The sequence below is a fragment of the Puntigrus tetrazona genome, chromosome 4 (genome assembly GCF_018831695.1).
Source record: "Puntigrus tetrazona isolate hp1 chromosome 4, ASM1883169v1, whole genome shotgun sequence".
Lineage (NCBI taxonomy): Eukaryota > Metazoa > Chordata > Actinopteri > Cypriniformes > Cyprinidae > Puntigrus > Puntigrus tetrazona.
The window spans coordinates 14,361,454-14,505,210 of NC_056702.1; the positions used below are offsets into that span (position 1 = coordinate 14,361,454).

The 143,757-nt window shown below is 36.0% G+C and overlaps 1 protein-coding gene across 2 annotated transcripts; it reads left to right on the top strand.

The window, feature by feature from the left end:
* Positions 1-38,670: 38,670 nt before the first annotated feature.
* On the top strand, positions 38,671-121,008 carry tafa5a (TAFA chemokine like family member 5a). Of its 2 annotated transcripts, none has more exons than XM_043236203.1 (4): positions 38,671-39,408; positions 89,657-89,806; positions 110,836-110,963; positions 119,064-121,008. In XM_043236203.1, exons 1-4 carry the CDS (start codon positions 39,297-39,299, stop codon positions 119,070-119,072), a joined length of 399 nt encoding a protein of 132 aa, XP_043092138.1. In that variant the 5' UTR covers positions 38,671-39,296; the 3' UTR covers positions 119,073-121,008. The 2 variants fall into 2 exon arrangements, with proteins under 2 accessions (XP_043092138.1, XP_043092139.1); XM_043236204.1 differs by lacking the exon at positions 38,671-39,408 and adding an exon at positions 63,528-64,187.
* Positions 121,009-143,757: the final 22,749 nt, after the last annotated feature.

Genomic DNA, 143,757 nt, shown 5'->3' on the forward strand with positions numbered 1-143,757 from the left:
GACAATCAACTATGATTTGAATAGATTCAAAAAGATCAACCATCACTTGACTCGACTCATGAAAATTAACAGTGACTGGGCTTGATTCATGAAAATCAGGTATGTCGCATTCCCCCGCAACACCCACAGTGAGTGCTGAACAAACAGTCAACAAAGCATAATCCAGACACTGAATGAGTAACAAACGTGAGCCTTGATGAATTATCTTAAATTTCAGTGGTTATTAAAAGACCTCAATTAACTGGGAGGGTCACACAACGGCAAACAGGTGTGGCACAGAAAAAAAGCACAAGAATAGTCAGGAAACAAGCAAGGATCAGTCCAAATGGGGTATAAACGGTGTCCAACACGGCAGGCAAAGTGTAAATCCAGTAATCAGAAACTCAGCTGATCTTAAATGAACAGGATATAGAGTTAAGAAGGGGGCAGAGTTAATCAGGTACCAAGAGAACTAACAAGTCGGCAGGGAACGGAGAACACGGAAACAATGGGCAGCCAACACTTCGAAATTAGAGTCCATGAACTCTAAGACAGGGGGAACGTAGACTGAAATTGTAACAGTACATGTATTACATATTTAACAAGCAGCAATTCCCTTGTGAGTCACACCTTTAGAGATGCAATTCTCAAAGTGATTTGCAAGTTGTATGGTATTGAGGTGATGATCTTCAATAGAGTCTAATCTCAACTATTCAGCAGCCAAGACACTCAGAACAAGAAAGGAAAAATATATAGGGGAAAGATCTGGATTGCAGGCCAATTTAGCACATAGCTGCAGTATGTAGTTTTGCATTGTCCTGCTGAAATACACAAGGCATTCCCTGAAATAGACATAATCTGGAGGGGAGCATATGTTGCTTAAATATTGCTGTACATCTGTCAGCATTCATAGTGCCTTCCAAAACATTCAAGCTGCCCATACTATATGCACTTAGGTACCGCCATACCATTGAAGATGCTGGCTTTTATACTGAAGGTTGATAATGCGCTGAAAGTTCTCCCTTCTCTTTAGCCTGGAGGACATGGTGTTCATCAAGAATGTGAAATTTGGACTCATCTGCCAATATAACTTGGAAACGGTCCATTTTAAATGAGCCTTGGCCCACAGGACATGACAGAGCTTTTGGACCATGTTCACATATCGATTCCTTTTTGCATGATAGAGTTTTAGTTGGTGTCTGCAGATGGCACAGTGGATTGGGTTTACCGACAGGGGTTTCTAGAAGTATTCCTGGGCCCAAAGGTTACTTGGGCATCTCTGAATGAGTTTCTTTGAAACTTTTGATTATGTTATGGACTGTAGATGATGAGATTTGCTAGTTGAGTTTGAAGAACATTGATTTTAAAGTTTTCCACAATCTTTTTATGAACAGATTAGTGAGTCTCTTGCCCATCTTTACTTCTTAGAGACTACCTTAGACATCCATTTTTATAGCTAAACATGTTACAGACCTGATGTCAACTTAATTAGTTGCTAGATGCTCTCATTGGCTGAATCTTATCTGACTGTCTTGCCTTTACAGCCATTTGTTGCACCCATACCAACTTTGAGACCTGAAACAACATCATATTTGAATGAGCTCATTTAGTTTATAAAAGTGTAAAATTTCTCGGTTTAAACATTTTTGATGTTCTCCATGTTCTATTGTGAATAAAAAAAGTGTTTTAGTATTTTCAAAACAAAAAGTCCATATTTTCCATTATTCTGGTTGTATGTACCATATGCATACTTGTCTATTTATTTAAATATATGCCAGCTGGAGGACATGGACTTGGTTTATATTTATTCTTGGTTTAGTTTAGCAAATGCTTTTTCCAAAGCAAAAAATAAGGAATATCTCCAGCAATTTAGAATACAAGATGAATAGATATCCGCATAGTGTGATTTTTCAGCTGCTCCACTTTGTTTTTAATTAAACTAATTTGTGATAAATTCCTGTTATTTGTTTTGCATAATGCACATGGTCAATGATGTTTGAGCATCATACAGTAATGCTTGAACTCATTAGAACTGGTTGTCATTCCTGACGACATTGACATTCATGCAGACAGCAGATATCTCTATGAACAGTTGAATAAACCATTATGTATTTAATATGGAATGCTGGAACTGACGCTTTTCATGATTGTGATGGTTGTAATTATATCTCTTTTTTTAATTAAATGTGAATCTCTTTAAAATGATCTTAATTTTAATTTAGGGTCTTGTTTAACAAATAATAATCATTTTAAAAAGTGTCTAAAATTTTACAGTGAAGACATTCATCAAATAAGGATTTTTTTTATAGTTGACATCTAAAGAATTGCTCTATCATGATCACATTAATCAGTTAAACCAGGCACTATGACATAATCACCACCATGAAAATATCATTTCATTCACTTAAATATGATTAATGATGCTTGAAGCTGTAAAACACATCTCCCAATCTCACACACAAACACTGCCTATACTTTGTAATATTTTTTTGTTTGTATATTGCAACTGTATATGTCAACAGCGTTACTGTGACTACGTCTCATTTTAATAATTCAATACTGTCATAAAAACCTTTATTTCTTTCATATACATATTCCGCAGTACTATTTTTGTAGTGCTATTGCAGGTTTTGTTTGTCTCTATGCTGACAATTATATTTACATTCTAATGAAGCTGGCCTGTGGTTTATGATCATTAAAACAGAATGAGTATAATCACAAGAAACATGACACCGCATTTTCAGCACAGTATCAGGGTTTTTAGGATAAATGAACACGGTCTCACTTAATATGTTTAAATATACTGCCAAAAAATATATCATGTATCATTTATTTTTTGTAAAATAATTAAATAAATAAAATAAATATACTGTGAACAGCATAATTATAGATGTAATTACGGAAAATTATTTTAGATGTTATTACATGCACTCATGATGCAATTTGTATAGCTATTTCACATCTTCCTGAATTGTTGGCTAATCGTTTGAATTTATACCATCTAATTTTTCTGTTTTTGTATGATCTGCTCTTTCCCCAATAATGTTAGATTAGAGAATACAATTGTTTTTAATTGTACAATTTTAAATGGTTTAAAAATCTAAAATTGTATTTCAATAAATTTCAAAATTATTCACATTATTTATCAAATGATTTTTTTTTAGCTTTTGTTTTAGCTTTTTGTTTTAACTTCCAGAAATACAACTATCTTGACCTATCTTCTTGACCTATAAATAATCTAAAACAATGCCAACCCACTATGTAATTTCCCTAAATTAAAAAAAACCTATTAGTCAGTATGAAATGAACAAGTAAAGTTGTTGGATTGCGCTGAGCTTTATAAATGCTAGCTCACCAATATGAGAGATACTGTGAACATACTCTGACAGCTCTATCAAAGATAATCCCAAATAACCGATGTAGAACTAAGATATGGAGCATAATCAGACCAAAATCCCACAGGAAGGTCTAATAGCTACAGTTCTCAACACAAACACGATTTTGAGCAGTTCAAAGTAGAAACTAGTCATTTACCATTACATTCAGCATTACGGTAATGTTTATCAGTGGGACACAATCAGATATTGATAGCTGTTTGCTCAGTTTGCTGTGAGTAATAACTTATATTTTAGTCTGTTTCTCACACAGAGTTAACAGAGACAAACATGAGGCTGCGCAACAACACGAGGGTGTGTAAATGATGACTTATTTTGAGTTGAACTGTTTTGTGAATACTACAGGCAGCTACGAATTAGTGTGTTTTTCATTAGCACCTGCCAACAAGGGTTGAAAGGGGAAACACTGGGCAGTGTATTGCAGGCTTTAAAAGAATGAACAGAGAAATAATTCTGTTTCTTGTGCCAGACTGGGAAATAAACTATTACTGGGAATGGGAGCAGCCAAACTGGACAGCTTGTGCGCAGGAGAGATAGGAGCCATTCTGAGCCCTGATCCACACTACCAAGGGCAGTTGGCTTTTTGTGTAAGCTCAAGGCCAAAAACCTGCACAAACATCTTCTGCTATTCATACAACCCATGCTGGCAGCAGCAAGAAAGCACATAGCTGCCATAACTACAGTGGCCAGACTAAACGCAAGCCAACTAATTATAGCCTGGTCTATGTTTTAGAAACATGAACTAGGCTTCCTTACTAAATTTCTACAGTCAATATTAAAACAGAATTTCAATGAAGAAACTAATTTTGTATCTGAGTTGAGTTTAACAAGGTATTAATCTCACAAAAATGGTCACCTTTATGTTTTTCCAGTACAGAACAGTTTTTTTGGCCATAAAATTAAGTTGAAAGGGACAGTTAAAAAGCTGCATTTCCATGCATCAGACATTTTCAATTCATAGTGTCAAACTGAAACAGATAAAACCTTTGTATGAGGAACAAACTTACATTTAGGTTTCTGACTCATCTTCTGCGAACCTAAATTTGGGGCCTTATTCACAATGATATCATAAATATCTCGTTGCACAGCTTTTTTCACTTTACTCAGCTTTGGACCAAGTGTTGCTAACTCATCGCAAGTCACTGAGTAAAGTCATGTGTCATTATTCGGGAATGTTGATGAAACATAATAGATATTTTGTCTAATTTGTTTGTAAGACAACTTTCAAGACTAAGATATCCAGGAAAAGGGCATAAGGGGTTGAATATAGTCTAGGCTTCAAAACTAGACGCACTAACTTCAAGAACATTGACAATCAACAAATGTTAAAAATATGAGCTTTTTACATCACTATGCAACAAATAACTAACAATAATAATAAAGGTTTAAATGAAACTAGCAAGCAGCAAAACGATAACAGTAACTGCATAATTTATTCATGCTGTAATTCATGCTGGGAACTGATCATTTCGACAACATGACATTCTTTCTTCAGACAACTGTGTTTGACTAGTTGGGACAACATATAGGGAAATTTTGATGTTCTGACAAGGGTTTTTATGTAGTTAAAAGAAAATAGCATTTTTAATATTTGAGACTTAAATGGTTTTGTAAACTGGAAAATATGCAGTTCCATTTTTTACACTGTTGACAGCCCCATTGATTTTCATAATATAGCCAAAAAAATCATAGGCATCTGAAATGTTGAGAAGGAGAACAATGGCATGCTATTTGTCATGATATATTTAATTTATATCTTAAAAAAAACGGTTTCATATATCTTCAGTTCACACAAAACCTCACATTGTGTTACCCAAGCAAACATCTGTCTCTGTTGGAGTTTCTGAGGTGTGCTGCGACCACACTGCTGGAGCAAACGGTTGGCGCTCCTGATGGGATGACATTGGGCCACCATTTGGCTGCAGGTGGATATCATGGCACAGATTGGGGGTTGTGTACGCTGACGTTGGGGTTCTTTTGATCAACCGTGAGGGAAACAGGATGTGACAGGGTGAGGGGGAATGGGAGGCGAGGAATAGGGCCAACAGATCTTCCCTTCTGACAGCGGCTGGCCTTGCCGGAGCAGATGGAGAGAGAGAGAGAGGCACACAGGTGTGACATTGATCCGATGGGACTGGTCCTGCCGGTTTTGATCTGTGAAAGGAAAATGAGCATGTTTGAACTACTGATGAAAGCTACGAGCCGTCCGAGGCTGCTGGGGTCACTATCAGAAAAAGGTGAATGCTTGGTTCTGTTGTACATTAACATACATTCTTGTGTTACAGTGGATGTAGACTCAGACTCAGTCAGCTCACTGTCCATCTGCTGACCTTGAGATACATATACAGTAGCTCATAAAAAAACTAACTTTCTTGATTTCACAAGCTCCAATCTGATTGGCTGACTGTACATAACCTCTAGTAGTAGGAACATTCAGGTTAATGGCCCACAAGTGAAAAATTATCCATTATTCATCATTTATATTCATTATTCAAACAGGTTAATGAGGTAAATGGTTTGCTTTGAGTGGGTTGCAAACTATGCTCTGAAGGGCAATGTAATGGAAAATAAAAAAAAATAAATAATCAACATGGACAAAATGATCTAGTCTGTCCAAATCTGTATGATTTGTCGGTTGTGATCCAGGAGAACAAAACTGGTCATAAGCATATATATTGATATTGTGTAATAAATAACACACATATAATGTGTAAAGCTTTCCATTGATGTGTGGTTTGTTAGGATAATATTTGGCAATATTTGGCCGATGTTTCTAACTATATATACATACACACACACACACACACACACACACAAAGGTTCTTTAATGGTTCTTTGGAGAGGTTGAGGTGCAATATAGAACCATTACTGTATAAAAAAAGGCAGTGGCTATTTGCACTAAGTGTAAATAGTGATAGAGGCTATTTACACTAAGTGAAAATAGAATATTTTCTTAGCATAGATGCTATTTACGTTAAGTGCAAATAGCAATGGATTCTATTTACACTAATTGAAAACAACATCATTGTTTAGGTGTAAATCGCATTTTGTGCTATACTACTTATTGCAAGTGGCAATTATCTGTACCTCATTATTGAAGTACATTATAAAATAGAATGCAACTTATTTAGTGCAAATGTTTATTTTAATTCAAATTATTAAATATATGCCATGGCTCTTATTGGGACAATAATGCACACCCTACACCTACCCTAACCCTATCCAACACTTTATTTTCATCTTTTTGATTATTTCCTTCATTATTATTGAACATAAATGCTTTTATGATGTGATTAAAATGTTAAAAAAAAACGTTGATTGGTCAAAATACGAAACTACTGAAACTAATAGGTAGCAGTCATCTATTTGCAATGATGACTATCCCAATCATATGTTGGTGGGCGGACTTAGTGTAAATAGCCACTGCCAACAAGGTGGATTATTTGAACTAAGTGTAAATAGACACTCCCATAAAGGAACTTTTGAGTGGGTGTGTGAGAGAGCAGGGCGCAGGATTGGACAGGTCGGGCGGCTTGTGATGATGCGCACCTATAGCGAATGGAGCCTCTGTCAAATGCCGAACGCGCCTCTCCTCGAGACACCTTTCTCTTCCACCATGCATGCATCAGCACATGGGTCTTCACATGGGTCCAGGAAGAGTACGATGAGAGATCCTCGACGCCGCCAGAGATGCGAGCCGCTGGACCCGGGGTCCAGACTATGACTGTACCAGTTCACGGCTGACGGACCAGGATGCCGGCTGTTTATCCCCTTAAGCACCATTCGAGTCAAGGCAAGGATAAGCTGAGGGTGAGAGGCAGCCATTCCTTGCGACCCAGACCTGAGAGGGGACCACGTGCGGCCGCCGGACTCTGACCCTTATCTGGACCCTTGCTCCTCGAACACTACCCGCCCTTCATTTCCCCTGGAGCATGACGAGGACACCAGTTCTTCAGTTCATTTTGGACACTTTTTCCCTATTTTGTTTTAGCCAATTTATGAAAATGGCTAAGGACTGTTGAAGTAATGAATTTAGGTAAGGGGGTGCAAAGCCAGATGTAGTTTTGTAGGAAAACCTCAATGTCTTGAATGTTATCTGAGCATCTATTGGTAGCCATTGCAAACTGAGGTGTGCTGTGCATTCTTTTTGTGTCATAAAATGAAACAAACAAATAAATAATCTTGCTAAGATAGCATTACAATATTCCGGTCTGGACAGAACAAGATCCTGAAAAAGGAAAGCTCCAAAAGAAAGGAACTGATCTTCTTAATGTTGAGTAAAGCAAATCAGCAGGATCTCAGCAGGATTGGGCAGTTTTAGCTAGGGTCTGAGAAAGTCAGCTGATCATCAGTCTATCAATACTGTTTTTGAAGGAGTTACGGTTGATATGGCTAACTGGATGGTGAAATTGTGATGAAATGACCCACAAGCAGTTCTGTCTTGGCAAGTTGACGGTGATGGTCCTTTATCCAGCAAAAAAATGTCTGTTGGACAAGCTGAGATGCAAGCAGCTATCATCAGGATGGAATTTTGACACACACACAATGTATTTTTGGCTATTGCTACAAATATCCCCATGTTTTGTTGTTCAGGGTCACATATGTATGACATAAAGAATAATGTAGAATGACTCTGGAGAGTGAACTACAATAATGTGTTTATTTTCATCAAGTCGAAAACCTAAAGATGTATTTTTGTCAAAATACATAAAGTCAGATACCAAATACTAGAGTTTGACATGGAGTTACAAAACATTCATCTTCAAGGAATGACAGTTTATAGCAACAAAATATACTGCATGTGTATAGCGTGAAGTGTTCTGGAATGTAGGTGTTAGAAGAACAGAGATCAACAGGGAATAAATATAGGAAATGGCATAGCAACCATACTTAAAAGCACTGCAGCAAAAGTGCGCAAAAGAGATCAGGAGATTCCTTTCTTGGATCAGCTAAGTTGTCAAAAATCAATATAAGAGGGGAAGGCGATCAGCACATGTTGGCAGACAGGCTGATGGCTTGCCACAGTGGGAGGAATTTACTTGTAAGACTCTCATTGGCAGGATTAGCTATATAAACATGCCTACAGTTTCTTTGTTAGAAACACAACAGAAATGAATGCAACATTAATTTGAAGAAATTCAGTTGACAATTGCTGTCATGACATGACTTTCAATTAACTTTCCACTTATTATCTGCATTATAACCAAAATCTTGTTAATGCTTCATTTAACCGTGGCAGTGATACACATCGCCAAATAGTAATTAGGCTTGTCACTAAACCAAATTGTTATAAATTGAACAAAACCATTTTCTTTTATACATAATTCCACATCACAGCAACTACTATAAATGTATCTGGCTTTTGCATGCATACTGCACAGTAAACTCACTTAAAAACGATTTATGACTTGATCGTTTATTGCCGTTTGTCAATGAAAGAGCTAATCAAGGATATACGCAATCCAATAAGATATGCACAGCCCAATGGGAAACATAAATGCAACAGCTTTAAAAACTAGCAAGGGCAATAGCCGACAAAGATCTGAATGACAGAGTGTGCACCGTATAATGAGACTAGAAAGAGGTGAATGAAATGATTACCTGAGGAAATGGATCAAACACAGGAAGAAGCACAGCGAATGTGAGAAAACAGACACAGTGAGGGAAAAAAATAAACAAATCAATTGTGAATTCTTTCAACATTTCAACATAAAAATTCTAAGAAGCAAAAACACAAGCCACGTGACAATTACAATTTTAGCAGTTTATTCATTCAAGTCTCATTAAGTTGTTTACTAACACTTACAATTGAGCATGAATATTACTGATCAAGAACTAGTCTTAACTATGATATACTTGGGTCATATGAATAACATGCACTGCAACATGATAGCAAATGCTTGTCATATTTACTTTTACATTTATTTATTCAGAAGGCACTATCCAACGCAGATTACAGTGGAGGAATACAACAAGCCATTTATCATATACAGCCAAAAAAACACAAGAAGTGCTCGTTATAAAAAATTTCAGATTAGTGCAAGCTAGACAGAAAGTGATTAAGTTTTATTTATTTATTCCCTGTGACATAAGATTATGAAGTAAGCTGCGTCATAAATTGAGTCAGAGGTCAGCCAAGAAGCTGAACCTCAACACTCTCGAAGTCAGTGATTTAGGTTAAAATATAAAAAAATAGAAATATGTTTGTTACAAAAACCCATCAAAGTGCTTCAGAGGACATGTGATAACTCCTCGGAGGCATATAGATTAGTTTTCTGATGCAGTACATATATATGCGATTTATGGAGCTTCCAAATCGTGGCTGCTATCCAACAACATTACCAAGCTTAAATGGTAATAAATAACAAAAATAAAATTCAGACTGTGTTCGTCTGAAAGAAGAAAGTCGTATACACCTCGGATGGCTTAGGGGTGAGTATGGCGTCATTTTTATTTTTATGTGAACTATTCCTTTAATGTTGTTGATCATTTTTTTTTTTATGTATACATACGTACATATGAGATCACTAATTTTTGCATCTTCCTCGTCTGTGTTTTTGATCGGGTCATTCTAGGCTCATGCATAACAGTGCCCCTGGGTATATAACAGTGAGAACATGTAACCCGGTAAATACCATATTTGGCAGGGAAGCATTGTTATGAATAACGGAAAATTCTGTTGGCAGGGAAAGATGCAGTCAAATGTTGACGAAAGAGATGGGTTTTTAGCTTTTTCAGAGTTATGGATGGAGGTGAAAAGATCAAAGACACCTAAGGCCAAATTCGAGAAAGCCTTCTATACACTGTGATATTCCTCTTTTAATGTTTATGCTGTATTCCTGCCTTATTGTAAGTACTGTGTATTCATGTACGCATATTTTGTAGAAGATTGCTGTCAAAATGATTGCCGTCAGCAGAGCTTATGATGCACTGATCCTACAATATTTCTTGAACACACAGGTATGACACATCTCCAGCATTAATGGCATACACTGAGAGCTTGGGAGAGATGCCCACGCATGGATGCTGTTATCAGAGAAGGGCAATTGAAATGACAAACCCTGAAAGTATTGGATCAGGCTGTGTGTCATGATGCAGTCAGCGGTCTTGCAAAACCCCAATGATAAGCCGCACCACATCAAGAATCTCTCATCTGAGTTGTGGGCTTCCCCAGTTTGACTTGACATATCTGCTGGGCTCCTGTTGCTTTTGCCACAATAATACACACAGAAATGTTACAAAAGCTTGAAAAGATACATGCGCATTTACACCTTTTACAGGCTTACACTCCTCTGTTTATGTAATTTCTTCTACCTTAGCAATGTATTGTGTGATATTTCAGTCTCTACAGTCACAGGGAACAAAAGGCATTTACAAATCCATCACCCAGTGAATTTTGCCTGATTTTAATTGCATTGTTTGAGGTGTGTGTTCATTTTAAAATTATAATTTTAATTATTAAACATTTTACGTGCAATTATCACCTTTCATCAGCTTGAAAATACTCAGGGGGTGAAATCACTAAAAAATTGTTGTTTTAGCCTTCATTTGACTATAAATGAACAGTCTTTTTAAAATGCAGAAGGTGTAGTTACGTACAGTACACTGGATATCTGGATATATAGCTGGTTATAATCATCATTTGATGAATTACCCCAGTAGAAAATGCATTAAAATATGTATGTATGTATTTATATGGCCTAGTTTCTGTTTTCTGTTTGCCTTAAAAAATGTAAGACTTGCTATCAGGTGAATTACACCTACTTTCCATCGTTAAAAAAAGCCTCACTAAATATTAGTTACATTTATACATAAAATTTGTAATTTAACAAGTGGTTTAGGGAATTCAAAAAGTATTCTCCGTATATCTAATCATCTTATTTTAAATTTAATCTTGTCAGTGTTTGCACAAGAAAAAAAAACTAAAAATAATTAAATAATAAAAAAAAATCCTAAGAGCTGGAATCTGGGTGACCCCCCTTCCACCCCAAAGTTTCTTGTGACATTAAGCTCATTGCATCAACCCAAACAGAACAGCTTAAAGACTACCAGCAACATCTGCTGCTTTAAAAAAAACAACTATTGATTAGTAGTATTAGGAAAATGAACATACGGCCTGAAATTGCAATTAGTATGTTGTGCCTTATGGGTGAGGGTGTGCAGATGTTTTCTAACTAGTTTGATCACAGCCGTATGCCACTGTGACATCAAATGTGAGCCCCTGTGGAAAGAAAGCTGGGGTTACAGCACTAGAGCCAACTTCACAATGCAATATGAATTATATATGAAAATGTGCTGGAAATGTGAAGGGGGGATATAACACCATAGCAAATATTATTTAAAAAAATCCCATTTAAAAACATTTGAATATATTTTAGAATGTATTTCAAATTATTCAAATATGTAAGATATAAGATATATTGCATACTATTAAAAAAAAAAAAAAAAAAAAAAAAAAAAAAAAAAAAATATATATATATATATATATATATATATATATATATATATATATATATATATATATATATTATAATGTTATAATGTGATTGTTATAACCCTTATATTTTATTTTTTATTTTTGCACATTTTCCACATAATCAACTTTTCAAAATCAACTACCTTGGTTTTGTCTCGCATAATTCAAGTTTCACAATATGTTAATCTGTCATTTACAAAAAAAACAAAAAACAAAACTAAACAAAAAATGATCCAAAGCAATATGATACGGTAAGGTGGCTAATCTCACTCAAACAAATTCTGATGATTTTTGATAAATTATTTTACGAGTTGCCAATTCAAATGAATACGAATTAGCCACCTCATAAAAATTCACGTATACATTGACTGCAAAACTGTGTTGAAAAAAAAACATACTCTTTTAAAGTCATACAAACAAAACAACAAAATTTCAACATCTTTCTATAAAGGAGAAATTTAAAATTTACAGGTTACATTTATTTATTTATTTTTTTTTTTTATAACATTATGCCACACTGTTTTGGCTTTTGAGACTACATTGCAACAACCAAACATATTATGCAGGGATATTGAAATTGCCCACATCTAGGTAAAATTTTTATGACAATGGTGCTTTGTTGGATTCAGCTCTGCTTGACAGCGTTGCAGAAAAAGGGTTTTAGCCACAGAGATCTGTGCAGTTGGTTGAGTTTTGCCATTCATTATAGAAAGAAGGGGAAAGAGACAATACATAGAAAAGAACTGAAAAATGTCTTCATATTCCCTCAGCGTTTGTTGCAGCATGCTCCGGTCTGTCTTACCCTAACCTCGTCTTTCAAGTGGCAAGTGGGTTTGTTTTTCCTATGAAAGTTGACACCAAATATCTCAACCAGATAAATTCTACTCAAACTACACAAAAAGAGTGTCCTTTCTGCTCTGATATAAGAGAAAAAGGACCCGATAGGAGAAGAAGAAAGCAAAAACATGTACATTAAAGGCAAAAAAAAAAAAGATGGAGCAATTGGGCCATTGAAAAGAAGGTGGATGACAGCCAATTACCGATGACAGGATGAGACTGTATGTGTGGCCCCTACACAGGAACACAGCCGAGTCAAGGGCCCTATTTGGAATCAGATAAAACTCGAAAGGCATCCCTCAGTCGATTTACCTCTTTCTCCCTCAGAAGCTTCGTGAAATGGCAGGCGGAGTGAGGGTCTAATCCTGCTGTTGACAAGACCGCAGGGAATCGTCCCGTCTGCAGCGGATTCATTCCAGTGTCACTCTGTCTCCTCTGATCCTCACAGCAGCAAACGGCGTGTTGAGGGAGACAGCTCTTTCTCGACTTTTCTTTCATACTCTTTCATTTCTCACTCCCCCTGCCAATCCAGCGCTGTTTCACTGAACGCATAGCGAGAGAGAGCGAGATGAAGACTATTCCCTTTTGTCCAATGTCACACTATCCTCCCCGGCTAATATAAAAAAAAAATGCTTGTAAATTTGCTGAAGTTTCTGAAGAAAGCTACTTTCATGACCTGACACCAGTCTATGAAAGTGACCCAATGGCAAATGAGCCCACACGTTTCAAGAGCCAGTGCAATCTCATTAGTATTCGTAGGTGGGTGTTTTTTTCAAGTATAGCCACTTTGGCTCTGTAGAAAATAAATTCACTTACACTTTTCACACTCTCAATAATTTGTATATCCATTGTATATGATGCTGGGACTTTTGTTAACTTTCCTATTATTCACTATAAAATGAACTGTCTTGACACTTTTTAATGGTCAGGTAAAGCATAAAATTGTTACATTATGCAGAATGCTTCATTTAATATAGCAAAGTAAAGTATGAAAATGATCATGGTCAAATGCCTCTGGGAAAAAAAAAATAGTACTGATAGTATGTTAATACCCAGAAATTTCTGAATATAGTTATATTGCCCATTCAAGATTGCTGGTCTATTGATGCAATAATACATGGATAAACATACAGTACTGTGCAATGTTTTAGGCAGGTGTGAAAAAATGCTGTAAACAAAGAATGCCTTCAGAAATGTAAATTCTTTATTTTTGTTTATTTTGGTCAATTTGCAAAATGCAAAGTGAGCGAACAAAAGAAAAATCTAAATCAAATCAATATTTGGTGTCACTACCTTTTGCCTTTAAACCAGCATCAATTCTTATAGGTACACTTGCACAAAGTCAGGGATTTTCTAGGATTATGATTTCTAGGTGTATGATCAACCAATTATACCAAACAAGTACCAATTATCGTCAATGTCAAACGTAGATTGAGCTGAAACAGAAACAGCTTAAAACTGGGTGAGGAACAGCCAAACTCGGCTACCAAAGTGAGGTTGTAAAAGACAAGATTGAGCAGCAAGACACAAGGTAGTTATACTGCACCAACAAGGTCTCTCCCAAAGCAGACTGGGGTATCAAGATGTGCTGTTCAAGCTCTTTTGAAGAAGCAGTGGTCGGTCAAGGAAACTTAGTGCAGCAGATGAAAGGTACATCAACTTATTGCCATTTGAAATCGGAAGATGTCTAGCAGTGCCATCAGCTCAGAACTGGCAGAAACCTTGGACACCCATCTACTGTTCGGAGAAATCTGTCCAGAAGTGGTCTTCATGGAAAAGTTGCAGCCAAAAAGCCATACCTCAGACATGGGAACAAGGCCAAGCGACTTAAGTAAGCACAAAAACATAGGAACTGGGGTGCAGAAAAATGGCAGCAGGTGCTCGGGACTGATGATTCAAAATTTTAAATATTTGGCTATACAGAAGGCAGTTTGTTCATCGAAGGGTTAGAGAGCGGTACAATAATGATTGTCTGCAGGCAACAGTGAAGCATGGTGGAGGTTCCTTGAATGTTTAGGGCTGCATTTCTGCAAATAGAGTTAGAGATTTGGTCAGGATTAATGGTGTTTTCAATGCTGAGAATACAGGCAGATACTTATCCACCATGCAATACCATCAGGGAGGCGTATGATTGGCCCTAAATTTATTCTGCAGCAGGACAATGATCCCAAACATACAGCCGAAGTCATTAAGAACTATCTTCAGCGTAGAGAAGAACAAGAAGTAAAGGAAGTGATGGCATGGCCCCCACAGAGCCCTGATCTCAACATCACTGAGTGTGTCTGGGATTACACGAAGAGACAGAAGGATGTGAGAAAGCCCACATCCATAGAAGATCTGTGGTTAGTTCTCCAAGATGTTTGGAACAACCTACCAGCCGAGATCCTTTAAATACTGTGTGCAAGTGTATAGAGAAGAATTGCTGCTGTTTTGAAGACAAAGGGTGATTTGATTTAGATTTCACTTTTATTCGTTCACTGCATTTTGTTACACCTGCCTAATACTTTTACACAGTACTGTATATTAATTATACATTAGCCATTATCTCCATCATTAACTCAATAAACTGCTGAACTCACCAGTAATGCAACACCTCCAGAAATTCCAGTTTGGACTAGTCTTTGAAAAGTGGAAGACAACTTTATAGATGACTTTTACATGTGTAAAAGGCTTTGCATTTTATGTTATAGAAGATGTTCGTACATTGATACCTGCCAGTATTAAACCAAAAGGAACATTTTACATATGAATATTAATGAGATATTATGAATAAAAATAGAGTTTAAAGACAAGAAGAATAATTGTATGACAGCACCATATTCCTCCTTCTTTGACTTTCAAGTTAGCCTGTCAGAAGCTGGGTAAAATGGTCATAAGATGCATTTGCTGTAGTTATTTTATAATTTATGTGATTCTGTGTAACTCAGCCACTGTGAAATTCCCTTTTAAAGCATATGAGCTGACTGAAGTGCTGAGATATATTATACCAGCGCTTCTTCATTATTGTCCTCCAAGAGCCTTTTACACATTTGCTGAATGGATGTTAATTGTACAGTTGTAATGAATGGCAAGTTGTTCATCAAGAAAAGCAGTACAGCACTACTTATTATCTAAAGGGCTCAAAAAGTACAACTCACATTATATTTTTGCAGAAAAGACTAATGAGTTTTTTTTTAGAATGTCATAAAATGTGCAAGAAACAATGACAATAAGTCAAAAGAGCCCATCCAAGTGTCTATGATATTTTGGTTGTGAATATCTTCGGTATGTAACACCTGGTAGGGCTACCTTTGAAACCCCCTTTACTGATTAACCAAACCTTAACATCAAAGAAAAGAACAATCTAGGTGCTAAGTGACTTTCTGTGGCCAAAAAATTACATTAATATAACATTTTCTGAATGAGAATTGAGTTGACAAACAGTTTATTGCTATACAGTGGGTAAAATAAGTATTGAACACATTACCATTTTTCTCAATAAATACATTTCTAAAGGTGCAGTCGACATGTCCTTTTCAAAGGAAAGCAAACAGGTCCAGAAATTAAGGTCAGTGTAATGACGTTTAATAACACAGGGAAAAAGTATTGATCACATGAAGAACGGGAGGGGCCAAAATGCCATAGAAAGCCAAGATGCCATATTAAATCTATCAGCAATTAGAAAGCAATCCTGCTCCTTGTCAGTGGAAATTAATATTATTGGTTTAGTCCCAACTGATGGCCTATAAAAATGTGTCTCATTACCAACATTTCATGATGGGTAAAAGCAAAGAGCTTTCTCAAGACCCTTGCAGCCTTATTCTTGCAAAAAATACTGATGGCATTAGTTACAGAAGGATTTCTATGCTTCACAATGATCCAGTGAGTACTGTTTAAGCTTGTTTAAGATTAAGCTTGTTTAAAGTTTACTGCACAACATTTTGCAGCCTGTGAAATACTGGGAGAATATTGTCTGGTGAAAAGACAGAATTTTTAGTCTTTGGGTGATGAAGATCAGTGGATGGACATTTCAGTGATCATTTTCAGAGTAAGAAAGTTAAGCTGCTAGAATGGTCCAGACAATCACCTAACTTGAAAAAAATCAACAATCTATGGAAAGAACTAAGTTAAGAGTTCATAGAAGAGGCCTACTGAACCTTCAAGATTTGAAGATTGCTTGTGTGGAAGAGTCAAAATCCCACCTAATATATATTTTGCTAAAGTCACTTCTGATATTAGCTGATATAATTAATCACAATTGATTATAATTATTTATATAATCTTCCCTTTGAAGTGATTTGTTAGAATTACTATTTTGCACCCAAGGTCTCATGACTTACAAGTAATAGGCAACCTCTTCTTGATTCTTATTCTCAAACTTGATTCTTAGGCATAAACGAAAGCCCTTGTGGCAACTTCCTCCTGAACAACAAATGTATCACTATAAATAGAATGTTGAATTAAAAACCTTGCACTGTATTCTGTGTGTGTGTGTGGCTGTGGTGTGTGATAACAGAAAGGAAAGCATATCTGTTCATTATTATCTTTTTGAACACCCCATGCTTGTTGTTGAGCTCCTCAGCTGTTGCTCAAGGCTAGACCTGAAAGCAAAATCACACAATATCAGCAACAAATTAATTGTGCTCAGCTCTTCATAGTGAGTCTGGATGTCACTGTTTTCTGAAATAGAAAAGAAATAGCCAAAAGCTGACTTATACCACACAGATGTATTACATTAAAAAAAATTGCACTGCTCCTACTCTTGGTGACCACCTGCTCTGGGTGCTAGACTGTGTTCAGCAAAATCACCAAGATGTTGAAAATAAATAACTTGAATTTCCGTCATGAAACTACATGGTTCAAGCTGATTTACATACTCCATGGCAAAAGCTGATAGGTCCTGAATCTGTCAACCAATGAGCTTGGTCCTTATACTTTTAACAAGCTTCCTTCAGCTTGCTATAAGCACTGCTCTCAATTCAGTTTTCTCTCTAACACCTTCCAGCATACCTCAAACACTGATGTTTTAGTATTTTCACATAATGCTGCAAATCTTGGAAGGTATACGACGAAGTCACAGAGTCTGTTTGTTTGTTTTGTCACTTGTACCCAAAAGTTAAGTTTTCGCAGCTAAACATTTTTTTCTCATTTCATTTTCCTGCTAAAAAATGATATAGGCATCTAGTGATCAATGAGAATTTCAGAGATGCAAGTGCAATCATTTTTACTGCTTTTTTGATTGATTTCAAACCAGCCTAGCTTTCTCCACACCCACAATTCTGACAAATGCTTAGATTTTTCTAGTGTGTAATATTCAAAGTCATCAGATATAAGTTAGAATCAAAAAACCAAAACATGATTTCATCAGAATGCATGATTTTAGTTTAATGGACATGAGTGGAGAATAGTATAGAGTCTACAGTAACAGCAAAGGGCTAACTAACCAGCTTACATTTTGTGAAAAAAATCTACATACCTATAAACTCTAGAATCAATCATTCATTTAATGCACTTAATATTGGTTATCAATCTAGAGAATGAGTATGCAGTGGAGAATACACAGCAGCAGCAAGTGTTTATCAGAGAGCATACCATTTTTGAGAAGCTCAACATGAGATTCATTACCCTCTAAGAAGAGCTTTTGGCATCGGTCCATTCTAATCAGTCTATTAATCAACATCTCCTGTAAACTGCAATCATCAATCATACACACCCAAAAAACAAACACTCTCTAATACCAGCACGTTCAGCTTAAATCAAAGCTCTTCATTGTCTCACAGCCTGATTAAATAAAGGCAATACTGTTGTATTGTTGCCTCAGATTTGCAGTCTTTGCATTATCTTTGTCAGCCAGAGTGTAATAGAGAAAAAAAAATCACTTTTTTTTCTATCTGTCATATTTCTTTCATCTATCTTTTTTTACTTCCCATCATCCTTGAAGTCACATGCAGAGGTCGGCAAATGGCTGTTCAAGCAATGTTCTAGTGTGGACTTTCAAAGAACATGTTACAGTGATCTAAAATTAATCTATGCTGGGAAAACAGATTAGCTTGGCACTTCTAAAGCATATTCCCTATTGTAGATACACACAAAACATCCAGGCTAGTATGCATGAAGTGGACTCTCTCCATCGCTCATACAAAGTACTGGTGAATAACTTACCTCGCTACTTAGCTCTTGCGTTTCTCCTTATGTTGCAGTTGTTTCCAGTGTCTCTGTCAGCATCCTCTGCGGTTGTGATGTCTGCTCCAGGGTCTCCTTCGTCTCCTCCGTACTCCTGGTTCCTGGAAAAGATAAGAACTGCGCTCAGTATCGCTGTGATTCCGGCAAAAGACTTTCAAACGACTATGTACTCACCCTACTCCTCTGTAGACTTTTCCTGCTCATCTGTGCAAATAAACATTGTTATCGTTTTGCCTAACTATTTTATGAATCTCTTAACTAGTTGCATATTGCCACAATATAGCCATTTGATACTAGCAATTAAGCACATATAAATGCTCTTTTTCTACATGATCTATTTTCTATATTAATACCAAAATCTAAACTTATTAGCTATTAATAAACAGCAAATCAGGGATTTATTGAGAAAAAAGTCATAGTCGTAGTTAATAGTGAATAATTGTTCCCTTTTCTAAAGGGTTACCAAAATGATGTACTTTTCGGTTTTTATCCATTGTATCTACAAATCAGTATGGATTCATTGTGAAATTGATGTGAATTATAGAAGCAGCTATCATGTGATGATTACACACAACAACAATTAAGTATGGCATTATTATTTACATTAATTTAATTAATTACTTTTTAATTATACATAGTACAATTCATACATACAGTAGTCCATGCACAGCATCTCATGGTTAACATTTCTGCAATTCTGCAAATGTGGTCTCAGAAACTCAAAGTACTGTCATCTTGCAGGAGTTCATGAAAAATGGCTTTAGATGGTCATCTGTGTTTTTGTCTGTGCCCACACAGAGGTTTTCTGCAGAGCTACTGCTTACTGGCTGTCGATGGCACAGGAAATGAAGACGCTTCTGGCTTTTAATTACGTGTGGAGGGGCTGATGGGAGAGAGAAAGACATCACGGCAGCCCAAATAACCATGAACAAAGAAAACGACACACATATACATAATTTTCATCTTGAAAATAAAAAGAACAGAAAATAAACAAATAAAGAATACTCTCAAACCAACACAATAAGCCTTTCCTGTCAAACAGATACTGCCTGTGGTTTATTAACTGAGTTTCTTGAGTTTAAAATCTGTGTTGAGAACTGTTTCCCTTCTGAATAAATCAATTGAATCCAGCCTATGGTAAATAGCTCATTTCCAATTCTTGCTAGGCTGAAGTTGTACTCTTTTATGGTTTTAGAGGTTTAAGCACAAATAATTATACTAAATAAAAATCTGTTTAGAAAGTATATACATATATATATATATATATATATATATATATATATATATATATATATATATATATATATATAGTAAATACATTTATAGACAATTAAAAAGACAATTAAAAAACAGACAATTTCAAACCCTCTTCCATAATATATATGTTGGGATTGTTGTCATTACACTTCTAATAAATAGGCATAAGGAATCTGCTATGCCAGAATTCAAGTCATTAAAATGTGAAAAATGTGTATTCAGTCAAATCAGTTCAAACGAAAGACTAGTTCACAGTCATTTAAATCAAAACAAAGCATTTTAGCCAATTGACGCCATAGAGTTATGACATAAAGAGAAACATGTCAATGACTGCTTGCAAAAATAGTAATGTTGTTACCATGACAAAGGGTATTAAAAGTGGTAGTGAAAAAAGAGAAAAAACTTGATGTTTGACAAAACAACCTTCTTTTACTTCTCAGGATCTTGGCTTCTTCGCATATCACTTTTCAGAGAAAACTGCCATCATGAATAATACATTACTGCATTGATAATCATTTTCAGATTTTTCTAAAAGTTTTCAGGGTTGAAGATGCATGGTCCCAGTAAAGCATGAAACAAAATGACTTATTTTAGATGTTCAAAGGATAAAAATGTTCTGGAAAACTTTCAATGTTCGACAAATCCTTTATTTTGACATGTTGGCCAAAGAACAATGCAGTCTTCTACAGTACTATTAACAATATTGGACATCTTCAATTCAGTGCTTCATGTTTATCTGTAATGCTATATAAGTAACATCGGCTCATGACAAAATATCTTATTTCTAAAATATGTCAAAAAAGGATACATGTTACTGGCTATTTCATGAGTTCACATTATTAATGTTCAGTGTTTAATCTACTTTGAAAAAGTACATTTGTAAGCAGTCACAAATCCAATACAAGTATGAGGTGATACGGTATAGTTTCCCTCTAGGGATACATCAGTGTTCAGGGAAGTGGCCAAAAATTCCCACGAGATCCCACTAAAACAGCACTCCACAGCACACCTGGGAGTTTGTGTGTGAACAGTAGCACCACGGTGGTAACCAGTCATCAGGTAAAGTTAATATAAGTAGCTGTGACTTGTCAAACATGGTATGTGAGGCTTTGCCTATCAGTAAATGTGCTGCACCTATATCACATCTGTTGTAAAATGTGTTCTGATGCTTAAATGGTAGAACACGGTGCTAGCAATGCTAAAATCATGGGTTTCGTTTTTACAGGCAATGCAACTTTATTTCAATTAGTCCACTTTAAACTTTCTAACAGTAAGGATCTTCGCAACATCCAACGAGTATTAGTACACTTTGCTTAATGACACTGTATTTTGACGGGTCCATAGCAAACAACAATATCAGTTTGAGAGGAGACAGACAACTACACAAGTGCTTATTGAGAATCAACAGTGATTTAGATGATAATGTTTTATTGTTTTGTTTGACATTACCTTTAGTTATGTGTGTATATATATATACTGCTGTTTATAAAGCACATTTGTTACAGCATCAAAAACAAGTGATATTGGCCAAGTGATATTGGTTTGTTATTAGTGTTATTAACAAAACAGTCATGGCCTAGACTCATGTAGTTTGTGTGAAGTTTTATTAATCTAACATTTTTAATTATAACAGCTCTCTTATCATACAGTATAGGATCCAACAGCGCAATGGCTTATGAAGGATTTTAAAAGCATGATAAGTCACAGACATTTTGAACTGCTTTCTCCTTTAAGAACATAGAGAGACATCAAGAATCAGCGAATGAATCTCAACGGTGGTGGCAATCAAAAGCTTCATGCTGCAGTTTAAGCTGGGTACGTAGTCTCTGTGCAGTGAGTGCACTTTGACCTCTCATTAATTTGAGCACATACTGAGGGCTCTGAGCTCCAAATTTTAGCTCACTTTGCCCTCACACTGTGACCACATCACGAGCATCCTGTGAGCTCATGGTGACATGGTCACTGTGAGATCAGGTTGTCGATTGGGGACATATTGACTATGAGGAACTTTTACTAACCTTTTGAAACTTAGTAAACATTTAGTTGACATACAGTTACTTAAACCAAGGCTCCATTGAGCATGTTTGCTCATATTTGGTGAAGAACAACGTATTTTATTTTATATATAACTTCATATAAAAATGACGTACTAAAATAACTATTATTTTCTTTGCACAATCCGACATAGCTGTGGTTAAATTGAACTAGAAATTAAATTCTGTTCATCTGGCCAGAAGAGAACTGGCCGCCAACTGAGCCCCAAAGTTTTTTTTTTTTCTTTTGCATTCTTATGTTCAATTTTCAAATCAAATGCCTATAGTTTTCTTATTAAGAAACAGTCACTAAATGAAATACAACACATCGCATTGCTTTCTTGTTAAAACAACAAGAAATTAGATGTTATCTCATGTGTGATATTACTTTGTTCATTTGCTTTTAAATCATTTGTGAGCAAAGACTGATGTGAGACATGAGATTCTGGCTGTGTTCCAAATCAGTATGAAGTTGCATTTAAGTTATGATGACATTTTGTTAAAGTTAAATATATTTACAATATATTAAATATAATTGTAAGCTGTGCATTGTTGACAAACATCAGCAGATAACCCATACTATTATTATTATTAGGAAGAAGAAGAAATAAACACAGTTCATCTGTCAAAATCTCTCCACTGTGAAGGAGAAACAATCTTTGAGTGTTAAATTTAGCATCTGCACCTTGTGCCCTGGATCTTTTCAAGTTGCTCTGCTCTTAGCACGGTGAAAAGCACAAAAAGACTTGAGCTTAAAAGCATCTGTCACAATAAAGGTCATTTCATACAGGTGCTAACAAGATTAAAAATGTACAGCCAGCCACTGTGGCTCTTTTCATCCTCTAAAGAAGCACCGTTTCAAACTTGCCTTTGACTCTTTCCGCCCCCCTGACCTCGCAAGCCTGTTGGTGTGCATTCCAGAGTCTTCCTGTGGCCTTTCTACTCCACCTGCAGAGCTAGGACTTTCAGCATGGGTTGTAATTGGATCTTTTCCTCGGTGTATGCCTGTTGCGGTCTATCGTCGTAGAGGGATAACTGACACAAGGTGAGTAAAACCAGCATAATCAGCTTACCCTGAGCGCTGGGAACAGTTCATTATACACAATGATGACTTCATTCGCAAAGAACGCAGCTAATACTTGCCGTACAAATGTATGTGTGCATTTTCTCTGTGTCTGAGAAAAGAGGAAATTTAACTCTGTAATCCCTTTTATACCACAGTAGGGGAAGGCAGTATATTAAAATGTTTAAAAAAGTAATTTTGTATTGCTGTAAACTGTTTTTTATATATATATATATATATATATATATATATATATATATATATATATATATATATATATATATATATATATATATTTATATATAATAATAAAGTTTGACAAATAGTGTTTACATTAAACAACTCTGTGCTAATAACGCATATAACCCAGTAAATGAAATACGTATATGAATATAGTTCAATTTATTTGGAAATTAATGCCAGTTAAAACTAAAAGATATAATTAATCTTAATTCAACAAATGGCCTTACATCATTGCAGAAAAAAAAATGTGATGTGATATTATATGATGTAATATTTGAGTTTAATATAAAATACTACAACATTGTGATTGAATGAGGCTCATTTAAAGCCATAAAAAGTGCAAATCTGTGATAGCACATCTACACTGGGCAACCGTAAACAAGAGTTCAGAGCAGAGTTTAAAAACAGTCTTTAATAATAAGCTGTTCCTTTTCTTCAGTTTATTGAAACATGTCACATTCTGAATTGTATATTCATTACTCCATGTTTCTTCGGCCCTCTGACAGGTAAATAATGTAAGACAATCGTGTCCACTGACAGCCTCACGAATATAGACCCTCAAAACATATTGCAATTTTTTTCCCAAGCACCATATTTATATATATACTGTCATGTCATCTCACCTCATTCATGGCATCTGCATTTTTTCTTCTGAATGGCTGACACTGATTAATACCCTGCAACTGCATGGCTATCGACTGCAATACAGTATCACATTGTTACTTTCAGATTCAAAATAAGTTAACTATGCTGTGCAGGTAAGAATTGTTTTCTGTGAATTGACTATGTTATACACGCAAGCATTCAATGCAATAGCGAAGTGATCCACATTAGAAATACATTTTTTCAGGTTGGTGGAATTGGCCACCAATTTAGCTTGCATTTCTACAATATTTGCAGTGTAATGTCTCTTAAGACATGACAGCTATACTTAGTCAGGTCAAGTACGAGTCGTTTTGTGTGAAAGCATCTTTACAGTATTATATATGAAAATTCTAAATTAAACTGTTCTGTAATGAATAAACTGTCTATATTTTAGGGTTACTCCACTTCAGAATACGAAATTTGTCATTAATCACTTACAACCATTGTTGTAGCAAATCCATAAGTGCGTCGTTTATCCTCAGAACACAATTTAAGATATTTTGGATGAAAACCGGGAGGACTGTCCTATTGATCGCCAAATAATAAATACCGTCAAGGTCCAGAAAAGTTTGAAAGATGTCATCAGAAAAATGTATCTGCCATCAGTCGTTCAATCTGAATGTTATGAAGTGACAAGAATGCATTTTGTATAAAGTAACAACTTTATCCAACTATTTGTCTCCTCTGTGTCTCTCTAATGCTTTAAATCAAGTGAATTAATGAATATTATTAATAATAATTATTATTATTATAAATTATTATAACAATTATAAAAATACACACACACACACCTACAAAACAGTTCTTCAGCTGTAAAAATTGTGCAAAGCAGTGCACTGAAAGCGCCTCTATGTGATGAAATTAAGAAACAATTAAATTGTAGAGTAATCATAATTTAATGGCAGGTGATCATTATTAATTTCTCTGATATTGACAGGTGTGGTGAAAAGTTAATTTTCAACTGTGGTAAAAATGCAATGACTGACACCAGACCAATTAATTATTAAAATCTGTCATGGAGAAAAATGGCATGATTGGCTTGTGTTGATTTTAGAGAATTTAGCTGTCTGCCATCAGTTATTCCTTTATTGTCTCTCTCTGAAGTAACCCCCAAAAGGCCTCTTTTGTTCTATTGATTTGGCACAATTTTCCTTTACAAGTCTTGGCCAAATGCTCAAATATCACTTGGATTCTTAAAAACTGTTTTGTTTTACATGTGGAACTAAGTGTGTGCCATCTGGTGACCTAACTGCTACCAGTTCTCTCCCGTTGAGGTATTGTGTGCATGAATGCTTCACCAGGCATTTTGTGGAGAAAGCACCAGCCAAAGAATAATTGAATATAGTACAGTCAATTTCTCTCTTCTTCTTGCCACACATTCAATGTATTCCAGCTCCAGTTGTGCAAATATTGCAAACATATTATGGCCTTACCCTATCTTGACAGTTCACCTCCTCCCCAAGCGCTCACTGCAGGGCATTTTATTATCTTAATGGATACAGACAGCAGTGGGCCGGAACCAATGCTGTAAACCAATTGCGATAGGAATCCACAGGGATACGAATTCACGTTCTCTCGCCTGTGACCGTGTGTGTGTGTGTGTAGTGTGTTTTTGGCTTTCGTTTGTTAAAATGAATGATCTAAATACTGTCGTTTTGGGTGAAGACTATATCAAGGCATCAGGAAATCAAAACAGTGAAACGTTTGCTTAATTTTCACTAGAATATACAGTATATATATATATATGTGTGTGTGAAATGGGGTGGACTGATATGAACTCACCAAAATTACATTAGTGTTTATCAGTTCAATATGTTTTTTTTTTTGTATGCGAAATAGTGATGATTTTTGTTATTTCCCTTCCCTTCAGTGGTGGCAAAAAAAATATAGAGATGAATTAAATAAACATTTGTGCAGTTTAATAGTACATGGCGTATTAATGTCAGCGGTGTTATGAGTAAACACATTGCCTGGACATTGATATTCCTGATCAGTTAGCAGATTCCAAAGAGAGGGTGTGAAAACTTAATGCATCAAGAAATAAATGCCATTCCGAGTATCAAACGCTTGACAATGTGTCAGTGAGCTAAGAGAAGTGGGTCTTCTAAAGACAGGAAGTCTCATAGGGGTGCTGCATCCCTGGTGAGATGTCAGTATCATCTCTCCCACTGCTAGAGTCTGAAGAATAAAAGCTTGTGCAGTAAAGCATTTGTCAGATGGTCTACACACTTGCGATTCCCTGGTGGAGTTGTGGGGTGGTACTGTATACTTGGTAGACTGATTGATATGTCGATTTATAGACTGATTATACATATACATTACAGTGCAAACACACCACACTGTAGTTATAACATTGCAAAAATCACAATTGTTAGCTATCTGAAATAACTGATCTAAATTAGTTGGTGTAACTTATTTGTTAGGTTAATATTCGCCAGGGTGATTTATTTCGAATATTTTCTAATATTTATTTTGTGTCTTTTTTTACTGACTTCTGAAAAAAAAGCAATATGTCTCTTTAAGTGTTACTATACTATTATTTGAAAAAGTTACAATCTCATTGCAATTCCTGGCTATTTTAAGTTTTGATGAGCTGGCAAATTCATAAGAATTTGTATAATCTCGTCCGTGCATTTTTGTAATGACGTGAACATAATTATATATATATATATATATATATATATATATATATATATATATATATATATATATATATATATATATATATTTTTTTTTTTTTTTTTTTTTTTTTTTTAAATCAACTGTTCATTTCCATACAAATCACATTGTACAAATTCACACAAATTCTCCAACTCATGCGAGACAGAAATTGACAAGTTTTAGCATTGTGGAATCTTTTTTTTATTTACTTCGACTAAGCTTCAAGGTCCGTCCCTCATGGTAGTTAAAAGATAAAAGTGTGAGAAGGCATGGCTGCTTTGGCTACTAACATGACCTCTTTAAGAGCATTGAAGGGTTTTAGACCCAATCGTTTATTGGCGGGCCATTTTGGTTGGAATGCAGTTGTTTGAATAAACAACCAGATTGCTAACTGAGACAGTATTCCACATAATGAATGTGTCTGGGATTTAACACTCTTCTGGGGAATATCACACTGACTTGCATTACATAAAGCTCAGACTGTCAGCGCTGAACCAGAGCTCTATTAACGCTGTGTAAGCTGTGTGTGTAAGAAGGATATTGTGTAGAATCATATCTGACACGGTGCAGTTGTATGAGAAGTCTAAAAGAGGAGCAGCTTCACATTTTCAGATCGAGGCGCTTTACAGTCATACTGAATTTCCAGCCATTTCTCCAGTTAAATTGTGGCTGTGGGCTACGCTCAGCCAAGAATCTTCATTCTGTTCGCTAGATGAAAGGCTAATTTCTCAGCGGGTTTCCTTATTGCCTCATCCTCGTTTATTAAAGTTACTCTAATTTCATTTATTAGGCAGTACGCAATCACATGCTTCCAACTACGCTTTCTATTTCCTTTCTTTTCTCTCGCCTTACCAGCCACTCAACTAGGAGAAAGCGAAGCATTTCGGGAGCAGTTTTTTTTTTTTTTTTTTTTCCTTTACCAAAACTGACCTTTTTACACAGAGTAGTGCTAAATTTTAAAGGTTTCTGCTTTAATCATAATTTAAATATGACATTAATGAAACGCAGCGCTAAATCATTTATGTGTAAATGAATAGTAAAATCATTCTGTAATTTGCAATAATGCAAGAGTCAGGGCCGGAATGGGACACAATTTCAGGCTAGGAAATTGGTACAACATCTTGTCACTAGAGCAGGACACTTAAAAGCACACTCCTAATAAGTACTTATTTGTAACTTAGAATAGTAATGTGTTCCCTTGAAATACTAATACGCAGGCCTACTTATAAACCGCTTAATTTCAATTTGTTATGTTAAAAACAACTTACTGTAAATATCCTAACAAGTTTACTAAATGCTAAACCCGTTTCAAACAAATGTATACTGCCAACCAAAAGTAATCAGTAATTTTAAATGTTTTTTAAAGAAGTACTTCTGCTCACCAAGCCAGCGTGTGTTTGATCCAGAGCAAGCTAATATTGAGAAATATTTTTACTATTTAAAATAACTGTTTTCGGTTTTAATATATTTTAAAATGTGCTTTATTCATGTGATAAAAAAAATAAATTCTGCATCATTACATTAAAGTGCCTAAATGTCAAAATTAGAATATTTGTAAATATATTAGTTGAAAAATGCTAATGCTGAACACATTTGTTTTCTAGGCTGTGACAGTGATCTTAGTTTTAGTTGTTGCTGTCTGCTTTAGGTCCCTCCCTTTTTATGAGCTACAATAAATCCATGTGATTATCTGTCTCTACTAAACTTAATGTCACTTTACAGTCAATATTGACTGTGTTTCTATGTTTTTTTTTTTTTTTGCACAACGTTCTGACGATAATGGGTTAACTATATATATATATCTTCAAAAAAAAAAATATATATATATATATATATATATATATATATTTTTTTCATTTTTAAATATATATATATATATATATATATATATATATATATATATATATATATATAAAAAAAAAATGTATTGCTGTGAATTTACACAGAGATTTATTCTGAAATTCGTAACACCTGTTTTATGAATAAGGCCCACTTCATAAGTAGAGGAGGCTTTATCTGATTATATTTATATGTATTTGCTTAGAAGCCGCCAGAAGCATTTACAATGCCTTCAAAGTGTACGCTTTATCAGTAAGGTGTGTGATTCAAATCCTTGACCTTCACCTTGCTAGAGCAAGCTCTACACTTCGGGTAGTAGAGAAATAGAATAATATATTGGGAACATGATTGCCTCTAAATGAATGCATGAAATAACAAATACATAAATATCACAGATGCCCTTGTCGCTGCACCATTAAATGCAACATTCGGCCAAAAGAATACGGACGAAGCCCTAGAGACGTTGTGGGCAACTGCATAAAGAGGAAAACATTATGGATATAGATAGCCTGCAGGTTCTTGGCAGCGCTACCTGTAGGATTTACAGAAGTGTGCATTTGTCAAAAGAGATCAAGTCTATATATGCCTGACCTTCCTTTAACCTCCTGAATCATTGTGGTGTAATATGGTGGTCTAAAGAGAGATCAGAATCATGTAACTGCCATTTTGCTTGTATGTATACAGATGCACACGTTCACAGTGAGATAGAGACGTCCAGGCAGACCATGCACTTAAGATGTGGTATTACAGCTCACTGCAGAGAGGACAATAATGGCCCCATCCATCAAACACAGTCACCAGGCATGGCACACCCTTCCTTAAAGCAGAGAGAGAGAGAGAGACAGGCCATCATAGCTCTGTTCCAAAACCTAGTGAGCTGTCTACTGCCTGCATGGGCAGCTGCCTTCTAAGCAGTTTCCTAACTCAAATGGAACCTCATAAAATTGTGCACTAACCAGATGCAAATGGTTTTCAGTGACAAGCGATCTGCACTGCAGGAAAAAAAACAATGCTCAGTTAAATGACAAGCCATTAAAAAAATATGTTTACCATGCAGATATACTATGAAGAGTTAACGTTTTTACACTTTACCTTTACAATTCATATTATATATAAATGTTTCAAATAGTCATCATGCATGCAGCAGTGCATTATAATCGTAAGAACTTAACAACCAATAGGTAAGTGTTAACATTTATTATAACTGTGGTTTCCATTATTCAGATCATACAATGCTTTATAAGGTGCATTACAGGTCATAATTAATACATTTAAACTACTTTTATAATGCATTAAAGATATATATAAAGACTTTACGCATGCTCATTGTCTCTCAGTGTCACATAAATCATTTGGTTCTCGGTTCAGTTATTACTGGCGTTCAATTGTTATTATCAAACTATTTTTTATTCGATTTTACAATGAAACTTCTTTCATAAATAAATACATACATACATGCAAGTGAAATAATTCAATTTTGATGCACGTGAGGTAGTTTAACTAGAAATGCACAATGTTCTTCATCAAATTTTCAGAAACAATTTTGGGAAATTTTGCAACATGCACAAAACAAACTGCGATTTGTGGCTTTATGTCAGAATGCGCCTTCCAGTATGTGGCAAGATAATCTACAATGTGGACCAGACTTGCTGCCAAAAGTCAAAAAGACTGGCTATAAACCGAGCTACAGACTTGGAAGTAATGAACAAATCTCAGCCTTTCTCAGTATTCCTGATGAGCGACCTTTCTCTCTCCTTCTGTCTTTTCCCCCTTATTCTTCCCCAACAGCAGGGATATCACATGCTAGATGACATACAAATAAATGCTGGGATTAGCAGGCCTTTAGCGGATGGGAGCAGATGTCTTTCACAGATGTCATTGGCGGGTGCTTGGATGCGCTACTTCTGCCTACTCTCCTGACTTGATGTGGCACGGACACAGATTGAGCACCTGATTGGCAGCTAAGAATGCTCTGAAGAGACAGAGGAAAGCCTTGAACGCCCAGAATCACTCTGGAGACCCACTGAGAGTCTGTGATGGGACAGGCTCACATCATCTCTGCCAGAACCTCTAAACATGGTGACCTGCTTTTCTGAACAAAGAGATACCGTTTCTGGCCCATTGCCTCGTTCTCCTTTGCTTTAATGACTACAGTTTGTGTTGACAAATTCCCTCCTGAATAAATGTAGACAGAGACCAAAAGAAATACTGCAACTTTATTTAAGTAAAAATCTTTAGTAGCGTTTGACTGTGTAAAACCTGCCACCACAAAACTAGAGGGCCGTGGGTAATTACCAGGGGATTGCCATCGCAAGTGTTTTGCTATGCAGTTTTAGAAAAAAAAATTTAAATAAATTATTTAATTAAAAAAAAAAAAAAAAAAAAAAAAAAAATATATATATATATATATATATATATATATATATATATATATATATATATATATATATATATATATATATATATAAAAAACCCTAAGTACAAGCAATACTTAATAGTGATGCCTACCTTATAGTTAACAATACTTATTATGTTTTCCTTAGCAATCTCACTTAAAAATGGTAAAATAAATTAAAAAAATCATTTTAATCTCTTCCAAAACTCACAAAACTTCACAACTGACAACACCTGGGCTTTGTTCTGAAAAGTTCCTTATTATACCAATATTTGAGTTGTTAGATGAACATATTATGTGTACATAACACATAGTTCGAAAGAATGTATTTCAGGGATTAATTAATTAAGTCAGCAGGAGGGCGAGATGTAATGAACACTTAATCATGCTCAAAACTGCTGAGCATAAAGGACAAAGTGTCCTTAACTGTCAGGTAAAATCAATATGGAGAGAGAGGAGAAAAAAAACACGCATTAAAAAGTTTCAAAACAAATGTGTCATTATGTTGTTGAGATAAATAATGAATATTTAATAAGGAGCTAAGCAAAAAAGACAACTTAATGCAACGTTGATGCATCTTGCTTTTGTAATTTAGCGATTTATTTTTGCAGTTTTTACAAACAATATATATCAAAGAACGCGACCCTGATGCAACATACTACAGTATGTGTACATACTTTATACAGCTGACAAATATTTCCAAACTGCACTCTGGGACAGAGTGTAACATCCTGTCCAGAATAAATGTATGTATGTCTGTCTTTCTTTCTGCGGGTGTTAAAACAGCTGCACACTCCACTCTCTCTTTGATTGACAGTGATGGAAGGGAGAGTCAGGGAAGGTGTTAGTGAGGGATGAGAGAAAAAGCAGGAAGAAATAGCAACTGAAGGATAGTTCTGGAGTTGCACAGGGATGATAGATTTTACTTTGTAGTGCTGACAGGACTCTACAAGCTTCAATGACTGGATCACTAACAGGCAGGGCAGTGTAGAGCCAAAAACATTTTAGATAGCAGCAAAAAAAAAAAAAGTTACAACAGTAAAAGGCAAAGGCTGTAATGATTTAGCATTTTTAAAGGCGTTTTTTTCACCCTGTTAATGCTAAAATGCTAAAACTAACCGGAACATTCAAAGGTGATTGAATCTGATCAGGATCTGCTTTCCTGAAGCAAGTAGAACGTTAGTCAGATGTGAGCAGTGCTTAATCTCTATGGTACGTTTCCTAAAATCATTGCTATTTAAGTAGCATGTAAAAGCATTTGCAAATTAATGAGAGCCTCTGAGCATCGCTAAGCCCATTACATGCAACTTAAATAAATCTTTTCTTGGATCTTCCATAGTTTATCACAGGCAAATTGACACTTTATGAAACATATTAATACATCTGAAGCACTGTTAAACCACAGCTATTTCAGACAATTAAAAAAAATCTCCTTAAAACAAAACTACAAACCTAGTCATACTTCTTTTAATTCAATTAGCTTTAAACAAAAAGAGGGGGAAAAAAAACTAAACTAAACTAAAATGTATTTCATTGATACATTTATATAACCGAAAATTCTGCAATGTTGTGCAACGTTTATGTTATTGGATTTCCGTTCAACAGAGCAGTCAAACTGTAAATTTGAAAAGTACATATATTTCATTTACTGCTAGTCGTTTGAAGTGTATGAAAACAGACCACAGTTGCGCTCAGCTGTAGTTTTTAATTTAAATGCGATGCAGACTTCAAATGCTTTCAAAATGATGTGTTATTTTTCTACTAAACAGAGTAGAGAGGGTTTTCAGTGAATGAAGACTTAAATTTCTTGAAGCTTGATCATTAAAAGGATCGTAGCTTCCAACAAAACAAAACACCAGCGACTCAGGAATATTGGAAACACAGTCAAACCAGAGAAACATAAATACATTGGTTATCAACAAATGATTGTATTACTTCAGTAAGCGGACTGCATATAGTATGTGAAAAACAGTGTGCTAAAAGAGATTTTTTTTGTTATTAATTCTCCTATAGAAATTCTTATTTTGTGTTCCACAGAAACAATAAAACCATATAGGGTCGAAACAATTATACTGATTTATAAATAGAATAAATTAGTGAGGTTAGTAATTGATAATAGAATAGTATTTTGGGGGGTAAATTATTCTTTTAGGCTCTACTGGCAGCGTCTGTGTGTTGTTGCTGATTGCTTCAGAAAACAATATTGTATTGCACCTGAAACAAGCAAAAAATAAGGTTGACACTTATAAAGAGGATTTGTAGGTCGAGGCACTGAAGAGAATTTAAAAACAGAAATGTACAGAATAACTATTAAAATATAATAACATTTATACAAGCAAACCATCTTTCAAGTACAAAAAAGAAAAGACCGTGAACATTCTAATATTAGTCGAGAGGAAGTACTTTCCTGGCTGTCATCAGACAACCACTTCATAGTCGTAGATCACTGAAAAAATCGAGGTCATCTGGAAGATTTCCACTTTGATGGACTGGGGTCTCCGACGGGAGTCATGACATTTGGACTTTTGGGGCAATCCAGGATCATGACCCTTCTGACCAGCTTAATTTCTGAACAGAAGGTGACAGCCAGCTGAAGTAATGTATCGCATTCTATTCTGTCACCTCTGGATGAAAAACAAGCGGCTTCAGCAGTGATGTTTGGTGTTCGGTGATAGTCTATAGAAGCAAAACCTTTGAATAATAATAAGACATACACATATAACAATGACAGTTGAAATTTTGAATGATGTAGAATAAAGGGGGATTATGGTGAAATGCATACATTCTTTCAGTTTATAGAGTATTCACATGCAAGTGTGGTTCTGCACTTTACTACACACACACACACACACACACACACACAGTGTTTATGTTTCCCCTCCATCTACACACCATGCACCACAAAAACAAACCTGAAATAAATACTTTGCATAAATCAGCACTTACAGCCTTAAGTCTTTTACATGCTTTGCACATCTAATTTCTTCTCCTGACATCTTCACCTTATAACCGTGACATTTTCAGGTTTCTCCAGAAAATTCAGTTGGGTTCCATCCCAGGCTCTCGCTGGTTCACTCATATACTTTCATAGAGTTGTCTATAATCCACTCTTGCCGTGTGCTTAAGTTCATTGCCCTGTTGGAAGGTAAAACTTTTTGCCCAGTCTGAGGTTCTGAATGCTTTAAACCAGGTTTTCATTAAGGCTATCTATATTTTTGCTGCGCTGTGAGTTCTTTCTACTCTGACGAGTCCCCCAGTTCCTGCTGGTGAAAAACAGCCGCACACCATGAGGTCGGTATCACCACACGTTACTGTTAGGATGGTACTCTGCAGGCGATGAGCAGTGTTTGCTTTCCTCCATACGTGATTCTAAGAACTAAGAATCGACAGACCAGAAAATCTTGTTTCTCACAGTCTTAAAGTTCCTTCCTGGCATTTATTGGAAATTTCAAGTGTGTTTTAATGTGTCTTTACTGAAGAGAGGAGAGAGTCTGGACACACTGTCATGAAGCCCAGATCAGTGATGTTTTTCCATAACTCATACATAATAGATTCATATGTGATAATGGAGTTTAGCTAGAGTGACCATCAGTTTTTTGTTCGCTTTTCTAACTAAGACTGTTCTCCATCATTTGCTCAGTTTGGTCAGGAGGCCAGCTTAACAAAGGCTCCTGGCTGTCACAAACTTTTTTTAGTTAAGGATAATGGAGGCTAATTGCTTCTATGAACCTTCAACTCAGCTGTAGTATTTCTTTGTTTCTTTCGTTCTTTCTTCATTTCTTTTTAAACACTTACTCAGATCTCTGTCTTGACACAATCCTGTCTCTAAGTTCTACATGCAGTTTGTTTTGACCTCAGGGCTTGGTTTTTGCTCTGATATGCATTTTTAGGCGTTATATCTTAAATATATAAATATTTGAAAAAGCGCACACCTCTCAAATCTCTTAAAAGTTCTAATTAATCTTTATTCTCCCTTCCTCGTGTTTCTACAGATGTCAGTAAATCTTTACATTTCAACATCTATTCAAATACTATATGTACTGTACGTTTTATAAATGTTAAATACTAATACCTATGCAGATTATAACAGTGAGATCAATCTGGTTTGTTTTAGCTCTTGTAGGGCAATACAATTAACGTTTTACGCACCTATCCACTTATACATGAAGGAGGTTGTAATCACTGCAAACCCATGAACGTCCTGCTCATAATTTCCCAGCCATAGCAGAAACACATCCAGGGACCATTTCAGATCCCAATGAAATATATTCATTACCATGCAAATTGGTTTGGGAATCGTTGACTAAAAGCATTCGACATACTTCATTTGAAAGTACGTAAATGCAATTAATGGGACCATATTCAGAAGAAAGCGGATTTGCTTGCAGATAATTGTTATTGTCTGGATCCCATTAAAAGTTTTTTTTTTTCTTATTTCCAAAAGAAAAACATTCTTGTGAGGGAAGCCACTCCGTCATGTCATTGTTGACGCTGACTTCATTATGCGATAATTTTCTGCGTTTCGTGTGGAGCGAATGCTGCAACATTAACAATAGTGTTCATACTGACGATTTCTGTCATGATTTCTGAGAGGCTTGTTCATTTAATGGCCACAGAACAATCAATGCAAACATCTGAAACAAATGATTCTAAGGCCATTTGGAAGCATGTATACCTAGCAGCTTGTGAAATGAAACACTCTACGAGACGAAATTGTGTCGATTTTTGACCGGCATCAGAAAGCGATGCTTGGTTGCACGTTTGCACATATTGGCTTGCTTGCAACATCTAAACCCTCGCTGGTTATGGCAAATCTCATTTTCTTTTGCTTTTGGCAGGATGTTTCTAGCAATAATTTAGGCTTTCAGAATGGAGCTGTTGCTGAAATTACTGTCTGAATTCCACCCAAGTAAACAAGTCAATAATCATTGCATTTCCGAGTCATGTAAAGGCTGCAGGCAAGATTCAATAATAAATGGATGTTATAGTATAATAGTAAATTCACAATCGAATGATCGGTAGTCCAACTTGCTTGTTAGTCCAGTATGAGAACATTTGAATTTGACTATCATTTACAGATATTTATTTCCCACACCTTTCAGCCTGCCATTTGTAACAAGTGAAAAGCTAATGCACTATGAACTGCGTTCCCCAAGTCATGCATGCTAGATTGCAAAGACAGCCCATTCATCTTGGGTTATAAAGAATCATTTCAGGCCAAATCTCAGAGAACATGCTCTCCTGTTGATAATGTGCTTCCATTAGATCTGGAAATAACAATGCTATTTCATACCACAGGCAGAAATCCCATATTTCCACACACTCGCCCTTGAAACGAGCCACATTGTTTTTAGAGAAGCAATTACTACAGAGTGAAATTACCATCACCATTGTCAAAAAAAAAAGTAAAGAAAAGGCCAGTCTGGACATTTTCTTATTCTGTGAATGAGAACAAACAAATATCGGCATGACTGTTGATTACTCTTGGACCTGACATGATTAGACTAACTGGGGGTCATTCTCCAGGGTTGGAGAAAGAGTCTGTTGGGTTAAGATTACCTCTTCATGTAGAAAAGTATGTACCATTTTATTTCTATAATGTATGTGTCCATAGATTCCTTTGCATCCCATTTTATTTTTAGGTGAAAAAGCTTTTTAAACATATTTTTTTTTAATACCAATACCACAATTTTGTCAATGATTTATCTCAAAGAGCTGTTACTGCCTGATTTTGACCCGGTTTAAAATAAAGGAATTATTCAGTTCATTTAGCAATACTCACATACATTTTGACTTGAGGACTTGAGGACTTGTTCTGTGTCTTTAAACACAAGTATTTCATTTTTGTTAGGTATGTAATGCACACAATTTAAGTGCGAACATGTAGCAAGTAAAATGCTTTTAATGATTATCAAACAATAGTAGCTCTGTGTCCTGTGTCTTTATTATACAGTAATAGTGTTCCCTTTATCAGGAGGTTAGAGTGTTACAGTTACAAGGACATTTTTGATTATTCCCCCTGCTGTGGCATTATGATGAAGGAGTTCATTCATACATACATATGTTCTGTTTATTATTATTATTAGAAGTATCCCAATACTTTCTTGTTTTTTGGGGGTTTGGTGATAAATGTCAGTTTGAGAATTCTTTTAAACATTTATGCACATACTACAGGTACCAAAAACAATAATACAGGTATGGTAATACCGTAAAGGTGATTAAATCATTACAGAATGTCTGTTTTTGTAGTAAACTCCGAACTCTAATTGCCCACTTATAATAAGCTCTCCAAAAGACCTCACTGCAGCCTCAGCTTTGCTAACAGCAAGGCTTTGTGTCTTTGTGATTTGGAAAATTACAGTAAATAAAAGAGAAAAAGACAGAAGGAGAGACTCCATGCTGGAGTTCAAAGACAAATCTCCATTCTGATACAGGGGAAGCAGAGTGTGGAAAGATCAAAAGAAGAGTGATGTGAAAGGTCAATGCTCAGTCGATCACAAGCTACTACATAAAGAGGCGTTCCTGCTAAGTAGTGCACTGCACAACCACAGAGAGACAGAGCAGCGCAGACTCCTGAAAGGGACATAGTGGAATGGAAACTCACACTTTGAAGAGACGGGGGAAGGGTGAAACACCTCAAAGCACCTGCAAAGTCATGTGGCATTTCTAAATCTGATTCATGTTTCCACTAAGAAATTATTTGTATGCAGTACATTTCTTTCAAAAAGTTTCAGTGGGTACCTTTACAATTAAAAACAAAACATTTTTTTTTCCATTTAACCTTCAAGTCATTAAATCTTCAAGTCATGCCAGGGTCATGGAGACCCCAATGCTGTGTGTAAAATTAGTCATTCTAATAATGGAAATTGACATAATTTCTGGGTTGTATGTAGAATAAAATAATGGTTTAAAGTCACACACAACTGCTTGTAGTAATGGTTCTATGAGAAACTGTATGCAGCGCGCAGGTTTCAGCACCACCCAATGTGAACAGCTCCCACAATTATAACTCTGCCCTCTTTATAAATTGGACATATAATGAATATATTTGTCTTATCTGATACCTGTTGAAAATTTTAATTAGTTTGACACTGATGTGTTCTTAGTTTCCCACCAAGACTTAATGAAGTAATCATTAAAACGGGGGAGGGCATCAGTAATGTAAAAAAAATCTATCTATATAGATATAGACATAGCTCTCTCTCTCTCTCTCTCTCTCTCTTATATATATATATATATATATATATATATATATATATATATATATATATATATATATATATATATATATATACCTACCTAATATTGCCACTTTCTAATGACAACAGCGTGGGTGGGAGCTGTCCGGACCTCTGGTTCTGAAAAGTTCCACAAACATATCCTCTGCTCTCAGTTTTTGCAGACATTTTTAAAACTTTAATTTAAACTAAAGCACGCACCCGAGTGTAGAACCTGTTAACCACACGTCACAGATAATTGCATCACACGAGACCGATGGATGAAATAAAAGATCAAGAAAAATGTGCTGGGGTAAAATAATCTGTATGCCAAATCAAAAAAAAAAAAAAACACCATCTACACGTCTGCTCTCCAGCTTGACGCGTCAAAAGGAGAAGGTGCCTGCATTGCGAGATTAAACGGGTTCTATAATTATAACGTGAGAGTGTTGCGGTTTTCGCGTCGTCGCTCGTATGCAGCGTAAGTAAAAGTTGAGGCGGCACGAAGTTTCAGTTCATGTATCGGTCTGCGCAGCTTCAGAGCTCTCTAGATCTTTCCATTTCATCTGCTCACAGCTCTTTATGTTCCTCGCCTTCTCTTGATCGGGACTTCGATGTCTTCTTAGCGAATATTTGCCGAATCTAGACGCTTTGCGATGGGATCCTTTCTCCGGGAGTCTGAGAGAAATCAAACACGTCCTCGCAGACCAACCGAGCAGTTCTTCAGCTAGTTCTCACGGCGTTGCGACGTAAATGATTTAATCTTTACCGAGTATATTTTCGTTTTTTTCTATACGGAGCTTTGACGCGGCGGACACTGTGCCGTCGACAGTTTAATATTTATGACAAAATCTGAATTCACGCGCCTGTTTTTGGATTATCCGTTTCCCAGGATACACTGAATCGACCACGCGTCAGCTAGAGACTTTTATTTTCGATTTGCTGGACTTAAAGACAGCTGAGGGGATTTGGAAATGAGCGGTCTGTTTTCAAAATGTCTTTTTTAAGAATCACTCGTGGAGAGAGACGTTTCCTCAGAGGACGGGAGGGTTTGTAACGCTGAATTTATCGCTGATTTCACGACACGCGTTTCCATGGCTCCGGCGGTCAGATCGATTAAGCGTAAGGATGCGATTAACTGGCCGAGGATGTCGACAACTTTCTGGGCTGTGCTGCTGTTGACGGCGCTTCTCATCGTGTACTGCGGTGAGTTTGCGGTGTGTGCGATGCGTCTTCTACGTGTGTGAAGGATGTGTAACACTTCATTGATGTGACCTTAAGGATAATGCATAGTGTCTGTCGTGTCACTCTCTCACTCTCTCTCTCTCTCTCTCACACACACACGCGTGTGTGTGCGCAAACAAAATCATGGATTCTCCAGGAGAGATGAGCTCATGCAAACGGAATTGCCAAAGACATGACCGTACATACATCTAACTTGCTACCCAAGGGCAAGGAACATGTGTGTTTATGGTGATACCTGCTGGATCTTATTATAATATGGTGCAGTATTGAACTTAAACATTGCTAAAATGAAGGGGAAAAAGAGATTCCTTACTCCGATTGCAGGGACAGGATTAAATAAATAAATTAAAAAACACAAACAGTCATAAATGCGTTATTCAAACACAGATACGTGCAAAGACAACCCCTCTCGTTAATGCATAGAAATGATTGATACCTCTCACAGAAAAGAGGTCTGTCCATTGTGTTTGTACAGTTTGTACAGTACATACATTTTAACCTGAAACACAAAGTTTTGTGAAAACTACACTATTACAATCTCGTATACAATCTACAAAAAAGCCATTTATTATCTTATGTATACATTTTGTAAATTTAACAGACCTTACATTATAAGTAAAAAAGGTCTTTCCAAGGAAACCACTTTATAACGACACATAGTTGCAAAAACAGGATATATCCAGACCATTGTGAATTTAAGAAATACGTCTTCTGAAACCAGTTTGGTATATCTGATATATATATTCTGAGCACATTAAAGATAAGTACATTTATTACTTTAGCTAAGACGGTGACTGATAGTCTTTTTGTTGTCTGAATAAAACTTTGTCTTTTTGACAGTTTTTAATTATTTATTTATTTATTTTTGAATTGATTTATTTATTTTTTTATGTAGACAGTAATTTGGTAGAAGTCCACGTGACCGCACTATAGAAGGCACACATGCATACAGGTAAAAAAGAAAGAAAGAAAAAAACAATTAAAAATAACTCACAATCAGACAGTCACACAAATGTACAGTATGTCGAGAAATATAGCATTGTTTTCCTAGCCCAGGCCTGGCTGGCTGGACTAAATCTGAGAAGATGTTTAACCTGTGCCGCTGTACCTGCAGTCCTCACCTGAGCTGATATGAATTATACATATTTTTGCATTCTCTCAATTGATCTCCTGCGATAGCGTGATTTATCCTCTGCTTGGCTATAGCGAATGTTTTGGATGTTTGTTGTGGTTATCGGTCTATTCTTTTAATTTGCCTGTTTGCTTCTCCGTGTCTATCCGAGCAAATCAGCTTCTGCAGCTCTGCCCCGACCTGCTTGTTGTCTGTGATATTAATCTTCATCTAGATGGGCTGCCCACCGCACGACATCTATGTCTGAGTCGCTGTCAAGACCCCAGACTGGCACCTCACAGCTCGAGCTGGTATTGCTCGCAGAGGAGATTGAAAACATAAACGCGGGGACACAAACCAAGTTCTGATGGTTGATTCGTTTATTTATAGCGAGCCTTGTGTGATGAATGCACAAACACAACCGAAATTAGGTCTGCATTCCCGCTAGTGAGTCATACAGTCGCTGCCTCTTTATATTAGCGTCTCACAGCAAAATATTGTCAAAGTATCCGCTACAAATGTCATCCTTGTACAGGAGATTGTGTTTGTTTCATAGAGCGACAGAGAGGGGAAATGTGTGCTTAGCTGAGTTTACCGACGGCAGAATGGCATTCATGCTATACTGCAGCTATGCAAATTAATATCAGGTACTGTATGATGACAAAGATTGTTTGTAATGACTGTTTAATGAATGATATGGGGAGGGCTTTGTTCTGTCCACTAGCTCCCTCCTCTGGATGCTACTCGATATGCGTTCGTTCTTTGTTAGCCACAGATGCGTTGTTTAAACTTGTGTTCCAATAGGTGTCGAAAAAACAAAGCAAAACAGACTAAAAGCATTATTTAAGAAGACTCATACTTAATACATGTAGATTAGCATGCACTAAAAATGAATTCATATAAAATGCATTATTTATGATTCCTGATCTAGGAATCCTAGTCTAGTAACTTTCCAGAATACTCCGGAAACCACATAGCCACGCTTTAAAAACCTCCCAGGTTAGGCTAACAGCATGGAAGACAATTAATTATTCACAGCAAAGCGTCATTATATTTCTGTAAATATAAAAAAAATACAATTAGTAATATAGTAATAAGTACTATTTCACACTTATAATATAAATAATATAGAATATAAAGTATATTATTTCACATTTTGTGATATTTTGCATAATAATAATAATAATGTAAATACAGAATATAATGCCAGTATATACTTTTTAGATAATATTAAATTACCCTACATCACTTACGCTCTCTATTTGTTTTCTAACTGCTTACCTTAAGCACTTTTACCTTTCTATATTGTTTTCTATATCTATTCTATTTCTGTTCTATTCTATTTCTATGTTTTCTCTCTCTCTCTCTCTCTCTCTCTCTCTCTCTCTCTCTCTATATATATATATATATATATATATATATATATATATATATATATATATATATATTAGTATAAACATCATATTGTTATATATAGTTAATGCCTTATTGAGAGTGATAATCATAACCAAAACCCTTTGGTGACATCCAGTATATTTTTATATATAGTGATAATTATGTAGGTAGGATAGGTTATTTTTTTTTAACTGAGTATTTCTGCAAATGCTCAGAAAGCCTGGCCATCATTAAAATCAGATGGTGCTGACAGCATATGGTTCTTTGTGTTTGGCCACCCTGTGTTGCTGTATACAAATAAAAATAAAAAAAAAAGGAGAAGAAGAAGAAATACTAATTAAAAGCTAGCTAACACACGGAAACAGGAAACAAAAATGGAAAAGGAGCAGAAAAAAAAGAGATGAGCACACCACCGTCTCCTCCTCCATCACACCTCCCACAGGGTCAATTATGTGCCCTGATGAATCATACCTGCTACTGGCCCGACCCGCATTGCCATAGCCCCTCCCACTGAAAGCATCCCACAATGCAATGCAGCAATTCACACATCCCCCATGAAAACAGCCCATGTAGTCTGACACATTACTCTAACATTCACAAATGCATACGTACTCTCAGTCTGTGGTCTTTATCAAAAGCATTTAAGGGTGTAAACAGAAGCCATTTTTGGTAATTAAAGGCTCCCATTTGATCAGAAATATTGCCAGAGGTTATAGTTATAAAGTAAGAAAGAAAGAAAGAAAGAAAAGGAACGGAAATTGCATTTTGTGTAGTACAATAGGCATTATAAAATTCTTGGCTATTTTAAAGCTACCTGAAGTCTCTTTCCACTGCACGAGCAATTTAACCACTGTCCGCATCAAAGGGCAAAGATGTGGGCTTGTGGAACTTGTCAAGTTTTCTGTCTGGCCTAGCAAGCACGTCACGAAACTCTTACAGAAACGAAGGCATCTTTGTGGATGAATATTTTATCAGTTCCAAGGACTTACAAGGTTTTTTGTCCATAGTCGTCACTTTTGTGCAGGGATTTTTTACAAAGTTAAAATGCATGTAACACACTGTGAAACTTTTAAATTTTAATAAACATCTTTGAACAACTAGAACCGTATCATACCGGGGCTGTATCATACTGCCGAATATGGTTTCTATCATTTATGAAATGAATCTATTTGTTTTTGCATGTACTCTGTGGGATACTATACAATATTTAGTTCCAGTCTGCTAATTTTTAAAGGATAACATATCTCACTGTCAGGGTTCAATTCAAATTCATAGTTTTAAAAAAAGGGTTTGTGGCAAAAATATTTGATGGCTAGCAGAGAACTTTCCAGATGTGGTGGTGAATTTAACTTGCGTTAAAAAGATCTAGTTTGCCTAACAACTGTTCTTTTTGCTCAGCATTGGTTCATCAGAATGACTAGGTAACATTTCACGTTAAGGCTCAACAGTTAACACAAGTAGTTAAAATGAACTAAAAATAAACAATGCTTCTACAGCATTTATTAATTTCTACATATTTATTGATGTTAATGTTAATTAGGCATTTACTAATGAATTATTAAAATCACAAGTTGTGTTTTTAAACATTAGTTAATGCACTGGGAGTTAACATGAATATTTACAACCACAGTTTCATTAAGGAACATTAACAAAGATGAATAAATAGCATAATGAATGCATTGTTCGTTGTTTGTTCATGTTAGTTAATACATTAACTAATGTTAACAAATCACACCCTATTGTAAAGTGCTACCAATGAATGAACGAATGAACAAACGCCATGCTTAGTGTTTGTTAATGTGAAACCATTTGCCTGATGTCTCCTCCAGGCTGTCATAAATTTGATCACTAATTGCTGTTTAAATCAGCGTGTTACACCATAAATTAATTTAAATTCGGTATTAGTTTTAATAGGCACAGTAGCATGCATAAAACATCACTTTTGACATTTCACACAAGGGTCTTCTTCATTTAAAGGGACGTGCGCTCTGCTAACAATCTGGCTCCATTTTTGGTTGATGTAACGATGAGGGTGTGAATTTTAATGATCAGTTGTAACCTCAAACACACACACACTGCTTTAGGGGCGTAGAAAGACAGGAAAGACTACTAACGTACTTGGCGGCGGGCTGTTAAAATGACTCTACTTCTTTATTATTGAGGAAACCAATTGCTTGAAAGAAAATGCCACCCTGGCGTTTTGAATTCCTGGAGGGTTCCATCAACGCGTGGTCGCTCACGGGCTGTGACAGGAAATGTCTGGGGTGGAAACACTGTTGAGAACTGGATGAAAGATAAAAAAAATAAGGAAGAGAAAGAAGCAGATAGTAAGACTGAAACAGATGGATAAAAATCTGCTGGTTTGCTATAAGCAGACATGGGAATAACATTAATCCACATCCGCAAATAGGGTACACTAAAAGCTGTAGAGGCAACCTAGTGACCTTCAACATTTCCAAAAAAAATCATAACACTATAATTTTAATGTCATTGGCACAACCCTTTTTAACCACATGATTTCAGGAATTAATAATAATACATTTTATTATCATTAGTGTTCACAAGTTTGTCTATTGAATTATTTGATTTGAATTAAAATTTATATGAACAAACCCTTATAACCATAGCTAAACATGCATGTTTGAAAAGTTAATTTTAGTAACTAATTTGTTGCTAGAAAATAACTAAAACACGCAAATCTGAGTTTTAAATGTACCAGCTCAAATAATATTTAGTTTGACATCCCGAGGCAAACAACAATCTGATAACACTGAGCATTTGTTGGAAAAAATTAACAACAACGACAAAAAAAAACTTCTAATACAGTGAGGAAAGTCTTTAGGACAATATGAACAAAAAACCCAACTGTTAAAAAAAGGCTGGTGCATTTATCTTGAAGTCATAGGTACTTGTCTGAAGAAAAGAGTGGGTTGCTCGACAAATGCATGTTAGAGAAGAGGTAATTGTGTGGAAGTCAACTGCATTCAATCATGCAAATGTGTCTTTTGCCAAAACCTTAACGGGCTGCCAGACTGTGATGCATGGTTGCGCCCGACAAGACATCTCAGAAACATGATTCAAAAGCTTTCCTGGCTTGATGGATCACAGAACGCTACTGTATATGAATAGGATAGTAGTAACATCACAGTGACGGTATCTTGACATATCTGACATTCAGTTAAAGTAAATCTTTAAAAAAAAAGATGCAAACACGTGCACTTTACAACACTGGGTAATAGAATAAGAATGACAGATGGCAATGATGTTGCATTGATGTAAAATAATATAAAGGCACTTGTGATCTCATGACGATGTTGTATTCTTGTTCAAGGTTGCAGAAGTCTAGAAAACGGTAAACAACCTTCAGTTAAGCTTGGCTTTATTACTTAGCGAAGAGGTCAGCGATGATACAGCCAATCTTACATACAATTCAGGCATATTTTGTGATTGCAAGCAGCAGTTGTGCATGGATTTCCATACTCTAGATTGGTGTGCAGCATGTCTCGGCGGAGAATTGTGTTCATTGATCATTACTTGATATATTCAGTGATTACTAATTAGCAACATCTGTTTACATACCACAAACGACATGATTGCACATTCGTAGCTCATCTTCATCGGGGTTACAGGGTTTGCTACTTTCATATTACTTTTTATAAACCCTTATGTCGCAACAAACAACACCCGACTGTACAGTATACTGACTGAGAATCGACTGCATCTGTTCAGCAGTCCCATCTAGCAGGTGTTGACTCAAGTAATCCTGCCACTATGTCTATTTTCGTACCGTGAAGACTGTGTTTCTTTAAGTACGCATACACGCACTGTACAGTAGATAGCTAGATGACGCGACCTGACAAAGGAGCGCACTGTATTAATGCAGTGAAAACGTAGGCTACTTACTATAGCGTGTTAAGGTTTGCTGCTTGTAATTATGTATAATTTACTGTTAGCATTGTATTAAGTACATGCAACAAAGGCACTATAAAATACATTTTTACACAGTAGGTAACACTTTACAATAAAGTTACATTTGGCAAAAGGTGAACTAACACAATTTTACAATTTTTAACAATGGAGTCATTCATTTATAAATATAATGATACTTTGTTGAAAAAATGGCTCACCATAATACTGCAGACTTCTTGAGGCATTTTTGCTGCAGTGACATTATGGTACCATCTAGCTGTTCTAACTTGTGTTGGTAAAAATGGCTCGACCAAGGCCCATTCCCAAATGGCGCACTTGATATGAATTCATGGTCTGGCGGTCCACAAGATTCTAAGGTGTCCAATTTGTCATTTTAGGCTTCAGCGGCATACTCAGGAGTGCCTCTATTGTAGCCGCCATGCACCCTTGATGAACCCTTTTCCTGAAGCTTTCACTGAAGACTTCACAGCACACTAATAAGCAATCTAGCAGGGCGATGTGGTGAAGTGTAAACTCAGAGGAGGGCTGGGGCCCCTGAGGTTGCGTATGTGACTGAGCCTGACACTTACATAGTTGTTATCAATAAAATTTACAGTAGCATGTTTCTAAAGACACAGCACATGCAATTATTGGGCACTTTATATTAAGATTCCCTAATGCTTAAAAAAAGACAAAACATGTATGTAGTATGTTGATGGCTTATAGTTGATGGCTTATATATAAATTATACATTCCTGGTTTGTCTGGATCAAAAGGGTATATTTGATGCTGGCCATAAAAAAGTAATACAATTAATTTTGCGTATATATAAATAATGTTATTATTACATAATACATTCTTATTATAATACATCTAGGGAGAGCTTAAATTACTGCCTAAGCATAAAGTTTGGATTTTTAAGGTTTGAAACAGAACTAGAATATCTAGTAAGAATCAGGCACACCTTCAGTGTCGAAAGCAGACAGATGGAAGTGTGTGTGATGGTGATGCAAGACACTCATACTGGACTGTGATGGATGCCATCAGCCGAACTAAATCAAACTACAGTCACATGGACACAAGATAGACCCTTTTCAGACCATGGGAAGAGAAGACATGTCAGGAAGTGTATTAAAGACAGAGTGAAGAGAGTGTACTAATACTATATGAAGAGTTTATTGTTACAACAGCAGCAAAGGTTTTTGACTCAGTGGCATATCTGTTGTATGTGTTACAGAAATATTCAGTTAAATGATATGCTAAATGACAACTTTAAATTATTTGCGTTCCAGTCTTTTTAATACTAAACAATGAAGGTTGAAAATGGACAACAGAAACTGCACAGGAAACTATTAAATTGGTCTGAAGAAAGGCCTGTTTAAACCAGCATGAATGTTTGGCATGTGTTTTGTCTGTGCAGACAAAAAAAAAAAAAAAGCTCAGTCTCAGCCTCAGACATCACGTGCGCTGGACCGCACACACTCAGAATGTGGCAAAAGCCAAAAGTCTAAATCTGTTTGGCTTACCTCTACAGGTTTTTTTTTTCGTTTTTTTTTTTTTTTTCGTAAGCCTAGCGTGTGGTAATCTCTCCAGAGCAGTTCTTCGCCAGATTCGGCAGCAAATATCCGTCTTGGTGTAAACAGGCCTGCATAGCGGCTGCCTTGCCTTCATCTTCCTTAAGCCCGAGACACACTGTATGATTTTCGGCTGTTCTAGACACAAGATTGGCATTGTGAAACAATCGTGGGGGAATCGGAAATCGCTACAGTTGTTTCACAACGCCAGTCTTTCATCTGGGAAAGCTTGAAAATCGTGCAGTGTGTCTCTGGCTTTAATTCTGCTGTCAGGACTTGGCATTTAAAAAGCCAATGTTAGGTGTCCAGATTTCAGAGTCATCTTACAACTTTTGCTTTTAACACTTATTTGTACAGTAAATTCGAAAGCAATTGAATACTGTAGAATAAACAGTATATAAGACGAGCAGAATGCAGTTCTGTTTTCTTAAAAATGCGACTCTCTGTTATACGAGGACTGGCAACGCCTAGAAACAGTGGAAATGAACCCCAGAGATATTTGTTCAATTGAAGCTGTATAATTCCAGCATACATTCATGCTCACGAAACACGACTTTGTTAAGCCTCATTTCTAGCTTCCCGAGGCTAAGACTGTCTCTTTCCGCCCTCCTCTGAGCACTGCCGTGTAAAAGATTCTATTGTATCACTGCCATGCATGTGAATTATACGAGGGGCACTCGGGGGTTGCGGTAGTCATTACATTATAACAACTGTGATCTTGTTAAAACATGTTATACGACGCTGGCAGGAAAATTAATGTGTTCTTTAATATATTCCGCATCAAGCCTTGCTATTGTACCGCAACTTTCAAAAGTCACAAAACTTTAAATAACTGTTAAACGCGTCGTCAGTGTTTTCATATCCATCTGCCAGGTGCTTAGAGAAGTTGCATACTCCTTTTCAACACAAAATTTGAGCTATTATTCATGTCTGGAGGACAAAATGAATTTACTCCGCACTAAACGACCTCTTATTGATTTATCTCATACACTTTTTATAACTCTTCGGGTAGGTTGTGCTATATGAAACTAATCTTCTTGCCACTGTAAACAATGTGCGTATTTTTCTTTATAGAAGTGATTCCAACAGCTTGACAGCAAGTGTGCATTGAATCTACTGTTATCTTAATTTAAATATGCATATGGTGTGACCATGATTTGTCAGTTCAGAAGCAATCTAATATCTCAACTAGCCTGCTCCAGAGTTTGTGCATTCATTGGCAGCATTCAAAGGCTAACCGTGCACAAAGATTGCATAAATTTAATTACTTAATTTGTCAATGTCAGTAGTCAGACACTGGTTAGATTTCATAGAGCTCCAGCACAGGACTAGAGGCCATGCTTTCCACGTGACTGATTATTTAAATTTTCTTCAGCCTTTTACTATTTCAGTGCTCATGTAACATTGTAGCACTATTTGGGAATAAGTAACTCACCCATATCGGGATCCTACTGTTTTTTTAGGAACTTTGTTTTTGAGAATTTTACACACTCTTTGCAGAATTAACAACATATTTATAATATTAACAAAACAAGTGGGATCGTGAAAAATTATGGTTTTGTTGTCGGAGGTGGGTTTTTTGATAGTTGTTCATGACACAGTCTTTGATTTTCAAACATCTTCCAGTTTTGTGATCCATCTTTTTGACTAATAAGCAACCATTATATGCTCAAGAGAGCAACATGATGCTTTAATTTTGTACTGTATTATTATTTATTTTATTTTTTGTTCATGGATCATATCTTTATATTTATTGCCCCTTGCTAATTTTTGTATCTTATTGATTGACAAAACTTGACAAAACGTTTTTTTTTATATATAAGCATTGACTGTTCCAAGATGTCAGATGCATCAACTTCTCTGGAGCAAACAAATGTGGCATTTACATATCTATGGCTACAACTGCATGTAATATACTTTTATTTTTGACACTCAGACAACTCTACTTATGGCATAGGAACTTGTCCATTATAAGTGAATTTGCTTGTTTTGTATATGCGATGCCATAAAATGACAGGTGCAATGAATGTGTATTTGGGTTTTATTATTTTATAACAAAATGCATAGATTTAAAATTTTAAAATCTGGTAAAAAATAGGGTAAATGTTTGTAAACTGGGCCATGTTATGTTGTCCATTATCATTCAGGAAATATGCATACTGTTGTACAACTGTATTATTCAAGACACCCACATACTGTATTATATATCTCTCCTATAAGAGAAATCACATAGCAGAACTATTTAACATGAATAAAAAAATGGCAAAAAGGGCAGTGACATATGTACCATATACTGTATGTGTATATTTTTACATACATTTTGACATCTTAATGTTAATTATCATCCATGTACATGCTAAAGCATAAACTAGTCAACTGCATTGTTTTGTTTGAGCTTGTGTTCATTAATATTAATGGGACTGTTTTGACGTCTGTCATAATCTGTGTAAGTCACGGGAGATCAGAATATGGCTGTTATTCCTTGCTAATCCTTCCCACACAGAAGACAGATGTCGAAGTGGTAATTAACAAATCCATCGGCACTGTTCTCGAAATCTTATGAGCAGGACGTTGGAGCATTGTGAACACGGCCCAGCGTGATATGTTAAGTCATGTCGGCAGAATCTTGAAAATAATGAGTGTTGAAAGAAAAAGTGAAATAGAATTTCGTGGGTTAATAACTGCCACAGAATGATTCCAGTCTTCCGTTGTAATTACCATAATAAGATGAAGCATGCCTATCACACATTTGTAACAAAAAAAAACAATTTGCAGGAGCAAATGGTAAAAAAAAAAAAAGGGAAAAAAATAAAAGGGCAGCTATGCTTGAAGGAAGCAAAGATAAGAGTGTTGTCCACTCTTGACCTACAAGACAATATCATTTGTCATGCAGTGTCATGCAACGTTAAAAAAAAACCTTATTCAGACTTAAACTGGAGGGCAGGGCAAAATCTCACTTCTGCAGTGCCAAGGTACATTTCACATGCAGATATTCGTGTGTGTTGTGCATCGAATGCATTATCTGATACAGAAGAAATGAAATAAACAATTGGCCAGGAGCTCAGCAGGGGCATGAAGATGGCGTCCGCTGGGAGAGGTGGCCCTAATCATTGTAAAGCATTTCCTTTCACACACTACGCTGGGCCGGTAATCTAATGCACGCATTATTCAGCCTGCATCTATTAAAAGAAAGCTGCGCAAGATTTATCGCCCAGGTTTAACTGTATGGTAAAATAGCGCATTAGGCAGATGATATCACGGTGTATGAAATGATTATGCATGCTTGCAGAAAAGTGGAAGAGGCCAGCTTAATTAAATGCAAGGTCTTGGTTATACATCACTGGCTCTCTGCTCAGCCCTTTTAACCAAAATGGCTGTTATTTTTAAAAGCAAAGAGCTGAGAGGAAGCTTTTCCACTTTGCCTGTTCTACATACCCTTCTGTTTTGTAAAGGGGGTGGAGGACAGGGGGTGTGGTGGGCCAAAATTTAGCTTCCATTTTCTGCTCTACTGCTCACACGCATGCCAAGCAAGGCAATTATATTTCAGTCAGTATAAGTCTAAGTTTTGCAGATCTGTCAATCTGTCTAAACGGACAAATGGGAATTGTAATTGCGTCACCTTGGGAAAATACCCTTCGCGTTTTACTCAAAAAATGGAACAAAGTAAGTGGTTTGACAGTTGAAAAGCTAGTTTATTTTCCTAGGTCTAAAGAAATTGTTCATCCAAAAAATGGAAATTTTCTCATCATTTACTCATTTGTCCAACTTTTTTAGTTTCTCGCCTCAGCACATAAGAAGAAATTAGGCAGAATATCAGTCTGCAGTTTTCCATAAAAAGAACTGCATTGGAACATGGGTTGAACGCACACAAAAAAAGTAACATAAAAATATAAACGGTAAATTAATGACATATAAAGCCAATGCTGCTATTATTGTTATTATCATTGTTTTTGTTGTTCCCTAAAACCTTTACCAATTACTTTTTTGCTGGTATTTACTGTTTGGGAATGGAGCAGCCTCAGATACTGAGAAAATTTTTATTTATCTATCTGTGCCCATATATATTGCTTTTTATTTGTTTATTTATTTACATTTTGAATAAACTCAAGTCTGTGTTGACAGAAGAAGCAAAGGCCTCTGTAGATTGAATCTGCTATGAATTTATACTGAGTATCTCTGCTAGCCACTTCATTTCAGCCTGCAGTCATAGAAGCACACAGTGCAGCTAGTCTATTGTGTCCCACTCTCTCTTAGCCTGGCATAATTGAGTTAAATTTTGAGGCATGCCGAAGTGGAGTCTTGCAGCCTCTGAATAATGTAACAATACTGCTCCTTTGGCATGTAGAAGAAATCTGGCAGTGTTTAAGCAAATACAAAGACTGCAGACCCCCCATCCCTCCTTGCTCCTTATGTAATCACAAACAAGTAAAGATGGTGAGTTTGCATGCTTTTCTAATCCCATTAAACTCACAGTAAACTTGGGAGCACGGGAGTCCTGACCCTTTTGAAAACTCCTTTCATTTATTTAAGGATGCAGTAGATAGGTTTTTCCAGGCAATTTGCATTCTGGGATTACCTGCCTGCCTGATCTTCGCTAGCAGCTTCAAACCCAATTTAGGCAGAACAAAGACGGCAAACTTCAGGCTGTGTGAATGCACTTTACTCGCATGAGAATTATATTTAAAGTAATATTCTTCTTTAAATGCAGATATGTCAGGGTTTTATTCTAAAACGTATAATGCAGGGCCATTTCTTAGCTCCCAACAGAAAGGGAACAGTCTTGAATTCTAGGAAAATGTATGCAGTCCCAGACTAATGTGCAGAGACAACTACAGTATAAGTGAGCACAATGGAAGACCAATGAAAGATGGGGGTGGGGTGGAAGGAGTGTTCTGTGAGTGTTAGGGAAACCTTGGAAAGCCATTATTCATAGAAATGGGTCATGGTAGATCAGGGCTGGGTGGTAAGATGCAATACTGTATAGGCTACATGTGGCGGTGGAAATGTGTCAGACAGGAAAGATTTCATTTTTAAGCCATTTATATTGAGGTAAATATAGCTGTATTGCTTATATTAGGTAGAATTGTTTTATGCTATTTAGAAATATGCAGATATGTAAATACGTTATAGAGCAGAATGCGCCCCCCACACACACACAAAAATGAATAAATAAATAAAATTAAAAGAGGTGTTGGTACACGTATTTATTTATTTATTAGTGAAATGATTAACAGCATTCAAAATGAGTTTTTGTGTATGTGTGTACATACCTAACAACATATTAAAACTAAAAATACATTGAAATGTTACTTTTTTTGAAGCAAGTCCGTTAAATGCAGTTCTTCTGCTAAAAAAAACTAAAAAACCTTTCTGACAGTCACAGTAAACGACATGAGAATGTTTTGAACATGCCTCTTAACTAATGGAGCTTAAATCAAAACAGCTTATCATCCACTGTATCATTTATTTTTAACACTATATATGACACTTTTTGCATTGCAATGGTCTTGATTTTTTTTCTTTAATTGGTTCAAACTATTCCGGCCGAATTTTAGCATTGTAAAAAAGTATTAATGCTGATCAAGCAAAAAAAGAATATTTTGATAATTCACTGTGCACTTCTTGATCATTTTGCCAATACTTATTTCAGTATTGAGCTATTTGGAAAAAAGGTTCAATTGACCCTCAATTGTAAGCACCATCCTCTTTTTATAAATAAATGAAATAAAATTCTAATAATCACTAAAGACACTGATTACAGTCACTGGGTTAATTTTAACATTGTGAGAAACGAGGGTGAAATGCACTGCTCAGCATGGCCTAATTCTACTGCAGACGCCTTTAGTCAAAGGTATTAACAAAGGGATTCTATTAAGAAAGTGGCAGTGCCAGTTGGGCAGCCTTCTCTTATTGGCACCACATGCAATCCACTCCTCAATGTTTCAATCTCTTCATAATGATTTATCAGGCTCCACAAGCAGTTCGCATTTCAATGTAGCAAACAAGCCCGGGTCTAATGTGCTTAGTTCAGTAGCTTAAACGGTCACGATAATTGCCATCACAGAAATCACCTGCTGTCGAAAGACTGGAATACTGAGTGCAGTAGAAAGGAAAATGGCCGCCAAGGCCCAATTATTATCTTCCCTTTCATTTACAGACCCAGCGGCAGACTTCTGTCTCCAATGAGATGGTTTCCTAGTCTGGCGGTGTCACTTGTGCCTCTATTTTATGGCTTGCCTTGAGAACAGACTCGTGTGCTTTGCATATTGATGAAAAAGAGACAGGTTTGGTTGAGTCAGAGGAGAGAATGTGCACATTTGATCCTTCAGGCGATAAAGTCCTTTTTTGTGCAGCTCTTCCAACTTCATGTGGCACTTTACACTGTTGATTGTTCCAGGAACTGTTGCTGTTCTGCGTTTTCTTTTATTGAGCTTGTTATGCTTTCCTCACAGTTGAGGCAAGTGAACTGTCGAGAACATTTCCAGGTCATATTTCACATCAAAATCAAAAGACTACATGAATGTCTAATTGTGTAATATGCATAGCTGCAATTTATATTGTTTGAATTACTTTATTATAATTGTTTAAAGTTATAAAATTACATATGGTGCGTGAATAATTTAATTATCCACATGACCAATTTATTCTAAATGTACTTATTTACTTTTAGTGATGATTCTCATTGCATTACCATTATTGCAAATGCTTTTACAGTAAATGCTGTATTATGTGTTGTAAATACAATAACGTTTAAATAAAATACAGAGATTAAATTAGTATTGACTGCTCATACTAAAATCTTGATCTTTAGGTGTAAAATGTTACGTGGACTGGTTTTTGTCTTTGTTTAGTTTTTTGTTCTTGCTAGCAGAAGGGATCTAACGAATACAAATCAATCAAAAACTACAACAAATCATTATAGTCATGCTACATATTCAACACGTGACTGTTCTCTGACCACAAGTCATGCTGGAATGGATTTGGGCCATTTTTCTTTTGACAAGCTAATAGTATAATAGTAGAATTATCCACATGTCCAATTTGCCCCAGTTGCATTTATTTATTCTCAGTGATAATTCTCATTGCATTGCAGTCATTGCAAAAAGTTTAACTGAAAATATATTATGATATATAAACTATATTATGCATTTCAAATACTATACAGTGTAAATACTATTATTATAGTCATGCTACATGTTCAGCATATGACTGTACTCTGACCACAAGTCATGCTGGAATGGATTTGGGCCATTAGAGTTTTTCTCTTGACAAGATTTTATATTTCCAGCCCAGTACCTCTGGCTCCACAAACCTTTGATGTGGCAGACTGCAGCATCCCTACAGATGCCTCTGCCTAGGTCCCTTCACCGGGGCACCTCTGATCCTCCAGCTTTGGTTGCCACCTCCCTGGCTGTGATAAAGGCTTGGCTTGAATCTCCCAGGATGCACCTGGCCTTGTGTTGATAATGGCCCAAGCAGGATTTCCCAGCATGCAGCATGATCACAGCCGGAAAAAGGGGCGGGCAGGGCTGAGTAAACACATCTGGTCTGTCTGGCCAGGACGCAGCCTTGATGTGTCCCATCAACTCTGTCCCCTTCTTTAAAGGATGGGTCTCGGCTAACCCCCCATGTGTGGCTCCAAAATTAGATCGGGATGATTGATTACACGCTCTTTTGAGTCCAACCAGGAGGAGAGAGGCGAGACTTATCAAATCCTTCAAGCCCATCCTTCGAACTGTCATGGATGTTTCATCAAAGTCATTCGCTGGGCCCCCTTGATCCGTTTCATCAACTTAGCACTCCAATGCTGCTGCAGAAACAATATAGCGGGAGTTACCTTTCATCGATTCCCTTTCAAAGTCCCCTACCAGTTTTTATTCTCCAATAGTGCTGGGACTTTAACAACCTCATGTAGTTCTGGTAGTGAAGTGTGCTCCTTAGATTTTAGATGGGCCACCGCTATCCAGCATTTACCGATTTTATAATGTTTACTGTGTTAAAAAAGAGAAATTTCTTAAACATGAAAATGAGTAGATGTAACACTGTGTTTATCAAGAGTGGAGAAGCATGAATGTCACACATAAACAACAAAATATAGCCTCTCGATGTTGCACCTAAAAGCTGCCTCTTAAATTGCCATTAAACTGTGAAATTGCAAAAATAATTAGCCAAATGCATTTCTACGCCGTTTGTAAATGTCAGTACCCAACAAAGAAGATTTTTAAAGTTAAATTAAATGCTTTTAAATGGGTCACTTTAATTGTATGCATCTCCAGGCAATTCGTGTATTGTTTTGAAATTACAAATACGGTCAGTCATGTATCATTGTTTAAATTATTATTAGCTGTTTGTTACAAAGTCTCACTCGAAGTTTGCCTAGATGTCATATAAAGTTATACACAGGCCTGAATTTCTTGAAAATATGACTTTTCAAGAATGAGTACCATGACTAACAGTTCTTGCAACAAAAACATTTGTGGATTTGAGCCTTTGCTGCTTCAATAGTTTATCTGAAACTGCCATAAATTGGTTCTGTGAAAACTTGTACGTTACCCTGAATTGATTCTCAGTTGGTTTTACTAAGCTCATGACTCATCTACTCTTTCACCCTGGGAGGATGTGGCCAAAAGGATCATTATTTTATACCATGCTGGCATTCCATTGCCCAGACATAATGCACTTTGTGGCATTAGCGGAGTGTTGTTGGACTGCAGATAGAGAACACATTTTCACACTGTTTTACCAGACAAAAGGAAAAGCCATCATGTCCTTGACACACTGAGAATCAGGGGGAAAATTAAATAAATAAGTCACAGGCATTGAGAGGTAAATATGATGTGTTTAGATGTTAAATACCACTGCAATTTAATGACAATTCTGGACCATTTCCTGTTAGAAAGTAAACAGTCCAGTAAACCTGGGTTGTAAATCCAATGGTGATCTACTTGCCAGAGGCACTTGGAGTGCTTCAGATTCTCCATAGCTCAAATAAGACCTGATATTTTGGCCATGAGTAACAGCAGTGGTTTCATTATTTTCCTTGTCTGTGAATTAGGAACCGCAAACAAGCTCAGATGTGGGCTGCCTATATGCAGAATTCCCCCTTGGAATGTGTTTGTGTGTGTGAATGAATTTTGTTCACCAGGGCCCATAGGGCCTCATGTCTATGAGAGGATGTCTTATCAGAGGCACTCCAGCGAGGGGCCTGACAACTTAAACTGAGGGCCACATGTTTATTGAGTAATTGAAACTGAGCAATGCGGGTATGAATTCAGCGTGCCTGTCAATCAGTCGGCTCAGGGGATGGAGTCGCTGACAGCCTGTGGCCTGACTAATGTCATACCGAAATTACAAAATCAACAGCATGTTATCCACTGCATATAAACAACGTGGTGCGCACTTATTTGCAGTAAAGCAGCAAGCATTCTTTTTTGTTTCTCTTTGACTACATTTCATCCTACCCACATTCAAGGACCGTTTACCTCATTTTACCTTTTTTAGTCTTCTTGCAGCTTGAAGTTTTTATGGAATTTAATGCAAATTTATAGGCATATAGTGTGGAATCTGCGCTTGTAGAACTTGGATTTCCACAAAATCGTAATGCCAAGCATTCACAAATGTATAATTTCATTGTCTTCCACGTTTATTTTTTAACACATAGTCTAGTTATAAACTTGAAGCTTTTATTTGATAGTGCATTTTATTAATGTTTAGGGAAATCAAATGACTTACAGTATCTCTGCTGAATTTCTAAAATTATGGTAAAAGGGGTTTCAGGTCATAACATAGAAATGTAAAAATAAGTCTATTAACTGACAAGAAAAGATGCAAGTTACTGCCACTGGTTGTAATTTCAGCTGGATACCGCACTGAATATGTATAGATATATTTTTTGAAAGTGTGCACACATATTTGTTCTTATATATATATATATACTTTAAGACAGTTTTTAATTAATACTCATCTTTTATATTTGAAACGAAATATCATTGATACTTAAAATGGCTTGAATATATCTCTGCACCCTTACCTCATTTAGTTTACAAATGCAAATGCAAATTAGTCCCGCCTCCATTCAATGCTCAGACTACCTGCTCCACTTTCGCTTGGTTAACTGAAATGCTATAAAAGGACAAGTGGAAATATTAGAATAATTCAGCCATATGCATTTGAACCACAAAATCATTCCGAAGAAGAGGAAGAGCAAATTATAAAAGGTCATCTACATGTCAGTTTATCAGAATGGCAACGCATTTTATGCTTCGCTCTCTACAGTGTTGCATACGTAACAGTAATTGATATCAATTAGCCTTTGGATGTGTTGATAATGCTACATTAACTACCCATTCGCCATCTCAGACTGCTACATTTTGGAATAAACATCCTTTTTTTTCAAGGATTGCTAATAAAAAAAGCAATTTGATGTGATTAGTTAAATGTTTGGTAACACTTTCATTTAGGGAACAGTTCTTGTCATTAACTAACTATTAAATACACATTTTGCCTCAATAAACATACAATTTGCTGCTTAGTGATGTAGCTATTAAGTATGGGGTCAGATTATGGAATCTAAAATAGTCATGCAAAAGAGGGCATTAATACGTGCTTTATATGTACTAACAAACAGCCAATAATATGTGTGTTAATAATCAACTAGTTATTACTGAGACTTGCTCATTAAACTAGCGTAGAAAATGTTATACTATTTTTTATACTATATTCGGTAAACTGCAGTTTAAAGGAGAAAATAATGCTGTGGTGTGATGGTGTTGTCTTTGCAAATAGTTGTTTTTAGACTTTTCATTTAATAATTTTTTTCAAGCAGCAAATAAATTGTAAATATATTTGACTGTTATATAGCGGTTGTTTTACCAGGACACAAACTGCTTTTGACAGGCTTTTAAAAGTGTGAAATAAAATGGACATGACATCACTCTCTCCACCTCTAGAGTGATTATTCACAAGGCATTTATAGCCTAGATGATCATTTTAAAAAAAACCTGTAGGTGGAATTGAATCACATACTGGCAGTTCCTATGCCAGTCAAGCCACTGACATTTAACATCAATTTGAATGCCAACATATTTATTTCATAGGATTAATCTTACGCCGCCATTAATCAAACATATACTTTGATGTATTTGTGCCCATATTTATGCTATATCTTGCTGTATGTTGCTTTATTCGTGCTTTTCTAGGGGGTAAACAATATTTTCACTCATGCAAAGACAAAAGCACCATGTGTAGAGAAAATAAGAGCATCTTATCATGCATATCAAGGTATTCAGATACTCTGATTCAGTCTGCACGGTGATATTGTAGCTCTTTGTCCTCAATAAATGCACCCTCATTGCACTGCCCCTTCATTCCGTGCAGTGTTAACAGTATAGAGCGAGTATAGATTTCCTCTTATTTGCCTGCCTCAGTGTTTTTGTCCAGGGTTGTTGACATGCACTGAATTTCAGTCCTGGATTGGCCTTGATAACACAACCTTTGCTTTATGGGACATTGTATAGTACATACAAACACCAACTACTCAAATAATGATTTATAAATACTTGCTGGATACAAAAAAGCGTCATTCTAGTCCAAAATTTGTATTTAATGTAGACTTCCAAATGCATGACACTAAATGAATATCTATTTCTGCAGCCTTATTTATTTATTTATTTTGCCTGGAAAAATGTACTATAAAGGAGTTGAGTGGAATGAGTGGAGATTTTTCCTTGTTCTGAAACCACTCAGTTCCAACACTATTTCAAAAAAACACTACATTAAAAGAGCGAACATTACAAGTAATGCTATACTGAATATAATCACTTTTGAACCAGGAAAGGAACTAATTGTTGTAATATTAATTGCACATATATTAGTTAGATTTCTGTGAGTGTGTGTGTGTGTGTGTTTGTAATTAACTATTTTTAGTGAGTAATTAAATTATGAAATGGAAAATTTGTAAACATATGACAAATTCACAGGTGTGCCACTAGCAATTAATTGTAATTTGAATTAAAATTTGAAGTAAAAAAACTGAAACCAATAAATATTCTGGGACTCTGTTAGTACGAGAACAGATCAAGCAGAACTTTTTTTTTTTTCTTTAATTAGCCACACAGAGCTCGCTGCATTGCTAATGAATGTTGCTTTAGTTTAGGTGAAATGGGGACGTTCTGTATCTGAAACAGGAGATTCAGACTGTAAAAATGCAAATCTACGAGTATGTAATGCATTGAATTAAAAGCTTCAAAGCTAAAGATAAAATAAGGCCCAAAAAATAAAAATAGAAATACATATTTGAAACAGTTGAGCAGACGTACATTGTGCGTATGAAAGTATATTTACTTGTTTATTTATTTAAATTTTAATGTATTATAATGATTTTTATATTTTTTTTAGTTCTGATATAGTCTATTTTAAATGCATTAACGTAATTTCTAACACCACAAAATATCTTTTTTCTCAGATGGCTTTCTGTCATTTTTGTGTTTGCTTTGCCTTTCTCTCTAATTTAGAAGAAATGATAAACAGCTCTTCTCTAACTAACTACTTATTGCTCAAAGCACAAAGCAATTTGACGTAATCCAAGTAGACACAAAACAACATTTATAAAATAACGTTCATTTTAAGAAAACATAGGGGTGTTTCGATAGTGATGGCGTAGTCAAAAGTTGACTGGCACTGTCCCAGGTATAACGTCCTCATAAACGTTCCTTATTAAATAATTTAATAATTAGATACTTCAATGCTTTCTTCGATCTGATAGTTTTAGGCTGTGATGTAAAATATATCACCTTCATGTCTGATGCAGATTTCAAGAGTTTGTCTTTCATCAGAGCTGATTGAACAACGTCAGTCTTTGTCTATTTTTAAGCCAGGCAATTCGGTCTTTATACAGAAGTTATTTGAGCAGTTAATGAGCTGTCGACAGACTGAGCGTTTAAGAGGCTAATGAATATTCATCAGGCAGTGTGCAGAAGCGTGGAACACAAACACTGATTCACTCATGTATGACAGCATAAAAACTGGTGACAAATGGGATGAGAACAGGTGAGATCTTTGTCTCTCCAGTGAAATGGAAATGATGGATGCGACCAGAGAGGTGCGCGGTAAAAATACTTGGGGGGTTTGTTCTATTGGGAGTTACGTGCCTCGCAAGACTCTTAACCTGCTAAATGATTTAGCAGACTGCAGAAATCCGTGAGATTTAATAAGAAAGAATTATTTATTTTTATCATTGTTGCTTTTCCTCTTCTTCTCCTAATTAGGAAACAGCCGATTATGTGCAGCGTTTTGAGTCCTTAGGTATTGTTAGGTGTTAGATTAAAGTTTTGTGTTAAAGATAAAACTGCTTTAAATACAGTAAATGTCTATGTATGAAATGGAATGTGCTACTCTTTGTGTGTTTGTATATAAAAACAGCTATATGCTTCATTTGTATTATGGCGTGGTGAAAGTCGCTGGTTATGGCACAGCTTTAGAACTGGCACTGCTTATAGGTAGATTAAAACTTGAATTGCATATTTGAACTGTATAAGCGTATGGGAATAAATCTGCAGAAAGTGGTGTTGCAGGAAGAATAACGTGACAGAATATGTTAAGGACCGTTCGCTTGTAGGGGAAAAAAAAGCAGCTAGCGGTTTTCATTCAAGTAAGAGCTATTCCCTTATTTTCATAGCTAAGTTTAGTTTGGCAACTGAGTGGTTTTATAGACTATTCTGTTTATAGACCATTCTGACCCAGCAGTTAACTTCCTTTGCAAGTGTGTCACAGGCGCACGAAATTGTGCTGAAGTTGTTAGGGTGTTCACATTAATCAGAACTGAGTGATAATCATCTTCTAGACTCTTAACCAATCACGTAAGCCTATTTTAAGACTTCAGCATCACTCTTATGTCATCATTGGCGTGATCGTTTTAAAAGTGTCAAGGCGCAATGAAAAACGTGTGCTCCTAAATAAAAACAGCATGGTGAAACATCAGCCAAACGACAAACCTGATACAGCTGTGAGATAGAGAAGTAGATAACAAAAAAAAAATGTTCCTTGTGGATCATTTTTTTAACCACACAACATAAAGTAAACTCAGTATTTTAGTATGTCGGTGTTATATACAGTTTTGATTTCAGTGCTTAGAGAATGAGTCAATACACAATAAAGGTGCTTCGTGATGCCATATAAAATTATAATAAAATAATAAATAACAAAAAAAAATAGGTCTAAACGGTTCCAAGCAGAACCTTTTAATATTTGGTTTCACAAAAGGTTCTTTGTGGTGAAAGAAGGTTCTTCCAGAAGGTAAGAAATAGATGGTTCTTTGAATGAATGGTTCTTTGTGGAATCAAAAATGGTTCTTCTATGGCATCCTTTATTTTTTAAAAGTGTATAGTAAAAGTTTTTAATGCTACACTAAACCATGACATTTCTATTGAACCTTCTTGCTTGTATGGGACATTTAATTTTAAAAGACTGCAAAATCCATTAAACACTCCCTTTACTGTTAAAAAAGAATTTAGGAAGACTTGATGAAGGAACATGGATGAAGGGATTTGCTCCCATTCAGAAACAGGCGCTTCAAGGTTATGCACTAAAAATGGCTGCACAACAGAAACAGAATCCCTAACAGAACTAGCGCCCCCCTTTTTTTTACTATGATTATTAATTAATAACTGTATACATTTCTAAACAGCAATGCAAAAATAACGATAGAAATAAAAACATGAAAAATACGTTAACCATTTCCACTTCATACACACATACAATTGATTTTAACATAATGTACTGTAGATATAAATTATATTTACTTTTATGGACTCTAAATGTTTTCAAATTTATGTTGCGGAAGTTTACTCACTAACAAGTGTGAATCATATTTGCGATGGATGAAAAATCAATAAAACGTGCTTTTCTGAGGGGCTCTTGTGCAAAGCAAAAATGTGAGCCCGCAGTGTCCCCTGCCAGAAAAGGATTTTTAAAAGTGCCAGCTTTGTGAATAAACGACATCTTAAATTCAGATCTCATCTTTGTGGTCATCTCGGACCCTTTGACCACTCTCAAGTAGTTCCCAAAGGCACGCTTGTGCTGAAACAGCAGGAGCGTGTCAATATAAGTGACAGGTGCTCTTTGAGTAACACTACCAAGGACTGTTCATTGGCAATGTGTATGTCATCATCATCCTTAAGGTGATGCACCTGCTCTGCTTGCCTCATGCAGTCACTCCTGGACAGCTCTCCTTTAATTGCCATCCAGCTGATTGATGGATCGCAATGGGAGTGTGTTGCAGGCACTGCAGAGAAATTAAAAATGGACGCCCCCATTGTAAACACTGGCGAATGCTGATAATTGGCTCTAAATTAGCTGCGCAGACACCAGCACTGACAACAACACTGCTATTCTGATGCATCAGTCTTGTTAAAAAATGACCCATAATGCAACACTGCCGGCTCACTATAGTTTTTCTTCCTTTTAACTGTATATTTCGCTCACTGTAAATCTAAACCTTAAGATCATAAAATGATATTCTGCATTCCAATTATATTATGCCTTAATAGTATATGCTCTTTTTTTTTGTGAAGAATATTTTCATACTTTTGAGTTTTTAGCAGAAGTGTAGGCATGTTTCGGGCTACATCATACTTGCTTTAACAGACCAAGATAACTCAGTAATATCAGAGTTATTATATTCCAGAGTTATCATACTCCCTATACTCCACGTTTCAGTTTATTAATTTGCACTACAATTCTTCCTATTGTATTGGAGAGAACAGAAGTAGCATATATATATATATATTGGCTCTGCAAAAAAATGAATATGGTATCCTGCTGAATATATTACTAAGCCTTGATGGAACACAGAGCACTAAGGGCGCACTTACAATGACCCACTAACATACCGATGCCCTCAAATGACCCCAAAGCCACGGAACTTCAAGTTTGATTTCACGGTGTCTTTAAATCCTGCGGTGCACAACATTTCTGAAAGGTTCCGCAAACAAAAGGCACAATGAAAAAAAAACAAACTTAAGACTTAAATTCTGACGTCAGACTAAGGGAACATGCGCCGTGACGCATCCACCGGCGAGCGCTTCTCAAACGTGTCTCTTCAGGCAAGTGGAGGCGATGTATGCGTCAGAGCGGAGAGAAAGTGCGCTCGTTAAGAGAAGAATCAAACCCCGGTAACCGCACAGACGGAGGCGGAGATACAGACTTAACATACCACCAGCCTCACGCGCGTCGCGTTTGGGACATTTTTGACACGATCGTTCGAATAAAAGCGGGAATTTACGGCTGTTTGCGAGCCGACTTGTTTTCTCTGGCGCACAGCAAGGACCAGTCGAAAACACAGAGGAGAGTGACAGTTCTAGAGATCGGCGCAGTTCTCTTAAGTGCGTAAACCAGACATTTTTGGGAGAGGGCGATCGCACATCACTCGACTTTGATGCGCGCAACAGCCGCAAACTGGAAATCTCTACATTTCTGCAATGGGCGTTGAAAGCTGAAAACATCTAATATATTATTTTCCTAAAGTTGGCATCTCTCGAGAAAAAAATTAAAAAAAATAACGGATTCCTTTCTTCCGAATCTGTGAAAGAAAAGCGAAGCAAAGGTGCTGGTTGTTGTATGGCAATAGAATGGAGATGTGGCGTGGACGCTGAAGGCAGTCAGGATGCTGATGCTGAGAGTTGCGTGGGCTCTAGCGGGAGCGGCGATCTGCTGCTTTCTCATCATTCTCATCCACTCTCGCTTCCTACGAGAAGGTAAATGTGTGTTAATTAATAACATGCTACATGTTTTATTTGCCTGTACTGTGAAATCGCACCTGTAGCTCACTTTTTGCTTGATGATTTGAGGGAGTAATATTGCAGTTTTATTATTATTATTATTATTTGACAGTGCGCAATCATGCGCGTATTTCCCTTTTAACGCGGAGGATGCGGGTTTGAGGAGAAATAGTAATCGTAATCAGCAGAAACACCCCTCTGTTCTGTTTTGTACCCCCACAAAATAAGGTTTGCCAGATTATATTCGTGCAAAACGGATGTTTTGAATCTTATCTGATTGATGGATTTTTATGAACTCGTCTTCAAAAGAGGCAGGATGTGATGCATATCGCATAAGATGGAGCTGTTTTTATGAGTTAGTGATTTATAGTTATGTTTTTCAATAGATGGCACTACAGTCTATCTAAAGGGTAAAGCTGAGGTCAAAAAGTGATTATTGTCTCTATTAGTTAGTCGAAATGTAACTTTCAGACAGTATATAAAGTGCATTATAAAGTATTCATAATTCCACAGTGTAATACATAATGTGATGTCACAACTGTAACCAAAGTTAAATTATAATGCAATATATATTCATGATTATATATATATATATATATATATATATATATATATATATATATATATATATATATATATATATATTTACTGTTAATAGTAAAGTGCATTTAAGCATGAAGAATAGTGTTTATAAATGTGGTAATGCACTATATACACTTACACAAGGTAACTATACTGTAAAAAAAAAAAAAAAAAAAAAAAAGTTTTTTTGGAATCTAAAATTGTACTTCATGTGGTAAATATTTGGTGGTATAATGGAAGTAACATTATTTAATTCACCTGCTTACAAAAACTTTTTTTTTTTTTTTTTTTTTTTCATTCAGGCAGACTTAAGATTCTTAAAGTATCAACTGCACAGTTTCCACATTTTCCCTTTTCATAGTATATATATATATATATATATATATATATATATATATATATATATATATATATATAGACAGAGAGAGAGAGAGAGAGAGAGAGAGAGTGTGTGTGTGTGTAAATAACATCATTAATATATTATTGTAACTGTGATTAAAAGTACTCACAATTCTATTTAGGAGTATTAATGTAAAGTGTTAACTTATAGCATTTTCTCAAAAAATCTTCTATCGATTAGATTTAGATCTGTTAAAAATGTATTGTTATTAATCCTTTATTCTATGTTGTGGCATTTTTGATACCAGTAAACCCATTCAAAGCAGAGCAGGTTCAAATAAATGCAATAATGTGCTAATTTGTGAACCATGCAGTTAATGGAGTGACGTGTCAACGTGAATGCTGAAAGGTGAGAAATGAGAGCCACGCAGGCAAGTCAGCTAGATACTGCTGCTTCACCTTTCCACACTGACACAGTAGATATAGGATGTCCTTTTCAAGAGACATCTATCCTGGCTTCTGCGTGTGCCTTAAGGGAAGACAAGAGCGGTTTGTTTATAGATGAGACAGAAGGTCAGCTGGTTTCTCTGCTTAGCTGTGGGGATTGGAGCGTGTTTTCAACCCGCCCCTGAACTCCCGATGTAAATATAAAGATCAGTCTAACAGGGAAAAAAAAGCATTTGAGGTGAAACAGAAGTTAACAGACCTAATAATAAAGAAATAGCTTCACAAAGAAAGGTAAAAGTACACTGATTTTTAAATTCTTTTATTTTGATTTTGCCATCAGTGCATGGACAGATGTGTACACTGTGTAACACTGTGATATTAATATGTTAAAAGAAGTAATAATGTGGCAATTAAGTGTGTGTGTTTGTGTTATGACCTTGCAAACTGTAAGGTTTTTGAGCATAATTAGTATAAAACCGTCGACACACATTTATTGTCCTGATTCCATATCTGATGACAATAAACTGCTCTTTCAAATAATCACTGGTCTTTCGTAAAAAGAAAGGACATGAGTGTAATTTAAATTAAGGCTTAGAATATAGAATTGCAGTAGGCTATAGGAGGTTGACAGGAGTGCCTATTAAAAGCTGCTGAAAAGTTACCTCTCAAGACCGGCATCGAGTCCTTCTGTTTTTTTTTGAGTTGCTTATTTCATTACCATTCAATCAAAAGAAAATTAACAAATAAAAAAATGTCACGACCCATGACTGGGCTTTGCACATCTTTATCTCATTTCAGGTCTACAGAGTGCCAGAACGTGTCTGATTAGCATTTTGCGTTTGAACATTTTTATTCATTCATTGCAGGAGCTTATTTTGAACTGAAAAAAAAAAAAAAAAAAAAAAAAATCAAAGTGATGTGCTTATTGAAACCTCCGCTGAAGTAAATGAGGCACAGAGGTGAGAGCGCATTTGCTTCTGCTGCAAGGTCGTTGCTCAGACTAAGAGGCAAGATAATTTATACAGGCACTGAATAAACTCCACTGACCACAGGAATAATGCAGACAAGCTCGGGAAGTCATTTACTGTAGAGTCCTTTGAAATGAAGTTGAAGTGGTCCTCCTTTTTAATTTGTGGAGAAGACGTTTGAAATGAGAGTCAGCAGCATTCGTTTCAGTGCTCCACTGTGTATAAAAATTGTTGTTATGTCTTACATACTCTGACAATTATGGGTGTAAAATATCCAACTCTTCTCAGGTTGATAACTTACTCATTTAGGTAATGAACTATATACTCTTAATAACTGTAATTTTGTGCTGAAAAATATCAGAACGAAATCAGTTATATTTTTACTGTCGTTAAATGTTCAACTTATTTTTTTTTAAGGTAAGCAGTTGCAGACAATATACTTTAGCTACATTTAAATGAACAAATTTAGTTGAAAGTTATTCAATTAAATGCTTTTATTTAAATGTGGCTAAAATAAATTGATAAAAAAAAAAAAAAAAACAAAAAAAAATACAATAATATGTTCAATTAAACAAAATCCAATTAAGCACCACTATTTTTAGGTATCTGATATCACACTTTATTGTATCTTATGCATTAATTTCCCTCTTTAGTAAAAATGATCTAAAGATGACTACTTTGTTAATATTACTTCTGTTGCAGATTTCAGCTTTGTGATTTGCAGATTGATTTGATTTGACAATTGTTTTTGTTGTTGTTGTTCTGTGTTTTTTTTTTTTTTTGTGAAGCTTTAAGTTAATATACAGGTAAAATTATGAAATAATTCTCAAAACCATATTAATGTCCACACATTTATATATTTGGTAGGTAGCCGGGTTATAAGCTGAATAATGCACAGTCAGCCAGTAATTACCGCACAATAAAATCCAACAGGATGATCTGAATGTTGCTGATACAAGTCCCACAAGGATCTATGAACTATCACCACCGCCCTTGAATAAGCGCTTAGAGATATCGTTACTGTTCTTTTATGAAGTTATTCATAGTGAAGTGTATTACATAAAATGCCTGCTAAATGATTTTTTGCAATCCAAATTCAAAATATCGGACATGTTTTTTATTTCACCCAGCTCATCCTTCTCAGGCTTGACACACAAGCTTGTTGGTGGACTGACGACACCAATAGGAATGAGCACATATGGAAATGAATGAAATGAAATACGGTGTGTTTTCTGCCAGCTGGCAACCCAGGGTTCGGAACGTGATTTTGTTAACTGGCAGTGGGCGGGTTTCTCAAACCAAAACAGTCTTACATTCCGGCCAGGAACACACAATTTTCAAAAGAGTTGATTGTAGCATTGTTTTTCAGATGAACAAGCATGTTAACTTGGCATGTCCTGCATACAACACCTTACAAATTTCTGTTACAAAGATGCCAGTGCCTTTCAACTTTTTTGACCCCTCATTTGAATGTACTTCACTGTATTCGTGATATCAAATACTTAAATATTTCAAGCCAGAGCTCAACTTCTGGATAACAGTTCAGATTTTTTTAAAACCAACCTTGGCAGCACGATTTCCCGAAAGCAACAGTTTGGAAGGATTTGGTGATTTGAAATCCCCAGTGCTGTTTGTTTGCTGTGATGATGCACTGATTGCATAATTGTAGTGAACATACTGGTGAACAGTAGTGCAATTAGCAAGTGTCGGTTGTCTGGCTGGCAGATGGTAGACTTATTCATCTAGCGGCCTTTTCCGAAGGTGCTTAAACTGATAGTGTGAAAAGATTTGGCAATTTTGCCCTGGAGTGGCACGTCGGTCTGAAGTGGCTCTTCAGTACTACTCTATACTTAACATGCTGGTAATACCCTGCAGTGAGAAATTCTGAATAGCGCAATCGTCATCGTGGCTTGAAAATCCCCCTTTTTGTGAAACCCCAAATAAGCTGAAAGGCAGGATCTCTTTCTCGAGAACTGCCAGCACATAGCTCAGAAGCGGTGCCATAGAAATGTGTCAAACAAGAGAGATTAAACAAATTTACAAAGGGGACAACGTGGTTGATTCGGTGTCCAATGCCTGGCTAGAATTAATTTAGGTATACTCTTTAAAAAAATCTCTGACACTTTTTCTTTTTAAGCCCTTTGTTAAGAAGGTGGCGCTCTTAAAGGCCACTACAAAGATCTAATTACAGTTTTAATCTACATGGTCTCATGGCATAAAATTATCTCGGTGCACTTTTTAGCGATTTCAAAAATAATTGAACACTAAAAGCAGTACAACTCTCACACCTTTTATTCTTTTTCACACAAATTTTAAGAGTATTGATTAATAAAGTGCTATTTTCACATAATTACTTATGACTGCAAAACAATATTAATATGCTGGGATATTTGAATACTGATGCTTTTTAATGTTAGGATCACGTACATCCAGTTTCATATCTATGTGTTTTTATAGACGGTAGGTTTCATTAGTAGCTCACAGAGTACAGAAATATTCTTAAAGGAATAGTTCACCCAAAAATGTACTCACCCTCAAGAGTTCCAAACCTGTATGAATTTCTTTGTTCTCAAAAACACAAAGAAAGATATTTTGAAAAGGATTTGTTTTGGGTTATTGACTTGGTTACCATACTATGGTGTCAGTGGTGACCCAGAACAACTTTGTGTGACAGAATATTTTGGGTGAACTATTCCTTTTAGAGGGAAGGAACTCAAATCTTGTATAACTATGGTTTGACAAAATATTAAAATCTGTGTAAAGGAAGATAAAATAGCACGGTGGCATCAAATGTGTTTTTTTATATCGGTATTGAGTAGGTTTAGGGCATATATTTCCAACATGATAGAGCATTAACTTTTAGCAACAGTCAACAGATATATATATATATATATATATATATATATATATATATATATATATATATATATATATATATATATATATATATATATTCTGAACCACCGCAATACATACCTATATCAACGTGATAAAAACATGCCAGGCTTCACAGACTTTAGCGCCACTGAGTGGACATTTCTCTTTGAAACTGTGGTTGAAAAATGCAGGCAAGGCACGTAAAAACTTTGTTGTACAAAAAATGCACAGAGGTACATATTTAAATGAGACCAGGTTACGTTTTGTGTACCGTTAATAAAATAAAAAAATAACAAACCTTAAAATAGCCAGTTTATTATATCATACATAATGTTTGTTATATCATAAACATGCATCGAAACTAGATTTCCCATCATGTTCTGTGCCTGAATGAAAATGATAAAATAAACATGTCTATCGCTTGACAAAAATCACTTGAACACACATCACATCGTAATTACAAATTCCTGAACTCACATATAGGAGTTTCCTGGAGGACTCCTGCTTCGTTCTACTGACTGCTGCAGTCTCTTCATGACAGGGCTGGTTCTGTAGGGGTGCTTGAGTGTGCTAAGCACCCTCAAAAAAGAAAAAGTGCCCTCAGTTAAAGCAGTAATAGCTTTTATTGACAGAGTAGATTTTTCTGACCGTATCCCAGCCAACAGACATGCACGCAATCCCTCATCAACACTAGTAATTGAGCATGATCTTGCAAATCAGTCTATTAATTTACACAAATTGTGAGTATTCTCCTTTCGTGCTGTAGAACATGAGCATGATAGCATTTGATTTATGACCTCAGCTCACTCATGGAGAATGTGTGGTGTAATTATCTCACTCTGTCCACACCTGATTGTGGCACTGGGATAATTCAGGCTGTATATACTGGTCTAGGATCAGTTTTCCATAACTAAACCTTATTAGTAAAATGGGTATCACTATAGACACAGCATATTCTCCATTAAGAGTCATGGTTATTCATGGTTAATAAGGTAACTGGAAGTTGTCGGGTAGGGACAGAGATTAAGGGATCTAGGATACGGTCGTGCTTTGTAAGTACTAATAAAAAGTCAATTTGTTAGTAATATACATGCTAATAAGCAACTAGTCAATAGTGAATATGTGTTTGCTAATCAATAGTGTTACTCAGAAGCCGTGTACAACCTTTTCAATACAGTGCTTGCTTTGCATGAACAGACAACCTTAATTTATGAACAGATTATATGTTTTTATAACATCATTGCATTTTTATTAAATTACAACTTACAGAGGAACTCTTTTTGAGGGAAAATTGTATGCAGTTTTATTTAACTTTTTTGTGTATAACCTAAAAACATGTAGCTCTGGGTGAATTGAAAGTATTAAATAATGTGGATAATGTAGAGTCTCTCAGCATTTTTTTTTCTGCTTGTAAAATAGGGGCCAGTGTTCCTGTTTAAAAGAGATACATTTTTAAGTTTCCTTTAGTTCTTTGTGCATGCTATCCAGTTTGCTTATTGAAGCCATTGCTTCCCTTGAGGATCAAAAATCTATAAGTTCATGCCCCAACTGCTGGGTTAACATATTTGTTACACATAAAGTTGTAAGTGTAAGCAGTATCTGATAAGACACTTCCTACTGATTAATTGATGAATGTATACATTTCAGATGTTAATATTAAGTATCATACATTTAAAGTACCACATGTTTATTTTATGTTAGATAACATTTAGTATTAAGCTCAAGTGTGCTCTATTCACAAAAATCGCTTTTAAACTAAAACTGTCCTTTCTATGTTCACTTACGATTTGCCATATAAGTGCCATCAAGCTTGTACTATTAATTTTCTTACTAAGCAGAATAATAGAAGCATTATCCGTTGAAACTTTGACTGTCTTAGTCATTGTCATTGCGGGCAGTTTGTGTCGAAAGCAATCGAGGAGTGATTACTATCGCCTGGCTTGTAGCAAAATAGCATCCACTTTGTCTTCCATCGCACCATGATTGGTATTCTTATTTTCAATTGAAAATGGAATTAAAGGCATTGCCATTTAATGAAAACCTTATAATGCAGGATGTCACATTCCTTTAGCCTTGCATCCTTGAATAAATTGCATGCAACTAACAATTTTCTCTTGAAGCAGCAGAATTTATTCTCCCCCTTTTTATGAGCCATGAATAAAAAGGAGGGAAAGCAATAAGGCTTTCTCTGAAGAATGTTTTCATTTACCCTCTTATTTCATTGCAAGTAATGATGGTCTCGGATGCTGTTGTCCTACAAATGTTAGTCATACAGGACGGCAGTAAACCATCATTGCATACTCAGACACTCGTATTAGACTGCAATCAGTATCTTTTGAACATAAAAAGCAAACTTAAATTGAAAAAAAGAGATTCTGCTCGTGTTTCACTGTGCAAGCGATAATCGTGTTCCTTGTAATTTTGCTTACTTGAGAGATATTTGGGTCCTCACTTGGCCGTGAATGCTTTTAGTCTCTCTAGATGCCGGATTTTAAAAATTAAAAATAAATAAATAATAATAATAAAGATAATATGCATTCATTACAATATAATAAATAAATAATAAATGCTTTAATGAATTACTTAGCAGTGTCAATGCACAGATAGGTCAGCACAAAAATACTTCAGTTTAAATGTCTTTTATATTGCAAATTCATCCTTCGAATATATGCCAAGCTTATCAATGGATGATAAACATAAAACTATCTCTTACCTAAATGTCATTCAGAAAGTAAGTAGGTGATGCCTCCATAAAACGAGCTTGCCGCTGGCAAGCGTTCAATGATTTGACAGCAGCTTACGTCCTCACTGGAATTGCTGGATCCGGAGGAAGATAGGACAGACTTTCCACTGGCACAGGGCCAATTAATCTTTCTTTTAAACAGCTTTCATTTATAGGAACACTTCATAACTGCCTTTATAATCAGTCTCATATAATTTTATGATACTGTTTATTACTGTTAATAGCAGACAAATCTATGAAAGCTTTAGATAAATAATCTAGAATGTACCACACATCTGAAAAATGTATAAAATGTTACACACACACACACGTACACATCAATGTTAGCTTATTTGTATTGTTTTTGTTTGTTTAGTTTTTACTATATAGAAGTAAATAAACAAGCCACTGTAACAATATTTGTTATGTATTCATAATGTGTAATCAAATAATGATTTGTGTACGGTAATACATATACACAATGAAGAAATATAATTGCGCTATGGTTATATGTCATTCTGAACATAACCTATATGAAATTGGCAGCTGGTTTCTTTTTTTTACACTTAGAACAAGATGAAAAATGTAGATGGCAAGAAGTTTGGCTTTCCAAGGCCCACCTGCTTTTTTGTGAAATATTGAGTGTTCATTTATTTTGCATGGGCCTACATTAGAAAGATCCTAAAATAACATTATATTTAATTTTATTCAGTCCCCTAGTCGACTTATTCACAGTACATAGATTTTTAATGATAATTAAATGATTTTTCACACACTATCACAACTGGGATATGAATCACAGAAATACGTTATAGCACAGGCAAAAAGAGAAGGAGAGGGAAAATTTTAATAATGATATTTATTCAGCAAATGAAATTTTGCCAGGCTTGCAAAATTTGCCCGCTGAACAGACAATAAATTATACCTTTGGTGGCTCCATAAGCCCAAGGATAATATCGCAACCAGTGAGATGTGAGGAAATGCTAGAGTTGGCTCATGCTCACATCAGAACGGGCGCTGGGGAGGAGAGATACATGGAGGTCCTGTCAGAGAACTTTGATTTAAACATACATTATACCACACTCACACTCACAGCAAACACACACCTGTATCTCGGCATTCCTTTGTATAAGCTTTAGTTTCCACATCTTACATTCATAGATGGATAGATACTGCAGTGATGCCCAGAGGAAAATTCCAGGAATGCAGACACACACATTTGTTTCACTCAAACATATGCACATTTGCACAACTGTTGGCTCTGTCAAGCAGTGTGGGATATTATATCACACCGGATAAAGATGACTTCATTAAAGGATTCACTGACAGCATTTTGCTATGTATAATATAAAAGGTGGAGCAAGCAAGAAAAGCATTATTACTATAGATAATCATCTCCCTCCTCTCCCCTCCTCTACAGAAGAAAAAAAATATCACATCATGTCTAAATAGTGAATAGTGAATTTTTTGCATTATGATACTAAAACATCATGGAAATGTGCTTAATTAATAATGTAAATGCAAAGCTGTGAAATGCAATGCAATAAATACATAAATAAAAAAGGTAACAATTTATTTTAGGGTAACTTTATCTTAACTAGCTGTGTATAAGCACGCATATTACTATAATATTGGCTATTTATTAGTACTTGCATAAAATTTGACTCGTGCATCTCCATTTTGAGACTGGAAAACCACAAGATTGTTTTAAGGACATTAACTGTGTTGACTAACTGATGAAACAAAAACCCATCACTGTGTGCTGCAGCGTGCAAAACTGCGAGGGCTGCGGCTGGTGACGAGCTGTCCAGACAGTAATGAAATAATTGGCAACACCGGTTACACATGGCTTGAATACATCGAGAAGCTCCACTTGCTCATCAGTACCGTAACTTCTGGCTGAACAGACTGATGTAAAACTGATGTAAAAATTAACATGAGCAAGCAAGGGAAAAAAAAAAAGATCTGGATATTTCTTCAACTGCGGCACCTTGTAGAAAATGTACTCCCTTCCATCAGTATATATGCGTGCATCGCTGGAGAATCCTGCAATCTTTCCCCCCGAATGAACAAATGTCATTTCCACCACATCAAAATATGTATATGCATGCTTGATATCATCCTGTGGTGAGAATTACAGCAATGGAAATTAAATTGTAACTGTACTGGAAATGAAAGGGCTGCTTTTGTCTTTGTCAGACTGGCAAATGTAATAGCTAATATTTTTGGTAGCACTTTAATAAAGGGAGCAATTCTTACTGTTAATAGTTGCTTATAGCATGCCTTTTATGTTGACTGTATATATTCTGCATGATCATATTGTACACACCTAAACAGAAACTTAACAACTACATTACTCACTATTAATAAGCATCAAATTAGAAGTTAAAATTGAGACTTTGAAAATAATTTTTTTGGACAATATTTTTGTATAGAAAAATAAAAAATTAAATAATGTTTTCACATTGAGCTATAAATTTATTTTTTAATTTCCTGTCACAGTTCAAAACTGATCTGCAAATATCTATACAAATAACTTGAACGTATAAGTGCCTGTAGTTGAAGAAATACCCTTTTGCTGAATTTTTCGTTTGCTTTTTTAAAGACGGATATTGCTGCTGTTTCTTTTTGGGAAGTTGCCATGGAGACAGTAACCCATGAAAAGGTAATTGAAGGAGAGCATGGGTCGTGCTCTACTCTGTGTGAAAAGGGCAACAGAAAGAGAGAGAGATACGGGGACAGAAAGAGAGAGAGAGAGAGAGGAGGAGGAAAAGGTTTAAGACTAGACAAAGGAAAATTAAAAAGAAAACTGAGATTTTCTCACGGGTTTTTCCATCGCTCTCAGAGGGAATGTTGGGTAGTTTCATGTGAAAACAGTCTTTAATTACTGACCGCACAGTGTCATTACTAACAGCGGGGGACCAGTAGCCAGTTATTTGTGAATGTGAGTTTCGAAATAATTAACTGTCTTCCTGTTTACTAAGCGGCAATGCTAGTCAAACAGACAAGCTTCTGGGAGTGCGCCACAATGGAGAGACTGTTAATTACGAAGCAGACATGATCTGGGTGTTGCAGACCTGTGTGAATTTGAATACTGCAAAACCTGACAAGACATCCTTGGTGGGATGTCCCTGTAAAGCAAAGGTTAATGAGGGGCCAACATAATGAGAAAAGAAGGGACCAATTATTAGTGGTGCTTGCTAAGGCCTTTGGTCATAGATGTGTAGTGATTTGAACAAAACCCATAACCATTAACTAACCTTCTGCATGTAATTGGTGCTGCTGACACATGATATATAATGATACAGCAAAATGAACTGAGCAGCTTGCAGCTCGCTGCTGGTTTTTACCCAGGACTTGTAATTTTCTTATATGAAGACAAATAGATTAGAATGTTGTGATGAGTCAGTGAAAGCATAGAGAGGAAGCGGTATGAATATTCAAAACACCATGTAGACAGGAAGGGAGAGAGATGAGAAAGATTGATATACTTAGCTTATTCATTGATTACTTTATAAATACAGACACATGTTTCCGTTGTTTGACTCACAATAGCATCTGCAATATATATGGCACCATACTGAGCTAGCTTAGTCAGTAAATGTTCCTGTGATGCGGGAGGAAAAGAAAAGAAAAGAAAAGAAAAGAAAAGAAAAGAAAAGAAAAGAAAAGAAAAGAAAAGAGGGTTACCTTTTCTAAGGCGTTAATGAAAATAATATGTATATGTGTGTCTGTTTGTGTGTAGAAAGAAAGAAAGATGTTTTTTGAAAAATTATTATTATTATTATTATTATTATTATTACTGTTATCAGTGTTGTTGTATGTTTATTCCAATGGTTAATTTTCAACACTTTATTTTAAGGACCTATTCTTAATATTAACTAACATTAATATTGACAATGGGTCTTTTAATTAACATATATTTTACTATTTTAGATATATTGGCTGCTTATTAGTACTTATAAAACCGACACAGTGTCATGGACAATTCGTAAGTATTTTACGAGGTGGCTCATTCCTTTTACTATTTTGTGCAATTGGTCTGAACCCCAGTGCCAGTTAAGTTTAGGTTAGGGCTGGGTTAGTTGTTCCTACAAAATCATACGAACTGGCATAACGTAAAAAACATACAATTTAACAAAAATCGTATGCCTTTGCATGAGTGAGAGTCTTATTTATTTATACCTTATTCTACATGATAGCGAACTACCATAAATTAACAAAGACAAATAAATTAACAGCAACCTAGATGAATACAGTACATTCTGAAGAAAAATAACATTTTTTGCAAAGACAGTTAAAGTGTTAACAATTTACTTACCAAAGGAACAGCAGTGTCAGGAAAGATCATTCTTGAGATAAAGGCTGACTCTGAAAGCTAAGACAGCTGCCTTACCGCATCTCTGCCCAGTCAGTCAGTGACATAGCCTTTTTGCATACAGGTAATTAAGGATACATTGTGTCTGATCACATAGAACTATTTCAATATATTAGTAATAATTTATTTTATGGTGACTTAACTAGTTGCTTATTTGCAATTTACAAAATGCAAAGTTAGCAAACAAAAGAAAATCAATCAATATTTAGTGTTACTAGTTTTTGCCTTTAAACCAGCATCAATTCTTATAGGTACACTTGCACAAAGTCAGGGATTTCCTAGGATTATAGTCAGGTGTATGATCAACCATTTATACCAAACGAGTGCTAATTATCATCAATGTCACACGTAGATTGAGCTGAAACAGAAACAAGTTTAAAACTGGGGGAGGGACAGCCAAACTCTGCTACCAAAGTGAGGTTGTGAAAGACAGTTGGCAAGATTGAGCACAGCAACAAGACACAAGGTAGTTATACTGCATCAACAAGGTCTCTCCCAGACAAAGATTTCAAAGCAGACTGGGGTTTCAAGATGCGCTGTTCAAGCTCTTTTGAAGAAGCACAAAGAAACATTAAGGATCGTAGACGCAGTGGTCAGCCAAGGAAACTTAGTGCAGAAGCTGATTACTCTTTGAAATCGGAAGATGTCCAGCAGTGCCATCAGCTCAGAACTGGCAGAAACCAGTGGGACCCAGGTACACCCATCTACTGTCCAGAGAAGTCTGGCCAGAAGTGGTCTTCATGGAAGAGTTGCAGCCAAAAAAACATACCTCTGATGTGGGAACAAGGCCGAGCAACTCAAGTATGCGTGAAAACATAGGAACTGAGGTGCAGAAAATTGGCAGCAGGCGCTCTGGACTGATGAGTCAAAATTTGAAATATTTGGCTATAGCAGAAGGCAGTTTGTTCGGGTTAGAGAGCGGTACAATAATGAATGTCTGCAGGCAACAGTGAAGCATGGTGGAGGTTCCTGGAATGTTTGGGGATGCATTTCTGCAAATAGAGTTGGAGATTTGGTCAGGATTTATGGTGTTTCTCAATGCTGAGAACTATAGGCAGATACTTCAAAAACTGTGTGCAAGTGTACTTAGAAGAATTGCTGCTATTTAAAGGCAAAGGGTGGTCACACCAAATTTTTAATTTGATTGAGATATCTCTTTTGTTCATTCGCTGCATTTTATTAATTTATGTAATTAATGTTTAATACTTCCATTTTTGAAAGCATTCGTTGTTTACAGCATTTCTTCACACCTTCCTAAAACTTTTGCACAGTACTGTGTGTGTGTGTGTGTGTATATATATATATATATATATATATAGCTTTCACATGTCAGAATCAAGTAATTTTAATAGACAGTATGTAGGATAACCTACATTTCCCCATGTCCCCGGCCCAGAAGTGCCCACAGTTGAACAACCAGCTATCTTCTTTTCTTAGCTGCACTATCAACACAGATGAGTACACAACAATCAGTGTCTAAATGTTAGTTACAGTCATGCTTGTTCCACAAAAACTGAAGAACACGGGTGATAAAGGGCTGATACAGGGTTTTACATGTCTATTTGCCATATTTTAGTGAAAGAATAGATGGGGAGAAAACAACTCTCAAGCTGTCAAATACACAAAAAATCAAAAGTGAAGGAAAGAAAGTTAAAGTGCAAGTGTTGTACTCAACTGAAGGAGAAAAACAATGTCAGGAACTATGTGTTTTTGAGGGAGTGTGACAGGCCTTGACTAACCTTGGAGAATAAAAGAGTTGCATTAAAATCACAAGCAATGTGCTTTAAGCTTGGTAAGTTTAAAAATATTGGATCTAATTTGTCATGTTTACTGCTCCTAAAGGCATTATAATCATCATGACCAGCTTGTGAAAGCCAACTTCTTTTATTTCCATGTTATCAATATAAGATTATAATGCCTGGTTATTATACTTAAAATAATAATAATAATAATAATAATAATAATAATAATAATAAATAAGTTTTATGCTTACACAACTGTTGTTTTTATACTTTCTTGAGAAAAGTGATACGTGCCTGTGCAGAAGTCACTGAGGAAGGTAACCAGTTGCCAGTTGCCAGTGCTTTTTAGAGTGTTTGTTGTACATTGCCTCTTTTTGAATCAAATAAAACAAGCTAATTTATATGTTACTATATTAAAAAGTAGTCAAAAAGATAACCCAGATAACGTCTTCCATGCACCTTGATAACACTATGGTATTTTTTTGTAGTACAATATTAATAATGAATGTATAATGTGTGGTATTAGCATTAGTCCAGGTTACATGTTAAGATGCTTTTTCAAGTTTTCCTTTAAAGGGACATTATGCATTATAACTCTACACCTAGTTCAGTCACACAGTTTAGAGATAAATAAATAAACTGACACAATTAATCACCGCAGCCCATCAATTGCTAGCATGCTTTTGAGAAACCTGTTTCAAAGTAGACAACACACTCCACCTGAGGTCTGAAACACTGTGTAGCTTGTTTTCAAGGTTGTGGCAGCTTGTATTCTACCTTTTAATTATGTCCCATGCACAGCCATAAATCTACATCAACAGAGCCACTTCACTAGCTTAATGCATATTCATGATAAGGACTACATATTCATGAGCAAATGGCTGTCTGAAGTTGTGCAAAACCATAATTATGAAATACAATCACATGCCAAAGTAATATAGATATATGGCGCTGAATGAATTATATGACTCCACCCCACTGCTGACTCACCCTATGCATGAATGCAGTAAGTGTAGAATGAGCTGTTTTCCAGTACCGTGGCTGTATGCATTTACACTTATTTAGCAGATGGTGTTTAGCTAAAGTTACTTACATATGTATAATATAGTATTTGGTGAACCTATCCATGCAGTATTGACTTCCTATTACAGTATTCCTATTGTTTTATAAGTTCGTATTATCATAATTGTTTGATATGATCATTTACTGTTAAATATCAATTATAATGCCATGAGTTAACTGAAAACTCACTATTGTCATGGGTCTGATATCATGATCAGACAAATTTGTATCATTTGTAGCAATGGGTTCATCATGTCTACTGGGACCTTTCTGGCTAGTATCATTATAGTTATTTTGAGAATTGTTGAAATATATGACTAGTTCTAACTTCATGTTTATGGGCTTATAAACGCCATAATTCACATGAGGCATTTTGAATCAGGTGAAAAAATAAAAATAGTTGTAAAATTGGCTACTGGGATGGCAACCTTAGAAGGCAGTGGGCTATTCAGCATAACAATGATGACTTACTAAGAGACTGTTGCAGTGGTATTGATCATAGTTCATAACTCAGATGTTGTAATTTGCCTATATAGCATGCAGTCAGTTCAAACTAAAGTTCCACCACTGAAATACAACAGAACGGATTGCAGTTAAAACATATTGCAAATGTTGCAACAAGCTTCTGGCATGTCATACCATATACTCCATGACACACATTGTAGTCATGCTTATTATTCCCATGAATTAAGTTGTAGAGCACTGTTTTGCTTAATGTGATGACATATTGGGTTGAAAGTGTTTAATCAGTTTTGATACATAGAAATCGCACTATATGTGCTATTAATAAATTATGATGGCATATTTATTTTTATTTAAAGGTGCATTGGGTAAAAAGACCTGCTGTGTATGTAGATATATTACAGCTCATTCTAAGTTAATAAAAACATAACAATTCATTGTGTAAGGCCTTTCTGTCAAAAGATCCTCCTAAATATTGCACCTTTAATTGCACACATTTTTTTCCAGGCATTGAATCACTGAGTATGCACACAGCTGAAATTTTAACCTTTCATTTATCCATCTGCATAGATAATTATTGTTTATTGACAGCCCTAGTGTTATTTTTTTATACTTTTTAAGACATTTAAATATACATGTATAGTTTAGTACTTCAGTTGATTCTACTCATGGCAAGAGAGATGGGTATGCAGCTATTTCATTTGCACTCATTTCATTCATTAAGTTTAATTTACTAATTCACTCATTATTGCTTTAGTGATTTTGGAGGTTTATGCAAAATAAAACCAAACAGGTAATGGCATAAAAGTGACAGATGTGGGCATAAACCCTTTAAGGGTTAAGAGAATAGACGTTTTATGTCAACCTGTGATGTTGCATTTCAACAAATTCGTTGTGCAAACAGTTATACGTTTTCTGCTTTTTAAAGTCAGTGACTGCTGAACTATGAGAATTAGGTCTTCGGTGGTTGGCTCACATGGTAATTAAGCCATAAAAGAGAATTTTAAAATAGCCTCTTTCTCAGTGTTTTGAACAAGTACTGGAAGGCCATTTTTGTTTGTCTGAGCTCTGAATAAGCAGATTGGGGGAACAAAAATGGGACAGCACAGATGGGAAGATTTTGCAGATATTGCTGAAGTGGTAAGGAACAATCAGGCAGTATGAGATGACTTGTGTCTTTAGCTCAGTGTGCAGCTCATTGTTATTTCAGTCAGCATGGTTGATGAGGGCTGCTTTGAGAAACTGATTGCAGTAGCAAAGAGGGACTGGGGTAAAGTAGAAAACTTGTTTTTTTTTACTAAAGTAACAGCTTGGCTGTGAATCACCCTAATGTCATCCCATACCTAATCACTATTTTTATGAAGAATACACTCAAAAATGTTAAGATGCAGAATATCCAGTCTTTTATACAGTGTAAAACATATAGTGACCAGGGACTTTCAAGTTTCCAATGTGTCATAAATCAAGGTTTCCAAGATGTGATATATCATAGGAAAGCTTAAGGAAAAGTTTATTTAAGTTATTATAAAACATACAAAAACAACAGTTGGTAACACTTTATAATAACTCTATAATATGAATCATTAGGCAAGCATTAGTAAATTGTCACTTCGCCCTTTATAAAGCATTGTCCCAATGTTAATAGTCACTAGTAAACAGTTTATAAATACAGCTATAAATGCCCTGTTCTTGATTTATATCTATTGCAAAGACAATTTAAAGGCACATTTATCTTCCTAACACAGGAAATAAAGAAACAAAAGGGTTACAGTGTACACTGCACATTTTATTATTATTATAATTTTCTATGAAATTTCAGAGGTTTATTTTTTATTTTTATCAAGTGTACAGTTGTACAGTTAAATTTTTTCCATCTTGAAAAAATATAGATATTTCTGCATTCTGTATCTCTCTGTGTTGTGTTTAGAAGCTAAATAAGCCCTTGTAATCTCCTGTAAATGCTTTACAAAGTATATATTTTAGATGAGCTCACAAAAACAGATAGCTGGCAACTACTAAACATTTTATAACTACCTGACTTAATGATGAATTGCCGCAGGCAGGGATATGTGTTAGTAAAGCATTTATTGATACACTGAGAAACTACCATCATGTGTCTAAATAATACGATTTACAAATGTAAATAGTTTATTAATCATTTTTTTACACTTCCTATATGAACTGAAATGTAACTATTTCCTTTTTTATTTAATTCTAATTTATTTTAATCATAAGTATCCCCTTGTGGAAAGTTAATGTGTGTTAGGACCAGCTTTTTTAGCATCTGTTATATAATTGTCTGCCAAGTGCATAAATGTTAATGTAAATCTCAAACCTTTGGCCAAAATTACTCAAGCTGCATCAAGTTGGATGGGAACCATTTGCGGATGGCCATTTTAAGTCATTCTGCAGATGCACAATTGGATTAAGGTCTGGGCTGTAAAATGGCCACTCTAGGAAATGTACTTTGTTGGTTTTAAGCCACCGTATTGAGGGTTTTGCGGTATATTTCAGGTCACTGTTGAAGATAAATCGTCATTCAACTGAGTTCCAAGTCCCAGTGCCCTTGTGAATTCCAGCACATTCTCCTTCAGGATTTTTCTGTTCTTAGATCTGTTCGTTTGTTGCTATGTTAGATTTGTGCCAAATACAGAGCTTACAAATGAAACCTATTTTTTAAATTGCACTGAGAGCTTTCCTCCATATAAGCCAGATAAATGTAGCCCATATGTGGTTTTCTTTTTTTCTTCTTCTTCTTTTTTTGTCCTTCTACTTCTTTTCCACTACAGATTTTCCTACATACACATTGCCTATGAGCAAGACTTTGGGACTGAACCTGCAATTATTAAGGTGCAAGTCTCTTGTTAGCGTAAGACCTAAATAAACTGTTAATTTTGTTCACATTCAGTGGTGTCAGTCAGTGGTTTTTATCAATGAACCCCCCCCCTTTCAAACTAAGAAGCATTTTTTTATCTCTCTTTTTCAATTGAACCTTTCTCACATTAGAGGTAAAAAGCAAAACATGACCTTTGCATCCAAGACAGTTCCTTTAGGTGGCCCCACATTCAGGGTCTTCTGAAGGGACATAAATCTGATCCCCTAAAAACTTTAAGAACTGCTGTACATCGTCAACATTTGAAGAGGACCAAAACCTTTCATCAGAGTTGTCCTAAAAGCTAAAACCAAAATGCATTTTTGTCTTAGGACAACTTTAATTAACTTTTTTGGCCCACTTCAAATGTTGACTACTGTAGATCATGTCATCGTATTTTGTTTTGCTAGGTTTCACAAAAATCAATTATACATCCTTTTAAAGGAATGTTTCTCATCCCAAAACCAACAAATTCTCACAAACTGCTTAGTAAGAACATACGAGTCACATTAAGACCAAGAGGGATTTATACACGGCAAGAGTTGGTGCGATGGTGCGAGGTAGTGAGATAGAGGGAAGTCTAGAGAGGACCTGGAGGAAGTAGCGGATGAGAGGATGTGTGGTGTCTTTATCCTGCATCAGACCCCGCCAGCTGAGATTAAAGACAGACCATCTCAAGGCGGCATTCACGCTCTGAAGGCGAAATGTCCTCTTCACTGAATGCTGATGAAGCACAATGAATGGCTTCATGGACCCCGAATCTGCTCACAGATTATAGGACTTGTGAACCCACACAAACTCGTGCAAACCCCCCAAAAGGCCCCAAAGGTTAAGACCAGGTTCCGCATTAGGAAGGGTTGTGTGATTGTTCTTTAAATGTAAGCACACCACAAAATTCACAATAATACACTGTAATTTATACATTTTCACCAATTTATGGCATGTGATTATGTCTGCATTCTTCAATGATAATTATGAAACTACACATTCAAACACAAGAAACAGGAGATGTGTTTTGAGGTTTTTAATCAATGATCTGATTTGAAATTATTATATAAATAATTGATAATCCTTTTGTGATTAGAGAGATTAATAACATAAAAAAGAACATTGTTGATTCAAGAGCATGAATTGTCCAGGTAAATTAAATATTATGGAACATAATGTATGAGAAAAGGGCTTCACATTTCCTGAGAAAGACAGGGCAATTTTCATTATGGGAATATGATTAGAATGGTGTTTTTAAACTGTAACTTTTACACTTGTTCACAGTGTACACAGATAGAAACTTGGGTAACACTTTATTTTGATAGTCCCTTATGAACATTATGTTGACAGAAAGCAAATTTGCACCTAAACCTTTATCAGAACTTTAAGGGGGCTGCCTGCAAAGTTACAGTAGGAACTTGTGTAAAAATGTTGTAAAACGGGGATTGCTGACCAAAATAATGTCTTAAATAGATTTTCTTTATCAATTAACTTCTATTAATTTAATTAAATCAACATTTTTAAACAAGTAATATAATAACCTCTTAGGTTTCAAACATTTTTAGCACAGGCACAAAAAAAGAAAAATAATTAATCACTGATCACATTAATACACACAGTACTCATTTCAGGCACCTTTTTTTTTTTCTCTGTCTTTAGAATACAGAAGTTTTGGTGGCATTTGTTATTGAAATACTGTATGCTGTCTGCAACATTTCCTACATCAAAATCCATAACAGTGAAACTGAATCAGGCAAGCAGGTTGGCAGCAGTCAGATGTTGCAGAAATTAGGTGATATGCTGTGCTGGGATGATGTGCTGAGGTTCATCCCTAATTACGCTTGTTTATGGCATCATTCAAAACCACCCTGCCGACTAAAAGTGAGACAAGACCAAGAGTCACATATAGTGTTTGTGAAGGCTATTTGAAACCACAGCTTGTTTAATTGAGTGTCTTTACATTGATTTTAGTTCACATGGGGATTCAGAACGATCGTAGTCACTAAAACCCAAGGAAGATGGAGATCAAGCACCACTATTACAACATTTTTAGCAACACTATATATTCTGAACTAAAAACTCTACACAGTTTTATATATATATATATATATATATATATATATATATATATATATATATATATATATATATATATATATATATAGTTAAGTAATTGCTGTTGGAGATGATTATGGAAAAACTAATCATAAAACTACATAACATATATATATACATATATATATATATATATATATATATATATATATATAATATATATATACAGTATATATATATATATATAAATAATAATAATTTGACAGAATTGACAGAATTGACAGAAACCCATATTCAAGGGAAGTCTCTGCAAACATACTTTATGTGATTGTGTAGGTAAGGCAAGCATCATTATTACTTTATGATTTAATTGCATGTTAGGTGGTAGAAGCAAATAGGATGTGCTTTACTGCTATGCAGAATGCATTTGGTATTGATTCTGCTTCAAATGTGATGTGCCCACATGCATTTTTGAATACCTCTGGACTGTCTTTTCAGCAAATGTGCATCAAATGGAGCTCATTAATATTGGCTAGGATTCACAACAGTAATCTCAGAAAACCTGCTGTGTGAACAGAATCGTACTGGACAGCTAGTAACATCATACACTGTAAGAAAGCCACTATGTGTTGCCTGTTTTCATGTCTTGCATGTATTGCAGGTTTTCATGTGGCATTCTTGAAAAAAAGAGTTATAAATGGTACTAAATTACTATTCATCAGCTTTTAACAATAGTGGAACCCTATTTAGAACACTTTAAGTAATACAGTTTTCTCTATCAAGGACATGGGATGCTGTGTTGAAATAGTGTGGAAATTCATCTGTGTGAAAGCACATGTGAAATGAGTGCAATGGAATGTAGAGGCATTTTCAGAAAGAAATCAGTTGGCAGTTACAGATATGAAAAAAGGAGAGAATAAAGAAACATGGTTTTGATTGGGTTTGCAAAACAGACACATGTGTGAGCCCATGCCTAGATTTGGCCAGTAAGAATTACTGATTGAAATACATTTCAACCGTAACAATTCTCTCAAGAGTTTAACATGGTGATGGATATGATAATGTTAATGTATTTAGTCTTGGATCTGCTATTCTGCTGCTGCTGCTGCTGCTGTTGATTATTGCTGTAGTTGTAGGTTATTGCTGCTTCTGCTGCAAGCAAGTACAGGAACTTGCTACTGCCAATGCATATGGCGATATAGTGCTGTGAGTATTTAAGACATACTGCTGCTGGGCAAATAGCATATAAAATAACTCTGTAGCAAATATATACAGGCAGAGCTGGTAAGATGAAGGGGTTTCAGTGAAAGAAATCTAGCCAGCCATGTAAATGCAGTAAGCTCATTGGCTGCACATGCATGAACAAGTCAGTTTGTGGCAAGTCATTTAACTCTCAGTTACATTAACAACGCATCAGCCTGCACCATCTAGAGTTTCATGACTGAACTATATATACTTAAAAGCCATGAGATTTTAAAATGTCACATCCTTGCCTCTCTTCCATTTTTCTCTGCTTCCTTTTTCTAGTAAATGGATGAATAACTGTTTTTTTTTTTCTAAACGTCTGAGCAATTATAGAAGCATCCGCATAAGTGACTTCCAGCAATTCAGCATTTCATTTTTTAAACACTAAAGCACTCAAGATATAAATAGAGCTCAGCCAATATCTGCCATTAACACAAGCTTTTTAGATGTTTCAATAACACAAAGACTGAAATAACTACGCAAATGCATTGACACTGACACCCGTATCGTCACTAATCTACAAGGGTCTTCAGGCATAGCAAAAACCAAATCTATTAAATAAATTTTACTTCAGCTATGTATGCTGCTGTTGAACATTTATCTAATGGCCTTAATGCATGAGAAACAGATCTAATAAGCTTAGGAGAAGAGATGGAGCTTAGAGAAATGTGAGACATGTCATGTTTTTTTAATGCATTGGTCAAAGCTAAAGCCATATTGTCAAAATCCTTTTACACAGTGGAATGCATTAAATGACCAGTTCTTTATTCAAATGAGCTCTTTTGTCATTCATATGCAAATCTTTTAAATTTTGTTTATCAAATGCATTTTCAAATTCCAATTTCCTGCTTGCAAAACATTCAAAATAAACCATGGCAATTTTATACAGTATATTATATTAAAATGTCTATAAAAAGAATATTTGCAAAAAGTGCCCCCAAAACATATTCTAATAAACATATGCTAATGACGATGCTTTTATACTATTATTTTCAACAAATAAATTAAATAAAACGTTAGCCTCCATATTTCTGTCATTCTTATGCAATGCTCTCTGGTACGTTCTTATAATATATATTAAATACACTGCATTGCAATGAAGACAGAAAAAAGAATGCTTTTACGTCAACATTATGACGTCCAACATAAATGGGGGAACTGGTGTCGTGCTGCAGGGGGAGTGCAGGTTGGGTAGTGTTCCTGGGTGAAGGATCCAGGTAAGGGGCGTATTCCGGCGGCCGCAAGAGCTCCCCTCTCTGGTCCGGGGCGCGAGGGGCGGTGGCTTCTCCTCTGCTTCTTTCGAACGAGAGACAGAAGGGATAAACAGCCCGGCATCCTGGCCCGTCAGCGGAGTCCTACGGCTCGCTTCTCTGCCGGCGTTGCGAGTCCCTCACGCTCCCTTCCTGGACCCACGAGGACACCAACGTGCATGCACGGGGAAAGAGACCGGTCTCTTGAGGAGACATATATATATGTTTCTAAAGACTTATTTTCCAAGAATATGTTAATATATTTTGATTGAAAAAATGTCTAAAAAGTATAAGATCTGTAAATGTATATTGGTATATTTATATGTTTATGCATGTGATCAAGGACATTTTTTGCATGCATTAGTAGCTCTATTAAAATATTACACTAATGTAATATTTTAATACTAGTGCAGCATAAGTTAACAAAATGTAGCCTACACTGGGACACAAAGCAGGACAATGTTATTCAATGCATGAGTGCTGATAAGGAAATTGCTGACAAAAAGGAGATTTCAAAGTGCTTCATCTCATCTTTTAGTGTCTTACTATGCTTACAGCGATGTAAGGGGGAGGTTTTTTGCAGTTCCTGTTGGGGATTTTCAGATCAGGCAGACAAATGCAATCTCTGCAGAAATGAGTGTTAAAGAGAAAGATGGATTTCCCGCTGCTGCGCACATATGACATATCATTATCCAACATCATCCAGAAGCATGTGGAGGGGTGGAATATAAATGAAAAGAAAGTTGATCAAATCTAGAAGGAGATGAAGAACATTTGCCTGGTCTTTTTAACATGGGTCACATTTACTCTAGAGTTCCAATGCTTTTTTATGATTTGAGGGAAATGAAAAACAAAGGAAGGAGAGAAATTTACACGACCACAAATTTGCATTTCACACAGCTCTCTTGTGCTCAGAAGGTTTGCAATTAAGAGGGAAAATAAATAAACAACATTGATGTTTTTTTTCAAAGATCACATTTCAGACTTCTAATTGGCACTATTTATTTTAATTATCGTACCATGTGTACTGAAAAATGAATCAATTTTAAATCAATCTGAATCTATATTTTTGTTGTGATATTAAGTTGTGATACAGCATAGGTTTATGAAGAAAACAGCAGTTGGATTATGAAAAATCATGACATTGTTTTTCTCATCACCTGCAGAGCTTAACAAATCCATCTAGACAGCAAACCCACTGACAAATGGATTTTTACATAATCCAACTCACACACTGTGCAATCTTCAGGCTAAAGGTTGTATAAATTTGGTGAAAACACAAACATCTTGTTAAGCTTGATGTTGTTTAACCTTTGCCCACACACACACACACATGCACACAGAAACGTAACGTGGCAGCAGGGCTGTGTATCTTAAGATCCTCCATTAGCCTGAATGTGACCTGTGTTTTAGTTAATTAACCCTGTTCTACTGCCACACACTGACTCTGGGTCAGTTTAAATCACAGTTCTGACTGGCTGCCAATCAGAATCCTTAGGCCTGGAGCAGAAAGCAGATTCCCTGTAGACCAGATTCACATATAGACAGGTTAATGGGAAGGCCGCGCAGAGGGACAGAAGGTTACAAACAACCCTAAATTAAGCTATGAAGCTGTGTTGTTGATTTCTAAATTATTTATGCAGTGTTTACAATTTTTATGTTTTCAGGTTAGCTTTAAATTGCTTATTATGTAATAAGCTTAATCACGAAACTCTGTAGATTGTATATGTTAAACAAAAATTACAGCGCTGTATGTGCCTCGGTTTTGAAGTCACGGTTCTGTATGTTTTTGGGCTAGACTATTCAATTAAATTTGATTAATATAATAATCAACACTCAAATAAATGCAAATGCAAACAAACATGCACAAAAGGCAGTTTTTACATTTTACATTAAATTATTAAATTATAGCTAGAGAGTGGCCAAGGGTGGATATAGCTTGTTCCGAGAGGTTGCAGTGACCATCTGATCCAAAAACAGACTGGATCTGGTAAATAGTGAGGTGCAAAAGGTAATATGATGGTTATGTATATGATGTTTTATAGAGAGCCAGTGAATTGTTGACAGAACCAGACTTTTGTACAAAAAAAAATGTTGTACCATTCTACTCTAGTAGATATATTTTTCATATTATGGCAGCTTTGACTAAAATACATTTTCAGTGTTTGCTGGTTTATTTGTTTTCCCTCCTCTCCTTAAACGTAAGATTTGTCTAATGTCTCTTCTAAAGTTAATGAAGAAATCACAACTATGCCAGTCTCCACGTTATAAAATCTACATTGTAATCTCATTTGTCTGTATTTTTTTTATTTATAAATGATAAGACAATCTTTGTGTATCAAATACCAAAATGAAGCATAAGTCCTGATCTGTAAGAAAATAAAAAAATATATTTATGTGGCCACTATTCCCAGTGATCCCCTCTGAACTCTTCTGTCTTTGGTTATGTCCTGCAGGTCAACTAGCAGCAGGCACCTGTGAGATTGTCACTCTAGACAGAGACAGCAGTCAGCCACGCAGGACAATTGCCAGACAGACGGCCCGCTGCGCATGTAAGAAAGGACAGATTGCTGGGACAACGAGAGCTAGGCCGGCCTGTGTGGACGGTAAGAGCAAATTTTGGGAAGTTGTCAATCAAAAGTACTACAGTCCATTTGTCATACTCATTTTGGTACATATTGCTGGCATATATATATTTATATATATATATTTATTCCACTGAATGTAAAAAAAACATTTATCATGCTGACCAAGGCAGACCAAGCTAAAACTTTATTTATTTATTTATTTATTTATTTATTTTTACTTCATGTCACCCTACATAATAGCTTTTTCTTGTGAGCTGTTTAAAACATAATTTTAAATTAAACTTTATAAAAATTGTTGGTTGCGTCTGATGACATTTCTAATGATGATAAAATAAAAAAGGTATTTTATTTATTTTGTTAATCTGGGCCAGTTGGTTGCAACCTAGAAGATCTAAATCATGTCTTGTCAGTTTTAATTTAAGGTTGAAAATTTTTCAGTGATCTAATATTGTTTTGAAATATTTGTACAGAGTATAGTGCATTCGGTATTGTTCCAGAAAAGCACAAAAGCAGGACACAGTCCACCAGAGGGGATAAGAAAGGAGAGAGAAAAGTGAGAGGTAGAAAAGAGACAAATGAAATTTCAATCAGTTTAATCGGCTGGAGTCCTCAAGGTCTCAGTACAATTGTCATATGTGATGAGGCATGCTGTGTCCTTCAGTCTGTGGAGGTCAGTCCATCCACAGGATAATCCACAGACCCTTTTGGAAATTGAAGACCATTTCTTAAGGTTTATTTATACAGAATGTGAGTGGCATTGATTTTCAAGGGTAGCCCATTCCTATCATTGGGTAAAAATATTCACATGCTGAACACCCGACAATTTTTCTGCTGAAGGGGTTTTTAAAGAAGATTGTCCAAAAAATATTTGCGGTGATCGTATGACTAGGACCATTTCTATCCCTTGTTTTTATATATTACATTTCAGCTTAAAAGATACATCTTTTCCACAGAAAAAGTAAAAAAAAAAAGTAAATAAAGATGTGAGCAATATGTTGCAGAATTGAGGGAGAAAACTGATGGAGCAATTATGCATATCTTTACACGTATCTCATATACAATTATATGTCTTATTTACTTCAAGTTGCATTATTATGGACACTGTTATTAATAATCCCATGCCTTTTGGTCCGTATTCATGTGTAACAACGTGCCAGTTTAGAAATATTGACCTACAATAAAATAGAGGCAGATCAAAACACTGGCAAGAACAGAATGAAGGATTCTGGGAATGATAGTTGTCATTATATTATACTTGATTCCCATATAGTTGCTTTCGTAACACTGAACACATAACTAAAACTGAAAGAACTACATGCAACCAGAAAGCAGGCAACATAATTATTCAGAGATGTCAGACAAATGGAGGTGAACAGAAATGCATTCTGGGATTGATGTTGAAAATGTCACAGCTTACTGAATTATGAAACCAACAGTGCAATGCACAAAACCCAATCAATTTACTTTGTTTAGTAAATCTGACCTTTAATGTCTTAAATAGATTCAATTAAACAGTTATAATAAGGTTCAATTTTGTTTGTTTTAGTTAATGCATTTGGCAAAGTGATGAAGTCATACAGTACATTGATAACATGATTTGACGACTGGATCGGTTTGTTTTTTAATATATTAAGTATTATGTTAATGTCAGTTTATACAACTAAAATTAATGAATGTATAATGCAACTAACATTAATCTAGATTATTTAATTTACACAAAAGTATTGCTGTCACAGACAGCTTGAGACTGATGCAGACTCTACAGTGGGCTTTACTGAAGCACAACAGGTGAGATGAAAACAGAGCGATGAGAACTGAACAATGGTGATATGGCCAAGGGCAGCACAGACGAAAATGTAACAGTTTTTGCAGATGGGAATGGCAATATGGAGAATACAACTGTGATACTCAAATTAACTTGACGAGGCAATGGGAACACAAAGACGAAGATGACTGGAGAACTATAAAGGCCAAGCTGACTTCAGAGAACTAGCGATGATGAAAGCCGACGTTGTTGTTGCCTGGCTTCGGACAAAAAAGCTGCATTTGAACACTGCACAGTCTACAGCTGACAGCAAGCTAAACACGTGCATTCTGCGCCTGCGTAAAATGAGTTAGCTGCCTAGATCAGCAGGTATCATGGATTGGGATTAATCATGATTAACAGCAAATTTAAAATATTAGGATCTACCTGTAAATGCGTTGAAATAAAGACATACACGATAAACAAGTTTAAGGAAACAGAACCTTTCACACCACTGCCTGGTATGAGATATAATGCTTATTATTATTGTATGATTATTCTTCTGTTTTCATTCAGCCATTGTCAGCCTTTATAAGGGCAATAAAATGTTTACCAAGCCACATTGCGTCAAGTCCAACGTACATTTACTATTATCAACTATTATCTAAATTATTTCTAAATAAATATAAAAAATTTTTAAATTGTGACCTTGTAAGAACTGCACCTGTTCGGCAGCTGCATTAGAGCTAACATTAGCATCATGATACATAAGACATTTTATAAAATTAATAGTACACTTTTACCCAAAACTCACTTTAAATCACAATCGAGTGTTTGTAATAAATTTGTCTATGAATTTAGTATATTTGAACCTAAAATATAATTTCAAAAATTGCTAAATGTGCCCATTTCACAAAAAAAACAAAAAAACAAAAAAAAACAAGTAAAACTAGAAAGTACTGACAAGCACTAATGAGATAACTTCAAACTTTAGCTCCAGTTTATTTATTGCTAGATATCGCTCTATATTAGGAAAGGTGATTTTTTTTCTGATATTGAAAATCATTCAACACTTTGTCATGTTAATTCTCCTGGTAGCGAGATCAGGAGATGAAAGGGTGACGTGAGCTTTATAACCAAGCAGATTTATTGAAAAAGCTTAAATTCATCTTTGCAAAAGCTGAAAGAAAATGGAAAAATGTTGCTTATTAACAGTAACCTTAAAGAACTTGAAGTGAAAAAAAAATCCGCTATCCCTAACTTGTAAAGACAATGCTTCACATGACTGCAATTTTATAGAATAGTATGTGTTTACATTTTCTAAGGTTTTGTTTTTAGCTGGTGTTATGAGAAAATTGTTGCTCGCACACTGGTGAGTTGTGATGCCTCAAGGAAAGGGGGACAATTGAAAAGCAGAATATAACATGGTTCTGGGTCACAGTCACTCCAGAGAATGAAAAGGATGACTTCTCATTCAACAGCCCTTCTCCTGAGCAAAAATCTGTATGTACGTAAGCAAGGACAGAAATAGAGTTTAGTGGGAAGGAGATGGCATCATTGCTTCCTTTCAACACGTTTCAAACAAGATTGCATTAGGATTCTAAATTCATTTCTGTGCCCACTTGTATGTATGCATCTGTATGTTTGCTGCATTGCATGTCATAATCTTTAGAGAAACTGAACTTTGACAGTGCCCTTAAAAAATGTAAGGCATAAAGCTTTGAGACATTTTATGAAGTACCAACAGTTTCTCACACTGCACTGACTAGAAGCTATAATAACATGAAAATGTAAGGGAAAGACAACAGGAATAAAAAAACTTTGTTAGTTACTTAAAGACTAGCAAGCAGTTCTGGTAAATATGTTAAATGTAGTTTATATATTTATTTAAATGCTTTTTTTTAAGGATTGCTCATCAGAAAGTAATGTGGTTTTACATAGCCTTTTAGAAATTATGCATTGTAAACTGTAAAAATGTAAACAGAGAAGAAAAAAAATCCAGCAGTTCTCCAAACAGATGTTCAGCACAAATATTACCATAGAAATTATGAAATTTGCATGAAAGCATTAATTTTAAAGGACTCCTGCCACCTACTACCATTTATTTATCTTACAGTTAAAAAGGATTGCTATTAGTGTGGATATATGCTAATTCAGAAGTCAGGGTGATGGACTCAAATGGATGTGAAAATAATGCAGATGTTTTACATTGTAAAGACGCTGTGATGAATACTCCACATACAAACAAAAAAAATATAAACATTAAATATGACTGAGGGAAAGGTGGCATTTTTGTAAAACTTGTTACAAAATATGTTACATTTGATTTTATAGTATGTGTACTTACAGAAAGAACACAAAAGAATAGGTTAAGGTTAGATTTAGTGTTATGCTCAGGGTTAGTACTTATTTTATGTTTTGTTATAATAAAAACATAGACTATAAGCAGTACAGGACAATACAATCAAGTATTAAGTTCTTGTTGTTACACTGTATATATTAGTAATATTAATTAACTACTTGTACTTAATAAATGGTTAGGTTTAGGATTTTTTTTAGACTTAGGGTTATGTGCATGTAATTATGGATAATAAATTGTTATAATAGTAAGTACATGTAACACGTAACAAGGACACCTTAAAATAAAGTGTTACCTAAGCTACTACCATGTCCAGAGGACACAACCATGCGACATTGGGCGATATACAATTTTATATTTAGTCAATTAAATAAATCTGCTCTGTGTTATAAGACCCTCTTCTGGAGCCATGGGGTTATGTGCAGTTTCTAGCAAATGAGTGTGATGCAGGAAGGCAGTGCAGATGTATGGCAGCACTGTCCAAAAGCTTTCCTCTTTAATAAATGCTGTTACCTCCACAGTGGGTACATCTAAACCTCTCGTCTTTACGCTATAGCAAACCAGGCCATCCTTATGATAAAGTGCTAGCAGGTGTACAGAGGGTACCAAGCTGTTGATTACATCAATTGTTATTGATGCCCCATTAAGCACCATTTCATTTGTTTCTTTCTCGTAATTAATCATCAACTGCTGCTTATCCACTTGTTGTAATATTAGCATACCACCATGGATTTTTAGCAGTTCTTTGTACTTTGATGACTGAAGCAAAAACAGAACCCCCCAAAAAATCTATAGAAAAAGCGTGTAACGTAGTAAAAAAAAAAGAGCTAAAAGGCAGAAATGTTTTGTTGTGAAACTGATATATTTGTATAGTCTCCATATCTTTCAAGTCAAAAGCAGTAATATAAATATTTTATAGCTGAAACTTCTAGCCTATGAATATGAATGAAAATGAATATGATTTGTTATGACTAACTTGAAAAATTTTAATGTTAAATTCACATTAAATGTAAAGTCAGAATCATAAAATGTATTATCGCATGACACCCATATCTGGTAATTAATTAAACAGACAGGTTTTTATGCACAGTTAGATTACATTGTTAGGATACTTTAGCCACTATAGAGGGGGAGGGCCAAAGTATTCTAATAATGTAATCTAACTGATCAACATAATTGTTAAATGTGCCATATTTTATAGCAGTTAATGCGTTTGGGGATGTTTCTAATAAAAATAAATAATAAAAGCACTATTGTGGCTGTGTGTCAGTGAATGTTTAATCTTGTCATTTTACATTACTTTGACTCTGTTCTCCTATTTGATACAATTAAGTGCTTTGACCCAATCTCTATTGTTTAAAGTGCTATATAAATAAAGGTGACTTGACTGAACTTGACATTTTTTGTCAATAGTTTCAACTAATGGTTGTTTGCATTACTGACACGCTATTTTCCTGTTTAAAACTGTAAAGCTGCTTTGACACAATCTGTGTTGTGTAAAGTGTTATATAAATAAAGGTGACTTGACAATTTATATTATATTCATGCATCCTCTCTCTCATACGTAATTTCGGTGTGAGTTAAAAGCATAGAGAAGAGGAAAATAAACTTCTTTGAGAAGAAGGGTTTAACTCAGTCATCTGGATATAAACAAGCACCATTAATATTGAAGTTTGTCAGACATGGACTGTTGAATGATGAAGTTGAAAAATGGGCTGTTTTTAAAATGGGAGCATGTGTCATAAATCTAAGAGAGAAATGGATGAGAACAGTCTGTGAGTTGTTAGGTGTTTGTTCTGCTGTTTTTATAAAAATAAATACAATAAAATATACAAATGGAAATAACTGCATATAAAGACATAAAACAATATAGTGTTATTGTAGAATTTATGTGCTTAATATTATTTCTTTCACCTGACTCACTTTATGTCGTGGAACAAATTGCAAGTTAAATGGCAAAGCTCCTCTTTCACATATGAAATAAATAGCATAATGACCAGCAGCTGACAGACCTCCAAAAAAGTTACATAAATGTAGTCCATTTGACGGAAGGATGTTGAAATCTTGGAATATTTTTGGCAAAATAAATCATTTGAGATAATAGCAATTGCAAAAAAAAAAATGCATCTTGTTCAAATTTCAAATACTTCTGTGAGCCACCAGAGATCATCCACTTCTCTGAGCCATCTATCAATATCCACTTTTTCATCCCGTTCTTTTTTTTTTTTTTTTTTTACCTGTCCAATGCTTGCTTTAAAATCCTTTGTAAATTATGCTCATTACCTTTGGCAGTTCTGCTCTTGAGAGACTTACATTTAGTGTGTACTGATGTAAAGCTCTTTGTTGTTGAAATTTTGCCGTCTCAGTACTGACTTACCAAGGTCGTCGTCTTCTCATAGTTCTACAGTGCTTCCACCACCCTTTCCTTCTTTCTGACATGTACTTAAGTTATGATGGCTCCCAAGGGTTGTGTTCTACCTCCAGTCTATACCTAAACACTTGGCTGATGGTCCTGCTGACGTGTCTGTGTTGCTATTTGTTCATGTGAAGTGTGAGATTCTAATTGGACTGGAGAATTCCTGTCTCTGGCAGACCTTTACAGTAAAGAGCCATGGGTTTTTTTTTTTTTTTAAATTACTCTACTATGGTCCTAAAGAGAGAAGGAGGCAGTGGAGCTATGGCAAAAGTGGACGTCTCAGTGCACTTGGTGCTCTAAAAGCAGCAGTGTTGTTTTTCTTCTGGCTGACAGCCTCTGATTGTCCTTTACCTACGCACTTCCCTTTTATGTAATCTGCAATTTTCTGTACCTTCAGCTTCTCATGTGTTATTTACTACAGTGCATGGATTTGCAAGCAATACTTGTGCAAGATGCAATCATCTGAAGCGCATTCAGGTGAAAGAGACTCTTACATCACGTCTTTAAGAATATACTGAAGTATGCATTCCTATCCGTCTCAGAATTTCACCTGCCATTAAAAGGGAATGCAAATCCATTTGATGCATTAAGATCCTTTGTGGAACAGTACTATGTACAACACATGCACAAGCACACACACACACACACACATATATAAATGTCTTCAGACACTATATCAACTGTGTAATTGTGTAATTGTCTTCTTAAGCATGTCCATATTTTATGCATGTCCATACTTAAACTTAACAACTATCTTTCTAACTGTTAATAAACAGCAATGTTTATGGGTTTATTAAGGGAATGTTGTAGTTAATAGTGAGAATTTGTCAGTAAATTATAACTAAATTATAATACATTATAAATTATATTACATAAATTATATTACTTCTTTAGTAGTTCTGGTCAAGTGAGAGTATATTGATATTTAATTTCATAATCACTTTCACAATTTACTGTTGGTAAATTCTATTATTCTATTGTAATTTTGTTGTCATATATTTGTAGTTGTACATTTGAAGTTGCAATTTAAAATATATTCACTTCACTGTATAACAACACACAAATAAGTATATGATATGTTTATCAGCGTTTTAGCGTGGTGATAAGCATATCAAATACTTATTTGCAGACAAATAGATAAAAATAGTTAAAGACAAATATTTAAAATGTACTTCAGAGTAGAACTATACTTGGCATTAGTTACAATGGCACTAGAAACAGTAATTAAAGTGAGCTGTTTTTAAATACACTTAAGTGGCTATTTATTTATTAATTTATTTAATAGTATTTAAATTATATTGTATTCTATATTCTGTTATGTCTGTGTGAGTGTTAGGGGTGTGTATCTTTTCAGTCTACAAGTGCACATGCGATTTTATTTGCTGTATGCAATTGTGTTGCGACAGTTCTGATATGAATAACTACAAAGTCATGCTTTATTGGTGACAGTTGGTATAGTAGCACAGGAAGTTTGCCAGATGGGTGGTGAATTGAGTGGCCTTGCTCATGAGAATGCTACCCTCTAATGCACTGGCAAGGTGGTATTGAACATTTCATATCTCATGTCACTAGTGCTGGGCAGGCTTAACTGGCAGGGATATGCAAAAGAAAAATGATAAGGTTATGGAAAGAGATGCTCTGTACTGTAATGCCCTGACTATTATGCCTTGAGAAGTGTGCTTGAATGTGATAAGAAAAAAAGTTGCAGTAGCCTGCTAGTAAATGCATTTTACTTTTTTTTTTTGTACAAAAATGTTCTTTTCTGTTAAAATTGGGCCAACTGAAATAATTTGTTTTCAGTACATAAAAGCAACACGCAGTATGTCACAGAAATGGAACATTTCTATCAATATTTAGTTGCAATAGTTAGACCACTGGAATCAATGAGCAATATGTGATTTTTCGTTTAATAGTGTCACGTCTTTGGACTTTGTGTTATTGTTTTTGTCTCGTGCCACGTGCTCTCTGTACCCTACCTTCCCTTCATGTTAATTGTATCATTGTCTTCAGCCGTGTCTTTTCCGCAAAACCACAACCGTGACAAATAGTCATTAACAAGTTTTGTTAAAAAATAAATTCAAAATGTGAAATTATGTTATAAAGTTGCTGAAAACAGATACTATTTCAAATGTGTATGGATTTGCTCAGAAATTCTCTTTATTCAAAAGTACTAAATACTTGTTATTTTACTAAAGTAACTGAAAACAAAATGTAACAAACTGAATAGGAACTGGAATTACAGCATTTTTGTTATGACAGTCAAAAAAACAGTTTGAATTTACCTGACAATTTGCAAGCATGTTCTGCCGTGGAGCATTGCTGGGCAATATCAACAACAAGGTGACAAGCATATGAGAGGAGCAAAAGAAACAAATCTATGCCCCAAAAGGAGACACAAATGAATACAAATGACATCTCTCGCTGCATGCTGCAGGAGGCATAAATCAGGTTTGGATTAATATTGAAGGCAGACTCCCATTTTTTACATTAGGTTAGATGCTGGAAGTGGGGACCATTATAATAACAAACTCAGTGCTTAGTGTGCTAACTTAATAGTGTGCTCTGTCAGTGTCAGGTACGAGGTGAACTTGAGGAAGAGGACAGGGTTGAGGAAGAGACGATGAATGCCCTTGTAATCCACCTCTAAAGTCCACCCATATATGGAGCACTTAGCCTGAATACATCCACTCAAGAAGTTTCTCTTTAAATAAATGAAGCACAGCATAGCTAAGGTTTATTTGACTGCATATCGTTCCAGAACAAGGTAGCCAAAGCTTTGTAGTTTTTCGAGCTCATTTTTGTGAATAAGAAAGTGACCGCTTTTTTTTTGCCTCAGTGATTGAGACTCACCCACAGTCACACCACAATGTCACAGCTCGGCAAACCGTGCACTGACCGAGCATCAAGTAATTAGCCCTATTTTAATACCTCTCTGCCTCTACCCAGCCAAGATTTTCATTCTGCCTAAAAATAAACTCAGAGATGTCCCTTAGTCGGAGATCAAGAACCCTGGTGCCATGGTGTGACGTGTTGCCGAAGGCTCCAGCTGTCAGGAGCCAGTGTACATCCCCAGTCGTCTGTAACAATTACAACTATCATTAATATTAATGAGTGCAATTTCATGGTCGCAGGATAATAGCAATGTGCAATGTGATCACAGCCATGAAAGTCATTTTTTCCACAATTTTACACACCCTTTTTTTATTTATAATTTTTTAAGAAGGGCCGTTTTCTGTAACTGTTTAATTCATCATGGATAAAAGACTATGTACACAATGGTTATAGAAATTTATAAGGCAGTTAATGCCATAATTAAGACAAATCTGTGTGTAAATATTACAATAATATAATCTATGATATACAGTACTGTGGCCTCAGCTGTTGTGTTGAAATATAAAAATGAATGAAAAAAGCCTGTTCTGAGTTATTTAATGCAAACTGCAAATAATAAAGTGCACTTAATCATGATAAAGCAAAAAAAAGTTTGTTTGTTTTAAGGAGGATCTTTTTGTTGTTGACAGCTACAAATTTTTGGCACAGATGCATCTGTGACTTGCATTACATATTCTCATACTTGAAAGCTATAAAAAATATAAGACAAAGTAAACATTGCATACAGATCTTTGTTATACAGTGTGTTGGATTGGGACTGTAATGTAAAAAATAAATAAATACAATTTTTTATTTTATTCTTCTTTTAATAAAATGCAGTTTATTGACAATGCATAGCTTCTTAATTGCAAACTAACCTGCTAAGCAAACTAAGTCTATGCAACATTATGCAGAATAATATGAAATTGGCGAATTTGACAGAGGCATGAAGGCAGGACATGAAGGAGCTCACCTCCACTGACACTCCACTCTCTCTGTGGCCCTGCTGGAAGTTGTTTTCTAATCCTCTATAATGTATGGGAAGCCTGAATCTCCACTTTTGTAGTGACTGTTGCATGTGTTTGGTTTGCAGACCTTTGAGTGGAAGAGCTCATGTCAGCTCTGTGGAAAGTAAGGTTCTGTTGCCGAGGCAACCCCGAGCTAGGTCTGGTGATTGGACTTTGGGGAGCGCAGCCAGTTGTCACTGCAGCTTTAGTGAAGACATTTCCTAGTGATTTCCACACTAATGATCTTTTCACTTCAAGTAACAATAATAAGGTCAGGAATAAACTGGATAAACCACTTATTTTTGCACAGCAGATGCCATATACTAATGCCATGCTATTGTGTCAGTTTCATATAACTAACTCAACCCGTCATTGCTGAGATATTTCGATCCATCCAGTCTCATGGGACTATGTAATAATTCCATATCAATTCATATGATGAAAGCATGCATTGTTTTTGCTCCCCTAAGAGAAAAGAAGAAACAACAACAACAGATCGTCTGGCACAAAAAGTTTGAGGATCTCAACTTGGTTGCAGGTTCTAACTTTCATTTTATTAAATACAACCAATGAAATAGGAATAAATAATATGCTTTTTTTACTGCATTGACAACACAGTAATAACAGCCGTATTTAATAGTAATGACTGGAATAAATGTGTGATTTTTTTCTTCTATGTTTATTGCCTTAACACACTTGTGAGCAATGAGTGAATGAGACTTTGTGTTATAGTATATATCATTGGCGGGCCATGCATTTCACACCTAGGCCTTCAGTGACATCCTACATGAACCAACTCTTCTTAATATCATCGTAATGATGACATAACTGTAGAAATTATATTTTAATATTACAGTATAATATTTTAGCCGTCATTCAGATCTTTAATATTTAGATTTACAGAAGGTGAATATTATTCATAATGCACTGTAGATCTACAATAACACATTCTACACAGCATATACTATAATAAACCTGAGAAACATTAATAATACTTAAACATAAATGCTTTACAGTGATGCTGTTTGCTAGCTTAGACTATAAGCTTTGTGATCATCCAATCAAAGGAAGAGATATGCTGATGTTATCGTAACCCTGCGAGATGGCCAAGTCTGATTCCTTAATGAAATGTTTTTATTGCCATTGATTTTTTTTAAGCTACAAACACCTAAACTGTTAATTCTGAAGGCCTTTTGCAGATTTTTTTGACCCTGGCAACACGACTGCTGAAATATAATTGGATAAAAGCTCTAATATAAACATATACTACTGGAAGCAGTGAAAAGCTGAAATAAAGAGAATAGAATATTGGATATCATTTTATACACATTCATGGAAAATTATATTAATAATAACTCTGATAGTGTTTAGGCCAGCAGAGAAGGCTTTGCTGGACCTGACAGCCCACCACCGGTATATATCTATGACTGTATATCTACAGTGGCATCACTACTTTTAGTTAACTAGCCTAGGGAAGAAAAAACAACAATATGCATCTATAGGATTTTTCTCTGTTGTGTAGACCTGCAGTTTAGTGAATTATGGTGCCCCCATTGGTGCTTGTGTGCATTGCAAATATCACTAGGGGGAAAATTGTATGTGGATGTTGCAGCATTTGATTACTAACTACTACAGATTTTAAATAGCTACCCAAACATTTGTCAGCATGATGCACATTTAGCTATTTTAGTTTGTCTTTCCAGAAAAGAGCACTATGACCTTGTCAGATTGAAAGCATGAGAGATTTAAAAAAAAAAGTGGCATCAGTCCTGAATCTCTGAATTTGCTTTAGTGCATGTGTGTGAGAGGGTTGGGAATGGACAACACAAAAAAAAGATAAACATGCAGGTAGTTGACCTAGAGAGCTGCCGTTGTTCAAATGGCTGAGTTGCCTTTAAATTTGTCCAGGGACGTTGTAGCGAGAAGTATAATACACCTGCCAGTCCCAGTAAGGGCTGGGTCTCTGACAGGAACATTCTGTTCTCCGTTTAAACACAAAGTGCCATCAGAGTGGAACAGAATCGGAAAATGCTTCCATTCTCCTCTGAGTATTTCAGAAGACCTCTCCAGAGAGAGAGAGATAACTCTAGCATATGGAGAGGGCATTACAAAAGCTCAGAGAGAAAGTGAAAGAATGCAAGAGAGAAAGGACACCGAAGAAGAAAACACATCTAACTTCCATTTCTCTGAGAGGGGTCTCAATAGAGGGCAAATTGATTGCCTCATCTGGTTGCAAAAAGTAGATATCTGAAAAACTTTTCCCGAAGACTCCATTGACAAATTAACTATTGATTAGTTGTTTACAATTTAGAGAGCAATGCCAAGATGGTACACAACAAACCTGATGATGGACACCCAATAATAGTTAACCACATCCCAAACTCACTACATTGGTTGAACTAGTAATGCTATTTTGCTATGGTTAAGACTCTCTTCCAAAAATAGCTAGATTTGGACAGCATTAGAGAGCCAGAAGTAGTTCATTGAAAAATAAATAATTCATAAAAAAAAAAATCTGCCTGCACTTATTGTTTTCATAATCACTTGTACACAAACATACCTTTGTTTACCGCTAGCTTTCCATGGCCAGTAATAGCACAATGATAATTGTGTCAGGCAAACAGTGCTGATGTTTGTAAATCCAGCATATTATATAACAGGACTCAGCAAGGACTGCCTAATGACACGAGGCACAAAAGTTTATTTCTTGCATTTCAAGCCTATATAAAACTAAGTTTTTTTAACAGGAAAAGTGCAAGGCACAAAAGATAACTCAATTTGGTGATTTTGCAGACAGACTAGTTTTTGTACACACCCCTCAAGCACACACGCGGAAAGCTGCTGTTTAAAAGTATAAGTGCTGAATTAAGTTCTTTGTCATGTCCTATGGGATGGTTACATTTATGTATTTATATTCATATGCATGCAAATACGGGAGACAATAAATGCAAGGTCATGTGAATTCCAAAGTTCAAGTTTGGTAAACTATGTTCTGCAAATTTGTATCCTGTAAAGACATGACGCAGAGAAAACTAAACTATAAAAAAAAACATTAAATGTAAACATTAAGTGTAGCATCACATCAAGGTGGAGTTTATTAGTCATTTCCAATTTTTGGCTCTGTTATATGTTGAAACCTTATTGGTTTCTAAACTTCTTGGGCAGTAAAAAAAAATAAAAAAAGAAAGAAAGAAACCTTGGCATTAAGCCCTGTATAAATAATATTTTATAAAAATAAAAAAGAAAGAAAATAATGGTTTGCTATCAGTTATTTGTAATGCACAGCACTGTGTTTTTTTTGGTTTTGGGTTTGTTTTTTGTACAAATGTACATATTTGTCTACATAAACTGTTATATAATGTTCACATTTTCAGATCATTTTCTGTCAGACCTTATTATTATTATTATTATTATTTTATTTTATTTTTTTATTGCTGTTATTCTTGTGTTGCTTTATAGTTAATAATTAAATCTTATCCAAGAAGCATTCCTCAATTAAACTTCTAAGCAGTTACCTTTTTGTTATCTATCAGAACAAGAGGTTGCTAGAATGCCTCAAACAACATTACAGCATAACTCTAGTAACCTTTACGACTCAAACTGATTTCCCTAAATGTTGAATGTTGAAATTCCCAGCCGTTTCATTATCGCCTGACATTAGCTAGCTTACTTAACACTAAGTGCCCGGATTCATCGGCACTACAGATAATTATGAAATGTCATTATGTGTGTGGGGCATATCCAATTATGGTGATTAACTTTTGATTGTGGGCTATGATCCTGACAAGTCAAGTGATGTATTAATCGACCGGTTCTATAGTGTTTAAAGTTGCTGCAAGCTAGAATGTTTATATATGTTACAAAACATACGATTTTGCTTCTCAAATGAATTTATTTTGTTTTTGTGAGAGGCAAGTACACCATCTAAAAACCAGCTCAATAAGACTAGTAAACCACCTTAGGCTGTTTGGGTTGATCTTTTCAGCAGGGAAAGGTCCTTTAAACCTAACAGTGAAATAAAAAAGAAGCCATGGGAATAGGGTCAGAGTTAAGGGGCAGATTCTGATCTGGAAGCTCAGCACAATTTCAAGAAGAGGGATCGTGGCCTGATGCAGTAATGCAGGCGTATCAGAGAACATAGATCCGACAGAGAGGCTTAGCAAAGCATTACTCTAAATACATAAATAATACTCTCTCTTCCCCTGCAGCCGCAAGCCACGCTCATTTATTGTCTCAATAAAGCCTGTCTGTGAGTCTGAGCCCAGGTCATCAGTCACAGAACACCTAAACTGGGTCAAGACCCCAGGGGCCTATACAAGACCGGTTCGGTCCACGCTCCATCTTCAGAACCTGAAGTGCAGGTGGGGCATAAGCAGAACATAACACCTGATAGAGACCTTTAGAAGACTATGTGTTTGCCACAGCGTATTTATGCAATTTAGTAGTACAGGCATTAAATTATTAACATAAACTATATATTTTTTAATTGATGGATAAAGTATTAAAGTGAATAAAATAGATATTGATATATTCTAAATGAAAAAAAAAATAAAGATAACATTGCGTATACAAATATATTATGCAGTTAAATATTCATTTTAAAAATAATTCGTCATTTTAATTACGCTCTCTACAATTTGGTTGGTTTTAGTTAGTTAGATCCTTTCGGAATACTTTGCAGTTGTCACTTAGATGGGGGTTAGCTAAAACGCTATCGCCTGAATAAATGTAAAATAAACACAGATAATATGTAATTGCTGATCTAAATAATAGTGCAAATGTAAATTCAAATTGTACAGCTAATCTCTTGGGCTTTTCATGACAAACATGGAAGTGATAAATCACAGGAAATGTATACTTTAGGCAAGTGTGTAGCCAGCAGTACTCTGCAATACATGATATGTGTGAATGTGTGCTGTTTACACCTCAGTAATGTGTGAATTGAGCTGTGAAATGTGCATGGACATGGGGTCACAAGGTAGATTTAAAAATTCTCTGCCCATGGGATAAAAAAAAGGACAGATTCAAAATGCAGTCTTTTACTCTTACTCAACTACAAAATGTATTTCTTTTTTGTTTTATTCTAGTTTCCAGTAAAATTGTTAATTTGGAAGCTTCGGTGTAAAAATTCATTTGAATGGGACAAACATTGCTATGTTAAAAAAAACTGAAAGAAAGAAAGAAAGTAAACTAAAATAAATGAAAAGATCAAGTAAAGTAAATAAGTCAAAATATTTTCACCATTGTGAAATCTAAATGCATTAATATTTCCAGTCCAAATATGTGAATTAATGGGTGCACATGTATGTCTGTTTACTTTAATAACACAAAACCTGTGTGAGCCACGGGGCACTTTTATGAACTAGACATTATTACTTTTCTTTAATAATAACAGACTCCTTTAAAACAATTTCAGTGCTGCCAAGCCTATAACAGGGCTCATATAGCTGCAATAACATTACTGCAGGGTGCTGCTATTGAATTACTACAAGTAAATTGATCCAGGATAAAGCCGTAAAATAGTCAGCATCTTAGGGCAGATAATCATTACAAAGCACAAGAGAGAACAAAATCATTTGAAAATCATTTTCATAATAATCTAAATGAGAAATCAAAAAAGGAATATTATTGTGTAAAATATACAACATACATATAAAGAAGTGTTAATATTTTACACTACTTTCTCAAATAAATATTTCTTGTTTTGAGGACACTTTTAGTTTAGTTAAGAAGTAACTTTTTGCAGTGAGGCTTTGCAATGGAGTCTGGAGTCACTTTCCTCATAGATATTATGCTTCGTACTGTCAGACTTTTAAATGATTTCTTTCCGCGTCGCCCATGTAGGGGTTGACATTTCCACCGTTGGCTCGTAGCTACTCCTGCTGCAGGGGGGAAATGTCAGCACGCATCTGTGAGTCCATGATATCACTCAGGGTGAGGTTTGCAGATGCCGGGCTGCAAGCACCGGTCCGCACGGCCCCACAGTGCAACCAAACAGACAGACTGTCTCGGCAAATAGTGCTGTGCCAAATGCGCCTGCCAATTAGGGTTCAGCCTGGCATTTACCAAACAGCAGTGAGGATAAATACACCGTCCCCTCCGTACAGAACGAGGGTCTGTAAACAATAACTCATTTTATCCCACAAAAAAAAAAAAGAATGTGAATATGCATAGAAAGGTTGATTAAACAACAGATGCTGCATCTCCATTTGAGGTTTCAGCTTTTAATTTATTTTCATTTTTTTGAAGAGAATATTATTTAGCATTGAATTGGAAGGATGGAATAGTTATGACAACAAAATATTTTGACTAGCTGCATTCTTCAAAATATATTCAATTAAACAATATATAAATAAATTCAGGAGGATTCTGAGGCTCTGTATCCAAGCCAATAGTTAAATGTTAAGACAAAATCCATAACTAAATTACTCATCTCCTTTTAATTACTGGTGTTTGCTAATGCACAGATTCAGAAATGTATTATTAATTTACTACTAATTTTCAGTATAATCAAACTTAAATATTAGCCGGACAATAAAAAAAGAAGTAAAGCAATGTAAGAGACTTATACCTAAGGTGGTACCTGCGTCAACTAAAATCATGGCAGTGGGCTCTTTTATTTGTAACCAGTTTTGTTTTTAAATGTAACATTTTCTTTTTGTGAGTGAACAGAATATGCGATACATATGATATATATGAGATATTTAATGTATTGTAAGTGGTAACAAGATGGTTTTAGAGGCATTGAACAATTTGTGACATGGTGGAATTAGTGTTGTACATACAATCAAACTATGCTAACCAGTATAAACCTGACACAATGGTTTAGACAGAGTACGTTTTTTTTTTTGTTTTTAACTCAAAATTAAAAAAATGTACATTCAAATATTCAACAGATGTTTACTTCATTCCAATTAAAAGCAATATAAACAACACATATGGTTAATGTTTGACCTTTACCTTTGCTAGATCTCATTTTTTAATTGAAGTACTACAACCTTGTCCTGGAACAGCAGAAGCAAAAACACAACACTCACACTCTCATAGACTCTTTCACTGTCACACACACACACACACACACACACACACACACACACACACACACACATACATACTAATAGCAGGTCCACAGGAAGGTACACAGGACCTAAAATTTCTACACTTATTAGCCCTGGGTCCAGTAGACCTGAACATCCTGTATATAATATAAATGTTCGATCTGTGGTCATAAAAAATAAAATAAAATAAAATATAATGAATCTTATCATTTTTATTTTATTTTACTTATTTATTTTAGTCCCATAGAACTGAAAATCATACAAGGGTTAAGAGAAAAAGAGAGAGAAAACAAAGCAATGACCCACAAGGAGAGGAAAGTGAACTGACAATGGCATGCCGTGTTGGAATCGCCTGTGCAAAAATGAAGACACACTAAATTTGCTTAAAAGGGTCTTTGAGCTGTCATTACTGCGCAGCAGTGCTGCTGCGAATTTTAATGCGTGAGAGCAGAGAGGATGGGCACCCAGCCAGGGACATGAAGAACATGCGCATGCCTGTCACCAGAGCAAGACTGAGGGACCCAAGACTGGACCAGACCACTGAAGCATGGAGACACTATCTTTGAATAAAACTTCAAATCTAATTCAGGGTCAAATACGCTTTTAATAATACCTTTAATAACCAGAAATAAGGTTGTGAATTAAGTGCTCAAAATGCCATATTACAGCATATATGTTTGGTTATTTCATTTAGCATAAATGTAATTTAAAAAGACCTATAGACCGTATCAATACATTTGGACAATACATAAAGTCAAATTAAAACAAAACCAAATGTTTTTTCTTGTTCAATGAAAACAGCAGAACTGTAGAGATTCTGTAGTGATTGTTCTTAAGTGCTGAAGCATCATATCATGAATCACATTAATAATATGCCCGCATTTTATTACATTTTTATTTATCTATTTTTACCAGTGTTACATCAGATGACTTTTCCTAGATTATACATATTTTAAAATGCATAGTTACTATCAGATCTGGCTAAGCTCTTGCCCTCTTGTATATCTGCGCTCTCCTGCCAGACCTTGCTTCTCTACAGCATTAGGTAAGATTTATTACCGAGGGTTCCTGGCTGTTGACGTGAGTGTGATAAAGCATTTCAACAAGATGAGTGTCCCAGTGTGGGTGTAATGATGTTATACCTTCTCTTATCGCCTCCAGATGAACTGTGCGTCTAGCCCCATCCCAGAGGCAGATTACATCCAGGTTGTTTTTATTTTATAACGTAGAGTTGTCCTTGAATCCCCACTCACACCTGGAGAGTGACTACGCAGTAGTGGAAAGTGTCTGAAAGTTTGAACAGCCCCTTGCGGAAGTTGTGACCCTGGATGAAATTGATTAAAATGTTGCAGTAGCTCAAATTAACTGGCTATCGTAGCCTGTCAGTGATGTATAACATCAGATTATGAGCACTGTGATTACATGCACCCTGTTTCTTAAAATCATTTCAGTCTGGGTGGGTTTTTGCAGGCATCCAATTTCCTTTATGTACAACTGGATTAATAATTGGTGCTAACACAGAATCAAATTGCTTAGGAGGGCATATTACCGTATTCAAATGATCACAAGGCGCTCCATTATAAACTGTTCATGAGCTTCTCGGCCAGATATTGTTGTAATCAAGACACTGACATCCCAGAACAGAGATTTTGTTCAGATATTGCATAGTGTGTTATATATATATATATATATATATATATATATATATATATATATATATACACATACACACACACACACACACACACTCACACACATTATGAAGCAATTAAGCATTCCAGATGGTAGTATGTTATGTTGCTGTCACATGAAATGATACCTTTGCATTTTCAGTGTAACAAGTGGTTTGTAGTTTTTATCTCAGAAAATTAAATCATTTATTTTGTATTTAATAAAATAGTGTGCAATAACTTGGAACTTGGCTTAACCAGTAACCACAAAGATGATATGGAAATTGTCTGAACCACCAAAGAGGAAGATGACTTGGAACTAGATTGAAACAGAAATGAGGAAAATTACTTGGACCTGGATGATAGCAGTGGAGATGATAGTCCAGGAAATATTATATCATCCATCAAATAAATAATTATATTGTGCTCCAGCTTCTTGTACACGCCTCTGTGATGGGGGTGTGGGGGGAGCTTTGTTTCATGCCAACAAACTTGACTGATCTGCCATCGATGGCTGTCTAAGCTTGTTACAATGTTCTGTATTCCTCCATTACACCTAAAATTAGGCATGATTGCGCCCCCTTTTGTTTCCTTTTGGCATCTGAAATTTACAAAAGTGTCTTCAGAAGTGAAAATGCAAATCAGCAGCTAATTAACTTGTGCTCTGATTACTCTAGCTCTCTTTATGTCTCTAAATATTGATTTTAGAGATGCGTTACATCAAAAGCCATATAAGAATAAACATAGTAAAACACTGCAGAACATTTTACATTATGATTACTTCCTTGTGTGTGTGTGTGTGTGTGTGTATATATATATATATATATATATATATATATATATTTCAGTTGGTAAAATATCATACATGGCTCTACATATTATATAATTGTTATTGCACATTTTTCTTCTTCATATTTTTGCAACATTTCTTTCTTTTTCTAAAACTGTAACCTGACAGGTTTTGCTTATTGTGGGATCTACAATATATGACACATGGTCACTGTAACAGTTAGAGTTTAAACAATGCAAAACGTTTGCATATGTTTTAATATATTGCACTTACATAACATATTTTTTTACATAATATAATCAGCGTGTAAAGTTTTAAAAGCAATAGCTATTGTAATGTAAATTAGTATATATAGAAACTGTTACTGTCTCTCCCAAGGGACTAATGCTAATGCAGGTATGTTAAACTGACCTACTTTTATATAAAAGTGGGCATCCATAATGAACATACATCTGTGTGAGAAATCTGACAAACCTTTATTTATTTATTTATTTATTTTTCATTTTTAATCTAATTTCAGTGCTTTTGAATGCTAAACTGTTAATTTTGCGATTATGTAAAATGCTTCCATAGGGTAATGTCTTTCTTTTAAGAGTAGAAATCATGTTATGTCATACACAACACTAGTTCAGTGTGTTACAGTAACCTCTTTTATACTTGACAGGCGGGGACAGCTCTGATGGGGTGAAAAGTGAAATCTTCTGACACATGCTTGTAGCTAACTCTAACTATAAATGGTATCAAAAGAAAGTAGTGCATTCAGTCTAAAAGGTTTAGCTATAGTGCCATTGTATTTGGTTTAGTGTAATTTGGTGGTGATTTTTAATCGATGTGTGGTGCCAGTTAGCAGTTACAATAGTTTGTTTGTCACATAATTATGTATGTGTTTGTTTATCAAGCAGAAAGTTGCATTATACTGCTTATCTTAAATTTGAACAGTATAGATTGTTGATTATCATTTCCATCCTAAAAAACTTTATGTTATGAAATATATTTTCTTAATTGATACATTCTTAATTGCATAAATATTTATTTTTTTGGGGGGGGCTACATTATGTGTGTGTATATTCAGTGTTTCTACTAGCCTTCCAGATCATATCATTTTAACCTTTTCTCTGGTCTTGTTCCACAGCTCGTATCGTGAAGACCAAGCAGTGGTGTGACATGGTGCCCTGTCTAGAGGATGAAGGCTGTGACCTGTTAGTAAATAAATCAGGCTGGACTTGTACACAGCCCAGCGGCAGAGTGAAAACTACAACGGTGAGACATACTTATTCTCATAATCACTGTCAAATGTCACTCTGTTTACAGCTCTTTTTGATTCTGTAATGTCACATACAATATTATAGAGTGAAAGGGGATATACATACTGTATATTTAAAAAAGAACATGGAATAAGACTGGATGTTATACATCTGGATCTGTTCTGCATGCATATATTATTTACTTACTATATTAATGAAGATAAATAGGTCAATGACAGTTGTTACCTATTTATCTTAAGATGTAGGCATAGGATCATCTTTTATTTTAAAATTTTCTGAAAATCCCATATTTAATTGTGCCTTGTTTGAAACAAAAATGACTCGGTCTGCAACTATTTAAAATAAAGCTCAACCACTCTTTCCTAATGTTACGATAAGACGAAAAGTAATGCAAAGACTGCTTTTCCACAACTTGGCACTGTGATGACTCTTCAGAGCCATCTTTGTCATTTGTGTAGGCCTGCATTCATCTCTTTGATTATGAAAACAACATGTGCAAATCAGTGAGTGAGTCTAAACAGGTAGAGATGTAGAAGCGGGCATGTTGATCTTCTTTTGTGGAGGAGATGTTTAGCCACACTGTTACATCATAGAGAAGCACATTCCACAACGCATTGTTTTGGCAGACTGGATTTAACATAGCTTTCTTTAGAGAATGGAAAAATTAAGTAAAAGGTTTCAAATCATTTATTGGTATGTATCACAACTCCAACACTAGTCACATTAAATAAGACGGGCAGCAAATGTTGGCTTATTTGACATTAACTGTCAAATCCCTGTGGAGTTCTTCTGACTCTATCATAGGACACACAGAGCAGTTATAATCTGACTTCTCTCAATGAGAGGATGTGTTTATCAATGGTAATTAGATCACGCTTAGGGCTAATTATGTGAACAGATGGGTGATCACGGCAGGTATGTAGACGAGACATAGGAGAAATATGAGGAAATGAAAAGGTGGGAACATAACGCTTTCAGCTCTTGTCTGCTGCCATTACCTATTGAAATCTTTTGTTTGTGTGTATTTATTATGAAAGGTTTTGTTGTTGTTGGTCCTATGATTGTAATTTTTGACTAAATGTATTAGGTTTTACTGAATAATAAAAAGAGTGTAAGCTTTTATTCAGACCTAAGTTTTTTTTGTTTGTTTGTTTGTTGGTTGGTTTGTTTTTTGTTAATTTAACTTAATTAAATTAAGTTCTTCTCAGCATCTCACAAAGTTGTCAGCATTTTTTTTTAAGTGCAATAAGAAAAATACATATCACAGGAATCCATCATTTAAAAAATGTTGCTGGATCAAATTAGTAAGATTTGTAAAATTTAAAGAACAGTATTAGTTATCTTAGGTGGATATTAGCAATTGTTTCAAAGTGACCTTGTACTATGCACCACAAAGCCTCACTCATTCATTAACTGCAGGGTATTTGTATTATTATTATTTTTTATAAATTACATAATATATTGTGCCCTGGTACACATGCTTAAATTGTTCTTGTTTTTTTTTTTATTTTTTTATGTTTTATTTTAATTTATTTTTTTGTTTTGTTTTGTTTTTGATTTACCATTTTATTTGAAGAGCCATTGTCAATGAACAAAAATAAATGAATAGAAAAAATCAAGTAGGCTGGGCTAAAATGAGTTTCTGCTATTCAGTAAAAGAATGAACACTAATCAACCAAGAGTCCCTGTAGGCCCATCCTGTTTGAATAAACATTCATTACTGCTATCATGTTTGTGATTTGCTCATTCTTTTCTACTGATTCATACGATTGTGTCTATTCTTTCAACAGAAAATTAAACAAGCAGTAGTCATCTCTTGTAGATTGTCGGTCATCTTATACAGGTGGCTCAATGTTATTAGACAGCCACTGATGGAGCGACCAAATCACCTTACCTTATCTGATGAAATCTCACACAGTTTAGTTAGAAGGACAATTGAAACGAATCAAAGGAGGGGAAAGAGTAATGAAAGTATTACAGAATACAAATAAAAATAAGACAATGACCCTATATACTATATTTAACTCTTTCTAGTCTTTTCAGGTTGTTTTTGAATCTGAGTACAGAAACTGTGACTAGTTGACTTTGTTGTAAAATGAAAAGTGCACATCATTTGGGGGAAACAAATATTAAATATTACATTTGTTTTTTTTTTTGTTGTATATATATATATATACTGTATATAAAACTTACTTTTGTTGTTCATTCATTCATAATTTAATTAATTCCCTGTAATGCCATGAATAAAGATGCTTCATGGTCAGTAAGGCAGCATTCTTGGATATCATTACAAAGATAAAAAAAAGCTTCTCATGGTATTGTAGAAGCTTTTTTTAACAGAAAAATACTGTGAACGTTTATACAGTTACAACAAGACTGTATGTTCAATGTTTTTTTTTTCAAATAGTTGTGCTTGTGTTGCAGAGCAGAGCAAATTTGCAGAGCAAATTTCTGGTCTCAATCAATCAATCAATCAATCAATCATTTTTATTTATATAGCGCTTATAACAACACAGGTTGCATCAAAGCACAGAGCACAAAGCACAAGTCTCAGACACGTCAGGTGTACATACAGTGTTTTGAAATAAAATGATCAAAAAAAAGTTTCTTTTGAATTAATTTCCAGCATAAAGATTCTCAAAAATGTAGATTGTCTTACGGATTTTGTTAACTGAACTCATTATGTTTGCTCTTTTGTAAGGTTACACCACATTACTCCTTAATTCTCTGATTATACCATCAGAGCGAGAGGGCTCTTAATCAACTATTCTATTAGCTATTAGGTTGATTGTGTGGTATTTAACCATAGAAAAGGGTCCTTGAATCTGTAGTATCAGTGGAGTTCAAGACGAGAGAGAACTGCTGATTGCTGTAATCAGCAATCTTTCACATGCAAACAGAGAAATCATTTGCTCATCAGTGATGCCTTGGGTAAACAGGGTTTTGAAAATGTAGGGGCGTCCCTAGGTTTTAAGTACTGTATTCAGAAATGTGTGAGATTAGTTGGTTAATGGAGATGAACGGAATACTTCATGCCAAAAAAGTGAAATTCTTTCTTTACTCTTCATGTCTTCCAAATCAGTAAAATGCAACAACCAATGACACTCAGTGTATTTGATGTCCAAATTTTAACTTTAGGTAGCAGAACTTATTGCATTAATCTTTTATCTTCTACCTTGTTCCCTTTTGGAGCTAGTCAGACGTGGTTACCATTACCTTTTGTTGTCAGATATATGTTAATATTTCTTGTAATTTCAGCTGTTGTGTTTCATGAAAAGAGGGAGTATATGTGAAACAACATAAGGAAAAGTACACAACAGCTTTTCAATTACTTAATTATTTGAGGTAAACATTTCCATTAACAACGCTGAAGTGTGTGAAGAAGTGTGTTTGAAATTGTCTGCCTTTTCAAACTTTTCTGTTAAAAGTGAACAGACAGAGGATACTAAACACACGTGGAGGTCATGGATGACACATGCCAAAGCATTGCCGCTGTGGGTGTTGGGGTCTGCATAATTGATCCCAATGCGCCAACGTGGGACCATAGGACACATCCTTGCCTGGGCTTGGACAACATCACCATGGAGACGACAGCTGCTTCTCCGTGCAAGCACTCAGCCTCTGCAAGCCATTAGCGCCCACTGCCAGCTCCTGTCTAAAGGATCCAAGTCAGCACTGGTCACCAAGAACTTCCATTTTGAATCTAAGAACATTCACCATCTACTTGGGTCATGTTTTAACACCGTGCAGTCTTTATAAGAACTAAAATAAATCTAAAAGGAATTTATGTTTGGTCAGATGATGGATTTGTCAAACTAAACGGATGGTTTATAAAGCACTGGTGCCATTCTTCTGTATCTCTCAGTGCCCAAGGCTGGCTATTTTACCCAGACAATCCAGGCAGTCTTTACAAGCTCTTTTTGTTACAGTGCCTTGCCAATGTTCCATTTCAAGCTGCCAAGTCCCAGCCTCAGCAATTTGTTAAAAGAGACGTATAATGTTAAGTACCTTTTAAAATAACTGTTCATTGCTACTATCAACACACAAAATGTCATATTTACACACAGTAGAATTAAGTCAAAATGTGTTTAATTTTAAACTCACATCAGATGAGGAATTCATTTTTTCAATCATTTTTTATTATTATTATTTGTTATATTAATTTATTATTTTTTCCCTAATGGGACTTTTCAATAGTTTCCACAAGCCTGCATTTATGCATGTATGCATTAATGCATTTATTTATTTAAACAATCATTTTGTTACTTCTGTTTGCACAACTGTCTGTAATTTCATGGTGTTACATGAGCCGACATCATCTGAAAACAGACTGTGAGAAATACAAGTTAAAAATTGGCATGTACAATGCTATGGCACCAGTCTGTTCTGTATAAAATTATTAATGAAACAAATACGTATTACACAATCCCTCAGCTATTTCAAGTGATTAATTTCTTCATATGGAGCTGTGATACTGCAATTCCCTAGATGTTTATTGGGAAATGCAACATGAAAAGCATGATTAAGATAAATCCAGTTATAGCTTTGAACGGCTGCATGAATTTCCCTCAAGGGGCAAAGCTGCATATTCTGCCAGAAGGAGTTTAACATACTCAAACCCTTCACACTACACCAACATTATTCTTTATGATAGATACTGCTGAGTTCAGCAAATATTTATCACTTTCCAATCATCTCAGCTTTCTGTCTGAATGATATCAGCAGTTTTGTGTGTTGTGACTTAAGCCTCTCCATGATGGTAAAATATTTAATAAATAATATATATATTTATTTTTTTCAAATTCAGACACAATAAATATAAAAGGTCCAGATTCAGCTGAGAGGTTCAGATGCAGCTAAAAGCTTGTTTATCACATCACTCAAGTGGAATCCTTACTAGATACTACCACTGCCTCTGAATAGGGCTGGGTAAGGATCAAGAAATTTTAAGTTGATTGATAAAGTATAGTTTGTTGAAAACACATATTTGAAAATATTCAAACAAAATTTTCTTGCATTCTCTGTTCTGTTATTCTGCACTTTTTATTATTGTAAATGATGCCCCACAACTTGCCATTATGATCCATTATGATGCATTAGTTTAAATTTAATACAAATGTAACATTTCTCATCTCAAGACAGTAAAGCTTTATTTTAGGTAGAATGATATATATATATATATGTGTGTGTGTGTGTGTGTTGGCCAGAGTCTGCCATTAGTAGGTGAGAGTGAAGTCATGTAAGGAGGAAACTATTAATTTAATCTAAAATAAAATTAAACAGTGAACTCGTACTATATATGGACAAACTAAATCTTGCATGCTCCTGTACAATATACTCTCAAGCTTTTAGTTCATCTTTGTTAAAGTTTGTGGTAATTCATATGTAATACAACTGCTAAACTTTTACTAGAGATATGATATTAATATGATTTTGCAGTAGCAGCTAGCAGCTACATTGCTCCAGTGCATTAGCAATAGCACACTTTTGTCCTCAGCATCTACGCTCTTGGTTCATTTTGTCACTTTTGAGTTCATTTTCATACTGATTTTCTCTGTTGTTCCATATTCAGAATTAGTAATGTTTTCAGCACCTGCTAAATCCATGAATATTTGCTCCCCATGCAAGTGTCAAGAGTTCATTATTATAAATTAAGCAGCAGCCCATGTTGGCAGCATTTGGTACCTTTTTTCGGCCTGGCAGTAGACTATTTAGCAGATGGCACAGAGCGTTTTCTATGGCAGGTGCTCAGAAATGCAACAGTTTTAGCTCGATTACAACAGGATTGTAATATCTTTGAACATCATAATCTATTTGAGCATTGCATATTTAAATTGATTATTCTTCCACCATGCCTATTGTCCAGAGCCATTTATCTCATCTAGAAAAAAGTTCACTGCTCTTTGAGTCCATGTTAATGTATAATGACTGTTTTCAGCCTGGAATTTTTTCAGTTTCACAGTGTCTCTTACTAGCTGGCCAAATGTGCTTTTTAAGCAAAGTAGTCAAATTGGAGTCCTGATAACAGAAATAGCTCATCTGATCATAGCTGCTTTTCTCTTCTCTTACCATCAATAGGCTTTTTGTTACCAAAGCACACCTGTATTACATGCCAAAGAGCTCTGTCATCAGCCCCAGAGTAAAAAAAAAAAAATAATCCATGTATGGACTGACTGAGCCAGATCGCCATGAAATTGAACAGTTAAACAAGAATATTTTGGCCCAACATCCACATGGGTGTTTTGCATGGTTTTTGAAGTGTCACTTTTGAACAATTTATCCCCCTGCTTTATATGGACTCACAGAGACATCCAGAGTTATTTTTCTACAAATCTTGAATCTGTGTCATGAGGGTGAGCAAATGAAATTTTCTTTTTTTCCTTTTTTTCTTTAAAAAAACAAACAAACAAAAAACATAAATTAACCATTTTAAAAACAATAAATGTCTGCCAACTGGTGAAACAGAAAATGCTTGCAATATATTTAGAGCACTAGCTATTGCAATTCACAACACTATTGTTTCTGATTGGAAATGGATAGATAATTTAAATAATTTAAATAGCACCTGCTTGACAATGTCAAGTAGACCAAAAGGTACTCAGAAGCCACACATCATGTTGAGATCTAATGAAATTCAGGAACAAATAAAAAAAAAAAATTAAATCTATCAGTCTGGAAAAGGTTATAGGTAATTTCTAAAGCTTTAGCGTACCACAGTGAGAGCAATTATCCATGAATGGCGAAAACATGGAACAGTGTTGAATCTTCCTAGGAGTGGCCAGCCAACCAAAATTACCCTAAGAGCGCAGCAACAACTCATCCAAGAGGTCACAATAAACCCCACAATAACATCCAAAGAACTAAAGGGTTCACTTGCCTCAGCTAAGGTCAGTCTTCATGACTCCACCATAAGAAAGAGACTGGGTATGGCAGAATTCCAAGACGAAAACCACTGCTGAGAAAAAAGAACGCAAAGGCTTGTCTCAGTTTTGCCAGAAAACAGCTTAATGATCTCCTAGACGTTTGGGAAAATACTCTGTAGACTGACAAAACAAAAGTTTAACATTTTGGAAGGTGTGTTTCCTATTACATCTGGCATAAAAGTAACACAGCATTTCAGAAAAAGAACATCATACCAACAGTAAAATATGGTGGTGGAAGTGTAATGGTCTGGGACTGTTTTGCTGCTTCAGAACCTGGAAGACATGCTGTGATAAATGAAACAATGAATTCTACTGCCTACCAAAAAATCCTGAAGGACAATGTCCGGCTATCTGTTCGTGACCTCAAGCTGAAGCGAACTTGCGGCAGGACAATAATCGAAAAAACACCAGCAAGTCCACCTCTGAATGGCTCACTTTATCTTAAAGGTCCCTTATGAATATTCTGTTGACAATAAGTAACTTTGCACCTCCATGTCAACTAACTTTCATTAAAATGTTAGAAGAGTATTAGTAGACTGGTAGGGTTAGGTTTAGAATTTAGAATAAGTTCACTTGAAAAGTTACCAAGAGGAGAATGTCTGTTGGTAGATCATCACAATAAAGAGTTGACATGTAAAGTTACTTATTACCAACAGAATTGTTGGTCTCTTATTATCATAAAAGACCAACAAAATAAAGGGACTTTGGAGTGGCCTAGTCAAAGTCCTGCCCTGACCTGAATCCTATTGAGATGCTGTGACTTAAAAAATGCAGTTCATGCTCGAAAACCCTCCAATGTGGCTAAATTCTAACAATTCTGTAAAGATGAGAGGGCCAAAAGTCCTTCACAACGCTGTAAAAGCCTAATTGCAACTTATCACAAACACTTGATTGCAGTTGTTGCTGCTAATGGTGACCCTACCAGTTATTAGGTTTAGGGAGCACACACTTTTTCACACAGGGCTATGTGGGTTTGGATTTTGTTTTTACTTACCTTCATTTAAAAACTGCATGTTGTCTTTACTTGTGTTATTTTTGATTAATAATTAAATTTGTTTGATTATCTGAAACATTAAAGTGTGACAAACATGCAAAAAAAAAAAAAATCAGGAAGGGCCAACACTTTTTTACACCACTGATTTAGATTTTCTGTATGTTTCTGGTTGATTTAGGTGTCCTAACAGTGGGAGGGGTTCCTGGAGCGCTACGAGAAGAGGCCTCTTGCAGCTTCGCCCACCTGCTGTAGATACTTGCTATGTCTCATCGGCTTAACACCTGCCTCTGCCTACTTGTCTGTGTCTCGGCTTTGTAAATGGGCAGCACCCCCTTGTGCCACGGAGAACATACTGTACGTTCACAAAGCGCCTCACGGATGGTGGTACAGTAGGGGCCTTGAGGACTTTAAGGACACAGCACAGGACAATGAGGAACCTACCCTATCTGAGACTCCAGACACAGGCTTTATGGGGCTCCTCCAGCGGATCTGGCCTGATCCGAGACTGTGAACCTAACTGCTCTGTGAAACGGCTTTCTGCTGGAAGATGTTTTTGGCGCTCATTTTTTACAGACCAAAGAGGAAAAATAATACGCAAATAAAAAAAAGCATTGATTATATGAGCGTGGACTAAAGGACAGATTTAGGCACCGAAAAAAATATATAAACCTAAATGTAGAGAGAGAGATAGTTATAGTTATAGAAAGACTATGCTATACAGCAGTGGTCTACAAATGGAAACGCTGACATGGAACATTAAAACGACTGGGTTAACCTTTCCCATTTATCACAATCAGAGGAGAACCTTTAATACTTTACAGGCATTTCCTTGAACTGAATCAACCATTGTATTCCAAGGATAACAAGGATATAGATACTGTGCACATAAAAACGTCAACCAATTGAATTAGCATTTTTCAGTAGCAACATTTTGGATGGTTTGCATTAAGCATGGAAGGTTAAATGGAAGAGTACCCCATTGCTTATCATCAGAAAAAATTAAAAAAGGAACATAAAAAATGTCATTTCTGATTACCAGGAGTGAAATATGTCATTATATGTATTTTGAAAGGCCTACGAGTTATATATTTAACAGTTTTATATGTTGTACCTTTGTAGAGAACCTTATTTAACATGAATAACGTTGTGGAAATGACAGATATAGAATGTGGGTAATGCTCTGCTCCATAACGCAGACCTGTCTTACTGTTTTTGTTTAAACTCAAGTAGCAATTTTTTTTTTTTACATGTTCAAAAACATGACCAACCACAGGTTCTTAACAAGGAAGAAAATGGACAAAACACACACAAAAAGCAATGATTTATTGCAGAAAAGCAAACATTCAGTTCCACATATTACAGTCATAGAAACTGCTTTTAGCATTTGTATTGTAAAGGTTTGGAGAAACCCCCTTCTGTTTGGGCTTTCTGGGATTGATTTTTGTGCTTGTGTTTGTTTGCACAGTGCTCACCTCAAAGTCTTGACACCTCCAGAGACAGTTCAGAAAGTCTTAGATTCATTTACATTAAATACTTTTTTATTATAAAATATTTTAAGAATAAATTAAATAAGTGAAAATAAGTTGCTAAAACAAAATTGTAATATCTTGATGTTTTTGGCTGTTTCTTTCCCATTTTAAAATGAGCAATGCCTGGTTTGAAAGAGATATGTAATAATATATCTTCATTTGGAGGCCATATGATGAACTGATTCAGATTTGAAAAGAAGTGAGGAGACTGAGTGGTAAACTCACCAAACAAGGAACAGTGTGAAGAATCCTTTCTTTTCTTTTTCTTTCTTTCTTTCTTTCTTTCTTTCTTTCTTTCTTTCTTTCTTTCTTTCTTTCTTTCTTTCTTTCTTTCTTTCTTTCTTTCTTTCTTTCTTTCTTTCTTTCTTTCTTTCTTTCTTTCTTTCTTTCTTTCTTTCTTTCTTTCTTTCTTTCTTTCTTTCTTTCTGCTTTTCACTAAGCACCTACATTCCAGTTTGACCAAAAGCTAAATGTGTTGAAATAATAACAATAACAACAATAATGTAATTCTTATAAATTTGGGCAGCTTAACTTTGAATTATTTAGCTTTTTTAATGTCTGTGTATTTTTTTATTAAATTTTTTTTTGTGATCATGAGAACAGTATTTCATCAAGAAGAGTGTTATAACCAAGCATATATTTAAAGAAATGCTGTTATAAAGAGCACACTTTGAGTTAGGTACCCTAATAACAATAGTGAAGTAATTCTGTACAGTCCCAGATTTTTGGTATTTCACAACCTATAACCGGCCTGCAAAATTGCAAATTGCCAATGGCATTATTCTCCAGGTTTGTATAATTACACTGTTAAAACAATGTGGGAAGAGTGCAAAAACTTTGCATCAACTGAACATTATTTTAAAAGTTTTACCCTTCCCCCATTTAATAAGTTGGTTCATTCATTTTGTTTTCTTTCAGTGGCAGTTCATAGGTAATAGTCCTGTAGTATCAAAGTACTTTGGCATTATCATCTCATACCATCTTGGTACCACAACAGTCATTTCTGTAGAGGGGTTCAGAATGAATGCAGAAACACCCACACACCCAAATCCACAGGATAATACAATGAAAACAAGATACAGCTTTATTCATATAAAAGTTTTAAATTAAGTTCAATATAACTGAGTACTGAGTCAGTTAGAACAAGCAGTGTACATATATACAAATTCTGTAAAATACATCATGTCATCAAAGATATCTAATTATTAAATACAAGCTGATTAATAAGCTTGTACTTTATAATCACTGCTGGCAGTGATGATTGAGTCAACTCAGAAAAACCTACTTTAATATAACATTTTTTTATTTCTATTTATGCATGCATGTATGTTTGTTTTAGAGTTTCACAGGGTTTTAAAGGTTAAGGATATCTTTTAGGTGATGCATCATCATCATAATGCTTGTGGTAATCTACTATGTACATTTGACTATTATTTTTATCAGAACAAAACAAACAAACACAACATTGTTTTTAATTGATTTGGCCAATACATAAATATACATCCAATAATATTCAGAATACATCTATCCATTCTTTACAAATAATTTATATAGTCATTTGTAGGCTCTTTTCTTTTCTTTTCATTCCAAAAGCAAAAACTGTATTCATTTTCTCTATTAACTAATAACTACACTATGCGCCTATACCATGCACTAGGCACATTGCATATATTTCATAACATTATTTTGTTGCCTGGCAGAAGAGAGAATTTTTTAAAATTTAGGTTGAAAAAGTGCACTTTTAAGTTTGGGAACCCCTGGTTGTTAATACTGTGTGTCTTGATGAACCTGATGATCTACAAATCCTCCATGTCCTGCAGATTCTTAATTTTTTCTGGCATCTGTTACATATTTGAACCCTTTCATAAGTGACTATATGATTTTGAGATCCAGCTATTCACACTGAGGACAGGCACTCAAACACAACTATCACAAAAGGTTCAAACGTTCACTGAAAAAAGTTCACCAAAAAGTAACTAGATGCATTAAGAGCCGATGGATGAAAAAATACTTTTATATTTTTTCACAGATTCTGCAAGGACCCAAACTTTTGCATACTACTGTAAATCTTGGTCAATGGAAACTAAATCCTGTTTAAAAATGCACTGAGAAACAGAAATCTCTAGTTCCCTGTTAAAGGTAAATCTCTCCTGTCCAAAACCAACCACTCCTACAACCAAATATTATTTACGTTGATTTATAACATAATCAGCTGAATAGAATTATGTATTGTGAGTCTCTGTTTACAATATAAATCTAATTAAGTGCTCCCACTGCGTGGCACAAGACCGATCAATACATAATATGGCTGCCGCAGCTGCTTCCTATAATGCGTGCCTTCCATCACTAATATTTTCTACCAATAAAACTGTCTCGCTGTTTCCCCCCCTACAATAATCATCCCACGTTAAATTAAAACAAACAATGCACCTGATTGTTTTTTTCTCCATATTATTTCCAAATTTAAATGTGTAATACAATGTTTAGTCAACAAAAATATGCATTTACATAATAGTAGTTAGAGTAATTATCGCACTGCTCATTGCTCAAATAAGGTAACTCATCCCATTAGTTCATGCTTAAGACACGTCAACTGACATGATATAAGTCATACAAAAGAGACAAGATCTAGAGACAAAAGAAATCAAATTCTAATAGATAAATCTACATTTTTTCTATTTCTAAAATGTCCTGCTATATCTATTTTCCCCCTTTTTTATTTAAAAGAATATTATGAATTATGAATATTAATTAATGATATTCACTCAGAAATAAGTATCAGTGAGGTCTTGTTACAGAGTAATTATACAATTAATAACAAGGTAATAATAATGTGCCCTTACTTAACAGGTTTGGGGCTTTACAGGTTTAAAGTTAATTGCAATTGCAGTTAAATAATGTATAATCTGTACGATAAGTACATAAAAAGTATATGGTCTCATTCCATAAACATACCTCGGTGCACTTTTAGCATGATTGGGACATGCTGGAAGATTTGAAAACTGATGCTTTTGAATGCTAGCACCACACATATTCAGCTTCATAACCACGGATTTTCACAGACTGCAGGTTTGTTTTATAGCTCAGAGAGTATGGAGATGTATCTGAGAGACACAGAGCTCTGGTTTGAATCCTGTATAACTACAGTTTGACAAAACAGTTCAAATCTGCATAAAAGGAACTTGAAATAAAATATTACCAATATCTTTACAGTAGTTAAAGCACATCTTAACTTATCTCAGTGGCAGTCCTTGCTTTTCATAACTGTCTTCATTTGTCAATACAGTTATGTTTATTATATTGCCATAACAGCACAGCCAGCATTAAATTAATGCCAGATTTGAGAAAATTAGACAAGTATAACACAATGGTTAAAGTGCCCCTATTATTTATTTGTTTTAAATTGTCGTTCATGCAGTGTGCAGCAAGTCAACAAAAACATTCTGCAAGTTTTCAATCTGAAAGTGCATTGGCATTGTCTCTCAAAAGAAAGAGTCCGATCTAAATAATTGAAATAAGCCATATTTAAAATAAACCCCGATTTCATGTTGTTGTCATTCAACCAACACAGATTAGCATCACACAAAGTAGGGGTTTGGAAAAATTAAATAAAAAAAATGCGTTAACATTAAAATTAACATTAACCAATAGCATATCTAGTCTAGTTCACATCAGCATAAATGGAAGTTTAATTGTTATTACATTTGGTTAAAGTTTGATGGTCACACTTTAGTCTAAGGACCAGTTCTCACTATTTAACTAACTAATTATTATGATTTTTTTTGTTAGTACATTCCTAACCTGTTCTAAAATATGGTCATGTGGAATAATGGATTATCATGCTTTGCAAGTACTAAATATAAACAGCCAGTATGCTAGTAATATGCATTGTAATTATCTAGTTAATAGTGAGAATTGGTATCTAAACTAAATTGTTACTCAACGATAATTTTAAATGCTGAAATGGCAAATTTACATTGGAACCAGGAAAATATATTATTTCAGTAAATTGGGTAAAGTTTGATTTTATAATGGCATGAAAATACAATAGTCTATCAAAACAGCAGAAAGTTTATTGCATCTCTTTTAAATGACCCAGTAAATACTAGGACATTTTGGAAATGGCTTCCAAGCCTCCAGGAGACCTTATCTAGGGCTCTGCATAAATGAATTCTCCTCTGAGTGTGGTTTCACATCTGCTCATGGCTGTGTTCAGCCCTGGCGAGTAGGGACGAGCTACCTACATGTAGCCAGGACAGCACGGACAAAGTAGTGTAGATGGCTTTGGCATGTATCTGCCTGGAGCCTTTATTCACTGCAGAACATATTGGCAACAAAATGTGTAGAAATCCATACAATGATGTCTCCAGAGTTGCTAGTTGAGCTAAAAATATACACATACTTCACAAACCAGAAGCTTTCTGCTTTATATTGCTTTATAAATATGAATTATTAGACGTGTCTGTAATGGGAAAAAAAATATGATTATTTTATTTAAACAACAAATGATGTGCAACAGAAAAAATGTGAGAAAGTGATTGGTTAGGTGCTCCCTATTCAGGACTTTTTTAATTGTGTGATCTCAACAAAAACGGTCATGAATTTTATGTTTACAAAATGAAATTATTTTGAATTATTACATTTTTCAAATTACTTTCATGAACAAGATCAATTCATTACTGAACATTGTGTCCCTTAAATAAAAAAATAAATAAATAATGCAAGTTGGAAACAACATATGGGTAAGCACATACACTAATAGAATAAACTAATTGATTACCTATCTATCTATATAGACATTGCTGCCTTACACTGAATTTCCTCATCATCACAACTGCAACTCTTACTTTCAAATTATTTCAAATCCCTCTTTCCTATTCTCTCCAAAGACATATGAAGGTCTGTTGTATTAAAGACTTGATGTTGTAGTTTATGCTAGACAAACACACACCAGCAGCTGGAGAGCTAGTCCACTAACCGAGAGCAATGACCACCCAGCACAAATACCTTTAAAACTCATTTACATCTTGTCAGCTTGCATTACTGCAGGGCATGATGAGAGTGAACTGAATCAGGTCTGAATGCACACGAGACAGTGGCCAAGCTTACCTGTACTGACCTGAATCAACGCTCACCAGCCTCTCTCTCATCCAACACTGAATTTTAATCAAAAGTGCCCTTAAGCCCACATTTATGTGCTTCTAAAACCACATGATTAAAGGTTTTAAATGATGAGATGAGATAAATCTAGGGGTTGTAGTTTGCATGCTCCTATGCATTACAAAGAGCAAAAACAGAGAAATTTTATTAAATTTAAATTAAGTTAAATTTAAACTTAAACATGTAATTTAAAGACCAATAGTTCTTTAAACTTGTTGAGCTAATTTAACTTGATGTTCTAAAATAACAAACTAACACTCAGCACCGTGACACATAAAAAAAAAAAATAAAAAAAAACATACAATTACTAAAACGTTAAATTACAATTAACATGGAATCCAAGAAGAAGACAAATATATTTTATAGTCATATACATTTCTAGCAATTCTGATATAATTTTCCTAATTTTACATTTAAATTTTATCTATTTGGGGATTTTAATGTTGTGTAAATCACATTATTCATCATGATTCATGATTCTCTTTAGATTTAGATTAATGTAACTGTCACGGTCGTGGTTTCGCGGGAGAGAGCACTCGAGACGCGAAATAAACTTAAACAGATTTAATCCAAAACGGTCAAAATAATAATAAATACAGACAGACAGAACAAAAACCACGTAAGGACATCGTATGAACATTGACGTTCGGACAAACGGAATACCAACACACAGGACTTAAATACACAAGGTAATTAACTAAATTAACAAGACACGGCTGAAGACAATAATACAATTAACATGAAGGGAAGGTAGGGCACAGAGAGCACGTGGCACGAGACAAAAACAATAAACAAAGAGTCCAGAGACGTGACAGTAACACATTACCTGAAAATACATTAAATAAATAAAAATCCAAAGTTTGCATTGTAATGCATTGTAAAAATCCAATGCATTGTAATGTACCCAGAAGTCTATCCTTCTAAAATCGAAACGGAACATGTCTAGTAAACAGGTGTTGTCAAACGTTTTGTGTGCGTGTATTGGTTTTTGAGGTTTACAGAAAAACAACAATTTGTTTAATTGACATGGGTATAAAAGAGGTACAATATGGTGGTTTATGAGAACACTGCCTATCCCCCAACCCCCAAATCGAAACGCTTAAAAAACATACTAAATTGTATTTTTTTGTTTTTGTTTTTTTATTCTAAAAATGCAGAAAATCTCCTGAAAGCACATTCAGTTTGTACACTATAAAAAAAAAAGACTAGGCCTATGATGAGTTCCCTTAAACCACAAATACCAACATATGTGTGTGTGTACGCATGTGTATCAAATTAAATATGATGTCTATTCTTACTTTTGCAGATAATTAATTAGAATAGATCCTGCTGATATTTTTTTCATAAATTTGAGTTGTATTGTAACTATTGTCTCCAAGAACTATTGTCTCCATCGTAATAAAATAACTTTGTCTCACAAAGTTATAAACTACAAGTGTAACATCCTCCAAGTAGAAGAAAAAAAACACACATTGTTTAATGAATTTTTAACGACCAGCGGAACTATAGGGGCAACAGAGAGCCCTCCCAGAGCTTTACACCCATCAGTGTGATTTGTGGACTGAGCTCAGGGAGTGTACACGGCTGCTGAACCACAGGAGTTAAGTGCCCACAACGGGGGTGCATCTTTGCTTCACATCAGGGTCCAAATGATGTTTGAAATGTTTTAATCAAATCCTATCTTTTCATTAGTCTAACAATGCATGTCTCACAGCATGCAGAAGCATCTTGCAGGCCCTGAGGGGCACAGGATTTGTATTGAATATGAAGTCATTGCTTGGTCTCATGAGGTGCATGAGCAGAGTGTCAGCTATTCTATACATTTAAATGATCTGATAAAAGTGTTTGTGCTGATTTAGACTATTCATAATAACCTTCCTGTGCTGTTCCTTTAAAGACCTCCTTTAATTCCATTTGCTTCTAGGGTTTTTTTCCTACTTTATGGGCAATTGTGGCCCTTTGAACTTTTATAAAGTGAACTCTTTTAATACATATTCTCACACTCTATAGTAGTAGCTTATTTGTCTGTAAATTATGTTTAAGAATGGATATACATGCAACAATTTAACATTTTTGCACACACACACACAAAACAATAATACAATGTAATTTCATTTTTGTCAAAGCTTACCAGGGAATTATAGTATTTATGGAACTACTCTTAAAAATAACAGAGATTCACATGTTCTGAAAATGTAAATTCTGTCATTTTACTGGCATATTTAAGCAGTACTGAGCATTATATGTTCAAATTATGTCTGTTGTTGAAGTAATGAGAGTTCTGCAGCATTAAAAATGTAGTATACATCTAGCAAACCCAACAGAATGCTCAAATAGGTGATTAGAGCAGCACACACAGATATATCAGGCTTGTAATTTGCATGTGAGTGACAGAACTCCACTAGTGAGACGTGAAGAGGTCTCTCAATGTAGTCATTTGCCAAGAGCTCTAAGATTGTTTGGAGTGTCAAGGGAACTTCTTTTTATTGAGCTTGTCTTCAGGTCTAAAGAAGCTGTGAAGTCTTCTCTCCAACCTATTAGCCTTAAAGGCCATTAAAGTGCTAATACACTTTCCGTAACTTCAATTGAGCAGACGGTAAAATTCTCCAAAAGAGAGTGAAATTAATAAGTTCGCAGCTTCCCACAAAGTCACTGGGGAGTACTCCTGATTAGGGCATGGCAATTGAAATCCTCTACTATGCGGAATAGGCGATTCTTGGGCTAGAATGGGGTTTGAGTAACCTGCCCTTTAGGTAGAGCACCTGCTTCATTAATCATGTGCCAGTGATAGTACTGGTTCTCCAGTGACAAACGGAGCAGAGTCCAATGAATCCCATGAGCGTTCACATGACCCAGAGCTTCCTACCTCTTGCATTCTTCCACCTCTAGGGCCTCTATTTCTGTGAATCCACAGAGAGGTTGCATACAGAACAGGAACTGCAATTTCGAAAGCAATCTGACCTAAGAATCTTCTCCAAATCAAATCTCAGGATGAGAATATTTAGAGATTGAATGATTCTGAGTCCAGATCCACTTAAAAATTTGTATATTTCAGTGGTTATCTTAATGATTCTCTTTGTAACTACAAGGAAAACTGAACATTGCTTTGAGAAGCCTATAAAGCTCCAATGCAGTCTGTTAACTTTGTCTTTTCTGAATTCTACAGTTTAATTCAAGGATTTGTTTGTTCCAAAATCATTTCTATTTATCCATTCATTGTGTAATTATTTTTACAAAATGTTCTGGGCTGCATTGCCAGACACCTTCTTAACGCTATGTCATTTTTAAGCTGTACCTTATTGTTAATATGTGTTTCCCTAAACATTTTTAGTTAAGTATACCTTAGTTAAGTCATATAATCATAATCTTGGCCATGGTAGCAAAGAACTTTTAGATCTTGTTAGTCAGATTTTTTAAAGACAAACTCAAATTCAGCTGCTGGCAACCACTGTTGCCAACTGCTTTCAATTGAAAGTAGCTAAAACGAGTAGCTAAATGTCACTTGAAAATCATAATGGCAAATCCACTGATCTATATATTGATAAATATAGATCAGTGGGCAGATGAGAACTTATATAAGGTTTGTCCAAGAAGTTGCTATATTTGACCCTAGACTTTTGAAAAAAAAAAGTCTCAAAAGGGGTGGGGAAGTCAAAAATCTAGCTACAAAATAGCTAAACTTGCAATACTCCCAGCAGCCCTACTTTTTATTTTCGGTGCCATAGAAGCTGTCGATTATTTCAAAATAATGTAAAATATACAGGATTAGTGTAGATTTTGTTTGAAATTTTGGTTATTTTTATTTATGGTTATTAACACTCCCTGAGTCCTGATAAAGGAAATGTAAACTGTTGGAAAGCACTCTCTGTTTTTTTCTGTAAGCCTTTTTTTCTTTTGTTAAAAGCTGTTAAATTATTAGCAGTGTATCATGTAATTTTGTGGTAAAATATAATTTATTTTAAAATATATTTCTTTTTTGGTTTTCTTCCCTGACATGATGTATATTGCAAAGTGAAAGTAAATCTTAAACAAGTTTGTTGCATTCTGACAGCAAAGGAATCCATGTCTTTATTTAAAATTAACACTTCTTTTATAAAGAACATCACTTTCTCACAACGCCCTGAAGTAGCCCCTACATAGAGTGAATAATCCATTCTCAAGACATCAATATTGACCAATTCAGCACCACCACCGCTGCACGTAAGAAGGTATACCTTAAGCAGCCTCCTAATGTACATTTCGGGGAATACGTCTAAAATTCAGTGAACATCCTCATCCTTCAATATCCTCTAGGAAAAAAATAAATAAATAATAATAATAATTAAAAAAAAAACATTCTCTAAAAAGGATCTCTTTCATGATGATGCTAAGGGTAGGCAGCAAAAAATATTATCATCCCATATGGCAATTAACATTTTACATTTATGGTTGCTTTACCCATGTTTTTTTACTCATATTAGCTCTCTCAGATGTGCAAGATACCTGTCTGTCTACATACATTTACTTATACACACACACAGACACACACACACACATATATATAATTGGAAGCTATGTGGCCACGTGTAAATAATCCCATAAGACTGTAACTTGTAGTTGGATGGTGATGGAGCCAATTGTCTTTTGAAGTTGAGAAGTTTCCCAGACTTATTTAAAGATATAAAAGACTGGAGAGATGAGGGATCTCGATTTTCCCCACAGTGCATCACACCTTGCTAATAGAAGTACGCTGAAGCGATTATCACAGTAACAGGTTACCACATCAAGAGAAGCTCCCAGCAGAATGAGCAGAATACATCTGTCGAAGGTGATGATGTGTGGAGACCTCACAAGTGCCACATAGGCATTGGCATGACATATGAGGAATTGCTCTTTTGACCTGTACTTTGTTGTACTCCAATATAATTTCTCTATACATTCCCTCTAGATAATTTTTTCTATATCATTTTAATACTATATTTAATCAATGTCCTTATTTATAATAAATTATTTTTCTTTTTGTTTGTTTACATTGAGGTCCAGGGTTGAGTTGTACTGGGCCCTTCCCAGGTGGTTGAGCAGCTTGTCCACATGGGGCATGGGGTAGTCATCGAACTCAGAGACCTCGTTTAGGCACTGTGGAACCATGACCATGGGCTGCGTTATGGCTCAATTACCCCCAACTTCAGCATTTGTTGGATCTTGGCCTCTATACCCTGCCGATGAGCCTCTGGGACAGACGATGATTCCTGGGGCCGTCCGGATGTCGTGCTCCACCATGTTGGTCCGCCTGGGGTGAGGAGAGAACACATCAGAGAACTAGCCGATCAGGTGCTGGAGTTCCCCGTTCTGGGCAGCCGACAGCTGTGGGTTGATCAGTCCCAACCCACTTCTTGAGCAGATGGATGTGGTAGATCTGGTCGGCTTTTCTACGCCCTAGTTGCTGTAGACGGTAAGTAACAGGGCCAACTTGCTCAATGTATTGGCATTGCCAGGTGGCTAGGAACTTGCAGGCCGCAGTCAGGACAAGGACCATAACCCGTTCTCCAGGCTGGAACTCCCGTGGTTGGATGGCCCGATTGTAGTGGCACTGCTGGGCTTGCTGAGCTTTGCTCAAATGGTCCCGGACTAACGGCATGACCTGGTCGATTCGATCCCTCATCTGCCGTACGTGTTCGACCACAGTACAGTGAGCTGCTGGCTGCTGCTCCCAGGCCTCTTTAGTGATGTCCAAGAGCCCTCGAGGTTGCCGGCTGAACAGGAGTTTGAAGGGGGTGAAGCCCATTGACACTTGCGGCACCTCCCGGATGACAAACAGCACATAGGGGACCATGATTTTGGAAAGGGGACTCACTATCTATCACTATCTGTCCCCGTGCACACAAGTAATTGGCAGGATGGTTTTGCTGTCTAGGTGGGGTCCAAGCACACGAGGCTGGACGAGGCTGACGGCGCTGCCAGAGTCGAGCAGTGCCCAGAACGACTTTTCACTTCTGCCTCGTGAGCTCCGCTTAGTGGTCCAGCATGCAGGATACAGCCTACCAGCCACGTTGGCGCGTGCCGTCCTCGGTGGGCATGGGCTTGTCGCATTGCGAGGGAACCGCCGGCCTGACTACTGGTTGCGAGGTGCCCTCCAGAACGTGTCACTCCTGGACCATTGTCCGGTGAAAAAGCGGTGCTCTCTCACTCAGTATTTGTTCCTGAGTCTCAAGGAACCGATGTTACAGAAGTAACCAATATGCTTTTTGTGGTTTCCACAGTGCAGCAGAATGACAACAACAGAACAAAACACAGACAATAAAAGAATAAAAAAATAGAAAAAGTAAATCGGGAATAGGAATACAAACTGACAGATATATTACAGTAGACAGTTTTAAATGTAGAGGTGCAAATTCAAAGTGTGATAAAAGTGTATAAATAGTGTTTATAAGATGGATTGTCTAAGGAAACTGCTCCTGTGCCTGGCTGTTCTGGTGCTCAGAGCTCTGTAACTTCGACCAGATATCAACAGTTCAAAGTCCCTCTTTGGATGTGGTGGATGTTAGAGGTCTAGAGTGATTTTCTTAGCCTTTTTGCTCTGGATAAAAAGGGTAGATTGTTTGTTTGTTTGACAATTGTTCCAGTATTAAACACAATTTAGAACATTTTGATTACGTATGGGTACCCTCTTATATTTGTGCATTAGCTTTAGTTGCATTTATTTAGATGTTTGGTAATCCTCAGGTTCTTAGACATTTATACATAAGTCTAATTTCTTAGAATTACTTTATCAACTTGCAATTTCATTAAATTGATCTTTATTTTATAATATAATACATTTGTGTTCATTTCGATGTAGTAGAATTGCACCAGTTTTTAGTATTGTACTACCAAGTATGGTAAATTGTTTGGAAAAAAGGAAACCATTCTTTATACAATGTGCGTGTGTGTTATTCTACTATATAGAGAGAGAGACTAATGCTTTGTAATAGCTTTTCATTAATAAATAGTCAACAAACGTTTAACAGATCATGAGTTAATATATGGTCCCACTGTATACTGGGTGGCCTTAACTATTATGTACCTACATTTAAATATTTTTTTGGTATAGTGCACTTATTGTGTACATATATGTTTTTGCATTGTATATACCATCTGTAATTAATTTAATTTAATCTAATTACATTTATAATTATTGATTCATTCCTTACACCTAAACTTTAAAGCTGCCCATACCACCAAACATGTCCCTAACCTTGTATACCTGTATCCCACCTCACTAGCAGCAATAAGAGTTTCGCAAAACAATATTTACACAAAAAGGACATTGCACATACTATGTAAGTACATATTAGTTAATATAAAGTGTGACCCAATATATATTCAAATATATATACAATATCTACAAAAAAAAGATTTGTAAAGGCTAATGAATTTTTTGAGCATTAAATAATAACAGAACATTAGTTAATATAAATTAAAGTGCTTGCAAATGTTAATAAACCTTTAAATATGATCATCATGCACATACCATTATAAAATACACTTTAAATAAATTATACATATATCTTTTTTTAAATGTAATTATAATTCATTTGTATGTTTAAAACATTTGGGCCAATAAAAAAAACTGATTGTGTTAAAATATCTAAAGGCTCTTTAAACTTTAGGTCCATTCTATTAGGCCCTATATACTGTATACACTTACATTATGGTCTGTCAGAGAAGATAATCGGTAATTATGATAAAATCTTATGACTCCACATTTCAAGACTGCATTCTTTCCACAAGCTTCTGTGCATTTATAATTATAAATTCAATTATTGTTATTAATTTTTTTTTTCTAAAATAAATTACAGCATATCCGGCTCATCCTCAATTGTTGGCGCGGTCATCGCTCACAAACCTTTTCTTTTATTGGCATTTGTGTGTAATCCCCCATAATCCCAGAAAACAATGGCCCTGCTCTGAGCATAGAGTGATTTTATCTGGACCTCAGGGGGATCAATGCTGTTCTGTGATGCCAATGCAATGATTATGGTGTCTCTTAATACCCAGCTAGGTCTCAGATGTGCTAATGGAATTGCTGGAACTCTGTATTACATGTTGTATTGAATGTATTATGGGATGGAATTCAGTCTTTCTTTGTTTCCTTAAACGTACTGTGCAAAAGTTTTAGGCAGGTGTGAAAAAACAAAAGTAAACAAAGAATGCTGTAAAAAAAGAATGCTTTCAAAAATAGAATTGTTAAACATTTATTTTTGTAAATGAACAAAATGCATTGAATGAACAAAAGAGAAATCTAAATCAAATCAATATTTTGTGTGACCACCCTTTGTCTTCAAAACAGCAGCAATTCGTCTAGGTACACTTGCACACTGTTTTTGAAGGAACTCAGCTGGTAGGTTGTTCCAAATATCTTAGAGAACGAACCACAGATCTTCTGTGGATGTAAGGTTTCTCACATCCTTCTGTCTCTTCATGTAATCCAAGACACACTCGATGATGTTGAAATCAGGGCTCTGTGGGGTCATGCCATCACTTACAGTACTTGTTGTTCTTCTTTACGCTGAAGATAGTTCTCCATGACTTTGTCTGTATGTTTGGGGTCGTTGTCCTGCTGCAGAATAAATTTGAGGCCTATCTGCCTGTATTTCTCAGCACTGAGAACACTGTTAATCCTGATCAAATCTCCAACTCCATTTGCAGAAATGCAGTCTCAAATGTTTCAGGAACCTCCACCATGCATCACTATTGCCTGCAGATATTCATTGTTGTACTGCTCTCTCCGTGTTCGTCAAACTACCTTCTGCTACAGCCAAATATTAAAAATTTTGACTCATGTTTTCGTGCATACTTGAGTTGCTTGGCCTTGTTCCCACATTGGAGGTATGGCAAAAGGTAGTGTAAGGGTCCCCCTTTTCCTGCAGAACGGAATCCAGAGGCCCTGGTCGAAGGTCAATGCGAGTTCGGTCTTTTCTTTGCGTCTCATTAAAAATCACTAATATTTATTAATCTTTTGGGTTTCCAATTATAGTACTGACCTTATACATAATTTTATCTGACTCCAATCTTTCATGATTTTAGTTATATTTATTTAAATGTAACTGCTGATCCCTCTAGTTGTGATTAAATTTGGATCATTAATTAACTATAATATTTCCTAGTTTCAACTTATCGTTATTTAGGAGTCTGGGTCGCTTAGAGACCTTGTTTGGCCAGAACAGACTCACGACACATCTGGGCTAGTCCAGGTCTTAGTCAGAGGCTACCCCATAGATCGCTTACCATCTCCTCGATAGACTCAAAAAGATAAATTTTTTATGCGTTCCCTAAGTAATAGCATGCTAAGCCAGTTTGGTGGCCAGAAGTCTAGATCTCAATATGGCTCCATCCATCGATCGTTGATATGACTCACCCTAGCACGCCAACAATGCGGAAAATAAAACCTACTAGAAAAGTTATTTCAGACAATATTATAAGTTAACCAAGATTAACATTTATTTTGCCAGGCAAGAACAGTTTCCAAATTGGTATAATTGATAAACATTTGCACAACTGATCAACAGTACAAAAATAACACAAAACAAAATAAAACAAACTTAAAAGGTCAGTATAACTGGTCTTTAAAAAGTACATAGTGTAGTGTATGAGAACATACACCACACTACGGGCTGATCTGGCTACAGAATCGCGCCCTGTTGTGTTTTGTCACTTTCCTTATATACTCAGACCGGACAAAGAGATACCAAATGTAGTTATAAAAACCTTTTGGTGTTTAGGTTCCCGTGCTCCAGTGTCACACCTGGCTGGAACACGTTCAGAGACCCAAAAGGAGGACACACCTCCTTCTCAACAGAACACAGTTCTATCAAGTTCTTAATCTTCTCCATAATATAAGTGATTACGGTGAAATTGAGACCAATTTACCAATCGCACTGAGACCTTTGAAATGAGACCAAACATGAGAGTGAAGAACAATAGGTTCATAAGACACATGACATATAATGCCTTATTTTTAATGAACTTTAAACCAAGTCTTTTGGGCAGAAGGAGGGGAAGCAGGAAGAGTAGAGGTGAAGAGGGTGTCATAAACACAACAGGGGGGGGGGACTTTTTGAAGTCCTTTTGTTCCTTTGGATATCCCTTCTCAGATCAGTCTTAATGCATATACAGGTTTTTGGTTCACCTCCTTACAGTAGTAACAAAAAAGCAGCCACCTCTAAGACGGAGCCTTCCGTTCCCACTGCCTTTTGTCACTACAGCAATACGTCAGTACGGCTGTAAGACGATGCCCCGGGTGGAACAGTCTCTCGTTACCTATCTGTCCCCCGGCGTGGCATCATCTTTGAGGGTTCCGACCTTACCATTAAAGCCGCTTAGAACAACGTCGGCTTTGGTGGCTAAGGGGTACGCGGCAGTGGGTCTGGCTGGGTCTTGCCTGCACACAATGGCAGTGCTGCAGGCATATCAAAATGACCTGCTGAAAGAGGTCGACGAGGGAGAGGGGGTCAAGTCTGACGATATCGCAGAACTGCGTTGGACCGCTGACCTCTGCCTCACCGTCACAAAGGAGACCGCCCGCGCTATGGGGCGGTCTATGACATCCCTTGTGGCCGTGGAGAGGCATCTTTGGCTGACCCTGTCCGACATGAAAGAGAAGGACAGGGTCTGCCTTTTGGACGCCCCCTTGCAGCCTTCTGGCCTGTTTGGTGACTCTGTCAACGAGGTCATCGACAGGTACCAGGGGGCCCATAAACAGGCGGCGCTGTTCAAAAATTTCCTCCTGCGTTGATCTCAGGGGGCATCGGGACGAGAGATGCCCCCACCGCATGCCAGCTCCTCGTACAGGCGAGCACAGAAACAGCCCTAAGAAACAGCAGGGGGCGAAGCAGCGCTCTGGGCCGGGGGCTTCCGGGTCCAAAGATCTGAGGGCCTTTCTGGACAGGAAGTCCTCGGCCAAGAAGCCCTGACGCGAATGGCCCAGGGCTTCTGAGGGCTGCCCCTCCTGGGGAGGATAGGGTTATGCCCTGTCATCCGGCACCCGTCCCTCCTCAGGGCCCTCAGGGAGTAACTCCGCTGTCTCTGTTTTTAAAGAAGTCCTTTTTTAACATTTAACGAACTCCGGGTCAGACGGAAACTTAATCTCTGGTAACCTCTACTGCCAACTTAACTTTGCCACTGAGTGTACCAGCTCCATTCAAAAACTAGAAAACTCTTGTGCAAAAGAAATGTCAGATGCCGAGCAGGACCTCTCCATTTACAAGTTGGTCAACTGCATGTGCAGGTCATTGAGTTACTGGTTTAGAGGGTTCTACCATGGATGTCATCTTAGGGCATCTGTAGTTAGTCAAGCATGAACCTATCCTGTCTTGGAGCACAGGGGAAGTCCTTAAGTGGAGTAAGACCTGTTTTTAAATGCATTCCCAGTTGACCCCAACCTGTCATCACAAGTCTATCTGTCAATTCCATGTCCATAGAAAAGAGAAGCAATCTATCAGTATCCCCTTCATGTTACTCCCACTCCCAAGAGAGCTGCCCTCTTACCACTACATAGGCCATGAGACTTTGCCATTCCGGGTGAGCCAGTGCCCCATGGCAACATTCGCTTCCGGAAAGAAAGGCCATGGAGAAATACTTTGTGGAGGCGCTCTAACAGGGCTGCATCAGACCACTTCAAGATTGAGGCAGAATATCGCCAACACATTGCATAGATCCTAAAGAAGTTATGTATCAAATTTACATCAAGGCAGAGAAATGTACCAAGTCTCTGTCCTGGTCACTGGAAGCAGTACTTAAGGGAGCCATTACCAGTGCTCCACTCCTGGTTCATCCTGATCCAGATCTACTCTTTATCGTAAAAATAAATGCATCAACTACTATAACAAATTGAAGTAGGAGCGGTCTTGTAACAGCATCAGGAAAAGCCACCTCACCCTTCATCCATGTGCCTACTTCTCCTGGAAGCTCAGCTCAGTGAAGAGAAATGATGTTGTTACGTCCCCGGACGAATGTTCTTTTTTCTTCCCTTTGTATTGTTCCCTGCCTCTCTATATCTCTCTCTCTCTATCTCTCTGCTGAGTAGGAGGTAATGGGCGCCACCTGTCATCTGGTTATACTGGTTATACTAATTGGAAGATGAGAGGGAGCAGCAGAGTTTTAAGCAGCACTTCAACCACAGGACCGGGTGGCTGTGTGTGTGTGTGTGTGTGTGTGTGGAAGCTTTGTTGTGAGGCCTTGTTTGTTCCTGTGTTTTAAGGGTTCCTTCTGTTGTTCTACAAATTCTATTTTGTTAACTGTTTTCTCTTAGTGACATTGGGGGTCATTCTGTGTTGTATATTCAATCTTTTCAACCAGAGGACTTACTATTGGAACTCTATTTTGTTTTGTTTAATGTTCCTTAACTTATGTTAAATTGTTTGCCTGTGATGGGGTTTAAGTAGAGAGGGGGTGCCTTTTTTTCTTTTTGGACTTGTTTTCTCCTGTTTATGTTAGAAAGGGAGTCAGGGTATTTTGGATGTATTTTTGTTTCCTTTTAGAAGGTTAGTTAGTTTCTGTTACTAGGTAGAAGTATTATGTTTATTGTTTTGGCCTGAGCTCCCTCTTCAAGACATAAAACCTTTTTCTTATTTGTATAATAAAATTGTCATACTTTCCCTCATCTAAGATTTGCAATGGGGTTTTCTTTTGCAATTTACCTTTTTCGTTTTCTTTGAGGATCATTATGTTGCCTCGTTGCTGACACACACACAAAACACAGTTTTTCTATTCTGTTGCGTGACCTAACGTCCCCTAGATTTGAGCGGGAATGTAATAATGTCATCAGCAGCATAGAGCTGTTGGCCATCGAGCTTACCTTGGAGGAATGGAGACACTGGTTGGAGGGAGCAGCACATCCTTTTCACAGGTTGACGGATCATAAGAACTTGCAGTACCTGTGTGAGGCAAAAGATTGAATCCTGGCCAAGCTTGCTGTCTCTCTTCTTCACAAGGTTTGATTTTACCCTTTCCTATTGACCTGGTTCAAAGAATGTCAAAGCGAATGCTTGTCTCATCTATATACCTCTGATATAGGAGGAATGTGTTCTCCTCTCAATCAAAGTGCTTCGTGTGGAACTCGCTTTTCTTCAGTTGCTCCCTCGACATATTTCTGGTGGTCGCATGTCGATCTGCCCAAGGCACATGAGACAGGCCCACCCCTTTCTCTCATGATCTCGCCAGATCGGGAAGCTCTTTCGGGTCCATCAATGAAGAGGCATTTTTAGAACTATGCCAATAACAATCAAGATGATTGTTTCTTAAATCCAGCTAGACAACAAAATTGTTTGTGATGATCGATTTGAAGGCTGCATATTTTCACATAGAAATATTGCCACAACACAGGAGGTTCCTGAGGTTTGCTTTCGGGGGTGCGAAGCTTACCAGTATTGGGTTCTTCCATTTGGCCTAGCCTTGTAACATCATGCATATACACAATGCATGGATGCAGCTCTTACTCCTCTATGACTCCAGGGCATTCGCATTTTGAATTATATAGAAGACTGGTCGGGATGTCGTCTTAGCTCATCTCGAATGACAACAAAAGCATTCTCACCCCCACTAAGAGGACAACGTATTTGGCGGTTGTATGGGATTCGGTCACGATGCAGGCACAATTGTCTCCGGCATGCATCAAGTCCATTTTAAGTACCCTAAAGAAAATAAAGCTAGGCCAGAAAGTAACTATTCACTACTTTCAGAGGATTCTCTGTCTCATGGCAGCTGCATCCACAGTGATCCCTTGGGCCTTCTGCACATAAGATCATTCCAGTTTTGGCTCAGAACCAGGGGATTTTATCCAAGGGTCAATCCTTAAAGGCAAATAAGGGTTACTCGCCAGGGGCTCCATACACTTTCTTTGTCGTTCCACCCCGGTTTCTGACTTTGGGTCCCACAAGTCCATCTTGTCATAGTAAGATGCTAACGACAGACGTGTCCCTCATGGGCTAGGTCTTGGATGGCAGTCCAGCCCAAGGGATCTGGAGCGGTCATCTTCTTAAGTGGCACATCAATTGCCTCGAAATAATGGCTCTATTTCTGGCAATTGCGATCAGGAGGGATCTTCTGTCTCAGGCACAGGGGACGATATTTAATCTCCAGCTCGAGTTCTGGAACTTTCATGTCTGGCCCCTGAGGGGGACCAACTAAGAGATCCTGGCCTTCCAGTCAATGTAATAGAGACAATGTAATAGCACTAGTGCTCCCTCCACTAGAAGTACTTATGCCCTCAGGTGGCATGTTTTTGAAAGTTGGTGCATGACACATCATGCAGACCCAGTTCACTACCAGATTGTTTCAGTGCTGGAGTTTCTGCAAGAGAAATTTCCTCTGGCACATGCCCTAGTACTCTCAGAACTTACGTGGCTGCCATTTCAGCTTGCCATGTTCTGATTGACCTGGTTTCTGTGGGAAAGCACCCTCTAGTTGCCTGCTTCATTCGTGGAGCCAAGCAGTTGAGGCCGCCCACCAGAGCAAGGATCCCTTCATTCTCATAGCAGAAAGCATGCAAATCATCGTCAGAGAGGAGCCACTCGCAGGGCAATAAGCACCCCTTTTCTAAATCTGCCATAACTGCCTTATTTCTTTATCTTTCTTTCTTTGTCTTTCTTTCTTTCTTTCTTTCTTTCTTTCTTTCACATACGCACACACAAAATGTGGTCCTTGAAGACAAAAGACCTGAGGATGTTTCCGTTTCATGCCTATTTGTAACCTCCAGGTGAACGTAATGAAATGATGCCACCTAACCAAGGTTATATGAGCCAAACTTTTGGCACGTTTGACACATGTTTCAACAACCGGTCAAACAAAGGATGTTCTTATTAGCACTTTGAGCTCAGCATCTCGTTCCTGCTATTTCAGGGAACAGGGTTACAGTCAAGTAACCCAAGACAATATTGATGTTTTATTTGAAATTAATACATTTTGTAGTCATTGTGTGATAGGCTTTTGCTTTATATGAGCATTTGAGCCTTAACCTTATAACTTTTTTTTCATATGTAGCAATGTCTTTCTAAAAACACATTTATTAAAGTAAAAATTGCTAGAACTGGAATTCTGATGAAGTTGCTCATTTACTTATGAGGTAAATGAGCAGGTTGTATCATAGTGGCTTGGTTTGCTTAGCCATTGTCTACTATGTGCAAATATTAATTACATATGACAGTTCATAATGGCAGGTGTACTATTATGTGTATGTGCAGTGTTGTGTTTTTCTCTCTTTCTTAGTTTTTTTTTTCACTTTTACTACATACAGATAATTGTTCCTGTCACCTGTCAAACATCCCCAGCCACTGACCTAATCCATCCATTTTTCACCAAACCAAAATGACTAATTCAGTTAAGCAGATGCTGATATTCTGTCAAAAACATATTTTCTAACCCGCATGTACCCTTTTCTTTATGTTACTTGTTTTTATTTTATTCACATCATCCTATATGTCTGTTCTTCTAATGTAATGTAACATTGTGTTATAAGGCTTGGAATAAACAGAAAGGTAGGGATGTCACATGACATACACTGCCACACAGGACCTGCCTCTAGTACATTAAGGTTTGGGGTGAGTGGCACTTCTTTTTACTTGCAGTCTAGTCTACTTAGGTCATCACAGACACTTCTTTAAGACCTCTTTATTTACTTGGCTTGAAGTTTTATTTTCAAGAGTTAGACCTCTTTGAATTTTAGTGCCATTCGCATGCCTTCTTCCACCTCCAAACGTGTGTGTGTGTGTGTATAAATGAGTGAAGCCCTTGACTATGCTTTTTAAGGCCTTTAGTATATGAATGGGTTGCTTTTGTTTTAAAAACAGTCACCCCTGTGCCACTCCTTTGAAAAATTATGTCATCAAAGCGTTAATAGTGGTGATCAGTTTCTGCTCATTTAGCAAAGGGTCTTTTTATAGACAGACCCATGATTCCTACTGTTTCTGTTTGTTCTGTTGTTTATACTTGGCTGATCTAATGGAGCATGTCTGTATAACGCCCCAGCAGGGACGCCTTTGTCAACCGTTGGGTGTTGAGGCAGTTAATTGATCATGGCGTAAAATACTTCTTGAATCAATCCAAAGGCTGGTGATGACATGAACTGAATACAATATTGTTGAGCTTGGGTCAATCAATCACTTTTATTTAAATAGCGCTTTTAACAATAGAAATTGTATCAAAGCTATGCACAATATCAAGTAGGAGAATAGAGTGATAGTAATGTGTAATGAAGAGATTAAACACTTCATTTTTTTATTATTATTATTATTATTAAATGCAGAGAGGGTCTCTGTAATTAAATTGACGATAATTGCTAGAAATTGAGTGTCCCCAACTAAGCAAGCTGAAAGCAACAGAGGCAATAAACCAAAACCCCATCCATGACAGAATGGAGAAAAAAAAAAACCTTGAGAGAAACCAGGCTCAGTTGGGGACAGTTCTCCTTTGACCAGACGACCAGCACTTAATTTCCAGTTCAATTTTATGCGCTTGTCAGATTCTGCAAAGTACTTAAAGTGTGCATGTATGCGCGTGTCTGCTTCTGATGATCTGTCCATTGGGATTATCTAGGTCTCTGATGAAGGTCATCTCTTGGTGGTGATCCACCATCTGATTTAGAAACGGATTAAGAAACAGAATAAGAAAAAAAACTGACTAGAAGCAGACATAGATGCCATTCTTTTTACAATGTAAAAAGTGCATTGTGTGTTATGTTGAGTGTTCCCAGTTTCATCTGATCTCTAATTAATGCAGCCTAACAATCCTTTAACAGATTTGAGTAATAGAAGTGTAGTAGTGTGTTATGTGTAAACTAGGTTAAAGAGATGTGTCTTTAATCTAGACAGAATATTTCTGCTTTCTGAACAGTGTTTGGGAGATTTTGGGTGCTAAATAGAAAAAGGAACTGCCACCCGCAGTCGATTTTGATATGCTAGGTATTATCAAATGACCAGAGTTTTGAGAATGCAGAGGATATGCAGGTATATAATGTGATAAGAGCTTGCTCAAGTATTGAGGAGTTAGGCCATTCAGGGCTTTATAAGTAATTAACAAGATTTTTAAAAAATCTGATGTTTTGATAGGGAGCCAGTACAGTGTTGATAAAACCAGGCTATTATGATCATACACCGGAAGTCTCTGGTGCATGTTGTGGTGGCAACCCCCGAACCTGGTGGTGGACACTAGAAGTAAGGGATGCCGTCAAGCTGAAGAAGGAGTCCTATCGGGCCTGGTTGGCAGCTGACAGGTACCGGTAGGCCAAGCAGACTGCTGCCCAGGTGGTTGTGCAGGCAAAAACTTGGGTCTAGGAGGAGTTCGGAAAGGCCATGGAAAATGGCTATCGGACGGCTTCAAAGAGGTTCTGGCAAACCGTCTGACCCCTCAGAAAGGGGAAGCATGGCCCTGCCAACACCGTATACAGTGCTGGTGGGAACCTGCTAACCTCGACTGGAGACATTGTCGGGCGGGGGAAGGAATACTTAATTCTCCTTAATTCCGCCAAAGCGTCTTCCACTGAGAGAGCAGAGGCCGGGGACCCAGGGGGGGATTTGACCATCACCCTGGCTGAGGACACTAAGGGTGTTGAGAAGCTCCACGGTGGCAAGGCACCGGGGATGGACGAGATCCGACCGGAGTACCTCAGGATGTTGTGGGGCTGTCTTGGCTGACACGCCTCTGCAGCATTGCATGGACATGGGGGACAGTACCTCTGGACTGGCAGACCAAGGTGGTGGTTCCTCTTTTTAAGAAGGGGGACCTGAGGGTGTGCTCCAACTATAGGGGGATCACACTCCTCAGCCTCCCTGGAAAAGTCTATGTCATGGTACTGGAGAGGAGAATCCATCTGATAGTCGAACCTCAGCTTCAAGAGGAACAATCCGGGTTTCGTCTCAGACGTGGAACACTGGACCAGCTCTATACCCTCTTCGGGATACTGTAGGGGGTTCCTGGGATTTTCCCAAACAGTCCACATGTGTTTTGTGGATTTGGAGAAGGCATTTGACTGAGTTCCTCAAAGTGTCCTGTGGGGGGTGCTCTGGGAATACGGGGTAAGCCCATTGTTAAGGGCTGTCTGGTCCCTGTATGATCAGAGCAGGAGCTTGGTTCGCATTGCTGGCATTAAGTCAAACTTGTTCCCAGTGCATGTTGGACTCCGACAGGGCTGCCCTTTGTCACCGGTCCTGTTCATTATTTTTATAGACAGAA

Coding starts and splice junctions, on each gene's coding strand:
- tafa5a (XM_043236203.1), top strand. CDS start 39,297: ATGGCTCCGGCGGTCAGATCGATTAAGCGTAAGGATGCGATTAACTGG. Junction 39,409..89,656: donor GCTTCTCATCGTGTACTGCG/GTGAGTTTGCGG, acceptor TATGTCCTGCAG/GTCAACTAGCAGCAGGCACC. Junction 89,807..110,835: donor TAGGCCGGCCTGTGTGGACG/GTAAGAGCAAAT, acceptor CTTGTTCCACAG/CTCGTATCGTGAAGACCAAG.